This window comes from Zootoca vivipara, chromosome 2 (genome assembly GCF_965207765.1).
Source record: "Zootoca vivipara chromosome 2, rZooViv2.hap1.1, whole genome shotgun sequence".
In the NCBI taxonomy this organism is placed as follows: domain Eukaryota; kingdom Metazoa; phylum Chordata; class Lepidosauria; order Squamata; family Lacertidae; genus Zootoca; species Zootoca vivipara.
The window spans coordinates 60,467,689-60,587,314 of NC_142584.1; the positions used below are offsets into that span (position 1 = coordinate 60,467,689).

At 44.6% G+C, this 119,626-nt stretch overlaps 3 protein-coding genes and 1 long non-coding RNA gene across 20 annotated transcripts; 2 read left to right on the forward strand and 2 right to left on the reverse strand.

The window, feature by feature from the left end:
* The first annotated feature begins 2,635 nt into the window (after window positions 1-2,635).
* Window positions 2,636-11,822, forward strand: GPX3 (glutathione peroxidase 3). The gene is made up of 5 exons (XM_035105680.3): window positions 2,636-2,829; window positions 7,046-7,199; window positions 8,141-8,258; window positions 8,694-8,793; window positions 9,680-11,822. The coding sequence occupies exons 1-5, from the start codon at window positions 2,743-2,745 to the stop codon at window positions 9,893-9,895; spliced, it is 675 nt and encodes a 224-aa protein (XP_034961571.1). The 5' UTR covers window positions 2,636-2,742; the 3' UTR covers window positions 9,896-11,822.
* Window positions 11,823-12,774: 952 nt separating this feature from the next.
* On the reverse strand, window positions 12,775-61,926 carry TNIP1 (TNFAIP3 interacting protein 1). 12 transcript variants are annotated; one of them, XM_035105686.3, is made up of 18 exons: window positions 61,815-61,926; window positions 42,116-42,292; window positions 40,295-40,417; window positions 37,887-37,975; window positions 36,155-36,226; window positions 29,260-29,466; window positions 26,871-26,965; window positions 24,123-24,213; window positions 23,522-23,611; window positions 22,052-22,117; window positions 20,715-20,846; window positions 19,958-20,086; window positions 19,659-19,787; window positions 19,222-19,347; window positions 18,068-18,148; window positions 16,693-16,890; window positions 16,126-16,216; window positions 12,775-15,324 (listed from the first exon to the last, which is right to left on the reverse strand). In XM_035105686.3, exons 2-18 carry the CDS (start codon window positions 42,252-42,254, stop codon window positions 15,281-15,283), a joined length of 1,902 nt encoding a protein of 633 aa, XP_034961577.3. In that variant the 5' UTR covers window positions 42,255-42,292; window positions 61,815-61,926; the 3' UTR covers window positions 12,775-15,280. The 12 variants fall into 12 exon arrangements, with proteins under 12 accessions (XP_034961577.3, XP_088519293.1, XP_088519295.1 ...); XM_088663167.1 differs by having other exon boundaries at window positions 29,275-29,466; window positions 61,815-61,923; XM_088663169.1 differs by having other exon boundaries at window positions 29,275-29,466; window positions 42,122-42,292; window positions 61,815-61,921.
* LOC148686884 (uncharacterized) lies at window positions 18,035-20,237 on the forward strand. Its single transcript, XR_015948441.1, has 2 exons — window positions 18,035-18,173; window positions 19,182-20,237. It is a non-coding gene; the product is annotated as an uncharacterized LOC148686884 (long non-coding RNA).
* An 8,401-nt stretch (window positions 61,927-70,327) lies between the features above and the next one.
* ANXA6 (annexin A6) lies at window positions 70,328-110,033 on the reverse strand. Of its 6 annotated transcripts, none has more exons than XM_035105693.3 (26): window positions 109,868-110,033; window positions 103,681-103,736; window positions 96,896-96,986; window positions 96,577-96,671; window positions 93,908-94,021; window positions 93,605-93,695; window positions 92,878-92,957; window positions 92,740-92,796; window positions 91,332-91,425; window positions 89,918-90,013; window positions 89,287-89,345; window positions 88,255-88,377; window positions 87,035-87,093; window positions 85,801-85,879; window positions 84,544-84,625; window positions 83,427-83,521; window positions 82,238-82,351; window positions 80,815-80,905; window positions 80,359-80,438; window positions 79,131-79,184; window positions 76,550-76,567; window positions 74,617-74,710; window positions 73,832-73,927; window positions 72,251-72,309; window positions 71,476-71,598; window positions 70,328-70,715 (listed from the first exon to the last, which is right to left on the reverse strand). In XM_035105693.3, the coding sequence occupies exons 2-26, from the start codon at window positions 103,696-103,698 to the stop codon at window positions 70,656-70,658; spliced, it is 2,022 nt and encodes a 673-aa protein (XP_034961584.1). In that variant the 5' UTR covers window positions 103,699-103,736; window positions 109,868-110,033; the 3' UTR covers window positions 70,328-70,655. The 6 variants fall into 6 exon arrangements, with proteins under 6 accessions (XP_034961584.1, XP_088518141.1, XP_088518139.1 ...); XM_088662015.1 differs by lacking the exon at window positions 109,868-110,033 and adding an exon at window positions 105,635-105,776; XM_088662013.1 differs by lacking the exon at window positions 109,868-110,033 and adding an exon at window positions 104,049-104,206.
* Between the last annotated feature and the right edge of the window lie 9,593 nt (window positions 110,034-119,626).

Sequence of the window (119,626 nt, forward strand, 5' to 3'; positions counted from 1 at the left end):
AGCTCTCGCAGGAGCAAGCTGACTTGCACCAGAGATTGAGACCAAAAAAACGGGCTCCTTTTCGTCCAGGTCTCTGGCACAAGCCAGCTGACTCATGCCAGAGCACTGGACCCAAAAACAGGACATTCTGGGATCTAATCAGAACTCGGAATGGCTTCTGTAATTCCGGGATGTCTCACTTAAGTCAGGACGGTTGAGCGGTATGTACATTACACAATTGTATGCAGGACTTAAGATGCACACAAGTTCCCCACTGCTACCAAAGTTGGCAAGCTCAGAATTGCCCCCTCTCTATTCAAAAGAACAAAGAATCCGATGTGGAATTGTGTATCTCCCTCTCAGTCACCAGACTACTATCACCAGTTCCTCCTTCCATTCTACTAAAAATGCACCACCACAACCCCTGGCAACACTTGACAACACCTTAAGTCACGAGGAAAGGGGTCTGGAAAGTGGCACTTCTTTATGTATTTGGATGCCAAGCTTGTGTTCAGGACCTTAAAGGTTAAGCCCCAACACAGCAAACTTACAACCTTTTGATATGATATTCTCCTATCAAAAGCTACTGGTCGAGTTGCCCCACCAAATTACACTTTGCTGAAATCTAGTCCATCTGCTGTGTCCATTTACTCTGCAATTAACCTCTCTTCCATTGACCCACAGGCCAAGGCAGTGTCTGTTTTTTTATGGCTAATAATATAAGGGGGGGGGGAACAAAAAACAAAGAAACACACCATACTGATCAGTGCTTTTTTTCTTTTAGAAAAATGTTTAAGGGTACTCTCATATTTCCTACTCATATTGAAATACTGCCCCTCAATGAGGCCAAATTTAGATTCACAAAATGTTTAGGGGTATGCGTCCCCCTGCGTCCCCTCAGGAAAAAAAGCACTGATACTGATAATATGCCACCACAGGTTAAGGGCTCGGTTTTCCTGTGCAGTGTTGTGTGTGTGTGTGTGTGTGTGTGTGTGAGAGAGAGAGAGAGAGAGAGAGAGAGAGAGAGAGAGAGAGAGAGAGCAGGCTGCCATTTCTCCCCCAAAGCCTAGTAAATGCTAGGTAGGCTTTGAGAAGGAGCCCTCATGCCTCCCTCCTAATGCTGTTGCTGCTGTACCCCAGAAGTTGCTTTCCGCAGCCCCTGTCTGCTGGCCCGGGAGAAATTGGGGCACCCCAGGACATAGCTGCCAAGTTTTCCCTTTTCTCGCGAGGAAGCCTATTCAGCATAATGGAAAATCCCTGAAAAAAAGGGATAACTTGGCAGCTATGCCCCAGGATCAAGACAGAAGCTGTGACTGCTTTAGACATTATTCTGGGGTTGCCCCAGCCCTATAGGGACTGCTAGAGGGTAAGCTTAAGGCACAGGTTGCCTCAGTAGAACAGCGTGCCTTTAACCTAGCTTATGCTGCTGGGTGGCCCAACTACTATCTAAGCTGAACATATCAATTATTTGAACAGGGATATCTTGGCTGCAGCAATCTGTGCTGGATTTTCAAGACTGGACTATTATGTCAAGCTGATTGTTCAAACTGTATGGGAGCTTCAATTAGTGTGGAACTTGGCTGCCCAACTGTTGACAGGACCGAGGTGAAAAGATCGTATCACACCAATTCTATTCCAGTAACATTGGCTGCCTGCATGCTCCCGAGCCCAAGTTCTTATTGTCTCTGCTCAGTCTTTTAGAATGACGTGTCAGCTGTAGAGACTTCTTTCAATTCATAGAGTCATAGAATTGCAGAGTTGGAAGGGACCCTGAGGATCATCGAGTCCAACCCTCTGCAATGCAGGAATATACAGCTGTCGCATACGGGGATCAAACCTGCAACCTTGGCGTTATCAGCACCACACTCTAACCAACTGAGCTTTACCAAGATTGCAAGGCCTTTCCCATCATGTTCCAGTCCCACCTTGGGCTGCTTCTAGGCAAATGGGCACAACCACCCTGTCTTCTTCCAAGAAATGTTGCTTTGCCATGTCACACTTTTAAGTTCTTGTTTATTTCAGATAGCCATCAGCGGGCTTTTCTATTTGGTATCCTTTGCAAGGAGCTCACAGCGATTCACAAAATCTGTTCATTCATCTTCATTCATACCATTTTGAATCGATCATATTGCAAATAGCAATATTAGGAAGAGAACAGTATACAAAATCTTCAAAACCTTCAGATGAATTGTGAGCAGGGAGGTCAGCCAGAATGAAATTAAATGCAGAAAAGAACTTACAGAGATATTAACTGGCCTGTTCATACCTACTCATAAGGAAATTCTACTGAGTTCAAGGCCAGTTCCACATAAGTGGATATAGAATTTTAGCCTAAGAGCTTTATTTATGTGCATCCCAAATTATCCCGGGAGCTGCGGTTTGTGTGTCGCAGAGCTATAATTCCCAGCAGATAACAGGGGACATGTTATCTTCTTGAATCTTCTCTCTAGTCCAAATTCTGGTCACTGACATTCTCTCTAAGATGGATTTTACGTGAACTCACCCCTAAAGCACACCAATCTGTGAGGAATGCTCGAGTTCAGAGACTACATGGTTAATATTTGCAGGAGCAGCCCACAAGTCCTTGCTGTTCCATGATTGGCCAGAAGCGTTCTGCCTCACCCTATTTATCACAGCATTTTTGCTGGAAGGTGCTAACGTGTTTGAGTGGCAGACAGAGACACACCTGCAGCAAGCAGTAGCCCTCTGGGGAGGCAAAGGGAGGGTGTTTACCCCCCTCTTGCCCCCGTGGCTGCCACAACCATGAGGGGCAGACGTAAGGACACGTGGATTTTGCCCTTGCTCTTAGCCGGCTTAATTCAGCCAAATCTGGGACAGGAGGAACAGAAGGTAAGATATTGCAGTACCATTCAATGGGTGCTCAAACAGGAAGATAACCTGGGATCTGACAGCTCTAGTATTCTGGTTTTAAACCATGCAGTATCTGACAGCTGGGTTTGGTGAGGACAAGCAACAGCTGCCTAGTGATTTATATAACATAATACTCTCTGCACAATCAAGCACCCCTTATGAATCTGCAACCAGTGGGAACCAACCAGATCTGGCCTGCGTAGGGACCAGAGATTCCATACCCCAAAATTATGAGCAGAGTGGCAGATCCCAGTTTATGTTCAGCTCTTCTCCCGCAATGCCTTTGAAACTGTGCATCTAGATCAGGGTATGTATTTGAGCCTATATTGTTGTGTGCATTGTCAGAGTACAAAGGGAAGTGCTTCTTTTCGTCATGTATACTCGCTGCTTCTTATCAAGTGGTGAAAGGAATGGAGCACATTTTAAGATCAGCCTGACCCTATGCTGTCCCCCTTCTTCCCAGGCATGTGAGCTGGCAGGCTGTCTTGTTAAGCTAGTTTCTGAACAGAAATTTCACGTTTTCCAGGATGGTTATCTCAGTATGATCTTGTGAATTTTGACCTGGATGCAGCTGGGCAAGGGCTTTACAGGATAAGACCCTATCAGCGACTACTAGTTACAACAGCTACCGTATATCTGATGTCCAGTATCAGAGGTGGAATGCATCTGAATAGCAGTTGCTGCGGGGCATGAACAGGAGAGAGCTATGAAGGTTCATGTTCCAATTGTGGTACTGTATTCCCAAAGGCAGCAGGCTGCCCACCACAAAAACAGAATGCTGGACTAGATGGGCCAGAGGAGCATAAACCTTATACTGAGTTCGACTACTGGTCCATCTAGCTCAGTATTGTCTACTCTGACTGGCAGCAGAGCTCCAGAATTCCAGGGATGTGTGTGTGTATTCCCAACCCAGTCAGATGGGTGGGGTTGTTGTTGTTGTTTAGTCGTTTAGTCGTGTCCGACTCTTCGTGACCCCACGGACCATAGCACGCCAGGCACTCCTGTCTTGCACTGCCTCCCGCAGTTTGGTCAAACTCATGTTCGTAGCTTCGAGAACACTGTCCAACCATCTCGTCCTCTGTTGTCCCCTTCTCCTAGTGCCCTCAATCTTTCCCAACATCAGGGTCTTTCCCAAGGATTCTTCTCTTCTCATGAGGTGGTACAAATAATATTATTTTAAAAAATATTATTCTACCTGGAGATGCCGGGGATTGAACCAGAGACCTTCTGGCTCTGTCCTGCCCCTGAGCCATGATCCTTTGTCCAATCCAGCAGGACTCTTCTTACTCACATCCTTCTGTTCTTGCCAGGAAGGCTATAAATACCCATTTGTCTTATTGTGAAACTCAGAAGATCAACCTCACAGGATAGCTGCGATGATAAATGATACCATGGTTGCAAAGGACCCAGTGCGCATCTCACCCCCACCTCCTGAATCCCTCCTAGGGCAGGAGAGGAACCCGGAACTATAGTGCTGCAGATCAGGCAGATCCTCTGTAGCATGGAACTTTAATCTCGACCAAGGAAAGGGGGAGCTGCTGTCTAAAGCACGGGAGATGGATGTGACTCGTGTATGACTCGTGATGACACCAATGTCATCAGTCCAAAGGACAAGGTTAGGCAAGATAGGATAGGTCCCATGTGACTTGTTTACTCCCAGGGCTATTGGCACAGGCAGATAGTGTGGCAGAGATGTGAGAGGAACCTCAGCGACATCTTCTTATGAATAAGAAAGCCACATGTAATCTGCCTAAAAAAGGGAAGCACAATAACCACTTTGTTGCTGGTCCATTTAGAGCCGTTCCTGCTCATATCTGCACAGATGCACAAGACCAACTTGTGTGGGTCACAGAAAGATGGAGGGGAAGCATGACCTAAGTGCAAAAACAAGTGGTGTGAAAATATTAAATCACCATTCCCAGCTCAGCTGGTAGAGCACGAGACTCTTAATCTCAGGGTTGTAGGTTCAAGCCCCGCAAGCAAAATATCCCAGCATTGCAGGGAGTTGAACTAGATGACCCTCGGGATCCCTTCCAACTCCACAATTGTATGTTTCCATTCTCTCCAGAACAGCAGCTGTGAGGCAGGGTGGGGAGACTTTGGCCCTCCAGATGTTGCTGGACTACATCTCCCATCAACCCCGGCCAGTATCAAGGCAAATGGAAGTTGCAGTCCATTAGCAACTGCAGAGCCAAAGTTTCCTCATGCCTGCTGTACAAGATGCCCATTGGGGCACACGCCAAGCATACTTGCTAGGAGACAAGCTGCATTGGATTCAGTGGGGCTTCTGGGAGAGCAAACACATTGGATGGTGCTGCAGAGGTACAAAGACGTCATCACTTTTATTATGGGAAGGAAAGAGAAGGGCTTCCAAACCTGTTGCTCCCAGTCACAAATACATCTAGCCTAGGAAGACTGTTCCTGTCCTGTCCCCGTTACAGCAATCTACTGTGCTGACCGATGGGAGTTGCAATCCACAGCATTTGATGGAGAAACAGCTTGCCAAATGCTTACATATACCCCTGCCCTCCCAAGGCTATCTTTAAAAACCAAGGAAACGGCAGTGCTTCTCCAAGCTTTTTATTCCCGTGGTCTGTATTTCAGCTGTTTACAATGGTTGAAATGTTTGTCCATCTTTTGTGGGTTCGCTGGCCAATGCTATTTTTACCCTTGTACCTTCTACCGCTACTTAATAACTGGTCTCAGAAACTGACTCCTCTTGTCCTGTGTCTTCGGTTAGTATTTTTTGTGCGACGTGCCTTTGGTTTGTTTAGAGCCAAAAGACGTACACAAGTGCTAATCCCCTTCTCTATCCCACGGCTGTAATCCAGGATTTGACTTGGAACAAAACTTCGAACAGGAACAAATCTGGGTGGGCTTGCAGTAAAGGGGGCCCATCTCTGTCATCCAGCACCTGTCCCTGAAAACTGGAAAAGCAAACAGGCTTCAAAATGGCTTTAGCAGTGCTTGATCTGTGGCTTCTGACGCAAATAGATTTCCTCTCTCCTGCAGTGAACCAGAAGTTCAGAGCTTAGTAACCATGTGTTTCTAGGTGACCATCAAGAGCTAAGTGGTGGGGGCATTTCTTCAGTCACCAATTATAAACTGCTCTGCCATAGGATGTTGCTTTATATCAGTCCAGACCAGTATTGACTGGCGGCAGGAGTGCCAACTTGAGTGCCCAGAGCCGTGGCTGTCATGCAGCGTGCATGGCCCTGGCACTGAAATTTGTGGGTGCCCGGCCCCTTCATGGAGAATTTTGTGGGTGCTCGGGCACCCAGGGCCCCAGGGAGTTGGCACCTATGACTGGCAGCACAGCTCTCGAGTGTTTCAGGCCAGGATTTTACCCAGCCCTACTCAGAGATGCCAGGAAGTGAGCCCAGGACCTGCAAAACAGGTGTTCTACCACTAATCTTTAGCTTCTCCCAGCACCCAGCACACTGGGTCACACATTGGCCATTTGCACCCGAGCCACGCATCTTGCCGACCGTGCATTTGCTGAGCTTGGGAAGGGGCAGGTGCAGGCAGACTCCTCTATGCACAGGGGATATCTGGGCCAGCCCTGATGTTTCCGAGTCCTTGCAGACAGAGCTGCAGTTGTCAGCCCTGCAGTATTTTGTATTGTAGAGCTAAGCTGGAAGTCACTGAGGAGTTCACTGCCACCCATTTAGACTGTGTGGGATGACTGGTTCTCATACTACTCTAGAGGTAGGGAATCTCTGGCCACTTCAGGCTGCATTCTCTTCTGGGCAATTTGCCAGAGGCCACATGCCAGAGGAGAGCAGGGCAAGAGCCAAAAGTGGGAGGAGCAACGAATACAATCTTTGCACAGTAGGCTGCGTTCTGCACATGCTCACACATCCCCCTCTAGCCAGGCAATTGGGAGTTGTTTTCAGGATTCTAGGGCACAGTTTAGCCAGGCAGAAACACTCCAGGGTAAGGTGAAGCAAGGTCTGTAGAGTCCCAAAGGCCAGGTAAAAAGACCAGTATGGAACATTTGGCCTGAGGTTCCCCGTCCCTTTTGTGGTCCAATCTCCTTCTATGGTACCGTATGGGCATCCGGGTGCACTTGTGGAAATGTATATGAGCTGTCAAGGCAGCTCTTAGAAAAGCCCTGGTGCAGATCTGCATTCCAGAGTATCTTCTTTCACCTCCTTATCCTTCTTCAGGAAGTCTCTCTCTTGTTTCCCTCCAGGTGAACTGCTACAACACAAATGCAGGAACAATCTACGACTATGGGGCTCTCACCATAAACGGTGACGAGTACATCCCATTCCAGCAGTACTCGGGGAGGATGGTCCTCTTTGTCAATGTGGCCACCTACTGAGGACTCACAATGCAGTACCTTGGTAAGATTCTCAGCTAGGAAGAGAAGCCTACCTAGCAGCACATGCCCTAGTGGTGGATACCTTCCATGGGAGGCACTAGACTTCCAGCAATGTCAGACGCTGAGAAAACCTGTCTCTTGAGCCCAGAAGCATGAAGACTAGCTAAGATTATTTGGGAGGGATGGAAATAATCTCTGTTCTGTGATACTTTCCTCTTTATTAATGTGTCACGTGCAGCAGATGGGATCTGGCCTTAGCACAGGTTCTGAGGCTCAATCCAGGCATATCTACACTTAGGCAGATTTGCCTTTCCCTTGGGAGATTCAGGACAGATAAATTACTCCTTCAGGCAGCGCATCGTTATGCAGTGATTGCCACCAACCTAGATGCTTTAAAAGAGGACTGGGCAAATTCATGGAGGAGAAGGCTATAAGTAGCTACTAGTCATGATGGCTGTGTTCTGTCTTGATGGTCAGCAGCAACACTGCCTTCTGAATACTAGCTGCCAGAAGCATCAGGAGGGAAGTGTGCTATTGTGTATTGGCCCTGCTTGCCCAGTTCTACAGGCATCTGGTTGGTGACCGTGAGAACAGCATGGTGGACCAAATGGACCATTCTTGGAGGTTCATCTCCACATCGCAATGTTCAGAGATGCCATGCTGGCTCTTGTTGATTTCAGGATGGCTCCGCCACACAAGTATGCTTTGAGACAAGTCTTTTATTGAGCTAAGTCCTCCAGGTGACTTCTAGAGGGACAGCCGATTGTGTTAAGACTGTTGCACCCAAATTGACAAGACAGTCTTCTTCCGGCACCTTAAACGCTAACCATTTTTATTGTGGCGTAAGCTGTCACCATCAGAAGTGTGATCCTCAAATGGGGTACAGGTTGTAGTTGAAATTGCAGTGGAGTGCAGGGACTGTGGCAATTCAATTAGAGTCTGAATTGGGATTTTGCTCTGCAGAACTGAATGCACTACAGAATGAACTGCGAAATCATGGACTGGTTGTCCTAGGTTTCCCATCCAACCAATTTGGAAAACAAGAACCTGGCACGAACGCAGAAATCCTTCCAGGACTGAGGTGAGTACACCTACTGCATGACTTGATGGTTATGCCAGGTAACTCTTCCTTGCACAACAGGCTAATTTAGAAAGCCTCTTGTCTTTAATGCTTACAGTTGCTCACTACCTCCTTCTCCTGTGGCTCTACCATGTACCCCAGAGCAGCAGACTCACATGCATGTATTGATAATTTGCTCTTCTCTTCTCCTTCTGGCAAGAAGGTGGGGGCAGGCAACAGACTCTTTAATCTCTAGGGAACTTACCTACACTTCCCTGGAAATAGTGATTGCGTGGGAGGAGGGAATGGGAAGGATATTTACGGCTGGGCAGCAGGGACTGTGTCTAATAGATTCTGAGCAGGGGCCAGGAGGCTGTCCTCTGAACAGAGCAGAGACTTTTCCTTGTTGCCACTTCTCTGTGAAAGAGCTGGTTAAACCTGCTCCTTCTATTTCAGATACGTCAGGCCTGGAGGAGGTTTTGTCCCAAATTTCCAGCTCTTTCAGAAAGGAGATGTGAATGGGGATAAAGAACAGAGAATCTACACCTTCTTGAAGGTTTGTATCGGCTCCATTGAACCTCTACCACCTCTCATCCTGGCTCATGAAGATGTTAAGGGAAACAGCTTGGAGCCAAGGATTCCGCAAACAGAACTCCGCTCCGATGATGCTCCCACTGACAGAAGGGGGGGGCAATTTCTAACCAATTTATTCCTTTCCCCTTGTGCCCCTACTAAATCTGCTCCAATGGTTGACCACTGTGAGAACAAGGATGCTGAATTGCCTTTGGCCTGATCCAGCAGGGTTCTTATAATCAGGACTGGGGTCTCCTATGGAAGAGCTTAAGAGATGGAGCAGGGGTCCATAAGGGGAAATCAGTGAGAAGTGCCTCTCTTTCTCTCCCTCTTCTGCCAGTGTGGGTATCCAATGGACACAGGTCCCTCCCATGAAGAGATCATGGCTCTCCCATTAATGGAAGTGTAACTGGGGATCCAAGCCAATAAGTTCTCTATAGGCAAATGCTTAGATGAGGCTGCCAAGAAAATTATAAGTTTTTAGACAGGCAAGCCCCTATGTGGAACATGGCAGAGAGAAAATAGCAGCTGGAGGTGGGGAAGAAATTTCAAGCAGAAAAGCAGCTGGTGAGGAGGGGTTAAGCACCTTCTTCCCTCCTGACTGGTATTCATTTAAGAACAAAACAGGTTGCAGCATCATTATCCACATGCGGATAGGGTAGTTTGGCCCTTTATTAGGCTCAAATGTCGCTGCCAGGAAGTACATTTCAGGCTCCTCTCTTCCTGTTCACAGTTGCCTACATCTCCCCTACACCACTAGAGCAATGATGAAAAGCCTGTTTTTAAACTTCTTAAAGCACGCTCTCTCAAATGGCCTCCATTTCTAACAACAGAGAAGTAAACAATCCTTTTCTTTCCCTCTCTGGCAGAACTCCTGCCCGCCTCCTTTAGAAAGCTTTGGTGACCCCAAGAGACTTTTTTGGGAACCGATGAAGGTCCACGATATCAAGTGGAACTTCGAGAAGTTTTTGGTTGGTCCGGACGGGAAGCCTGTGATGAGGTGGGCACACAAGACCAATATTGGCACCGTGAAGAACGACATCCTGAAATACGTGAGAGAGCAGCACAACCTGTCAAAAGGCTAGAGGTCATGTAGATGTGGAGAAACAAGATGGGAGGGGTGCGGTGGGGGGGACCTGTTGCTTTATCCAGAACCAGACATTTTATCCTCAAATCACAGAAAGAAAAAGAAACCGAACTTCCTTTGACCAAAAGTGAAAGGTTAAGATATACTGTTAAATATGTACTAGTTTATTCAAAATCAGACTGCAACCCTTCTTCAACTGACCTGTTTTTCCAAACATACTCTGGAAGAGAAAGTGGGCCTCAGCTTTCCAGTCCCCCTATGGGCTTTGCTCCCACCATGTTGTAAGTGGGCTCTCTCCCTGCCACCACTCCAACTTTGAGCCCACCACAGCACATTGGTGGCATTGCAGGGAGGCTGACTAGGACGACCCTTGGGGTCCCTTACAATTCTACAATTCTGTGATCAAAGCTGAGTACAGTGGTACCTTGGTTCTTAAACTTAATCCGTCCCGGAAGTTGGTTCCAAAACGAAAGCGTTCCAAAGGCGCACTTTCCCATAGAAGGTAATGCAAAATGGATCAATCCATTCCAGACCTTCAAAAACAACCCCTACAACAGCAATTTAATGTGAATTTTACTATCTAATGAGACCATTGATCCATAAAATGAAAGCAATAATCAATTACTGTACTATAAAATAAGTAAGGCATATTGTAGATGATTTTTTTAAAAAAAAATTACCTGCATTGACGCTAGTCATTGTTTGGATGGGGGACTTTTGTCCATTTCTGTAGTCACACAATCAATCAATCAACCAATCAATAGCTGAACTGGGTTCCACACAGTCACAAACCAAATTAACCAAAAAGGGCTCAAAAACAAAAACGCAAAATAAATAGCAAAAACAAAAGCGCCAAACTTACGGTAATCCTTTCCTTAAGTCTGTTTGACTTCCAAAATGTTTGAAAATCAAGGCTCTGCTTCTGATTGGTACAGGTTCCCCCAGAAACAATAGCCAACAACCGCATCAGATGTTCGGCTTCCAAAAATTGTTCTAACACCAGAACACTTACTTTCAGGTTTTCGGCGTTTGAGAACCAAGGTATCACTGTATATTACAACACACAAAGTAGTCATTTGGTTTTGATACTGCACCATTAAAAGTGTGGGAGGGACCTCTTTCCCCACTCTTTGTTAACATATTTATATGCAAATATACCATATATTCAGCAGTCTTTAGCCATCAGGCTTTATAAGTCAAACCACACTCACTTCTATCTATATAACTCAATTATGCCAATTTATGGTGGCATAAGCTTTCACAGACTAGTGCTTCCATCAGGGCAGCCAACATGGTGCTCTCCAGCTCTTGTTGGGACTAAAACTTCCATCAGTCCCATCAGGCATGGCTAATGGTCAAGAATGATAGGAGTCACATCCCAACAAGGTCTAGAAAACACCATATTGGTTGCCTCTGGTTCACATCACTATCACGTCTCAAGAGATCTTTATTTGCAACCCTTTGCTATAAGAACCTAACTCTCACTGCTCCTGTTAGGGATGGGCAGATCTTTTGCTAACAGATGGGATCAACATTTTGGACAGCTCTGGATAAGGCACAGCCCACCTCCCTTCCACAGCAAACCGAACAGACCCTCCCAGGTTATGTTGACTGAAGCTTCTTAAAAATGGGACTGCTTCCTCCGAGTGTGGATGACAGGAGAGAGGGATCTGGGGACAAGATGACGCATCAGTATGACGGCTGGGTCTGAAAGCTCCCAAAGGGTGGACTTAGCCCAAGGCTGTGAAGGGACAGTGGAGCAGCTCTTCTAGTGCATTCGTGCTGCCCCACAACTCACCTTTGCAGAGATGCAGTCCTCCTGATCAGCCCCATGATCCTAGCCTCTTTTGCTTCCACACCCACCCTGTGTATGAAAAAAAGCCTGCCTAATAATAATAATAAAAATAAAAACAGCAAGCACTCAATGCAACTTGTGAGAGACTTTCCTTTTAGCAAGGGTGCAGATCTGGTGGCAATACAAGATGTGTGTTCCTTGGAGAAATTGGATCCTCTAGCTAGGCTACAGTCTTAACAAAACGGGAGCTTGTCTATACTGCCACTACCATTCTCACTAAGCCAAGGCCCTTCACATCCATCCCAGGCAGCACAGACAGTGCTCAGGGATTATGGGAACTGTGGTTCAGCAGCATTTGGAGAGCCACAGATTAGGCACCCCAATTTATAGGGCGCATTTAGAGGTTAGGAAAGCCATTCGCACAATGATCCTTTACACAACTCTAAGCTGAGTCAGTATTTTTCTTCCCATATCGAGAGAGAGTGAGTGGCTTGCTTAAGGCAACCTAATGAATTTGCTATTTAGGTGAAAATGGAATAGAAGGGGTTTCTGGTTAGAGCTCATCCTTTTTTGCTCTGCGTTATCATACTCAAAACTGTCCCTGTTGAAGAAACGAAATCAGCTTTCCCACTGCAAAACTGTGTGATAGCATTAGAATCCGACATCCTGAATCCATTCTGTATCCAGTTGCCCTAGTTCAGGCAGTTTCCCCTTGGTGAATTCACTTCATGCAAATATAGATTCAAAGAGATGATTAAATACACAAGCACACACCCAGAGAGAACGTGGATCTTCTCTTTCACTTTTTGCACTGTGGATCAGGGGTAGCTAACCAGTGGCTGAACTACAACTCCCATCATCCCTGACCATTGCCCATATTGGCTGGTGGTAATGGGTCCAACATTCAGAGGACTACTGGCTCGGCATCTATGCTGTGCAGGGAATTATTTCTTACAGATGATGAAGGGAAATACCCAACGCCCTGACACTCGTCCTCTTTTTCATTTGTGTCAATCCAAAAGGCATCTAATAAACAGCACCACATAGCACAGACACATTTCATTTCAACATGACACTCTGGGGACTGTAGATCACAAGGGAGGGGAATCACACTTTATTAGGAATAGAATAAAATTAATATATATATAATTAATATCATTTTGCCAAAACAAAATGTCTCTAACATTTATACAATAGGAAGGCAAGCAAAACTACTAGGTGTTACTATTTAGAGTGATGTGGACAGTAAATTCTAATCAGGCTTTCCTTCACCTCTTTCTTTCCTATGACGGAAAGAAAAGGGGGGTTACAAGTGCCCCTGCCAAAACATCTATGTTTGGGGTGGTATGCATTTATCTTGCAATGTAACATTTTGTAAATTGTCATTATTTCCCTCTGTGAGAAAAAAGGACTACCCTTTATGGTTACTTCCCAAGGAAAGAGTTTTCCTTGCAGAGTTTGATGGCTGACCATCTAGTTTCAAATGAGCCCAGGCATTAACCATTTGAGCAGAGGCATACCTAGGTTCCCTAGCACCCTTGGCAAGGAGCTCTATTGGCACCTCTGGAGCCAGGAGATACCATGGACCAGAAACTCAAAGAGTTTGCCTTCCACGCTCCACTACTGACTTCCTTTGCGGCCATCAGGATCGAGTCTGCTTTGCTCAGTTCCCTACTACCACCTCCTCCATTGATCCTTCTGTTTTCCTACCTGCCTTTCTTCTACCCTACACTCACTGCTTCCTTCCTTCCTTTTTGCTCCTCTTGCAACTTGTGTCTTTCTTCCCTCCAAGCTCACACCGGGGACCTGCTGAGGTGCCCAGAGTAGTCTGTGCACCTCGTCCAGCCACCCAAAGCAGTGGAGGAGTGGCCCAGGGAACGCGCCAATGGGCAGAGAGCCAGAATGGAGGGGCACGGTTTTGGTGCCACCCTGGGCCTGCACCCTAGGTGAGAGCCAACCTGGCCAACCCCTGGTACACTCCTACATTGGAGTATTCCAGTTATTACAGCAGCAAGTAACCAGCCATTTGTACCACCTCTTGCATAGCACACTTTGAAAGAAATGTTTATGACAATTAGGTTAGCTGGATCAGCATTTCAAAACAGTTTTTTTAAAGCAATCTGTGGTTGAAACAAGTGTAGGTTTTACAGAAATGTCGAAATAAAGGGCACCTTTGTTTCCTTAGGGATTATCATCCCTAGGAGGAGATTGGGGAGGAAGCCAGTGTGCAGAATGCCTATAGAAAGCTGAGCCCCAATTGCATCCAAGCTGTTTCATTACACCATCAATGCTCTTTTAAGAGCAACACAGCTGACCACAACTCATGCAACCGGTGGTCACACAGCTGTGATTCCTTCCGACTCATGTAAAACAGTGGTAACATCAGCAGTACCACTTATAGCAGAGTTTTTAACTTTGATTTTATGCAACACATATTCCTCAAAAGCCTTTGCTGGTCACTATTGCCCTGCATCAGAGTGCAATTCTTCTTCATTTTTACAAAACTACCATATTTACAGCACAACCTTATTCTGGAGTGAATCTCACTGGCCTCAAGGGGACTTATGCCAAGGAAAGTGGATGCAGCCAAAGATGAGCTATTCTTGTTAACACATCCAGTCCATCAGGAATCATTTAAAAACTGCCTTGCTGGATCAGACTGGAAGTCCATCTAGTCCAGCAAGCTGTCTTCAAGAGTTGAGAGAGAGAAGCTGTGCAGAAAAACCTGCTAGCCTATTTGAAGACCACATTTACATTGAGACAAATGGGTTCGATTTCATACGGCGGGATCGAAAAGAGACGAAATCAATGCAGGAGCTGCCGCATACTAAGAGGAGGGTAAGTTAAGGCATATGTATAAACTGAGTATGTGGCGCAATACACAAACAAATACTAGTTTTAACCATGCTGAACAGCACAACTCAGTGGAAGCATAATGTTTCTTTGGGCTAAACCACTGGACTCGATATGCAAAATTTAAAAAATATATTCAGCATGGGGAAAATATATTTTACTTCCTTTACACTATACAGGGATTGGATTCCTCCTTCTCCCTACCCCCTTGCAAAAATTCAGTGTCCATAACCTGTCCAGGCATTAGCGACAACAGCTGCTCTGCAAAAGTCACTTTGCACATAGAATGGTTCTGCTGCCACCAAATTCAGATGCCGTAAATGTAAAGCTGTCACATCACGGGGAATCAGCTAGATATAGGTTCTGTTGAGACACGGCTGCCAGTGTTTGCCACTGGAATCTGATAGCGGATCCATGGCAGTTGAATCTTTGAGGTCAGAAAGAGTTATTCATCCAAATGCTGAGTGTGAGTGAAAGGGAGACCCAGGTAGTTATTTCCAGTGGTTTTCCCCATAATACTGGGCCACTGTCACTCCTTGGCAGTATCTTCCATACGTCTTCAGAAAATCCTTCTAAAGCTGCTGTTAGCCCAAGCATCCAAGTGTACATGTATTCCATATACACAGATAAATGTGAATAGTGTCCAGGAGCACAAGGAGGCTTTTATCTGTACATGCAGACTCACGTGCATATATCACAACTCCACTTGTTATGCTCTTGCCCATGGCCTTAGAGTTAGGCAGGCCTTTGGTGTTTAGGTAACCCAAGGCCTGTAGGGTCTGAAAGACAAAAACACACAAATATTACAAAAAGTGGCAGACAGGTCAACAATATACTATTATGTTCAGCTCACAGAGATTTGAGCCGAACTGAATCCACCATCCCAATCCTCACCGACAGCAACTGCTGAGAACTCCATAGCCAAATGTCTGGTGGATATTTAAAATCCGGCCAATGACATTTAGTATTTCAGCCGCATTTGCACAACACAATAAACTGTGGTTTAGTGCAGGGGCCACCAGTTTTTGGCGGGTCATCAGCACAGTTGCAAACTGCCCACCCACCCGGTGAAGCGAGAGCTAGGGAGGCCCAAAGACGCACACCTCTGGCTCCTTGAAACACTGAGGTGCAAGTTTTCCATGAACTTGAAGATCAGTTAGATCTCTGTGAATCGCATACATCAGAAACCCACGTGACCTTACAAGCATGACAAAGATTTGCACCTTCACGCATCCTGCCTTCTTTCCTCCTAAATGTTCAGGGCCCATTTGTGTGTTATGATAGGCAGGCGAAGGCAGCTTGAAACAGTGCCCTCACAGCACACAGGGCGGCTGCCCATAGAGTGAACCTCCCCAGTTTTGTGTGGCAAATTGGCATGTCACCAGAAAGCTATCAATGTCAGGTGCTGGTGATGGCATGAAGGTGCCCCATGCAATGGAAATGATCTACCATGTGGAGCAGCCAAATGTTTCTGCACAGTTATCCTAGCAGATAAGAAGACCCTTTGAGGAGAGGAGGAAAAGCACCATTCACAATAGCTCTCGGGAATTTCACCAAAGAAGTTTGAACCTCTTCCTTACCCGATTCCTTGGGGAGTTGTTTCCCACCGTCAGGCGCTTGCGCATTCTGATTTTGTGAAATAACACATGCTGGATACCAGGTATATTCTGGCTAAAGTGAGCAAGACATAAGTAAACAAGCATAAACACGGCGCACAGCTAATACGTGCTTCAAAATGGAAACGTTGCTTCTCCAAACTGAATGGCCCCACTCTGCAAGTAGGAGGCGGCACTGGCAATAGGCTAAGCAGAACTGTTCATTCTGGGGTGAACATGCCCTGGGCTCCTTCGAGAGGAAAAACTCGATATGAATTCTATAACTAAAGAATCAGGCCATGCAACAAAATTTTGAGCACAGATTCTGGTAGGCAAAGTGAACAATTTCAGATTTTGGAAAACAGGAGAAAGTGCTAGCATAAGCAGAGCTGCTCGTTCTGGGGATTTCGCTTGCACCTGGAATTTTGCATAGAATCTGGCACAATCCTGACACTCTGATATTCATTTATTTTTTAACAAGGCAATGGATGGCTTTATACTTATAGCTGCCTTTTTTCACAGCCCTGATGCCTTCTGGTTTAGTTAACTCACAGGAGGGAATCTGTGGTAGTTCTGAACTGGAGGACGCTCATTTGGCATCGCCGTTGGTGGGTAACGGATCTGCTGCCACTCCTCGTAACCATGATACATGTGGGGCTGGACTGGAGTGGGGCACTGGAACTGGTACATGGGGCAGACTGGGGCCACCGGTCCTGGCTGCGGCTCTGGATGAAGCCTGTCACCAGAATGCTGTAAGTGAGAAAGCAGGAGGCTGAAAATTATGCAAACACAGATATGCCATACACAAGGCCACTGGAATATCTGGGCATCTGGAGGCAGAGCCAGAGGCATTTTGTTTTGGTTACCCTGTACTTTTCATCCTGGGCTGACTGAAGGAACACCATGCCCCCTTCACAGTATTTTGATCTCACTGTTGCCAAGAGGAAAAGGTAAGAGTAGGTTGAGAAAAAGGAGTTACCATTTAAATAAAAGCAGTGGGAAGTAAGAGAAAAATGACTCAGATCTATTCTGGACCTACGTGTGGAAGCTGTTTTGATCACCCTGGATAGGGAAGCAGAAAGCCATCTACAGACAAATCTGATGCTGTCAATTTAATGACATGCCCTATAGTCTGTGGGTCAGAACCAGTCCTTACCAGCTGGGGTGGATTAAAGAGGTAGATCTCTCTCCCTCTCCCCGCCCCGGTACATACGTATGTGTGTGTGTGTGTGTGTGTGTGTGTGTGTGTGTGTATAACCTAGGGCCCTAGTAAAATTATCAGCCACAATGGCATTGGTAATTTGGGGGTAGAATTTTCACACTTTTTGCCCAATTAGGGTTCAAATTGACTGGAAAACATCCACAATGTATGGAAATAATTTATGGCTGCGTCACAGCAAAGAGATCATTAAGAAGAGGCCACTTGCCCATCTGGTCCAGCATGCTGCTCTCACAGTGGCCAACCTGACGCCTGCTGGAAACCCATAATCAGGATCCCAACACAAGATTGGTCTCACCTCTGTCAGTTCCCAGAAACTGGTATTTATAAACATTACTGCTTCCAACCATGGAGGCAGAGCATAGCCATTGTGGCTAGTAACCACTGAAAGCTTAATTCTCCATGAATTTGTCTAATCCTCTTTTTAGGTCACCCAAGCTAGTTATTCAGATTAACATGGGACAGAATGGACTTGTGGGTGAACACATGCAAAAGTGACCCGATTCACTCATCCATCCCTCGTACGATCTGGCCCTAAGGAAGCTACCCAAAAATTATTCAAGCGATTGGAGCCTGAGCCACATATCAAAGTTGGGTCTCTGAACAGTCCACCTAGCCCTCAGCTCAACTGGCTGTGACCTAAACGCAGTATTGCCTGAGCAGTCCTATCTTTTGTCACGGTGCTTTTCCTAGCACGGCATTCTGTACCTGTTTGTGCTGCTTGAGCAGCTTCTTGAACTTGTCCTTCTCTTCCTTCTCTTTACGACAGTCCTCTTTAAAAATCTGCAGCTGGCAGGGAGAGAGAAGGCCACAGGTAAGTGAGGAGCTAAAGGCTTCCCTGTCAACTGCATGCTGGGAAGGAGGCCAGGCAAATTAAAGGAGACCATATGCAAATATTCTGCTCAAATCTGCTAGAGCAGCTGAGCTCTCTCCGAATCCGGGTGCCATCGTGGAGCACCAAAAGGCGGCACATTATGCAGTTCTTTGGCTCTAGCCCTCTGCGTGGATATAAGGAGAGGTTGTGCCAGGATATTCTTACAAAGGGCCAGTGAGGTCACATGAGGGAGAGAGGGAAGTAGGAGGCAATACTAAATTTTGATGGACATGCTAGACAGCAAGAACCACTCCTGGTTGAGGGAGCAACTACCCAGTCTTACTTGAACACACCTTGTCTTTGCTTACTGGCATGCCTCTTCTCCCTCTCCTTCTAAAACAAATGATACAATTACCATCTCTTTTCCCTTAAGGAAAAAACAGCCAGCAGATGTGAGCAACCTGTGGAGCAGGGATGGGGAACCTGTGGCTCTCCATAACACCACTGGACTCCCATCAGCTCCTGCCAGCATGACCACTGGGTAGGGATGATGGGAGCTGTGGCTCAGCAACACCTGGAGGGCCACAGTTTCCTCAGCCCTGCTATAGGAGTGAAGTGACTAAACTGTGGCTTGTGAACTGCATCCAGATTCTGAAGAACTTCCAGAAGATGCCTTTGCTTTGCAAGTGAGATTTTGCCTCTTTGTTCTCCTGGCTACCCACTGGGAGAAGGCGGCCAGTATTAGTGCAGCAATGCAGGATATGAAGATCATGGCTAGGCTTAGAAGGCAATGGGAAGCAGGCTGATAAAGACAGGGGGGAGAGAGACCTGGAAGTGCCTAAAAAGGACACTGATGTGGCAGGAGGGAACATGGGGAGACGAAACTAATGGTGGATAGAAAGGATATGTAGCAGTCTTTTGGAATTTGGGAAGCACAGGGCAGCTGGATCAGTCAGCAGGCTGCTGGGATTTCAGAGTGGCCTAATTGTCATCCCCTTCATTGCACAGCTTCATTTTTGAAACCAGAATGTGCTTCCTGGGTTCCTACCTGGTTGTTGGTGAGCATCAACTGCTTCTGAAGCTTATCCAGCTGCTGCTTCAGCTCCTCCTTCTCCTCATTCATCCTTTCTCTGTCACTCCGCTCCCGCTGAAAGTCCTCCTCAAAGATCTTCACCTGGCAGGGAACAAGAGGCAGTGAAGACCTTGGTTCACAGAGATACAATCCCAATGTATGACAAGCGGCAAGTGTCCCAACACTGTCAGGAAAAGGCAATGGGCACAACCGTGTTTTGAGCCCAACTTCAAAGACATTGACAACCACAACAGCAGCAACATTTGTACCCTGCCCATCTGACTGGGTTGCCCCAGCCTGGGAGGCACAAGCTTAGAAGGCAGAAGGAACACTGTGTTTTCTGGAAATAACTTTTGTGCTCACAAATGGTGTCAAGCCAAGTGGAGTCCTAGTTTCATGGAAGCCTGCCATACCTGTTGCTTTAGGAGCTCATTCTGGGTCACCACCTCCTGATGCCGGATAGATGCTCCAGGCTCAATGGGGCTGTTGAAGGCCGATGGGGAAGGAGCAGAGGCTTGAACGTTCAGGGCCTCTTCTAAGGCCTGACGGGAGTCAGGAACAGAGAGGACAGTTAAAATGGTCTTTTCTCCACAGCAGCTTAGCATCAATAAACAATATGTTTGCAGATATTGTAAGAGATTTAGGGCTATTTTACTGTCCAGGGGTAGGAAAAACTGGCATGGCTACAGAGAAGTAGAAGTATATTACCCACCTTATTAAGCCGTAAAATCTCCTTCTCCTGGTATTCCCTTTGTCTGGTGACTGGAGCCAACTGATCCTGAAGGAATTTCACCCTCTGTTTTAGGTCTTTCACCTCACCGGCAAGTCTCTCCTTTTCTGCCTGAGAAAGACAAATTCGTAAAAGTCTTATACTTTGGAACCAGTGATCCTCATTATACCACCTGCCTCAAAACCAGAAGCAGAAGAACTGGAAATGAAATGAATGAGAATTGGGAGAAGATTTTAAAAATAAATAAACTTCAGGCTCCTGCCTTGCAGATTCCTTTACCTTCTTGAGAACATACTGTCGCAGACCAGGTGTTGCTGAACTACAACTCCCATCAGCCCCAGAAAGCATGGCCAATGGCCAAGGGATTATGGGAGTTGTAGTTCAGCAACATTTGGAGGGCCAAAAGTTCCCCACACCTGCCACTGACTAATTGTCTATAACTGGGCAGCCCGCTGAAATCTCAACAAATGCAAGTGGCTTCGGCTTTGCCATCATAATTCAAACTGCCTATCCATCCCTCTAACCCATGTCCTATCCTGTCTGGTCAAATATACTATCCAGCCCATCTATCTTCACACTCGACGGGCTCAGTATCCCATGTTCAATATCTTTGGTCTCATCTTTTATAACAGGGATGCAGAACTTGTGAGTGGGACTACAACTCCCATCATCCCTGACTATTGGCCATGGTGGGTGCTGATGCATTTCCAGGGAGTATCGGACCTCTCATCAGACTCACCTCCTCCTCTTCAATCTTGGATTTAGCCAGCAGGAGCTTACGGTCAAAATCCCTCTGCTTCTGCTCTCGTTCTGCCTCCAGCTCCCCCAGGGCTTTCTGGGAGTCAGCAAGCTTCTGCCGTAGATCTGTTATCTGCCAGGAGGGGGAGATGACATGAAACATGAAGCAAACTGCAAAACAGAGCTGGAAATACTGCAAACATCTAAAAATATGCAGTATCTCTTGTCTGACTGTATGAGAATACTACAGAGCAATGAGAATAAAAATGCTGATAAAATGGAACATCTCAGACAGAACAGATCCCTGGTGTTTGGCAGAGCAAGACTATTGGAAACACCAACTTTCCAATTTACTTTGAACTTACAACATAAATTTAGACACACACACACACACACACACACAGAGAGAGAGAGAGAGAGAGAGAGAGAGAGAGAACTGAAGGTATAAGGCCAAAGACACACCTAAGATAAGCCAATAAGGAAACCTTTGCTATTGCATAGAAAATTTGATTCCCTTTGGGTGAAATGTGGAGTAGTAACAGCTGGCAATTTTATGATGAGGACAATGTATTATATTGAGGGTGGGGCTTAGAGAACATTTTTTTTTATTCAGAACAATTACAGTTGTTTCAGTTCATGCAAGTAAAGAATGATATGAGTGAGGAGATAGGGGACGCGCACAGGGGGAGAGAAAGAGACGCACACGGAGGTCATTCATGAGGCAGCGTCTTTAATCACTCCTCTTTTCTTCTTCGTGCCTTCCTCTCCTCTCCACCGCAAATGCCACTTTTGTCCTCTTCACCAAGTAGAGCTCACATACGGTAGCACTACGGCTTATTTTCGGGGTATGTCTTATATTTTTTCAACACATGAAAATCGTGCCATGCCTTATTTTATAGGCACGTCTTAAAATGTGAGAAACACGGTAGCTAAAAACGGGAAAAGTTCTAGGATCACAACACATAAGGAGGAATGGGTAAATAAAATCTGGCATATAGCACAAGCCAAGCTAACCAAAGTCGTGAGATTAAGAGATGGCAGACAACAACAATCTGATTGTTCTGGCTGATTGTCAACCGTATGTTGAGTTTGGAGCATCGATGCAGGCTAATAAGATGAGAGAGAAACGTTTATCATAAGAAGCTCTTAAAGCCAGAGAGGAAAAAGTCAGTGCCATAGAGAAACCCAGCTTTCCCTCTAGCAACATGCCTGTTAACATTCTTCCCATCCGACAAGGCATATGAGAGCAACGCAAAGTTCTCTGGGTGTCGTATTATGTGAAATAGCTGTCCCCTATAAAACTTCATTTGCGCAAGGCATTTGGTACCCTGCTATTACCTTCTGCTCGTACTGCTGCTTCATGGACCGGAAATGATGATCCCACTGCTTATTTACCTCCAGTAGCTAAAAGGAAAAGGCACAGAGTTATCAAAGGACAGAATCTCAATTCCCTACTGATGTAGTCAAAGCGCTATCTCGCCAGCGCCTTCTAGTCTGTCCAGCAACTCTCTTACAGGAATAGCCTCCTTCAGGCTCTGCATAGATCGCCAAACCTGATAGCACCCAAAGCTGGTTGACCTTGGGCCTCTCTCTTGAACAGCAAGAGCAGCTTTCCTGCAATAATAAATGCCTAGCAGCAGATCTGCTGCCACTTATCGGAGGGAAGAGGAGTGGGTGACAGTGGTAGATTTGGAGCTGAGCAGCAGCAGCACTGGACTGGCTCCACTGCTGCACCAATGCAGCCCCGACCTTGCCACCTCTTTTGGACACATGTCAGCGATGCTGCTGCCAGGATGCTACTGTTGCAGCTTCATCCCACCTTGCATCTCTAGGTGATGCGATGTGAAGGGAAGATCCCGGCAGGAGACCCCAGAGAGCCATTGTCAACAGACAATCCTGGGCTGAACAGAAAAAAAGGGCACCTGACCCTGCCCTGCTGCTAATGCAGGCTACTAGTGTGGGATCACAGTTTAGACCACATGACAACATCACGGTGCAGCAGTTCACCTAATATGTCGAGGATATGAATCAGATCTTGATGTTTCCAATGAAGGGGGGGGGCGGACAGATGTCAGGTTCCTGGAGATATGGGAAGCACTGTCTATTCCCAACATGAATCGTCCTGACATTTAAGACCGTCTTCAGGGGTCCTCGTCAGGCTATCCCTTTCTTCTCAAGTGAGCCAAGTAACTGGTAACAGGGCCTTTTGGGTTGTGGCAGAATGTAGGAAGCCAGACCAATGGTTCACGGAGCTCTGTATAGTCTACACCGGGCATAGGCAAACTCGGCCCTCCAGCTGTTTTGGGACTACAACTCCCATCATCCCTGACCACTGATCCTGTTAGTTAGGGATGATGGGAGTTGTAGTCCCAAAACATCTGGATGGTCGAGTTTGCCTATACCTGGTCTACACTGACTGGTCCTCCATGCTTTCAGACAGGAGTCTCTCCTTGCCCTACCTAGAGATGCCAGGGCTTGAACCCTGCAAGATGATCCACCTCGTCCCCAGAGAGCCTTGCCTTTGGAATGCCCTTCCCTGGTTCATTTCCCAGGTTTCCCTGCTGCTCACCTCTCCGGGGGTGGGAATGAAAGCACTGCTCTTTGCTCTGACTTTCAACGTGATCCGACACTGCCCTGCCTTGTGGTTTGTGGGTTCTCCGCTTGCCGGGGCAGTATTGTGACTCGTTACAGTTGTGAGTTGCCTCAGGAAACTGTGCATTTAAGGGGCAGGAGATGCAACACTTAAAATAATAAATGTGCTGAGCTCTCCTCTGGCCTTAGGTCACTTGGGGCAGACGTCTGGCTTACCTCGTTGCGCTGGTGCTCGAGGATCTTCACTTTCTTCTCACTCGACCCCAACATGCTTTTCCCTGTGGCTTTCTCCTCTGCGGCCCCCTTCTGAAATGTTGGCACACAAAAAGGTCCTGAGAAGCGGCTAAGCTGATCATAGCAAGCAGCTCGCGATTCAAGAGCGGCACCCATGTTTCTCCCTCCCAAAGCCAGCATCCAAAGCTCTGAACAGTAAGGCTTATTTTCTCCCACAACAACCACAATCCAATATACATTGGAAAGGGGAATAACAGCAATCACTATTTAACAGCCAGGGTGGTTTTATTGCCATGTTTAATGCATGCATGCGGGGGGGGGGAGGCAGTTCTTAAGCCACTCCACTCCAGTTCTGCGCTCTTGAACAGTTATCCCGCAAGATCAGGCCCAGGGTAGCGGGCCAAGATGAACAGACTATCTGGTTTTATAGCAGGGCTATAACATCTTCAGATGTTGTTGGACTGCAATTCTCCTCAGCCCCAGGCAAAATGCCAAGGGTCAGGGATGATGGCAGCTGCAGTCCAACAACTTCCGGAGGGCCTCAGGTTCTCCATCTCTGTTTCATAGGGGGAAAGCCTCTCACCTGTTGCTGTCCAGCACATTCTACGCCTTCTGCCTTGACTCCTTCTTTGCTGCCCATCATCACCATCTTCCTGAGCTCCAGATTCTCACACCTACATTGGGAAGGAACAATATAGCGAGACGAGCATTAGGGAAGAGAAATCATTCTTCTGGCTGGATCTGACCCCATGGTGTGTGCCAGGGCTGCCACTTACTGTAAACGCCACGGTAAAGCTGCTCCCATGTCTTGAAAAGGTTTGCCACAGTGCCCAGCCATGCAGCTGCCAGCAACTGAGCCTTGGAAAAGGCTTTCTGAGTCTCCCCCCACTTCCCTTTTAAGCCTCTGAGATCAGAGCACAAGGCCAGGCCCACTTGTAAACCAGGTGGGCAGCCCCAGCCACCTGTCCTGTTTGGCTTGCGAGGCAGATCCTGCTACGTATGCCCACTCTGGTTACATACTGCCAGTTAAGGGTCTTTCAGTGCCAATGAGGATCTCATTACTCTAAAAGTAATATAACTTTTGAAGGAAAAAAATGGGTCTCTTAGTTCACTTTTATGTTAACAATGGCAGTGTTTAAACCAATACAGTGTCTACATGCCCTAGGAACCTGGTAAAGTTTCTTCTTTACTAAGATCTGCAAGTAAATTAAAAAGAGGACAGTTGCCCCTGAAGTTTGAAATGCAAGACTTCAATGTCTGTTCTGAACTTTTGCTTGGTATGGTGGCTAGATTGTACGGGGAGGTTTTCCTGGCGTCAAAGTCTTTTACATTCTAAAGCTTGCACCCCGTCAGCAACAGAATGTGATGCAGTACAAGACATCAGGACAAGATTTCGTTCCTGAGGGCCAGCTCTGCCGTTCTAGACCACGATGGAGAACAGCTCAGAGCGCATGGAAGTCACAATCAGGCAGGTCCTCTAGAGGGCAGCATCTCATCTAGGAAGACCAAGTGACAACTTTTTAAAAGCTCTTTTGGCTGGAAATATCAAGAAGCTGAAAACCGAGCTATTCAGAGAAGCTTGGGTCTTCCCCAGCCAAAGCAATCAGGACACCAGTGTCTGCTGTCTCTAGGGAACGGCTGGTTGGGTCTTAGTAGGCCAAAGGACTTCATGATCTTCAGACTACGGAAAGGCTGAATCTTTAGCCCTCTGCAGGTGTTTGCCTGAGCCCAGGGGTGTTCAAAGTGTGTGGAGGGGCAGGGGCATGCATGCAAACCCTGCTTCATCCACGTTCCCAAGTCCACTTACTCCTTTTAGACCTTCATGGCTTGAAGGAGGCTCCTATGCAGGTTCGACTGAAGGCACTTAGAGGCCTCTGTGCAAATAGGGAACCAGACTTTATCAGGAATCTCAGTCATGTAAATGCTTCTAAGTACATTCCATCCAATGCACTTCAGACAGTTGCACTACATGACAACTTGAGGATGGGGCTTGCTCAGACAAACACTTGCAGAGTGTTTTGGGGGTTACTTATTGAAAAAAAAGGGCAGCACCAAGGTGGGCCAGCACTAGTATTAGGGTCTCTTTTCTAAGGTTTACCCTGTGCCACCCAATGCAAGGAAATTCCCCTTATCCTTCTCTGGGATTTCCCACCATTGTTGTTACTTTTCAGGGAGTGGCTCCACTCCTTCTGTTCCTTACTGCAAGGTGGGTTGGACTCCCAGTGCCTGGAATGAACTACAGTCATACCTCAGTTTAAGTACGCTTCAGTTTGAGTACTTTCAGTTTAAGTACTCCGCGGACCCATCTGGAACAGATTAATCCACTTTCCATTATTTTCAATGGGAAGGTTCGCTTCAGGTTAAGTACGCTTCAGGTTAAGTATGGACTTCCGGAAAGAATTACAGCCATACCTCGGGTTAAGTACGCTTCAGGTTGAGTACTCCGCGGATCCGCCTCGAACGGATTAATCCACTTTCCATTACTTTCAATGGGAAAGTTCGCTTCAGGTTAAGGACAGACTTCCGGAACCAATTGTGTACTTAAACTGAGGTACCACTGTATTCAGATTAACTAATTCAGCAAATTATTTCTTTTAAAAAAATCTCCGAATTACACCTGAAAGTAGTTCTGGATCAATTGAACATGAATTAAATTTCCTTTGCAGTGAAATTTGGGAGATTTTAAATTCATTTTAATTGTGTGTGTGTTTGTGTGTGTGTGTGTGTGTGTGTGTGTGTGTTTCATTGCACATAACTCCATAATCATAGCCACTGCATTTGCCATTTTTACCTATCTGAAAAGTGCTGCTGCTGTTTAAAGCTTAAAGATCAGAACTGTTGGGGAAAATAAAATGCTTGTGTGTTCTGATGTTTTTGCAGTGTATTTTATACCTTAGCAGGGCAGCTTGCAAAATTCTGAAGGCTGAAAAATATATGCCAAGCACCATCATAAGCGAACTGTGAAATGAGCTGGAATTGAATTAATTCTTTTTTTTGCAAGGGATGAACTAGAATTAATTCCTTTTCTAAAATGAACTTTCTAAGCACCGGTGTTCTCTGCTATAACTGCACTCACCTCACAAATCCAGGACTGGAAGTTTCCTCTGGGCTCTTTAATGCTTGCTCAGGGTGGCGGTACATACAGTTTGATGGGTCTTAAGAAAACTCCCTAGGAGCAGAGCAGGGCAAGGGGCAGCAGCCGATTTCCACCAGCTTCAGGCTTCCAGTATTAACTTCAGAGTCATCACACACAGACACACAATGAGAACACCTAGATCATTGCTCTGCCCAGCATGACTGTATTCTCCTTTCCCACCTGACATGCCCTCACCTCAGCTTCTCTGAAACCTGGTTCCTTTGCTCTAGTTCCTTCTCCAGCTTTGCCCTTAGCTCCTCATTCTCGTTCCGCAGCTCCTCACACAAGGCCTGTATATATAAAAAAATCATATTAGCCAAGGGCCATTTTCTTGGTCATAAATTCACTAAACAGCTTCTGGCAATTGGCCACCTGTTCTTAGCTAGCTGCTGATGCTGAAATTTGAATTTCCTAATCCCCAATCCCATGAAACCTTTTCTCAGATTTTGACATGAATGCCAAAGCTATATTCCACCCTGTCTCCCTTGCTATTTATATCCCACCTTTCCTTCAAGGAACCCAGGACAGAGATTTGGTCTCCCCCCACCATTTTTATCCTCACAACAACCCTGGGAGCCAGGTTAGGTTGAGAGATGGCCCCTGGTTCAAGCTCATCCAGTGAGGTTCATTTGCACTTACATAGCCTTGGTATGACACTGTAACTATTCTGGTTCTCTCTAATGTTGAGGAAAGATGGGAATAAGAAAGCAGGAATTATAGCTGCCTTTTAAAACTGCAGGGCCAAAGTAAACTGGATATTATTCACGTGGACCTTGCATGACTTTTTTGGGGGGGGGGACTAAGAGTTGCTACGGGTGTGGGGAGATGGATTGGGATCTAAACCTCTGCCCCATCATGGTTCTGATCAGAGGCAGCCCCTGTTGCCCTGCCCTCCACACCTGCTATTCACAATGGGGTTAAAATCGCAAATGGTAGGTGCAAAGAATATCAGTCACTTTAGTCAGGATTAGAGGCAGCCTGTATTTACACCTCTTTGGGACTGACTGGGAGTGCGGCAGGGGCAAAAGGGTTAAAGTCCTCCAGATCCCCATACGACAGTCCGCCTCCCTCCTCCCCCCCATGCTGGGTATTTGTCATGGTGTTTTGTAAACTGTGCAATGCCAAATGACACGGAATAACATCCTGTTCAGTTGGGCCCGCAGAAGGACGCACTTCTGGGCATCGCTGCCAGGGAATAAAAAGGAGTAACGCAACTCTCCTTCCCCTTGAGGACTTCCCTCATTTAATTTACTGACACAAAGTATAAACCACCCTTTAAATGGTCAATTGTGCAATGGCTTGCCCCAGGGAAAAGTCTTTTAGTGGTGGGTTTATGACCTGAAAGGTTGCAGGATGGGGGGTGGGGTGTCTGCTGCCTTACTGAGGGTGTGTCATATCCTGAAAGTTTCCCTTCCTAGTTGGAAATGGAAGAAGAGATGACGGAAGAAAAATTAAAGCGAAGCTTCATTCAGAGATGGCAATGTTTCCCCCGTCGACAACACAGTGCATTGCAAACAGTGGTCAGGAACCTTTACGAGGCCAACAGTGTGCCAGAGCACGGATGGCTTTACAGAGTACTTGAACGCAAAGTGTGGTGGCAACGTGACTAGAAGGAAACACATGTATTCAACGGGGCCTAATTGTTGCTATCAGTACAGTAGTGGTTAAAGGTTGGTCTAGAAGTTCTCAGTTAAAGACTCAGCTCAGCCGCAAACACACTGCACGGCTGCTGCTATTTCCCAAGCTTAGTTCAACATCCATTACATGGGAGTGATAATACTGGCCACATGTTGTTGTTGTTTTTAAAGGGGGGAGCGAGTAAGAAGGAAGACAAAGAAATAGCACTGGAAGGAGAAATTAAAAGGTGAAAAAATCACAGGGCCAAAACAGTTATGTATGTGGCTTGTAATATTTCTTGGTTGGTGCAATAGCTGATCTTAGGTTCTTTCTTCTGCTTACTTGTATCCTGATCTCCTGTTTTGCTTTTATCTGCTGGGGAAACCCAGCCAGATGGGCGGGGTATAAATAAAATTATTATTATTATTATTATTATTATTTATCTGCAATGTATGTTGAGCTTACTTGTACTGAGTTTTACCTTTGTTGTAATGGATGGGTGTAATGGGTGGAAGGCGTGGGCATGTCTGGTGCTTTGTACTGCACCAGGAGCAGTACATTGTATGGAATAGAATCATAGAATTGTAGAGTTGGAAGGGACCCCGTGGGTCATCTAGTCCAACCTCCTGCAATGCCGGAATCATAGCTAAAGAATGCCTGAGAGATGGCCATTCAACCTCAGCTTTAAAATCTCCAATGAAGGACAGTTCACCATCTTCCAAGGGTGTCAAACAGCTCTTACTGTCAGAATTTTTTTTTTCTGCGGGTGCATCACATTGCCCCCCCAAGTAAGTGCATTTAGGTAGTGATGGGGCACATGTAAGTGTAATGTTTACATGGGAGAAAGGCCAGGCACATGTGTTTTGGCCACTCGTTGGAATCTAGGGTGGGGTGGGGGGAGAGAAGAGAGGAAACCAAGACAGTTGCTCATAAAAACCGAAAAGCAAAATGAACTATGCACATCTACCAGCAGCCTTCGAACCTGAAGGATGGATGTTCTCTGCTCGTTCTTGTGCACCTTGGAGGCCAGCCGGTTGAACTCCAGAGCCATGCGCCCCAGGTGGGCAAAGAGCTGCGTTTTGTCCGACTCCTCAGCAAAGAGACTCAGCGTGTTCTCCAAGCGCTGGAGGTGCAGCATCAGGTTGCCGTCCTCGTTCTGAAGTGGCACGATGTCCTGCAAGAGACACGGAGGCACAGAAACATTGAAATCTGGGAGGAGGGCAAATAAGGGCTAAGTTTAGGCAGGCTCAGAGAAGCAGCTTGCCACCATTTCCTTCCTTCATCCGAGGCCTAGAGTAGGCAACACTTTTGTCTCAGGATGAGTTACTCTGGACTTATTTCAAGAAATATCAGCTACAAAGTGAGCAGGCTGGATAGAGTCCCCATGATGGGGGGCACAGTTTGCTTCTCCTGGACAAGGTATTTTCCCTCTGAAAATCTCACCCCGAAGCTGCACTTTGCCCCCATGCTTCAATGGCAAGGTGGGGGTGGACAAGATGGCATAGGAGGGAAGGGTGAGACCTCCCCTCCTCACAGTCCCACTCAACTGCCCTGGCAACCCTGAGTGGTGTTTTTTTTCTAAAACCAAAACATAGAAAGCTGCCTTCTACCAAGTCAGCCCCCTGGCTGTGGCTCTCCGTGACTTCAGGCAGGAGTCTTTGTCAACCCTACTTGGGAGATGCTTCCCCAAACACTCCAGCTTCTCCAATCCCTTGGTCCTTTCGGTTGCTGTTGTCTGCAGCTCTTCCACTAAAAAATAATAATAATAAATTCCTCTCTCTTTTTTTAAGGTGGGTTGACCAGGAGTGTGAACAGTACAACATTGCTCTCATTTTAGGGTCTAAATCAGGCACCCCCAAACTGCAGCCCTCCAGATGTTTTGGCCTACAACTCCCATGATTCCTAGCTAACAGGACCAGTGGTCGGGGAAGATGGGAATTGTAGTCCAAAACATCTGGAGGGCCGAAGTTTGGGGATGCCTGGTCTAAATGTTCAACAGCACTCTAAGCATAATTTAATGTCCAACTCCGATTCCTCAAAAGGAACACAAGTTGCGCTAAAACACCAAGGCCAGCGTTTAGTCCTTGAGGCCCTGCATGGGAGATGATTCTAGAGAGATCCAGTGTCTTTAAGGCACTTGCCTTTGTCTGTGGTATTCTGCACTTCCAGAATAACTCATTGCATTACCCATGCCCCTTTCACCTTTGCCCTGTTTCTATTATTGCTGAAAATTCCACCTGAATGCACCTTAGCTGTAAGCAGCAAATGGAGCCCGCCCTCCTAGTAAGGCAAAGTAAGATTACCGCCTCAGGCGGCAGATGCTAAGAACAGTAGCGGATGACCCCCCGGCTGTTCTTCTCTTTGAAGGACAGAGCTGTGTGTCTCACATGGCCTGGCCCGCTCCACTTAATAGTTTAGTGCCTGCTACCCTCAGGCGCAGAGTAGGACACCCCCCCCCCTCATTGCTGGCACTGAAGAAAAATTCAACTGCTAGTCCAGTTGTGTGTGCCATTTTTCCTTCACCTCAGACTGCTAAATGTTTTAAGCTGACCATGCCAGTAAAAAAAAAAAAAGGATTGCCAGAACTAGTTTGCTTCCAAGCTTCTAATGTCACCTAAAAGTAGTGCCTAAAAATAATCCCCTCTCAGTTTTTCAAATTGCAACTCATTTAACTTCTAAAGGACTTTAAACCAATTTGGACCAAGTTCCTGACAGTCGTTTCGGGAGTGCTGAAAATTTCCTCTGACACTTCAACACAGAAAACAGCCAGCATGTAATGTAGGAGAACTCCAGGGGTGCTTGAACTCTGCAGCAGAAATCTACAGACTTGGGTTCTCCACCCCTCTCTGCCCCGCACTTTAGGACAGGAGACTCGGGCATATCTTCTGGGCTTGATTTACGGCTGGGCTCCCCAGCACTTAGTTTCAGAGTTCATTTTCCATACTAAATATACGAAGGATGAATGAATGATAAATAAAGTGTCTCCGATCATGTACTTGGTGTCTTTCCTTCACCATTGAGCAAGGCAGCATGTCTTCGGTCTGTATACTTGGAATTATGGCATGTGGCTTCCTGGGAAAACAGTGTGTAGCAGCTTACATAAGAAGAGGCAGCTGAATCAGGCCAATGGCCCACCTAGTCCAGCGTCCTGTTATCACAGTGGCCAACCAGATGCCTGTGGGAAGCCTGAGCACAGGAGTACTCTCCCCTCCTAAGGTTTCCAGCAACTGGCATTCAGAAACATTCTGTCTCCCACAGAGGAGACCGGAAACGGAGATACTCCTAGGAATCAACTCATCAGACCTGCCTTATACCAAGTCAAATCATTGGTCCCTTTCCTTGAGTATTGCCAATGAGCAAAAGCCTGAGAACCAATGAACAACAACAAAAAGCTGAGCACACCTCTTTACTCTCTAGCAAGTGCCTCTGAATAAGGATTCGGTTCATTCTATTCTCCATAATTTCCACACTGCTAATGAAGAAAAACACTCTTGCAACTTGGACCACCATTTCCACCTTAACTTCACTCCCCCTTTCCCCACCTCTCTCACTCCTACCTCTTGCTGTTCAGTTCCAATTGGTTTGGATTCCAAATTGCTGGCGGCACATGCGTCCCTCTGTCAGAAGCTCTACAGCTGAAATGCACCCGCTTTATACAAGGCCCTGGGTTTATGGCACACCTGCCCCTGACAGGCAGCCACAGAGCCACACCCTCCTCCCTGACGTGGTTGAGCCAGGCATAGTGGAGCACTAACCTGGTCTGGGTTGTTATGGCTGATTAGTTGCTCGGTTGCCTCGGAGACGAAAGCCACCATTCACAGCCAAGCAATCCAGGTCAGGAAAGGGATGTCACCCTGCGTAGATGTAGCAAGCATGGCCAGATCAGGCTGCATGCCAGCTCAAAGAGTCACCTTGCAGGCAGCCCATCAGAAAGGAATCCTTGAAGGTAAAAGGCAGGGAAAGACCAGCTTTCACCCAGGACTTACGAGGTGACTCATGCTCTCCGCCCCTCCGTGAACATGCCCCTATGAACTTGGTCCACTGAATGAAAAAACCCAGTCTTGCAAGAGACTTTGTCCATCTCTGTTGCTGCTGACTCATAAGGGAAATATACACAGGAATCAGAGTGTGTCTTTGGTGCCAGATCTTTATTGCCTCATCTGTTTCTAGTTCAATAGAAGTTACTTCAAGGAAGACAACTGTACTCTGGGCAGGTTCCAACCAGTTCTCCCATAGCAGGGATGGGGGAAACCAGAGCCCTGCAGATGTTGCTGGACTACAGCTCTCTGACTACAGCACAGCCAGTTGCCCCTGCCCATTGGGTGTACTGGCAAAAGCCTTTTTCAAGAAGCAAAAGACCTTGCACTATCTTACTCTGATGGCAACAGCTATTCCAAATATTTAGGAAAATGTTTCAGATGCTACTTGTAGTAATCCTGGTAAATATTAAAGCTTTAGTCTCATTTGGGAGCAGTAGCAGTACAGTTGAACATAATCTGTTCCGGAAGCCCGTTTGACTTCCAAAACGTTTGGCAACTGAGGCGCGGCTTCCGATTGGCTGCATGAGCTTCCTGCACTCAAGGAAAAGCCGTGTCGAAAACCGGAGCATTTACTTCCAGGTTTTTGGCATTCGTGAGCCAAAACGTTCGAAAACAGAGCCATTCGGGAACCAAGGTTTGACTGTAGTAGTAGAAATTACTTGTGAATCAATCTCCCAGCCTACTCAAGGTCTAAACGCTTCCCCCTTAAGTTCTCTAAAGTTCTGATACTTCCCATCAATTGCTTCTACACCTCCCCATCAATTCATTTCAGTAATACCATATTACACGACAAGCTTGATACCACTCTTGCAGTCATAACTCTTCCTGTTGTATGCACTGGTTTCTGCTTGTGCTTCCGGCTCACAAAACCGGGGGTGCCTTTTATCTTGGGACAGTCAGATCCTGAGAGCGCCCAATGGACATTCATAAAACAATTTATGCTCAGATTAAACATTATAGATCCAATGTAATAGCATCACAAGTGGCACAGAACTGCACAGCCTAAGACAGACAGTGCACCTTTTGGGGCATCACTTACTGGTTGTCAGAAGAATTCATAAATCTTTGTGATTTATGGTTCACCAGCTGTTGTTTCTGCCAGCAGCAAAGCATGGCTGCCTCTTGAAAGAGAGCCGCTCACAGCCGCCTAACCACACCAGCCTGGAGATGTGGCAGGAGCCACATTGGCTGACACAATGCCAACTTATCTGGGGGAAAGGTTTTTTAACTTACTGCAAACCCTGGTAAGCAGTTACCACAGGCAACTAACAGCAAGCCAAGCTGTTGGCATTACAACAACCACCCCCATTGTGTGTGCCTTAAATATGCATGGCTGTTTGCCCCACCTAGTTCCTCAAGCACTGATGCTGGGCCTGTTCCACACCTTCTCCAAATCTTTAAAAAAAAAAAAAGGACATACTTTTTATGTAAGAGTTCTTTCCTTTAACCTTCTGTTTCTTGTGCCTCGCCCATGCTGGCTCAAGAGCGACGCACGAAGGGACTTGTTCTGCGACAGCTTTAAAATAATTGAGTTAGGATTCCCCCTTTGCTCTGCGTAATAGCCCGAGGAAAGTCACGGGCAAGATCAAGGAGGAGGCACTTGGCTCGCGAACAGAAGTCACCGACTAGGGAAAGAGAGTCTGATTCCTGCTAAGAAACAGCTATCTAAAAGAATTTCTCTGGAGAAGGAGTCCCTTTTCTCCCTCATGGTTAGCACTGGTTTGGACAGCAATGTATACCTTGTTCTGCCACTGGCCAGATCCAATTTCAAGCTGGGTTGATGTGACAGGATGGAGGCAATTCGCCACCACAAATGAACAAGGCAGATTGTTTGCGGGCTAATGTTTTAACAAAATATTTTCATGTATCAATTTATTGAATTTATATACCGCCCTATACCCAGAGGTCTCAGAGTGGTCTCACAGAACATGACCAAAATATAAAACCACAATATATATACAGTGGTACCTCGGTTTACAAACACAATTGGTTCCGGAAGTCTGTATTTAACCTGAAGCATACTTAACCTGGAGCGAACTTTCCCATTGAAAGTAATGGAAAGTGGATTAATCCGTTCGAGACGGGTCCGCGGAGTACTTAAACTGAAAATACTCAAACCGAGGCGTACTTAAACCGAAGGATGACTGTAATCAAGATAAAAACAACACCCCCCCTAAAACAACACCCCCACATTTTAAAAAGGCATAGGGTGTCAATCAAATCAACCAAAGGCCTGGTTAAAAAGGAACGTTTTTGCCTGGCGCCTAAAGCTGTATAATGAAGACGAACAGATAGCCAAATCCAGAGATATCTGTCAGATCTCCAGAGCTCCTCGCTTATGACGGTGAAGTGCATTAAAAGATTGTAAAACTTTCAGAGTGGCAGGGGCGCTATTTAAAGCAGGTACTAAAACCACCGCTGACATTACACTGGCTCACGTGAGCTAAAAGGATTCACTAGATTGCTCCAGTCAGTTTCATTTCATCACTTGGGTTTTTTTCCCCAGCCCCTTTCCTGAGAAGTGCCGTCTGGATACATGCGGAGTTTTCTGCCATCCTGTTGGCTGGCTGCCCAAGCCTGTGAGCCTGCACATCTCACCGAAGAGAAGGAAGTAGCTGGCCAGCACACAGCTTTGCATATGTGAGCAAGAAAAAAAAGGGGGGGAGAAGAGAAGCCTCTTGACAGCAGCACTGTCAGATTACTCTTCTCACATCTCAATCGGAGATTTCCCATCAGCTTGTTCTGGGAAAGAGGCCAAATGAAAAAACTGTGGCACGTGCCTGGTTTGTGTGGTTACAGCCTCTGTGAGTGGCAACACACCAGCGCAAGGAAACTCAGCTGGTGGCCCAAGGCAGGTCCTGAAAGAACCTCCTATAGGGGCAAACTACACATTACTGCACTCAGTTGCAGAAGCAGCAATCTGGAGCTGAAAGTCCGACAAAGAGGGAGCATCTCCCTCTTTCTTTCCAGTACCAATTTCCCTGGCTGGCATTAATAACTTCCCAGCTGAATTTAGCTCTATGAAGAAGGGGGGGAAAGGGGGTATTGATATAATCATACTAGGGAAGGAAGGAAACTGAGCGTTTGTGGTAGGAAAAATGGTCCACAGCAAAAGGATTGAGCACCCCTTCGGCCCCACGAGATCCGTGGCTACAGACTACAGCAACCCATTGCTGCTTCTAGTTCAAGACAATGAATGACACGGGGAGGGGAAATATTCCAGTGACTGAGCACCCCTTGTCGTTTCTTCCTCAGCACATCTTTTTCTTTCTCCTGATGTTTTCTCCATGTGAAAAAAAGAAGACTGCAAGCGGCTCACAGCAGATGCCTTTGTTGTTTCTTTTCTTTTGCTTAAATTACTCTGATGTTGGGAAAGATTGAGGGCACTAGGAGAAGGGGACGACAGAGGACAAGATGGTTGGACAGTGTTCTCAAAGCCACGAACATGAGTCTGACCAAACTGCGGGAGGCAGTGGAAGACAGGAGTGCCTGGCGTGCTATGGTCCATGGGGTCATGAAGAGTCGGACACGACTAAACAACTAAACAACAACAACAACAACAACTCTGTGAAATGCAATATAAAATAGTTCAACTGCTCAATGAAACCTGCTGACTAGTTTGGCTTTCTTCTTCTGGAGACCTCTGCATTTCCCTGTCTCTGAGCTATCAAACCACGCAAGGAGATTGTATGAAAAAATACATCAGAACTGAACGCACACACAAAAAGGTCACAAAGAAAAGAACTTCCAAGACAACACGACCCATAAAACGTTTTCTCCCTTTTGCGTCTCAATCTAAACAAGCTGTTTGGATTCACATACCGATTTCCCGGTGCTTCCCTGGGAAGACCTCTTATCTTCAGCTCCAACAATTTCAAACTCAGATGAAGATCCCTGTAGAGAAAATGAATGAATGTAGAGTTATATACCCCAAATTCCAATGGGCCCGTGACAGGAAAAAACAGAGTAGGTATTAAATGAGTAATTTCGGTTTCCCTGCTCTCTATTGAATGTGTTTTAAAAAACAAACAAACAGATTTATGGTGTCCTGCTTACTTAGAAACAGGATAAAAAAAAGCAAAAACCTGCAGCAAAATATTGCCATAAATCCTCACCTCCCAGCATACTGATCTTCAAAAGGCGGGTTGATAAGTAGCAACAGGAAGCACCACCACTACACAAATATGCAATAAAAGATTAAGAAATTGGTCCCCAAATGCACGTTTGGGTTAAAAGTGGGTCCTGGGTCTGAGAAGGTTGAATATACCTTTATATACACTGGTCCAATTATAGGCTGTCAAGGGTTCAAGCAGGTCAGTGAATACCAACACCTCAGATTTTCTGTTAAGTCTTTCCCACCTAAGCCTCAACTTTCCTGAGCTCTTGGAGGTCAATCTAGTCTTTGCTAGGCTCCTTTGCAGTTTTGTATTTTGTTTGTTTCTTTGTGGTTCTGCAAATCTCTGGGTTTCTCTGAGTGCGCCAATAACTCTAATGTTTCTCAGTGACCCTCTGTGGGCTCCAATTCTGTCAGCAAGAGGCAATGCGTTCACAGTCAGAGGGGGTGGGACTACATCTTTCACTGGATTGAGCTGTTTCCAAATGTTGCTTATTTCTTTGATCTAAAAAGGTCGTGTGGGAAAGGAAGACAGCATCTTACATGCCAAACTGGAGGCGTAGCGAGATCAAAATCTACCTAATAACTATTAGAAACCACAGCAATCTGTCACTGTCTGTGTTACAGAATGAAACAGGGCTACACGTTTTCTCAAATAATACAGTATTCAAAACTACAGCAGTTTTATGGGAAGGGCTGGAGCTCGGAGGCAGAGCATTTGCCTCACATTCAAAAGACCCTGGGTTCAATCCCTGGTGTCTGCAGGAAGGACTCGGAAAAGTTGTTTCCTGAAGCCCTGGAAAGCTGCTGGCATCAGTGTAGGCCGTGGTGAACAAGAGATGCCAATGGTATAGGGCAGCTACCTCTTAGAAACAATCTAAGAGACATCTCTTTGTAGTTAAGTGGCATTCAACAAAGCCAGGCAGTTTGGGATCAGACACTGAACCATGGAATGGACTCTCCCCGCAGCCTCGCAAGACTTAAATAGATGTAGCTTGGGTCAGGAATAAAAGCACCAGCCTTGACTATCACAGGACGATTTAGAAGAGAGTGCTCTTTCAGCTCCAGTTCTGCAAAACAGAAAGCACCTCTCAAAGTAGTTGGGATGATCAACTTGACTGTAGAGCATGTGGCTCATTAAAAGTGCTATGCAGCATTCTTCCAGCTCATAAACTTCCATCCAGTTACATGGACAGACTAAAAATGCGAGAGTCCTCAAACCTGAGTAGTTCATCGGAAGAAAAAGTCATTCTGATATTATTCCCCTCCCTGCCTTTACAATGTGCTTAGCATTCTTGCAGCCTAGTTCTATGCTTACTCGGAAATAATTGCCCCTGAATTCATTGGGACTTACTCCTGTGTCTGCCTAGGAGGGCTTGCAGCTTTAATCATTTTTATTATTTTTATGTAGCCTTGACTATTTAAAGTCTGACTTCTTACACTGCTGGGTGGCTTCTGTGTGGGTTTCTTCATCTCCTTCTGATCTTCACCTGGAACCTCTGAGGAGGAGCAAAGATCTGGGATTCCTCCTAGGGGGAGAAAAGAAGCAAGTGAACATTTCTCATTGCAGAGATCCAACTCTGCCAACAGAAACAGCAGCAGCAAAAGTACAAAGAAGAAAAGGGTAAGATGGGGAAAGGAGAAAACAGGTTGCTAGGCAGGATAGAGACCTGACATTCTGCATTAACAGGAAACAGGTTCAAGAGCAGGAGGGCTGGTAGCAGCTATTACCTGCCTAAAACAAATCCATTTTATGACAAATTTAAAAACACACAGCAGAGAGTCTACAAAGAACAGTACTTGCCCTTTTCCATCTTGTTTTAAGTCCCCATGCACAAATTACGCATACATACTCCCCCCACGTCAAGCCCCACCTTCCCCGTGCAAGAACCAGTAGCTGGTCTCTGAGGGCACAGAGGCGGCAATGTTTGGTGTGCGATGCAAATGTGTATAAATGGCCTTTGATGAGTGTCAGCTGGAATTTCCCTCTTTCCTCCTGGGCTCAGCATACGGTAATACTGAAAGATCAAAAATCACCCCTCAGCTTTTCCATTTGAAGCCCATCTAGTTCTCAAGAGGGGTGGTAGGGGGGTAGGTGGGGAGGGGAGGGGAGGGAACAGTCACCTTTTTTAAAAGTGTGCTGCATCAGCCTTTTCCAACCCGGCACACTGCAGATGTTTTGGACTACAAGCTTCATTAGCAACAGGTTGGTGAAGGTGAGAGTGTGCCATATCAGAATGATACGGTGCATATCAGAATGACAGTCACCTTTTCTAAGGTTAAAGGAGGCTGCTTCAGGGCTTTCACACTCAGATCTATCAAACGTGTGATCCCAGGTACACTGCAAAACTCCCACTAAGCCCCAGTCAGTAAGCTCCCTCTAAGTAGCACCCCCAATAATGGTCTAAACAAATAAATCAAGTAATTGACCATTGGCTGCTCTTTGGTATGAAAAATGGTACCACCCAAGGCAGCTGACCTCGCCCTGAATTGGGGGTATGTGTGCAATGTGTGTGGCATGCACATATTTATGCCCAAACTTTGCTAGTATCAGGTGGGATTCAATCGCAGACCAGTAAGCCCAGGTTGTGCAATTACAGTTGAAGGGGAGGTCTTGCACAACAAACCCACTCTCCCCCAAAAGATGGCACAAGGCCATCAAATCTCCCCACCAACAAACAGGAATGAATGCTTGATAAAAATCAGTCACCTGGAAGCACTCATGATTTTTTTGAGACTCAAAAAGAAAACACACCGGGACAGGGGGGTGTCTAGAAAGCTGGCTCAAACCAAGGCATATGTTACAGGTAGCCGTGTTGGTCTGACGCAGTTGAAACAAAATAAAAAAAATTCTTCTGGTAGCACCTTAGAGACCAACTAAGTTTGTCATTGGTATGAACTTTCGTGTGCATGCACACATCTTCAGATACACTGAAACAGAAGTCACTGAAACAGAAGGCATATGTGTCTACCTAGCCCTGTACTGTCTACTCTGACTGGCAGCACTTCTCCGGGGTCTCAGACAGAATGAGGCCCTACCCAATCTCCTGCCTGAAGATGGAAAGGATTATTCCTGGGATGTTCTGCGTGCAAAAGTGTAGGCAGTGAGCTGCCCCCTAAAACCACACAGCATTCAAAGAAGGAAAAAGTGTTTCAGGGCAAGGGTGCAGAAGGAAGAGTTTTGTTGCAGAAGCAAAAATGTATTCAAAACCTTTCATTACTGGTCATTTGATGTCATGTTTTTCTCAGAGAGGGGAACAGCAGTGAAAATGAGCAAAAAGCACAGCCAAAACTTCCCTCTTGTTCCACCATCTAAAGGCTGTTCAATTTATTTTTGCATATGCACAACCTGCCCAGAAAGTAGCATGCAACAAAACAGGATTGATTCGACTCAAGAAGGCTGGGCTGTAGCTAAAACCATGTGAATTGAATTCTGCCCACGCAATGGAACCTCCCCTTCCTCTCCTCTAGTCAAGCATCCACAGAATCTGCTCTGGAGGGTCTGCAGCAGATTTTGATGGTGTGCAGGGGGCTGCAGGGGAGAGGAGAGGGGCAAGTTCTACTGTGAAGTCTGTTGCACGAGTCGAACATCCCTAGGAACTGAAGTGACACAGATTCAGGCTGCAGACCTGAAGACGCAGGTTGGCCCAGTGATATCAGCATGTATATTTTTTTAAAGGGATTTTTACACATTGATGCAAGACAGCCAACAGCATCACTGGAGGCTTATTACTCTTCCTTCCAACTTGCAATTCCCTTAAATGCAACACACAGGCAGTGAAAATCTAGGTCTGCCAAAGAACATGTTACTGGGACATGCTAAACAGTTGGCCCTTTGATGCTCATACCTGCCATTTCCGCAAGTTTGTCAAGAGAGGAGGTGGACCTTAGCATTTCGTTGTCCTTCACTAGGTCCTCCACTTTCTGACGCAGCCTGGAGGCTTCTAACTGAGACTCTTCCAATAGATCCCCTGGCAAAACAACAAGGGCGCGATTTAACACTCCTTTGTATATGCAGGTTATTTCCTTACAGCAGCACATTCAGCATAGTTATCAGAACTAGCTGAACTCCAGCAATTCTAGACTAACTCCACTGCATTTCAGTTCAAATGACTATTTCCTACACAGAGAAGATCTCTGTGCCAGGGGGGGGGGCAGGGGATGGAATTGTGAATGATGTCTATAGTAGCCACATAAACTTTTGCATGGATTAGGGAGCAGACACGAACATGGAGATATTCCCAACTGTAGGAAAAAGTAAAAAGCCACCTCAGCTGAATTGCAATGTTTTGCCTTGTCTACTCACTGGCGAGCACCTCAGCCACACACGTGCAAAGCTCAAATTTTACGCCAGTATTTTTGGGCTTGCTGAGAAATGTATCGCTATCAAGATCTCATTTTAAAAGGCTTTGGAATAAAGAGCAATGAGTGTTTAATATTCATTGGTGAAAGCTTTTGGAGACACAAAGAATTCTCCCTTAGGCTAGATAATATGAATTACCCTTTTTTTAAAACCCAAAAACTTTAATAGAAGTAAAGAAATTCCTAATATAATACCTCCAATTCAAAACCCTATCTGCCCGAAGTACAAGCAGCAAAGAGGTGCATCTGTGGAATGAAACACTGCTGAGTTGGAACCCACTGAAATATTCAGGACTGTTTCTCAGCCTTTGCTCTCAGACAGCAAACAGCAAAAGATTCTTCATGTGATGCTACTACATCCAGGACCTGTGTACAATTTTCACACTTACGACGTTCAGCGTTACTGAAAAACCCTTAAGAGCTTCCAATGACTGTCACAATATTTTAAAAGGTCCATATCCCACACACAGCCCACGTGTGAGCAATGCCGGTAAGTCATCACCTGGGACGTCTCTTGAACAATGTGCAGACATGAGGCAAAGGCCTTTTGAGCAACAGCAATAACACAGAGAGCACCCCCAGGAAGACTTTGGCACACAAGGGGCAGCAAGTCCAAATCACAGACTTGGCCTTTAATGCTCGCCACCAGTGAAGAAGTAGGCTACCCCCAATGGAAGCTCACGTGCTGCTACAACTATGCCTCTATGGTGCCACAGAGGTTTAGAGCATGGGTAGGCTGTCAAAAAAAACTCTGGGTCATTTCTCTATGGCAGTCTATCTTAAAGTTTTAAGTGCTTATATGCCTTCCACATTGTAAAACTTAAAATCCATTGTTGTATACTGTTTTAAATGTCTGTTTTGCTTTGCATGGGTAGGCAAACTAAGGCCCAGGGGCAGGATCTGGCCCTTCGCCTTCTAAATCTGGCCCGTGGACAGTCCAGGAATCAGCGTATTTTTACCTAAGTAGAATGTGTCCTTTTATTTAAAATGCATATCTGGGTTATTTTGGGGGCCTGCCTGGTGTTTTTACATGAGTAGAATGTGTGTTTTTATTTAAAATGCATCTCTGGGTTATTTGTGGGGCATAGGAATTCGTTCCTTTCCCCCCCAAAATATAGACCGGCCCACCACATGGTCTGAGGGACGGTGTACCAGCCCACAGCTGAAAAAGGTTGCTGACCCCGGTTTAGAGGTTTCCTGCTAAGTACACAAGAAAGCGGCTTCTCTGAAGTTTGTCGCAGACCCGGGCATTCTGGAAACAGCAACAATGAGTAACCTTTGCTTTTCTGCTTCCATGTCATCCTCACCGTTACCTAGAGACTTAATTCCCTGCATCTTCTCCTTCAGCCGGGTATTTTCCTCCACCAGCCGTTCAAAGGCAGCAGATGCTCCCTTTTCCGTTCCCCCACCAGGGTCATAGATACGATACGGCCCCTTTCCTTCCATGGGTGCAGGTTAACACTCCAGTTTCCGGGTAGCTGTGCCTGAAACAAGGGAACAGGAGGTTAGCATTCCCAGCATAAATTCTTTAAGAACGCTAGAACAACCAGAGGGATTTAACAGAAGGGAGAGATCATAGTTTTCATCTGTTACTGGGATTTCAGGGGTTTTCCAGATAGGGGGGCATTGGCCAGAGGCTACAGCTTCCATGACGATTTACATTGAGCTGATATAATGCTCCCATTATTTTTAACCTTGGTTACGGGATTATGAGCAGGTGGTGCAAGTTTATATCCTTTTCCCTTCTTTTGCCCCAGTTCCTCTGCTCTTCCTGAACCCTGTCTGAACTGGCTTTAACCAATAATTAGTCCTAACTGAGATATCAAGCATAGCCGAGACTTGAAATATTGGGAGTGGTCTATATTCATAAGATCACAGCAAAATATGATCCTTACGATACTCTGAGCATTGTTCTTGCATTATGCTTGTGTTTTGGAGAAAGGACTGGTACCCTGATTACCAGAGCAAATTTCTCCATTTCTGCAAAACAAAAGGTTTTAAAGCAGAGGTTGGATGGCCATCTGCCATGGATGCTTTAGCTAGGATTCCTGCATTGCAGGGGGTCGGACTAGATGACCCTTGGGTCCCTTCCGACTCCAAGAGTCTGTTATTTTATGAAAACACCACAGCAAAAAGAAAAAGGGGAAAAATAAAAAAAGAACTGGGGTATACAATTTAATTAACATATTTCTATACCATCCTTAATCATTTCAGGGCATTGTACAACAAACCAGAGTAATAAAATTAAAACCAAAAAAATAAAACACTAACACTGTGCAGCCATAACAATTTTTTTTAAGCAGCAGATAAAAAGGACGAAAGCAGGCTGAGTGAGTATACAAATTAAAATGCCTCGGTAGATACAAATGTCTTAACCAAGCGCTGAAAAGATTGCAAAGTAGGTGCCAGGCGTACCTTTTAGGGGAAGGCATTCAAATACCTCTCGTTTCTTATTACAGAGCACACTAACGCTTGAAAATGAACTCCTGTTGAAGATCTCAACACAGGCAGGCTGGTATGGGGGAAGAAGCACTCTTGCAAGTATTTGGGAATCATCATCATCATCACCAGTTAAAATTCTGGCAGCCAAATTATGAACTAATTGAACTTCTGAGTAATCTTCAAGGGCAGCCCCAAGTATTACCAGACTATGGAACACTATAACCAGACTATGTCTGTTGAGGAGCGGCACAGCTGGTAAAAAGTCTGTGGCAGCAAAATCATCAGGACTAGTAGAGACAGAAGTGAATCTAAAAGCGCACCCAAACTGCAAACCTACTCCTTCCGGATGAATGCAGTCTCAGCCAAAATAGGTTGAGCATCATGGTCAATGATATCAAATGCTACCGAGAGAGCAAGAAGAACCAATAGGGTTGTGCTTCCCTGCCTTTCTACTCACAGGCCATTCACCCGATTGTGGATAATCTATCTATACCAGGCACCCCCAAACTTCGGCCCTCCAAATGTTTTGGACTACAGTTCCCATCTTCCCCGACCACTGGTCCTGTTAGCTAGGGATCATGGGAGTTGTAGGCCAAAACATCTGGAGGGCCACAGTTTGGGGATGCCTGATCTATACTCTCCAAAGGATGCATGCCTAAATGTGCTCTCTGATATACACTGAAATGATACTCCAGGTGAAATGGGGGTTTAGAGCGACGACAATGTAACTGGTTTGCCCTAATCAGCATTGGCATGTAGCCAAATCTGATTCACTCTGCGATGTCATCACATCCACTACTAGATCACTATTTGAATGAGATGGTGTAGTTCAGGAAGAATATAGGAGGCAGCAATCCATTACGAAACACACACAGGTAAAATGAGATCCACCAGTAAGTCTGTGGGTACCTTGCAATAGATTTAAGGGTTTCTAGCTTTTCTAATGACAGAAACAACCAGCTAAAAGGCCTTTTATTTTCAAATTAGGTTGCTGATAAAGAACATTTGGGAGAAAACCAGGACTGGTTTTTTGTGAGAGAGAATGTACAAACTTGGTTCTGGTACTGCATTACTAATGCCCAGTCTGAGTATGTGCTCAGAGGCACTCTGCTTACTGATTCTTGGTGTATATGTCTGCCCACTTGATCCAGTGTTTTACTCTGGTTCGTACACCTCAGTTTTCAAGCAAAAATGAATGAATGAATGAACGAACGAATGAACAAATGAACGAACAGATCCACTCCATTAGCACAAGTTGACTAGGTTGGGGAGGAAAATGCCCAAAGTGATGGAGCATTCAGATCTAATGCACAGTGTGTACAACTCCCTTCACCTATGCACATCTTGTGCTGGAAAATTTAATCCTGCATCATTTAACAATGCTCATCGAGCACCAAACTAATGAGAGTTCAGCTAGATTACTGCACTCTGGGTCAACAGAGAACAGAACTAGGTCAGCAGGCGTCATTAAAAAGTGCACACACATTCTTCTTGAATGATGCAGGAATAGCTCCGGGATATTTAGTGTGTTGATACAAACCTTGATTCAGTTCAAACTGTGTAAAAGAAAGTGTCATAAATAGATAAGAGACCAGTGAAAGTGTCTGAAACTGGAACAGGCTTGCTGATGCTGAACAATATACATATCTATTAAATTATCAGTACAGGAACAGAAAGGAGGGGTAAGTACATTTAAATACTATTTCTTAAAACAAAAAGTAACTTACAAAAAGCTTTTGATAAAAGTCCCTCATGATTTCACAGAAGTGGGTAATGTGACGGGTTTTCACAGGGATCATTCGGTGGTTAAAAAATAATTGGATAGGTCTTACACAGGACTTTGGAACTGGTGCTGTCTAACTTATTTGCAAGTTACAGTATCTGGAGTTGGGGTGAACAATGAAATTGACTACAATTCAGTACTACTGTGATTTGGTTATTTAGTTACGGGCAACTTCCTATTTACACACACTCTTTGTGGGTGCAACCACACACCTGCATGGTGCCGGGAACACAGAAGTGGATGCCAAAAACGGGGAGCACCCTGGTGAGTTCTCCTGACATGCAAGAAGACCCTCCCCGGAGCCCAAAGAGGACACAGCAGCTGCTGCTTCCCCACACCTCAGCTGTGCAAGCCGTACTTCTGCGCAAGCTTCTTCCCCATGCGTCAGCTGAGCAGATACAACTCCCCATTTCACATAGTTTCACTGATGCATGCAGGGGTCTGGAACATAACCCCCACATAAATGGGGACTCAACTGTATTTAGTTATACCCTGCCTTTTCCCCTGACAGGACTCAAGTAACTCAGAGCGGTCAACTTTGCCAATACAGTGGTGCCTCGCTTAACGAATGCCCTGCTTAATGAAATTTCCGCTTAACGAAAGGTTTTTTCTAGCGGAGGTTGCCTCCCTAGACGAATTCGTTTTACGAAAAATTCGTCTAGTGAATCGCGGTTTCCCATAGGAATGCATTGAAATTCAATTAATGTGTTCCTATGGGCAAAAAAAAATTTCAATGCATTCCTATGGGATTCGCTAGACGAATTTTTCGTTATAAGAAAAGACCCGTGGAACGAATTAAATTTGTCTAGCGAGGCACCACTGTACCACCAAGGGCAGGATTCAGCTAACCTGTTGTTCCTAACAGGGTGGTCCCAGTCCACCAGTCCTCACTCAGAGGAAGGGGTCCTTTTAAACAGAATGAGGTATCAGAGTGATTTGCCATCCATCAGGTAACATGGCAGTAATGCAAGCTCTCTCCATAGCCAGCTCAGTCACAAAGCTGCACTCCAAGGAGGGGTCTCAGAGGTACCCCAAATTAGAGAAGGTGACGGCGGGGGGGGGGGGGAGTGGGAGTGAGGGAGGCAAAAGGAGAAGGGGGGGAGGTGGTAACAGCAGCAGCAACTCCTCAGGCAGCACACCTACCGGTAGTGTTTAGGTCTAGAGTTCTCAATCACTACATCTCTGTCTTCTTAGCACAAAACCATCCTTTTTATTCTTCAAAAAATGCAGAAAATGCTTTGCAACACAACCTGTCAAAGAAAAGACAGACAGATGGCACCCTCCAGCTGCAAGAAGGTGGCAGAGCAGGCAACCTCTACTGCACAAGGAAAGCCTGAAAAGTCTCATCTCTGGAGGCGTTTCCCAGTTTACACAACCCGCCTGTCAGGAATGCTGGGGATTTTCCAGACAAGGGTTGAAACCTGGCATAATCCAGGACCAGAATAGCAATTAAATGTCTGATGGTTAGGAACATGGGTTTTTTTTTTCTTCCCACAAAGGAAGGTTCTTAAAGAGCTAGGTGAGAAAACATTGTCATAAGTGTTTTCCATCTGAGCATGGCTCTTTCAAGTAAGTTTCCATTTCTCATGATACTAACAGTTGTCCTGACACACTTGTTTAGGAAAGCTTTTAATGTTTGATAAATTATTGTATTTTAATATTTCTTTTGGAAGCCGCCCAGAGTGGCTGGGGAAACCCAGCCAGATGGGCGGGGTATAAATAATAAATTATTATTATTATGGGGTCACGAAGAGTCGGACATGACTAAACGACTAAACAACAACAATTATTATTATTATTACTATTATTACTACTACTACTACTAAGTAAAAACTGAGTAATTCCTACCTCTTTATGATCTGGGCACCCAGTTACAAAAGTGAGTTGCGCCCTGTCTCTGAACTCATGTGCGCACAAGTCCCAGTTCTTTCCACGAGAATTGCTTGCACGTGAAAATGCAGAGACACAACACTTGTTAAGAATTCTCCCTGCACTGTTCAAAGACATGCAACCCCCCCAAGCTCTGAGTGAATATTACCTCATCCTTCCACTAAGTGGTAGGAAATACCTCAGAGGTAGTTTCTGTGGAGGCCATTTTTTATGAAGAGGTGTTTTTCATGCTATCAGCAGATATACAAACACACAAGTACCTGAGTAAACAATACTCATATTTAGGGATGCCCCAGTTTTCACAAAAGTGACATGCCCCTGGGACACACCCCTCTCCTTGCTCAGACTTCTGTCTTTGTAATCTACATTCCAATTCCCAAATTACTTTTTCAGTCATCAAGGACATTAAGAAATTATATTTATCTATCAGCTGTGCAAAAGCCAGGACGGGGGACAGCATTTTCCCCACACAATGGCCACAACAATATATTTAAGATCTCTTTCTTTCCCTCTATACAAATACAGACATGTTTTTCCCCTCTAATGCAAAATCCACAAGAACACAAGATGATTTAAGGCAGTGCACAGGGGGTGGAATGACTCCAGGCTGCTGTTAAACGCCTTTGGTTTCCAAACTTCTCATTTGCCATGAATTAATGTAGGGAGTTTCCCCTAAAGGAAACCACCATGTCTTTTACAAGAAAGACTTCCAAGGGAATGTTTCGGAGGAATGGGGAGAACTGGAACAGGAGGGGAAGAATCCTTCTTCCAATACATTTCCCTCATGCTTGACCTTAGTTTGCACATATAGCACCAGAGCTTGATGGGGTGGGGAAAGAGGACACATGCAACTAGGAAGAGGACCACAAGGGTCTTTGGGAAAAGAGCAAAGGATCTCTCTAGGCCAGGCTCCCATAACTGGGGACATACCAAGCTGGGCACAGGAAACTGCCTTATACCAAGTCAGATTATTGATCTATCTAGCTCAGTATTTTCTCCACTGACTGGTAGTGGCTCTCCAGGGTTTCAAGCAGGGCTCTTTCCCAGCCCTACCTCAACACCCCAGGATTGAACATGGGACCAACTGCATGCAAAGCAGATGCTCTACCATTGAGCCCTTGGTAGCCCACCAGCTTTACCATACCACATCTTTGTCAACTTTCCAGTTTTTACAGCCCTGGGCAAAGGCAGGTTCATTGAGCCACCATAACATGGCTGGTCAGCTGCATTTGGCCCAGTGGGTCACAGGTAGTCCAGGTTTGACTGAAGCCCATACAGTTTGCAGGAGGGCAAGCAGATACATGGTGGCCCCATCCTGCTGTCAAACCTGGCCCATAGGGGTTGACATGGGCATAGCAGGAGTAGTTTAGTTAAGTAGTTTCTACTTAACTAAATCCACTCTGGAAGATTATGGGAACTCCCAGAACAGATATGAAGGGGAGAGGTAGGAAGCTCCAATACGCAAACTAATTCCTCAATCTAAAAGGGACAGTATTGTTGGCTACAACCAATTTTAAGCAAAGCAAAAGATGAAGAACTCAAAAACAAGAAATCCCAGTGCAGGCCAGGCATAATTGCATTGTTGGAGCCTTGTGGAGTTGCATTGTGGAGTCACAAATTTCACTTTTGTGCTCCACTCTTTTGGTACTAACCTTTGTGCATCTCCACTTTCTGGAACTGGGTTACTTATCACCACCACCCCCAACTCACAAACAAATCTTATGCATAAATACAGACCGAGAAATTACATGCAAGTATGTCAAGAAGTAGCTATTTTAGAAGTTAGCAAAATGTGTTTGGAATCCAGCTGCACAGAAGCTCTGGCATGTATCTGGAGTGTGTGTGTGTTTTAAGCCTTGACCAACCACAGGAAGATTTACACTTCATTAAAAGAAGTGTAGCTTTCAAAGCTTGCACAAATATTCATCTCCCTGAAAGCAGTGCATTAATCCCTCTACAGGCAATTTGGGCAACATATTGCAGAGCAATGCCAAGGGGTGGGGAACCTCTTATAAGAGAGTCTGGAAATGAAAAGCCTTTTCAATTCTCTGTGATGCTTGCTTTAGTCAGCAAGCCAGTGTGGTGTAATGGTTATAGTGTCAGACCAGGACCTGGGAAACCAGAGTTCGAATCCTCACTGAGCCACGAAGCTCATAGGGTGACCTTGGCCTAGTCACTGCCTCTCATCCTAAGCTTCTTCACTGGGTTGTTTTGAGCATAAAATGTGGAGGTGGAGAACTGTGTACACCATCTTGAGCTCCTTGGAGGAAATGTGTCAAAGAAAAATAATAAATAAAAATACTTGCAGCTGATGACCCTCCTGCAGTTCGAGAAGTTTTGCATGCTTTAGGAAGCGGCAAGAACTAATGGCACAAGAAACACTTCTCTCTCTCTCCCTCTCTCTCTCTGCATTTATCTCATTGGCACATGACATATTATTTTTTTGGCACTTTTAATCCACCGGGCACCCACTCTGAAAGCAGGTCAAGGTCAAAGCCTGACAATTCAGGCCCAGCTGACAATGAAGCAGAAAGCTTATCAAAGCAGTGAGACAGAGTCACTGGCTCACCAGGTGACACATGAGTACAGTGTCTATTTCTGGAGAAATGCTAGCAGCTGACAGGAAGCTGATTGAGAAAAGTGGTGTGTGTAGGTCTCTGAACGTGCTGATCACACAATGCACAAGCACCACCCCCCCAGTAGCAAGGAACATTAATCTCTGCTGCATCTGAAAATATGTTGTAGCCAATTCTTGGGGGGGGGGGGCAGGGTGGAAGCACTCCACATGGGGTTGACCAGTGAGAACAGTCCAAAAGTGGTAACTGGTGCAGGGCCCTATGGATTGCCTTGGGGTGTTCACATACAATGTCAATTCTCAATCAATCGTTCTGACTGCTTATTGCCTTCTGGGCCCAATTTAAGGTGCTGATGCTGGCTTTTGAGGCCCTAAAGGACCCAGGCCCAAAATACCTGAAGGAACGCCTCCTCCCATACCAACCTGCCTGAATTTTAAGATCTGCAGAAGATTTCCTGCTGGTGGTCTCCACACCTAATGAGAACAATAGCCTGGGGCCCCACAGGGAGGCTCTCTCTGTGGCAGCCCTTACACCTTTGGAACATCTCACCATGCCATTGCTTCTGTTTCAGTAGCAGAAGAAAAAAATTGCAGTGTTGGAAGGAAACCAAGGATCATTTAGTACAACCTGCTGAATGCAGGAATCACAACTAAAGAATCCCAGATGGCCAGCCACCCTCTGTCTAAAGACCTCCAATGAAGGGAAGTGCACCACCTTCTGAGGTAGTCCATTCCACTGTCAAACAACCCTTTGCTCAGGTTTTTGAGGAGGGGTGAGCTGTACTGGGTGCCTATAAATTCTTGTTCCTTCTGGTCGCATAATTGGGAATTATGTATTTTGTTTTATATTTTAATTTTATTTATTTACTTGGTTTTTGAAGTGCATGGGTTGTATTCATAGCTGCCAAATCTCCCGTATTCCCCGGGAAACCCCCGTTTTTCCAGCCGTTCCCAGCTGGAAAAACGGATCCCCCCCCCTGGTTTACTTACCAGTCGGGGGAGGCTCCTTCTGCGCATGTCTGGAGTCTCTGGACATGCACAGAAGCGATTTCTGGAGCGGCGGCCATTTTGGAACTGGGCAGAGCAGGCTCAGAAGCGACTTCCGATGCTGCTCTGCCCAGTTCCAAAATGGCCGCAGCGCGACTTCCGGCGTGACTGTCATTTTGGAACTGGGCAGAGCAGGCTCAGAAGCACCGGAAGTCGCTTCTGAGCCTGCTCTGCCCAGTTCCAAATGGCGGCAGCGCTACTTCTGGTCTGCCAATCCCTTTTTTTCCCCGGCAGGAACCTGGCAGGTATGGTTGTATTCAACATACATTCCATCAATACAAGGACTTCACTTTACACAATGGAATGTTCTCCTCCTCTCCCTCCCACCCCTCCTTTAATTCTGTTCTGAGTTTCCCCCCAACCTTCTACAGAGGATTTGGGGATGACAGAGGGGGAGGCGGGGAAACTCTGATTGCGCTAGTGGTAATCCTTGCACTCACACTTCCTTTAGATGAACACTGCCCTCTAAACACTTTAATATATATTATATGCATTATATTAAAATAATAAAGGAAAGAAAATGGAGCCAAGGTAATGGGCAGTGTAATATAGAAAGCAGAATAACAAATCATAAGAGAAATAAGAGCCCACAGCATCCCAGTCACAAGGACGGTCAACTTCATTCTAGGTATTTGGCCATTTGGGTGACTGCATTTGAAGAAGAATGCAATTTAAATCACCAGGGCTTATCCAATTAATCTACCTTTCTGGAGTCAGGATAAGCTATGACCATGACCACAATATTCACAGGAGCCAGATTAATTTGTTGAAGGCTAATAATAAGTCACATCAGGAGAGAAGACAGGGTTTCCCTTTTTTCTTAACCTCTCTGCAGGTACAGTATCTTCTTTTCTCTATGCTGATTTGTGATGGCGTCAGCATTCACATGTCCATCCTGTTCACAAATGAAGTGGGTTTTTGTGTCTGGGGGGGGTCATTCTTAGTGGTTAGGTTCCATCCTAAATTAGCTATCCCAGAAAATCTTTAGAATATGAGAAGTGGACAGCAGAAACACCTTGAACACATGAAAAACTACTGCAGTCATTGTATTACTCACAGACCAACCAAGGAGTGAGAGGTTGTCAACAGGTTCCCAATGGACAGTTCCCACTCATTGCTACAGCATGAATTGGGCTTCTTAATGCTTTCCTGCCACCCAACCTTCTTGTTCTAGATTCCACTGTTGCTAAATCTGTCCTCCCACAAACTTTGTCTTTTCGGGCGTCAGTTGTATGCTGACATAGAATGGGCCAGTAAGTGATACTCATGCATATGCAACAGAGAGTACCTGGCTATTGTAGACTAGAAGAACTTGTTCATGCTGTGCTAGGGAATGGAGAGTTCAACATTCCCATCACATTCCCTTTAAGTAGCAAAAAAAGAGAGTTGAATATACTTGCTTGCATACATCAGGGACTCTAGCGCTCACCATCCCCAATTGGCTATGTTGGCTGGCACCGATGTAAGATGGAGCCCAGCATCATTATACAGGATTGTTCTACTGGAAGTGTTTACAGGCCCCAAGGCTGAAACAATTGTATCTGTTTTGGTAATGAACTGGATATACAAGTACTGTATAGTCTAGAACAGCACTTCCCAACCTGCAGGTCATAAACCCTGCGCAAATGGGTCACAGGCTTTATAAGCAAACCCCAAATAACTCTGGCTTGTAATACTTAACTGGTACAATGAATACCCCTTACAACTTTTTTGCACTTTTATATGAAGTGTTTTAGACTGCTATCCTACACCCACTTACCTGGGAACAAACCCTGTTGAACTCAGTGGTACTTACTCCTGAGTAGGCATATATAGGAACACACTGCTTGCATTAGTACAAATTTTCTTTTCCGTTGCCATCAGCAATATCTTGTTGGAAAGGCAGGATATTAAAAATGTTTAATAAAATTAAGAATGCGCTTTCCATGACAACATCTCAGCGTGGAATGCCTTCCCTGATAAGGCTTGCCTAGTGTTGACCCTTATGTATTTTAAGCATTTTCATTTGCCCAGGTCTTATTACTATTTTCTTTCAGATTCTTTTAAAAATTAGTACCCTATTTGAGTTAAATTCAGGATGTGTCGCTGCTGCTTTGAAGATTATTTTGTTTTCCCATTTAATCCATCTGAAGACTTTCAAAGCAGCTCGCAATTAAAACAACAACAACCACCTTAAATGCAGGTCTAAAAAATTTTTGGAAGTCCGACAGGGTAGCAGTTTTCTGACATTCATACTAACACTTAGGTTTAGAAAACAAAATCACAAGAGGTCAATGAAGGGTGTATGGAAAGGATATGACACAGGATGAGAATAAAAAGTACATGAGGCCAGGGTGTGTGTGTTAAAAATAATGGAAGATGGATCAACATTGCTCCGACTTATGCTGGCAAAGATCTAGTATGCCGATATCTGGACGCAACTGCAGCAGTTGGCAACATGCTTCCTTCCTCCTACAAGTCATGCCTTGCTCAACCTGAAAGAAGGTACACTGACCTTTGCATTGAAAAACCCACATGCCTACGCACACAAACATAGCAAAACTCCATGTGCTTCAGAGCATCAAATGTGGGCAGGACCTGTCAAGTCTTTTTAGAATTAAACTTGCAACTCATCTCTGTTCCATCTGGTAACAATAGATCATGAAAAACAAAAGCGATTCTTCTATTTACACACAGAGAGAGCAAAACACAATTCAGAGAACAATTTTAATTTTACTAAAGAGATTGTAGTTAGAGAGAAACACATTCACAAACTTTCAATAGGAACTGCAGCTTCCCATGGCTTCCGGGTTTGAAATTAGCAGGACGCCAGGCACATTTTGCGCCTATTCTCGATTTGTGAGCACCTCAAAAAGTCCGGATGCCATTTTTTTTGTGCCTGGAAGACACTCAAGGATTACTGAAATGTATGTGCTTTGAAGCCTCAGAGTATATGTTAAGGAGTATGTAAAGGAGTTTAACAATAAAGAGTAGGATGTTTTGAAAACTGAAGTATGGTACTAATGTTTTTAAACATGTATTAACAATTTCTGCTAAAATGTGATATTAGCAACATGTCAACAATGTGTCATTTATGTAAATTGTGTATTAGTTCATGCTTATCAAAATAATAAATGAAAAGTGTTGCTGCCCCCTCCCCCATGGCGACTAGACATTCTGTTTTGGCGCCCACAACTCATGTCCCAGAAGACATTTGGCTCCTAGTTTTTCTATCCCAGTTTCTAACACTGCTTGGCTTTAGAATTTTGTTTATCAGACATCCCTAATAAAACACAAAGTTCAGAAAAATGTCGCAGAGAAACACAAAATTGCATTAAGCACTTCCCCAAAGTTTAGGTCCCGATGCAATAGATTCTAAACCAGACTGCAGAAATTGTGGCTCTCCAGATGTTCCTGAACTATAACCCACATCAGTGCCAGCAAGCATGGCAAATGGTCAGTGAAGATGGCAGTAGCAGTTCAGCAACATCTGGAGGGCCATAGGTCCTCAAACAGAAAATCTACAAACAGAAAACCACATGGGTAAAAGAAAAAGAGCCTGTCAGGTACCCAATCCTTTTTGTGTCAAACAGAATAGAAACAGCCAGCAAGACCACAAGTTCTGATCAACTTAGCAAACACACCATAATAGTATTAAAATTAGCACCTCTCTTCACACATTTATAAGCATCACATTTAGCCCTCTCCAACTCTGTGCAACTTGCAATATACAAATTCTGTTGGTAATTGTCAATATAGATCCTCCAAGTTTGCTGCAGGCAAAATAAACTTCAATTAACCATTTAAACACTACCACCCCCTTATTAGACTTTCTGAAGTCACTAAATATTATATACATCACTTAGAATCACATGAGCTCCACATATGTTCCACACATATATTCATTGAGAAACTGATGGAAAACACATAGATACACATATATTCATTGAGACAATAGCTATTACTGACAAGAGCCTAGAAGCAACAATAACACACTTCCCTTTTCTCTTGGGTTCACTAAGCACATGCCTGCATGTAACAAAGCTAGGTTTTACCTTCATGAATGCTACAGCTTAGAAACTCAGGATATCTCCATCAGAATGCTACCTTGAAGTGAAGCCTTCCAAGATTATTTCATTCGCAAGAGGAGAAACTATGAAGCCAGCTTTGCTTACAAGAAAGTATAGATTCATAATTCAATAGCCAAAATTCCATCTGCTACATGGACAGAGTAACTACTCATGTAACATTCTGATTACCTGAAAAAATGCAGGAATACCAAACCATTCAAGTTTGGGAAGACTAGGCAATTCACACAACCAACAGCATTGCTGGAGGAAACTAACAACATTGACATATGTAATCTACCATAATAATGCCATCATTGGGATTGCTTACTCATCACCAGAATTTCAACACAGTATTACATTATTACTGTGGTAGCGTTTGGTCATCTGTGCAACATAAGTGCCAAGAACAAACATAGCTTGGGGGAATGTGTGTCCCTGAGATTGCTCATATTGCTAAAGATCTATAGGAGGAAACAACTGGTTCTATGTTCCAGAATCGAAGCAAACACATCCACAAAAACAGCTTCTATTTTATAAACAGAATAATATTAGATTAATAAGCAAAATGTTATCAGACATTTGTAAAGGCATTTTCTGACTTGCTACTTTCTGCACACTGCAATTCTGTATCAGCTTCACGTGATACACAACTGATCTATGGGCTTGTTTGTTTTTAATGGTCTATTTAAAAAAACAGCTAAATATCCATTCACAATGCCCAGAATATTTACAAAATGTGCTTGTGCCCTGCTGGAAGACCACTTCAGCAAATTTCTCATTGGAAAAGTTTAAGTGGAAATACCTTTATTCCATTTTGGTGTATTTCAGTAGCAATTAGAAAAGGAGAGTAGACACTATGGGGGCATCTAATTTTTTAAACAATATTTACAAATTCTGCTGGCCAAAATACCTCAGCATGTATCAGCTATTGGAATTAGGGCAAATAGCTGGTGAGAATCATTTCTATCCTTTATTTATCCTTTCTTTTTTCATCAGTCAACTAGCCAATACATAGTTAAAATTTTTAGAAGGGCATGCCTACTCTTTCTCAAGAGTAGAAAGGTATTGTTTGGAACCAGACATATGTTAACAACACTCATTTTCTTTTGATTCCTGTTTCATTTAAAGTTACTGACAATGAACCATGTGCCATTATTTGGGCTTGCAAACCAAATACAAGGTTGCAATCCAATTTCATGCACATACAGTAATACCTCGGGTTACGAACACGATCCGGAACGGATCGCAGTTCGTAACCCAAATAGTTCGTAAACCGAACGTGACCCGAAGCGCCATTTTGCACATGCGCAAAGCGCAATTTTCGCGTTTTGCGCATGTGCAGACCGCGCGCGCCGCTTCTGCGCATGCACGCGCGGCGACAACACTTCCGGGTTTGCGCAGTTCATAACCCGAACTGTTCGCAAACCGAGGTGTTCGTACACCGAGGTGTACAACTGTATTCAGGCATAAGTCACACAGGATCATTTACCGGTACTCAAATAAGCATGCATAGACCTGCAGCTTTAGAGTCACTATCATGTACAAAGTGAAACCACTAAACCTTGGCTTCATTTTCCCCAACTGCAAAACATGGATAATACCTCCTTTCGCTATTTTGAAAAAGAAAAGTAGCTGAAGAACACAAAAGTGATATAAAAAGCCAGAGTAGCGTGATAGCCATAGTGATAGCTTCAATTCCCTGCTCACCCAAGAAGCTCACTAGGTAGCCACTATCTTTCAGTCTAGCCTACCTCATAGAATTGCCGAGAAGACAAGATTGTACAACACTCTGCATATCAGCCAGAGCTCTTCGGGAGTTAGGTAGGACAGAAATAAATACATAAAGTTAAGGCTACAATCCTAATCAGTGGAGGCTACAGGAACAGGATTGGGCCATAGGTGTCATAACCCAGGACCTAAAAATTTGAATGAGCACCTCCCTGTGCATTGAGATCTTCCAAGGAGGCTCTTCCTTGTGTCCCCATCTGGTGTTATTAGTTATGTGGCCATGGTGACACACCCACTCTTTGGAACGCCTTAGGGGTATGGTTGGCACCATACCTTTGAGCATTGAAAACATATCTGTTTGATCAGGGTCTTGGTGTTTCTAAGTTGTAATACAGCTAGTCAACTCTATGAAGAACATATTTGGTTTATACTAGTAGTGCAACAGTGTACTGTAGTCTTAATCATGTTTTCTTCGTGTTCATAGAATCATAGACTTGTAGAATTTCAATTCTACAATGGAAGGGATCCTGAGGATCATCCAGTCCAACCCCCTACCATGCAGGAATATGCAGCTGTCCCATGTGGGGATTGAACCTGAAACCATGGTTATCAGCAATGGCATGTGGTCAATGGACTAGGGGTACTAGGTTAGTCCCTTAAATGTCCCGAGTAAATTAAAATATTAAAGCCTGTCGCCTCATTCCCAAAGCCCAGGAGGTCACCTGCACGACATCACCCATTGCCCTCACAAGCTGCCACCTCTGGCCCTGATGAAAAATGTCACCGCTTGCCACTGGTTATCAGCGCTATGCTCTAACCACCTGAGCCATCCTGTGATGTCTTTTAATCTTATAATAACAGGTCGTTATTGCATAGCATTGTGATTCAGTGCTTATATTGATGTGCCTTCATTAAGGACAGACTAAAAATCCATTAATAACATAATGCACGAGCAACACTCGGCAAATCAGTAAGTAATTTTACTTATTTATGTGGAATCGCAGTCTGGAACAATCTTTAAACCCGAACGTGTTTTTCTCAGCACAACCCAAGGCATGACCACTCAGAAGTTAATCCAACTGAATTCAATGGTGCTTACCCCCACATAGAAAACTGTAGCCTCATTAAAGCAAAATATATGACCAGTGCCAGATTTACATATAAGCTAAACAAGCTATAGCCCAAGAAATTTAAAGGGGAAAAAACTGGATGTACATTTCCTAAATATAAGATAAAAAACAAATAAAATAAAACCTACATACAGCAACAATGTTTTGTGTTGTGTAGGCTCCTATGATGTAAGTAATGGGCCCCTGCCTGCTAGCCTGCTCCCTAAAATATCACTGGTTTGCTCATTTCTATATATAGGGTGCCTACATTTTGCTATTTATAATTATTAGTAGTTTGCATCATATATTTACACCTATTATTATTTCATGTTATAGCAAGTTTCTAGAGACTAGATTATGAGTCTTTGTAAATTGTGTTTCTAAAGGAACTTTTGTTATTGCCCAATGCCAATGTGTTTGCATTATTAAGTTTGTTATGAATAAAAAATCATTTTAAGTTAGAGTTTGATACTGTAATTATTTCACTATTAAAATACTACTTCTTAATTGTATTTCACTATTAACATACTACTTCTTAATTGTATTTCAGTTCAACAATTACTTCAATAAAATACATATTTTGTTATGTGCAAATGGCTTTAGAGACCTATTAGGTCCATAAATTACCATATATTCAACACAAAAAACAGCGACAATTTGTTGTTGACAAAGGACAGCTGGGCATATAAAGGGCCCCATTAGCTTCAGTAATTTAGGGCCTCACCAAACCTAAATCTGACCCTGGATCTGACCTCCTTTTAACAATCACTATCCTGCGAACATGACCTGAGAAGCATTCTGAGTTACTGCCACTGTGGAGAGCCTTGAAAGAAAGAAACCCTTCAGTCAATTAAACAAAACAGGGGCAACCCCTGAGCTAAAATCGCGTTTGTTATCCAGCACTATGGAGTGTGACAGCTTGCCTGTTGATAACTCCAATGGAGATACAAACATCACACAGGTGCGTTTATGAAACCTTGCCTTCAGCATGAGCCACTTGTGCTTGCGTCCTGCTGTTAACGTTGCAAACAGCTCTTCCCACAGAACATAGAATCCACCAGGCACTGGGAGAAATGGGGTTTCAACTTTTATAGAACTTCAACCCCTGACCTCCCCGCTTTAGGGAGCGGGGCCTCCGTTCTTAAGGTAGGCAGGGCTGGTCCCCGCCTCTCAAGAAAACAACACAAGCCCGTTGCTAAGGATCCATCCCATCCGACCTTAAGTGCAAAGCATCCCTTCTGTTCCCCACAGAGACAAGGAAGGAAGGAAGAGGGGGACCGTTTCTTTGCCCGTAGGAAAGAAGAAATGAGGCTGGCTTGGGGTAATGGATGCTCCAATCCTACCTGCGGGAGATCCTGCGACGGGGACCCAGTCAGCTCCCGGATCTAGTGGGATGTGAGCCGCGGGCATCTCCCCTTTCCCCCCGCCCTCCCCCCTCGGCTCTCGCGCTCAGCTTCCTCTCTCTCTCTCTCTCCGGGCGGCTGAGGAAGGAAGCGTGAGTCAGAAGGACCGCCCACTCTGGAATTCCCCCGGCGCGTGATTGATAAGCCGAGCGGCTAATCAGAGGGCTGCTTCCTCCCACCGCCCCCGCGCGCACGCACGGCGTCTCGAAAAACCTCAAGAGAGCGAAGGGAGCCGCGAGCCCGAAGAAAGGAAGCGGCGGGGCAAGGAGAAAGCCCGCGCGGGCGGGCCGGCGAACTCAGCTGGCATCGCCGACAAGGGCAATTGATAGGCAGGTCGCTTTCTAGCCTAATCCCGCAGGATGCTGACTTTGGGCTTTCATTTGACTTTCTTGTGCAATGTTTTCTTCTGGAATTGGTTTTTTTTAAATATCGTTTTAATGCAGGTTGTAAACTGCTTTGTGATTTTTTTCCCTCCTTAAAAATATAAAACGTTGCAGAAATAATAATAATAATAATAATAATGATGATGATGATGAGCAAGCTGTGCAATTGCCTGTCCTCCCCCATGTGGTGTTCGGGGGATTCCATGGAAGTTCTCTATATAAAATAGTCTGTTTCCTTTTTAAAAACAAAGCTTTACTTGACCCAATGAAAGAAGTCTCCATGAGATTTTTCTTCAATCTTTATTAGGGGAATTGCAGAGCATGAGGGCCACCAGTAGTCTTCTTCTTTGGCAGTCACTCCCATAAACACGGTTTTAAAAGTGAGTCTGTAAGTGACTGTGGAGGCCAATTCTGGATCCACACCTCCTTCCACAGTGGGGACATTGGTTTCTGGGTGGGAGTTGATCACGGTGAGGGTTTGCCAAGCGTGCCTTCCTCTTAGCACGTTTCTCCCCTTCATCCTGAGTTCGAGCGTCTTCAAAGCCCATGGCACCTTTGGTAAAGGCTGCTCTCGCAGGCCAGTGTTTCCCAGTTGTCAGTGTTTATACTACAGTACACTAGTGGTTAAAAATGAAATCAAGCAAGCTTCCAGATTCCACAGGATCCCTCTTCCAAAATGAGCATGAAATAAAATGGGGGTGCCCTTGGGGTGAGCCTTGCTGCAAGGGTTTTTTATCTAGGCCTATAACAGAGGTGTAATAAGATGGTTCTCACAGGCTTGGCAGGGCTGCCTTTGAGCTAGCAGTGTCCCAGACACACTTTTAGCTTTTGAGCAAGGTTTTCACTAGCCCCGGTCCAAAAGCAGCATTGCAACCAGATGTAGCTGGGGGTGGTGGTGGTGGTGGTAGATAATATGCTGGCCATTATCTCTTTTTTAAAAATCTGCCTGTATGTGCCTGGCTGTAGAGAGAAGGGAGCTTCTGCACCTTTAAGAGTTGAATAGAAGGAATTTTGGCGGTGCTGCTTTATCATGTGCTACAGGGATTGGGAAAGTGGTTCCAAAGAACTTTCCTCATTTGCACAACCCACTTGAGGTGCAGGAGCCCTGCCCTGCTGCTGCATGGCATGTGGTCACCTGAGGAGCGCCCAGCTTCTAAATTATATGCATAGAAGAGATAGAAGTCATGAAAAATGGTGGTGAGAAATGGGGCGTGGTTGGGTTTTTGAAAAACAGTACTTGTATTAGAAAATCAACCTTTTTCTCATACGCACATACACAACCTACCTGGTCAATGGAAATAGCAGGAGGAAGAGGAGTCTGTCCTCTTGGCTAATAATAATAATAATAATAATATATTATTTATACCCCGCCCATCTGGATGGGTTTCTCCAGCCACTCTGGGCGGCTCCCAACCAAATATTAAAAACACAATACAGCAATACTGCTCTAAGTTCTTCTCCACCATTTGGATCCTTTTTTCCTGTCAGAGCAGGAGATGTTGCTTATCATTAGTAATGTTCAGTGCTGGGTTGATGCTGGTGTGGGTAGGTTCCCCGCACAGTTCTTTTACCTTGCCCTTCTTGCCAGAGTGCAGGACATATCATAGCAATCTTAAAACGATATACAAATAACATAAAACAGTAACAGAAATTCCAATCAGTAACAAACTTTAAAATGCAATTCAGAGGATAATAAATTATACTGAAAAGTGTAGGCAACTACTGTACTGGTGAGCTGAATATATTTTATGTTAACATTACAAATGTGGAAAGACCACCAAATCTCAGTCAGGAAGGACAGTGCTATAGGTGAGGGACACCACCAAGAAGCTTGATGTAGGATTTCCAAAGGCTACCTTCCACTAATGGCTGCATGAAGAGGGCAGATCTTCAAAGCACGGACTGGAAACTATGGAGGTAGGTGCTTCTTTAAGCTCCCGTTTGGGGAGCCTTCAACTCTGATACATGAATTAATGAGTTCCTCTTGCATTTCTCAGAGCTAAGGTGTTTTCTAGACCCACCAGTAAATCTCTTCTCATCTCTTCCTTTTATTCCAAGCCCAGTGATTATCAAGATTCTCTTTTTATTCCCCATGCTTGTGCCATAGGAAAAGTAGACAGAAAAAAACCCTTCTCATTAGCTGACCAGCTGGACAGTTTGACCATCACCAAGGCTGCTCAGATAAACATTGGTTTGTTCATAGAATCACAGAACTGTAGAGTTGGAAGGTACCCTGGTGGTCACCTAGTCGAACATCCTACAATGCAGGAATCTCAACTAAAGCATCCACGAGAGATGGGCACCCAACCGTTGCTTAAAAACCTCAAATGAAGGACATTTCACCACCTTCCAGATAGTCTGTTCTATAAACATGGACTCTCATATGATGTGTTTCCTATACTAGGTCAGAGGCAAAGAACCAACAGTATACGTTCTTCTAACTCACGAGCTGGGAGTAGGGAGCCAGCAGGGAGTAGAGAGAGATTTCAGCTTCTTGTGATCAAATTCTGAGCTATATACCAAAAGCTCCGTAACTCCCTCCCAAACTCCCACAATGTCCAAAATAAGGAGTTAAAACGTCTTCTTTGACTACTCACTCAGATAAGTAAGAGAGGGGGGTCCAAAAGATCCTTTCGGGGTGCTTTAATCGAATGTGAGGAAGAAGGCACGCCTAAGCTTACTTTTAGCTTAGGAGATGGGGAATTCCCCAGCGGAGGCCATAGACAGCTCTTCTTCGGTGGTTTTTGAAGAGGATCCAAAAGTAATTTAAAGGGCTCCCCTCTAGCCCAGAGGGGTATGCTGAAGTACGTCACCATTCAGTGAATAATTCACTGAGGAAAAATGTGATTCAGTTTTGGAAAGGCTATTATTCCATGCCACATTCCTTAAAGGGCTACGTATTCTAACCACAAAGCTGTTATATTGTTCCTGAGGAAAGTCTGCATGATTGATAGGCCTCTATAACCAGGTATTCCAAATCCTTTGGAATATAGAAATAACTACCATTTTAATTTTGTTAACATTACAGTGTGACATGGGAGATCCATGACCGAGGGTGCATCCAGACTGCAAATATTTGAGGGGTGAGATTCGATCACATACCCTATCAGTTACAGCTGATAGGGAGGTCACACACACACAAAAGCCCCACTTCCCCCAAAGACCAGACTTTTTGTGATGAGGAAAGTGATGGGGAAATAAAGCCATCAAGCCTCCCAGTGGAGAAAACAGGGGAAGGATTTATGTCATGGAAATGGCAGGAAGAGAAAGGATCAAACCCTTCCTCAGTGGCTCTGGTCAAAAGCCTGTTGCTGTTTTAAAAAAGAAGTTCGGAGATCCAGTCACAGATGAGTCCAAGCCACAATCATTTTAGGGCCTGAGGCTCCAGGGTTGCCACCTGACTTGTATTCTGCCGTCATTCCATGTGGCTGACAGGTGGCAATTGGGAAAAATGGAAATCCATGAAATGAAGGGTCAGGAAAAAAAATGGGCGCTAGGAAGGATGGAAAAAGGAAGAAAAGAAAAACCCATTTGTCCCCCACCCCTTTGCATCTCAATATTAGAAGAGGCTTCCCATAATTAAATGATTTTTCTGCTGTTACAGTCTTTGGCCTCTGTCAAATCACAGCATATAAAGTCTTTGTTTTCTGTGAGAAAAGTAGGGACATTGGCTCGGCATTCAACCCACAAAGTCAGGATCTACCTTTTGCAGCCAGTGTCTGAAGATTAAGAGCAGTGCTCATAGAGTGTAGACAGCAACCCAGGCATGTTCAGATCTGGGGAAGCTTGACCCTCCAGGTGTGGTTGGACTGCAGCTCCCATTAGCCCCCCAGCAGCATGGCCAATAGTCAGGTCCAACAACTTCCAAGAGGTTCCACACCTTTGCTTTACAGCATAAAGTCTGCTGGTTGGATAACACAGCAGTATTGCTTTATAGCTAGGGTGGCCATGTGTGTCAACCTTTACAGATGATACTGCTCTCTTTGAAAGGCTATCAGGAAGTAAGTCTTTGAAACCATTCTCTATTTGAAGGGCTGTCCTGCTGAAGTCTGTTTTTAAAAAACATACAAGAAGGGAGAGCAGGAGCCTTGAAGATGCTCATCGATGGTTAGCACCTGGACAGCAAATCGAAAAGGCAGATAGGCCACTTTTCTATTTAAATTACGGAAATGATTTCTAAATGTGCAAGTGTACATATGAAATAGCATGTACATATTTGTGTCTATTTTTGTCCTCATGTTGGGGTACATGTGCTTTCTTTGACAATGCAAAGCAGGCCACCCTATATATGCACAATCCAGAGTAAAAAAAATTTTCAGCAGTGAGCATATTCTTGCAGATGTATTTCTGTGTGCATGTCAGTTTCCCCACACACATGTGCACATGGCAGCGCAAGATTGAATTACCAAAATGCAGTCAGTTCCTCAAAAGTGGCAAGTGTGGGTATACCACGTTGCTACAGATGCTTCCAGCCTCTGAGAAATTATTAGCTGGACAGATTTACCCACAAATGCCTGACTTCTTTTTTTCAAAAAATGTTTATTTGGTTTTTCAGATTAAAATTTTACAGTCACATGTCCAACATACAACATAAAAACAAGATCCCAAGGAATCTCTTGGACTTTCCTTCTCCCCTTTGTGCGTCCTGTTGTTAATCATTTCCTCCCGCATCTTTCATAATAATCCAAATCTTTTATCTCTTCATTGTATCCAAAATTCACCATTAAACTACAAGTGGTATTCCAATCCTACTAACAATTTTAACTGTTTACAATGGTCTTTAAGATAAGTTTAAAATTTCCCCACTCCTTAGACAATGACAATTCTCTTTCTCAAGTTCTAGGAGGAAGACCTTTCATTGCCTACAGACAGCCACCCAATCTTAAACAACTCATCACCCACAATAATACAGCCACCAGACTTAACATGGACACTGGTACCAGAGCCTGAAGTTTACTCTCTCAAAATGGTGCAGTTCATTACAAATATAGGTTTTCATCCTCAGTTGTTTCATGTGAAAGAGATGAAGGATGTAGATCCCTGAAGTATTCCAAAGTACTTTATTGAAACCTATGTCTTTGCTTACAATTGCCATTGTCTTCACAGTTTTGTCCATTCCTACTTTACTCAAACCTTTATGACCACCACTTTCCCCCTCTCAGTGTTTCTCCCTTCTCACTCTCATGCCATGGCCACTGCTGTAGTATAACCTTTGCATTTGCTCCCCAATCCCGCCCTGACCTCATGCAAATCCAGGATTGTGATGTGGCACTAGAAATCCTCCAATGGGACTTGCGTGATGACATTCTTACATTTTTATTATATATAGCGAGAAATTCACAACTCAAAAGAAGGCACAAATTTGTCATAATGCTACCACTACCATGGAATGAAGCATTAACATCCTTCGTAATCAGTTTGATTTTGGAAATAAAAGCCTGTCTTCTGCAGGACAGGATGGATGTTAGGTAACTAAAAAGGAAGAAGGGGCTGAACCCACAAAGTCAAGAAGAAAGCTGTTTGCACTGCCTGCCAGTTCACATCAGGAGTGGGTTTTGTTTACCCCTTCAGTTTGCTCTGTTTGGTTGCTCTGGTCTGAAAGAAAGCAGTGAAACAAAATGATGACGCCTTCTGAACCTAGCGAGGAAGTTTTGGTCAAGAGAAGGGGATTTCCAGAACACAGAGATATGCAAATCATGTACTTGGGTTAATCTGAGTGCATTCTGAACAGGTCCAATACAACTGATTCTTGTGAACTTATAGAAGGTGTCTAGTGGCTCAGGGGAATGCAAAGAGTACCACTGGGGTAGGAGAAAGCGGTATTAAAAGTCCAGGGGAAGAGAAGAATGGAGAAATCAGAACCTAAAGCACTAAAGGCAACATCACTACCAGACCTGCTTGAGAGGAACCACCTATGCAAAATCTTATGGCTACCACAGATTAACCATTCCATTTGGACATTTCTGCAGGAAACCTTACTCATGTTTTCTGGAGAAACATAGGCCTTGAGAAAATTCATCTCCCCAAAGCTCCCAAATCCTCACTACTTGCACAGGCATAGTCGCTTATGTTGCCATCATGACATTGTGGGGACATAGCTGGGTGGCAGAAAATGGTCATTTCAACCACTGACATTTCCAGGTAAAAATGTTTCAGACAGCAGAACTGGACAAGGCATCTATCTGCCAAATATCTCATGGAATTATTGCCAACTGGAGCAGATAGGAATAGCCTGATTCGGTATAAGCCAGCTCTCTATTGCAATGTCTCCCTATAGCATCATGTTGTTTTTTCTTTTCTTTCTTAAATTGCACAGGTTTAGTTATTGATTAGAACAACCCATCCTCAACTTAAGGAAGGGGTATGGAACTTAATGGATGGGGGTCAGATTTGACCCACCATGACATTCCCCAGCCATGCCTTCTGTCCTCAGGCCCCACCCCTCACTGGCTTTGCACCTCAACTTCTTTTACCGTATTTATTAGGACAGGATGCCCCTGATTTAGGGCCTGTTAAAATGTCTCTCAATCTGCATGGTATAGGCCTGAAAGGCTTGCAGATGATGACCCACAAGCAATGTGTGGCAAGCCAATTGAGCACATCTGTTTCACGTGCAAAATGGGTGAAATATTCCTGCATTGCAGAGGTTTGGACTAGATGATCCTTGTGGTTTCTTCCAGCTCAACTATTCTATGACTCTATGGGTGCTTCCTGATGTACATAGGAATCTTGGGATGTGGTTCATGACATGACAGAATTCAAATTAACCAGAAAAGGTTTGGGCCTACGCAGATCTTCTTCTTTTAAAAAAGTGTATTCTGGACTTGTTACATTAATCCATATAACAAAAAGTCTATTGGCTTGGGTATTGCACCACCCTGTAGATAAATTAAAAGTAATTTTTAGCATCCAAAGTAAATTTTATGAAAGATTTTTTAATAATTTTTATTTGTGCCTTAGAGGAATTACGATACTTTAAATGTAGGGTGTCCATGCAGCAGCCATTATTAGAGGGGCCAGGTAAAGGAATGGAGAAGGACCTTGAATAGCTGTACAGGAGAGAGGATTTCAGCCAGTGCTGTTTGTCATGGGAGCAACACCGGATGAAGTTCTCGTTTCTTCTACACAAGCATTAAAGGCACAGGACCCCTATCTTCTCCCCCATGCTGTCTAAATACTTATTAGCTAGACATGCTTCCCCCTGACAATCCCTTTCTTTCTAATTGAATTCAACTCGGTAATGTGGCTCAGCTCGCACACCTTCGGAATCTGGCTTATTTATGACCTATTGCTTGGTATCATCAAGGCATGAGAGATGAAGCCCTCTGGGCTGAGCAGGTATATTCAGTGGCTGGAATGCATTTGCCAGGGTGAGCAGGTTCATACATACCGGTAGTAAAAACCCTACAGGCAAGAGATGTGTCTTGAACACCTTAAAAATAGCAGTTTAACCCCCCACCCCTGCTCCCACCCCCGGCATGACTAGGTGACAAATCTCTTGTAGTAAGATTCCAAAACAATGCCTGTTACCCAGCAGCTCTTTGCTATGTTTCGGCTCCTGTGCAAAGATGACGTTATCTTGTGAGGATTGTATGTTTCATTTGCTCTCATCAAATAATAAGATGCTAAGATAACTCCCAGGTTTTTCTAATCAGAGCTGATATTTACACAATCTGCAGCTTGATACAGATGGCGGCAGAACTCGAGACAGGTGAGGAGGAAGAAAAACCAGAAGGCATGACTAGCATATACTTAAAAGGACATGCCGTATCCTGCAACGTTGGAAGTACTTTTGCAACACCCAAGTTCCAAGAGTGCCACTTGTTTACTTATGTTCCAGGCCCAGTGCTTTTTTTCTGGGGGGATGAATACCCCTAAACATTTTGTGAATCGAAGTTTTGCCTCGTTGAGGAGCAGTATTTCAATATGAGTAGGAAAATGAGAGTACCCTTAAACATTTTTTTTGGGGGGGGGGAGCACTGGTTCCAGCTATTTCTTCCTCTGGCAAATCAGTTTCCAATCCCAGCAAGCTTGGCCTATGGGCAGCGGGGGGTGGGGGGGGTGGAGGTGGAGTTGTTGTCCAACACCATATGGAGGGTGGCAGCTTCCCCATTCATGCCCTATAGCAAACATTCCTTCTAGAGTCTGCTAGTGGCCAAACTGATGTGAAATATTGTTGCCCGCTGACTCAGGGAGGATAATGCTCCAGACATCTGGATGCAGCATGAAGAGAAGAATTATAGTTGGTGGGGTTTTTGTTTTGTTTTAAATGTTGCAACACACAAATAATAATTTAGCTTTTCCTGGAAGTTTTATCTGGGCTGCCCAATTTGAGACGAGGACATACAACGACTGTGAACCTGTAACCTTTAGCAACGGTGGTTTTTTCCTGTGGGAACTATTTAGGGTATTGTTTTCTCATGACTTCCTTTTTCCCTTGCCTTCCTTAAAATATATTATTTGCTGTCCTCATTTCTCCTAAACACTAACACATTCTTTCCTGTTGCGTCGCTTCGACACAGCACAGCCCTTAGCGGAGGCAGGAGCTGGGGAAAAGAAGGGACTAGACACTAGAGATACAACCAGCAAAGAGGAACTGGCACCTCACCATAGCAGAACATTGATCTTTTCTTGAGGACAGGGACCTTTGAATGTGAAAATGTGGGCTGTCAGCTTTGCCTTTCTTGCACACACAACCCTACCAAAACATTCCTTAGGAGCAACATGTTTTCACCACACCTCAATTCATATTTGATAGGGCTGGGGGTGGGGGCAGAAAAAACATCGCTCCATTTCTAACTCAAGAGACAGCCAGCTGGCAGCCTACTACAGCTCAGATGTGGTCCCTAAATCAGTTATATATGCAGCTGTTAGGTGGTCCTTCCCAGAATGTTGTAAGAAATAAGTTTCCATTATTTAAACATCTTTGGATTCAAATGTGCTGTGACTGAGTGAGTGGGAGAGGCCTTCATTCCTCATGGACCACTTTGTTTCCTTTGTTGCAGGAAACGGTCCATTCTGAGAACACAGGATTTGAAAAGTTTATTTAATAAATGTATACCCCGCTTCCCGAGAAATATTCTGCACAAAATAAATTCTGCTGTAATGAAAATTTTTACATTTTTTTTTAAAAAAATTAAAATCATTGCATGGATTAATCTAATTAATAAGGCAACAGAGCAACCCGGAAAACCCAGGCACTGAAAGGAGGTAGTATTAAAACTTTGCAAGGGATGGAGACTGCACCTCCAAAGCAACAGGGCCACTGCTGAGAAAGCCATGGCCAGATCACAATTTGGGGAAGTCGTGAGCAATAACCCCAATTGTCACTTTTGACATCGACGACAACTGCTTCCAATGAGACAAAGGGTTCAGGCAACAGATCCATGTGAAATAATATAGAAAGGGCCCAATTATAGAGGTGAGGGGCTTAGAGGTAGTCACATTTTAGCAACAAAAGAGGCATGTGGATGAGGAATGCAGGCCCTTTCCCCATCGTTACCTTCCCTCTGTAGCCCCTCACTGTTTTTTTTCTCCTAGGAAAGACCCTTCTCATATCGGAGCTTAGCTGAGGGGGGAAAGCTGTGTGAGGAACAGACAACTGGAACAAACCTTTTATTCAACAGCATGATACGCTCAAGATGGATGAATCAAAATGACTAAACATTTTTAACTCCCCACAAATTCAGCACCATGTGTCTCTTAAGTTAGGTGCATCAAACGTGGACTAGGGAGACCCAGGTTCAAATCTCCACACTGCCACGGAGATAAGTTGTTGACTGTGAGCCAATCATGGTCTTTCAGCCTAACCCACCTCAAAGAGTTGTTGTGAGGATAAAATGGGGGAGGGAGTGTGTTTGGGAGGAGAGTGGTGTATGGTCCCCTTTCTGGACCACCTCAGTCTAGGAAGCTGAGGTAGAAGTGAGCGAGAGCACCATCTTGGCCCATGGTTCCAGCCCCCTTAGTTCAGTGAGAGGCCTGTGATCCCCCAGTTGTTCTTGCAAGCAGATTTAGAGGCCTTCACAAACAAGTGTCTTCCACATTGGGCCTTCACGTGGTCATAAGTAAGCCTGCCCAAATGAAAAACCGGAAATCTATAAGGATGAGCTGAATATATTATTATGCATGCAGCTTGGGGAAAATCCTCATGTGCAAGAACAAATATTTCAAGCTTATGGTTTCTGGTGGAAACTGAGGTCATGTTGTGAGTGATTCTACAGTTGGGCATCAGGCCAGAATAAATAAAATAACCAGCAAGCTACTTACAAGCCTCTTTGTTGACTCTTCCTAGCTTTGGAAAGCTCCAGTACATTTGCTGTTTTATCAAGTAACTTGAATATCATGCTTATCTTGTTGCTAAATGAGAGCCCTGCCAGCTACGGTACTTGCTTGAGGGAACTGAACTCACACAAGCAAAATATGTTTACTGGTGCTTAGAACGGCCTCATTAAAAGCAACCGTTTAAATGTGGGTATGTAAAATATACAGTTCTTATTTATGATGACAGTTCTGTGAGGGTCTGTCACTATTATTCCCTGGCCATCCCTGACACACAGAATCTAACTGGAGAGGCACTAATAATGAAACATACCAATTGGCCCACTGCAAGCTGATGGGGGCGGAGCTCTTCTCTTCTCCAGGCTTCGGAGACAGGTAAGGTCTCATCTCTGCCACACTAAACTTTGGAGCAGGCATCCCCAAACTGCGGCCCTCCAGATGTTTTGGCCTACAACTCCCATGATCCCTAGCTAACAGGACCAGTGGTTGGGGAAGATGGGAATTGTAGTCCAAAACATCTGGAGGGCCGAAGTTTGGGGATGCCTGCTTTGGAGACTCAAAAGTGGAGAAGAGCCATATTGCCTTCAGGTTTCTCTGAATTCCAGTGTAAGTGAACTAGGCCCCAAATACCATTCATTTTGTGTTATGTCAGGCAGTTGCCTAACTCAAGAGAGGGTCATCACTTGTGACTACACAGCTGTGAACTGCTACATAGGAACTATGTGAGTGAGAGCTTTTTGCACGCCCAGCACCTTACTGAGAATTAGTGTCTCTTGTTTACAGGTTCTCTTCTTACAACAGAAGAGGGAAAAAGCAGACCAGAGCCTTCCGGTGGCCAGCAACGTGTAACATTTTATTTCTTTGGTTTTAAATACCTATTACAGTGCTACTTCATTGGACTTGTGTACATTACTTAGTTTTGCACCAGTTTAGACAACTCCCCCACCCACTGGGCTGAGCAATCCCCGTGGTCTTTGTTGTTTGCAGTGTCAAGCTCTTCTGCAATATCTTCCCCCCCTCCCAGACAATGTGAATCTTCTCAGTGGATCCCAAACATCCCCTGATGCTTCTAAAAGCAACAGTGATATATCTAGGCTACACATATGTGAGTGACGCCGGCACAGACATGAGGACGAGCTTCCACAAGAGTCACCTGCTGGTTACTTTTCTTCCCCACAAATGGCTAGCAAGGCTTTGCAGTAATCTCCAGAGGTGTCCTTCTGCAAAAAGAAAGGAAGACAAAATGAAAACCAGAAATGTCTACAAGTGATCAGCTTCACTGGTAAATCAGAGGATATAGAAACTTTAAAATGATCTTTTAAAGGCAATTCCAACATGTGTCTTTTGATGTATCTACACTGCAGCCTTTAAATGGATTTAACTATCATTACTTTGTGCCGGAGAAGCCCCAAACTACTAGGATTCTTTAGCATAAGCCATAAATATTAAGATGGCATAAAATGATACCATTTCTTGATGTGGATGTTATATTTCCTTTAGCATCTCCTTAATGTTGTTTGCTGATGAGTTATTCTTCAAAGAAACATGAAGGGCTGCTTTTGAAGGTTACAGTTTTGCTCATTCTCTGTCTAGGAAAAAGCCCAGGTAATTTTGGAAGTGTACAAGCACATTGATCAGGCACCTGCTACTCATAGCAGCTGTCTGATTAGATGCTATTGTGGTAAAGCACATATGCTCATACATGTCAAATTTTAGTCTACGGTTGTTCTTACAGGAAGACACATCTCTATGGAGGAAATTCTAATGGTGTGAAGCAGTCTTACTATGACTGCACATTCTTTTTGCCACCTATGCAGACAGTTTGTATATGCTTGGGTGGAACATTCACCTGGTATGAACAGGCTGCTGTGAGTACACAACCAGTCGAAGATGTACATGAAACAAATCATAAAGGTCAGCACAGCTCACTGCACACAAACAGGCACATTTGTGCTGGCAAAAGCCAGAACCTCTCATTACCTCAATCATGTGATAGAGAGATTTGTCATAGATATCCCAAAATTCACGCCGGATGTTGAGCAGATCAATTTCACTCCTTGAGACAATAATCCTGATAAGAGTTCGGTCGTCTGTGCCAGCACCCTTGGGAGATCGAAAAACCAGTAAGAATTTTTTTAAAAAAAAGAAAAAGAAGAGAGAGCAAGGGCAGGAAGTGAGGGGACTTTCCCGCACATTGCTATCAGCAAAATATTTTGAAAAGATGGCAACAAGCTCTATCAACCAGAGGTAGAGTGCTTTTGTTTACAGTGATACTTGGCAGATGGTAGAATGGGAGCTTCATGCTCTGTTCTGCTAATGCACATCAGCATTGAGAGACGAGCTGGTGCTAGGCACATACCAGTGCCGTCTCAGGTAGCTGGTTCACTAAGTTGTTGCTGCCACTCCCCCTCAAACTCTTTAAATCAAAGCTCTAGATTTGAAATGGGAGAATGATGCAAGCCTTGGGGTTGAGCACCGTGACTCTCATCGCCACATCTGTTTCACTGACAAATTCTCCAAATTGACTCCCTTCACACAAGCAACACACTATTTGCTGAAGGGACCTCTTGATTGTTTCAGTGAATCACAAGCAGGAATTAGCCATCCCTGGCCTTCTCAAAAGCAGGCCTGTTCAGGAAACCACCCCAAGCTCCTCCTTTGCAATCAGATGATTATTATCATAATTAAAAAGCTACTGATCTAGCCTTTCCTTCCCTGGTGAGAATCAAAACAGCAAAAGGAGTGTAGATTTTACCTTCATGGACTTGTACAGCTTGTCGGCAAAGAAAGCTTGCTTGTTCTTGACACTCCGCACTTGAAAGAAAAGAGCAGTGCAACATGAAAATATTGAACAGGAAGCCCCATCTCAGTCAACCCCCACACCCATGTTTTTAAAGAGCTACGGTGTCTCAGGTTGCATTTTTAGTTTGTGTTTAGAAAGAAAGGAGTGGAGAGGAAAAGACAGCTCTTGGAAAGCACCCTCCCCAAATTACTATATTGAATGTCCAAATTTGGTTGACAGGGTGGAGGAAATGGTTCATGTTTGCTGTCTGGGTCAATCACAGATGGATGTAGGTTTCCAGAGCCCAGGTTTGCAAGCAGAGGGCTATAAATGTATAGTGTGGTTGCGTCATCTCCATTAAAGAAAAAAACCATACAGTATATTTTTTTTAAAAAAAACTGCATATGATTCTGTTGTTTGCAGTAGGAGGAAAGCCATATGGAATGGATGGGTAGCCACTTCCTGCTCTGTGAGGGAATTGCAAAATTTAAGTGTGCAAGGATGTTGCAAAATGTTTTAACTCTGCAGCAAGGGGCAATGCATCCAACAGGTGTTGCTTCTCTCATGACTGTTCTCCAGGCTTCTTGTCTATCCAGCGTCCTTCTCTGGAACCCACTGGAGGAGATCTCTGGGTCTGCAGTGAATTCAGCAGGCCCACTGACATGCAAGCCTTGGGGCTTGCAGTGAATTCAGCAGGCCCACTGACATGCTACAAGACGACTAGAGAAGCAGCCATTGAAGAAGCCACATTCAAGCTCAGTGGTGGCAAAGCTTGCAGCGGGTGACGGCCATTTCCTGTTAGTCTGTTCAGGAGAACAAGATTGCAGGCAGGTCAGCCAGCCTGAGGGAATCAACATACTGCAACCAAGCAGAAAGTCACTGATAAAGAGAGAGTGCGTTTGAAGCCTCTAAGACCTATATGACATACTGCTAAGCCATGCCAAGGGTTATGATGTCAGTGAGATTCTATTCACTGATTCTATCTAAAAGCCAAGTCTCAGATGTAGGTGTTTGAAATCTGCACAGCAATCACCAAGAGCAAGTTTCTAGCTCTCAAATAAAGACTGAAAACATGCAGACAAATGTTGGGAATGGTGCATTGTACGCCAACCTAAGATTTCAGCTGGTTAGGAGGCATCCCACCTACCACCCCTTCCCCAACAGGCCAATAGCTAAGTTCCCACTGGATACATAACAAATTGCCCATATAGCCTCTCTTAGACATTAATACCATTCAACGGAATAGCTGAATTCTGTGAAATATTTTATTTTTAATATTTTTATTTATTAAATTTGTATACTGCCCTATACCCATAGATCTCAGGGCAGTTCACAACATAAAATTACAAGTACCATTTTGCAAGTGGAATACAACAGGAAATTTAACTAAAGCCAGGTTGCTTCATCTCAGGAATATTATAAAAATCTGGTTGACTGTTGAGGTGGACTAGTTGCAAGAGCAAGTTCAGCAGGGAAAGGTTTGCTAAAGTCCACATTCAATGTGCAAGGAAAGCACAAGCCTCTTTTTTTAATGCTCGTGCAAGACACACTCACCAATGGCTAAAAAGGCGTCGCGCACATCTCCAGACATCCGCTTGTTGATGGCATGTGCCACGTCATGGTTCGTCATCTTAACAAACTCCTGGAAGACTACAAGTATCGAGGGTAGAGAATAAGAAATCAGAATCCCCTACGGCTTTGGACTGACCTAAAAGCTAAGCTAGGGAACAAGCCAACTGTCCTCAGTGAGCAATGGGACTGGCAACAGCAGGGCAATAAAACTGCTATACCCTTGGTCCACTTCTAGATAATAATAATAATAATTTATTATTTATACCTCGCCCATCTGGCTGGGTTTCCCCAGCCACTCTGGGCGGCTTCCAATAGAATATTAGAATACAATAATCTATTAAACATTAAAACAGGGCTGCCTTCAGATGTCTTCTAAAAGTCTGGTAGTTGTTTTTCTCTTTGACATCTGGTGGGAGGGTGTTCCACAGGGCAAGGGGAAGTATGTTCAAGGGCGATTAGGTGCTGTCACAGGGAAGTATCAAATATCAAGGTGTTCTACAGAAAAGTACAGTTGGTGAAATGAACCTCCTAACCCTGAATTCCATCAGAGGAGCAGGTGTTTTTGAGCTAAAGGAGAATTTCTTTCTTTCTTTTTTGTAGCACAACAATTGTATCAGCAGCCTCTTTCCTTCAAAGTCCCTGAGGAGGTAATAGCTGCCCTTTTCCAAACTACAATAATGCAGCCTGAGAAAGGTCAGGTCAATGAATCCACAGCTAGGCACAGGCTCCGCAACATTCAACAAACACACCACTCCCTCCGTATTTACCTCTCCGGAGCTGGGGGTAGCTCTGCGTACACAAGATGGTCATGAAGCGTGTCTCCAGAGATGTCGAATCATCACCGGAAACATCGGACAATTTCTGTGAAACCAAAGAAGATTGAAGGGATGGGGAAGAACAGCAAAGGATTCAGGCTAGTGAAATATTTTCTTTGTTGATTCCTGAGAGTCTATATGCTATTGCATTCCTGTAAGAAGGTTGCTATGTATTCCTCCATTAATAGGGCAGCAAAGATTGTGAAAGCAGCTCAGCAAAAGCTTCCGTGACTATTATGAGAAGTCTGGCAACAAGCAGAAGTCTGCCTAAGTAGGATTCTCTCCCCATATGTACTAAACATATTGCCATTTGAGCTGATCCAGTGAGAGATCACCATCAGGCTCCAAAAGGTCCCATGTGACTATAACTGAGAGACACTCCCTAATCATTAGGGTCTAATGCAGTGGTGTGGTGCATAACCTCTGGCTCTGACAGGCCTCTCCATTTGGCTTGCAAGGCTCTTTTGGTTAAGCCACATATTGGCCCTACACAGGGAGGCATATAGGACATTAAATGTGGGGCAGGTAAAAAGATGCAGGTGGGCTAAGAGGGGGATTGTAGTTGATCGGGATACCTGAAAAGTCCCATGCAGGGCACTTTGCAAGCCTTGACAATCCACTTATTGTTGGGGGTTTGCAAAGCAATGTGCCTTTGCCCACATGGGATTATGATGTTATGTGATTGACTTGTCAAACTTGGCCTGTAGTGGTGGGGGAGATGTGGCAAGCCAGCCAGATCCACTTCCCCACTCCAGGCCTAATGGGTCTATAACAGAAGACACCCCTCACCCTTGAGAAGCTTATGAACACCTCTAAGCTATATGTAACTCTAACATCTTTTCCTACCCCTAAACGGACAACTCAGCTGGTTTTTAAAAATTTGGCCACAACAGGTAAAAAAGGAGGTCACATTTTGCATCGCCACCTGTGGGACATTAACACACAGAAAGAGCAACCATTTCTTCCCAAACACCAAAAAAAGGTTGTGTGAAACTGCCCTTTGACAATAAATACATGCAACACTGCAATGACAATTCATCTCCCCATGTGCTTCATATGTAATGAGAAATGTACAGCACATCTAATGGCACTCTTATGTTTTGGAACACTTACCAGGTCTCTTAACAATTTCCCCAATTGCCTTTAATTATCCTCCCTGTGCAGTTAATTGGTCATTATGCAAACTTTTGACATTCTCTGCTCCTCTCTGGGTAATTTAAGAAGCATTCCCCCTCCCTTGCCTTCCCAGTTTTGCAGGCAAGAAGTGAGGCCTAAACAAGCCAACAGTAGATTTTTTTAATAATTTATCCTCCCCCACTACTGTAAGGGAATGTTTTCAGGTTATCTTTGGTTGGGAGAGCCAGATGAATACAGGCAGTAGGGCAGGCCCAACAGCCAGTGAGATATGGGCTAAGATGGGTTTGGCAAACCTCTGAGTGGCCATGTGCCCAACTCTAAGCAGAAGACATTCCTCCCTTTGAAGGGCTGCCAAAGGACAGTTTGCTGTTTTAGGAGCTGTCCAACACAAGCCTACTTTAAAAGGTAAAGAGCCCCCCCCCAAAAGGAAAGCAGGAGGAGCATTGAAGGTGCCCATTAGCCGTTAGCAGCTGGACAGCTATGTGAGTCTGCACATAACTCACCTGGCCACAGTCTTCCCACTATGGCAAGATGTATTGAACTTCTATTAAAAACTTCAGCAATTTTGCATCTATATGTACATATAAAATACCAAGTGCACATTTTGTGCGAAGTCACGTCCTCATTTTTGACAGTGCACAAGTGGTCGATTTAAAAAACCTCCCTGTGATTTGGAAGGCACTGTTGTGTGAGTCCACCCCATGAGTCCTGAATAAAGTGTCAAACAACAAAAATGGCAGGCACTCACCAGGGTTTCAGCAACAACCTGACAACAGAGAGAAAGAGGGAGAGAGAGAGGAAGGCAACAGGGTCAGAGATAGGCCTGTGCAGCACTTTCTTAGGATTTCATAGATTAAAAACAGGGGCATTCTAATCTCTCAAGCCAAGATCTGCAGGCTCCCAAAAAGTGGCAGCAGATTCATTTCTCAGACCATGTGCAGCCCTTCAGATAGTTTTATGTGTCCAATTAAACACCTAAACAAAAAAATATACTTTTTTCTGAACAAAGGGATATATCTGTCAATGCTCAGATGTGGAAGAGGGCCAAAAAGAGAATGGAAAAGGAAAGGGAAACATATCTGCAAAGGACCTTTGGCCTGGGGTAAAGAATGTTCTAATCACTTCCAATGAGGAGATATGAAGAGAAATATAACAATAAGCAGAGTGGGGGTTAGTTTTAGTAGTATTATTGTAGAGTTTCAAAGTAAATAAATGCACGAGTGAACATTAGAATGGAAACGGAAGTCGGGAAAGTGGGGGGGGGGAAGTAGGGGTAAGGGTGGGAAAGGGTGGGAAGAGGGGGAGGAAATGTTGTTCTGTTTTGGTATATTTATTTATATGCTTTGTTTTGCTTTTGGATACTCTTATAATTTCTGTTAAGTTTTGTCATTTTTCTTTATCGATTCTCTTTTTGTGTTATGATTTTGTAATGCTTTTAAAGTTTTGAAATAAAGATCTTTTTAACTTAAAAAAAGAATGTTCTAATCACATGCATGCACACAAACGCCGCATTTCGCAAGACTCCAAGAACACAAGGTCTGTGCTCCAAGGAGCTTCCAGAGAGAGGGGATGTGACAAATTGAAGCACTTTTGAAATGTTTATTTCTGTCCGGCTGGCAAAGAGTTAACCCACCTTTAGCCTGACTGACATAGAACTCTGAGGGGGGCGGGACTGTGCCCGGTTTGAAAGGAGGGAGTGTCGGTTTGGTCAGTTAGGAGGGAGAGGGAGGAAGGTGTGGTGTGATGTTATGTGGTGGCTTGTATGAAGACAGTTAAGAGGCTAGGACAACTTAAAGTTAAATGTTTGACTGAGTTTATTTTGTACAACTGGAACAAAGCTAATTAATAAATGACACGTTAAAGAATCACTTATGTTTTTAACACAATAAAACTTCATCTCTGTTTTTGCCAACAAGAGGTCCGTCTGTATTTTTCCAGCGAGGTACCAGGACTCACAGCCGTGGTGACTCAAGAGAGGGCCAAACTCACCTCAGGCAGGGAGGTGGTGGTTTGTGTCCTGAAGTTACACGGAGGAGGCTTAGAAGGGTAACCTGAGGTGCCAAGAAGTTGCCAGAGTGCCTAGGGCAAACTTCTACAGTGGGGGAATCCAACTGAGGGAGACCCTTTACTGGAGGCAAAGGGGTTATTCCGTGGGACAGCCTAGAGTTTCTTAAGGTACCAGGTCACGCAAGCTGGAAGGCTCTCCTTACTAAGAAACCCATCAGTAATAGGGGTTGATTTTTGAGGCGGCAGGAGCAGAGGGTGGGTGTTTTCCCCTCTGGATTCCTGTGTCGCAGTGATAGTAGGAGAGAGTGGGACACGGGTCGTCACAGGGGACAAGCCAAAGATGGACCAAGAATTGTGGGGAAAGAGAACATTCAGCACTGGAGCAGAAATTAGAAATCTAAGGCAAAAGGGACTTGGAAGATGAGAGGGGCTTGGTTTTGTATATGGCAGGAAATAATATTAGTTTGGGTTGATGTGGGGGGGGGGGTAAGGAAAGTGACATGCCAAAATAATTCTGATTGCAGTTTCAGAATTACCATAGATGCTGTGAAGGGGGAGGTGGGTGGTATTGTGTGGTCTCGCTAACAAGTACAATTTAGGTGTATTCTGAACATCCCATTATGCATCCTCACCCTGCTCAGCACTAATTGACACACATTTAGTTTTGCCATGACCTGCCTAAAATGCAGCATTCTAGCCACCAGCCTCTGTATCTCTCTCTTTCTCCTGCCTAAGTAGACTCAGCAGCAACAAAGCAGTTTAAAAACATGCACAAGCATGCAGACGTATCAGCACTCCCCCACATGGTAACAATGCTAACTGCATCGTTCCACATAAATCAGAACTTAGCTGGGGGCACATAAACAAACTATGTGCATATAAAATGCATTACCTAATCACTTTCCATTTTTAATACAGCTGTCCTTATTATGGATTACGAAACTACAGTCATGGTGTGCAACAATACATCTAAACTCCCAAAATAGAAACCACCTCTTTATATCAATTGAAAATGTCTGGATGGTACAACTCTTTATTCTAGGACTTCCAACACTGTCATTAATATGATTGCATTTAAAAACACCAGAAAACTATTTTGGGGCGGGGAGTCTCTGGTATCTTATTTCCAATGTATCTGGAATCACAGAAACATGATTTAGCATGGAGTGCAGGAGATCAGTTTAAGCAGAGGCAAAGATCAGGGAGTATCATTTCAGCATTTTCAATTCCCAGCCTTGCGGGGGAAAGGCAGAAATAAATAACTGCCCTTGCACATGTGGTTTTATTTCAAGAATATATCTTTTAAAGTGTGCATTTCTCACCTGGGCATCCGCCTGAGCTTTAGCAAGGTCCTCTCCTCCTTCATCACGGGCCCCCTGTGTCCAAACATTGAAAGTAGTGAATAAAGGTGCAAAAAGTGTCTGTAAAAATGCCTAGAAGCAAGTCTGAGACCAGCAGGCAGCATCCTCAGGCAACTAGGGCTCCTGAGGATGCCCTGACTGGCTGATGTAACAATTGAGCCACAATGCACAGGAGCAATGTTATTTCACTCCTTGCCTTATGGACAACCACAATGGCATCTGGCTGATGCCCACGGAGCTGCTATCACTATCACTGCTGCCACCACCCCTCTCTAGTATGCCCCACCCACCTACCACTCTTGTCCTGTGGAAATGATTAATGGCAGGAGGAAGATGGGTGCTGCCTACAATTCAACACATGGGGGTCCCACAGCTGAGGAGCGGACACTGGTATGCTGCTTTAATTCTAGACCAGGCTTCCTCAACCTCGGCCCTCCAGATGTTTTTGGCCTACAACTCCCATGATCCCTAGCTAGCAGGACCAGTGGTCAGGGATGATGGGAATTGTAGCCTCAGAAAACCTGGAGGGCAGAGGTTGAGGAAGTCTTTTCTAGACACAAGGTAACCACAACGTGATAGCTAGCGCTTTGCAAAATGTGATGCATATTGCGGTGGTGCAGCAAAAAAATAAACTAGCTTTACAAAAAGGAGGAGGTGGTCCGCAACAGTGCAGAGACAGGCTTTCAGATTCCAAGTAGGTTGCCAGGTTTTTCATTCAGTCGGGTCTCCTGTGACTTTTAACGCATGCAGAACAGGCATAAACCATCACAGGTTTCCCTATCATAGTGATGGAAGGGGCTCCCATTGCCCTCAACTCCCCCCCCACTAATAAAGCATCCCTGACATGTGGCAATTCAGCTTCTGTTCAAAAATACGTAACAAAGGAGAGTTCGCCACCTTTCAAGGCAGCTTGAGTAGCTCATACAGTGAGAATTGCTCTTCCAGACCACCACCACCCCTTGCAATTTGAACCCAATGGTTCAGATCCTGTCCTCTGTAGTAACAGAAAACCAATCCACTCCATCAAAGAAGCAACTACCTGGCTGTCATATCGCCCCTTAATCATCTCTTCTCCAGGCTAAGCACAGCCAACTCCTTCAACCACTTCTATCCACTTTTGTGTCAGGAAACAGCTCAGTGGTTTCTACTTGTCCTGCTATTTGGGAGGCATGAAGGAGAGAGTCCTTACCAGAGCCAGGGAGATGAGGATCCTTTTGAAATGTCCCGAAGTGTCAGAACTCAGTGCATCTTCCAAAGACTTACTGTAGGCTGAAAAAGGAGCAGAGGAAGATATCATGATGGGGGATATTAGAAACATACAGCAGAAGATTGATCCTCATCCTACCTCCCACCTGAGGATTGATTTTGTGCATTTTGTCTTTCCTAATTGTGATCATTGCATACCCACATATTAGCACAAAGGCCTTATGGGAAACATGGGGGCAAATCTCTCTCTCTCTCTCTCTCTCTCTCTCTCTCTCTCTCTCTCTCTCTCTCTCTCTGTGTGTGTGTGTGTGTGTGTGTGTGTGTGTGAGAGAGAGAGAGAGAGAGAGAGAGAGAGAGAGAGAGAGAGAGAGAGAGAGAGAGAGAGATTATAAGTCCACCAATTCCTTAAAGAGCGGTCCTGCACCTCAGAGAACTTTACCGTCTTGATATGCTGTGTTAATTGCTTGGATCTCCTGGTTGTTCCGAGTGGCCAAAATTTCAATGAGAACACTTTCATCAGTTCCAGCCCCCTGAAAAGATTAGAAGGACACATGACAGTTGTTAGAATATATTTCAGAGTATCTAAAAGCAGGGCACTTATTTTATTTTATTTTATGGGGGGGAACACTGTCCACAAGTGGCTACATTTCTGGATGCGAGGCATCTCACTGCTGGGGTATACCAGCCCTTGAGCTTACAGGGACCTCCAGAAACCCCCTGGAATTCCTCAATAAAAGGAGAGTGGTTCATGGATTAGTCAGCTAGAACTGGAATCAGGAACAGTGGGCTGAAGTCAAAACAAAATAAAAAAATTCCTTCCAGCAGCACCTTAGAGACCAACTAAGTCTGTCATTGGTATGAGCTTTCGTGTGCATGCACACTTCTTCAGATACACACTAAAGAATCTCCTTGAGGGAAAAGCAGAGTAGGGGGTTCCCTACCCCCTACCTCCCCTTTCTCCTCATGGAGATCTGAATCCTGGAACTAGCTTTTTTTGCAGAGGGTGGATTCCATACTGTTTGATAAGGGTGAGTACCAAAAGGGATCTCCCAGTTTTAGTTCCTAAAGACGGCATGGGGAATTAGCCTCGTTCTCTGGGGAATCTTGCTACAAACCAGGGCTATGTGGCTCTGAGCCTCTATGGTTTGTAGCCCCCAGGGCAACAAGTGGACTTCAAGTTTCCCCCTGTCAAACAAGCCTGCTTGTTCTGGATCTATACTGTAGATCAGGCATCCCCAAACTTCGGCCCTCCAGATGTTTTGGACTACAATTCCCATCTTCCCCGACCACTGGTCCTGTTAGCTAGGGATCATGGGAGTTGTAGGCCAAAACATCTGGAGGGCTGCAGTTTGGGGATGCCTGCTGTAGACCATGGGTAGGTAAACTAAGGCCTCGGGGCTGGATCCGGCCCAATCGGCTTCTCAATCCGGCCCGCAAACGGCCTGGGAATCAGCGTGTTTTTACATGAGCAGAATATGTCATTTTATTTAAAATGCATCTCTGGGTTATTTGTGGGGCATAGGAATTCGTTCATCCCCCCCCCATATAGTCTGGCCCCACACAAGGTCTGAGGGACAGTGGACTGGCCCCCTGCTGAAAACGTTTGCCGACCCCTGCTGTAGACACACTTGGAAGAGTTTCAACTTGGCCTGCTCCTTACGCATCATTATGTCCTTTGAGTACCAAAGTAAGGGAAAAGTTTCCTTTTCATCTCACTGACGCTTAAAAAGTATCAGTTAGGTGAGTTTCCATTCACAGAACCTAAATCAGAAAGATTCCATGCACCCAGGCCTGCTATTATATAAGGTTAAGCAATAAAGTCACATTTGGGTATATATATCTTACAAGGCTACATACAATACCTCCATAGCTTTCTTCAGTTGCTTAGCATCATACTGCGCTGGTGTCATCATTAGTCCAAGAATAACCTTCGCCAAGGGCCCCGATACTTCAGATTTCAGGTCAGCTATCAGGTCCTATCATGGGAAAGACAGATCTGAAACCCTGAAGGACTGCTGCCCATCAGGCAAGCAATACTGAGCTAAATGGATCCGTAGTTTTGATTTAACATTCACCCATGACACTGGGAAAGGAGAACGGGTTTAACCCCTCTCTCCCTTCATTGTTTTCCCAAGCTAATAGTATAAATTGTCCTACATAGACACATAATTCTATGTTTTGGTCTACACAGGGCAAATAGACGGTTCAGAGGGATTTTCATTGGGAAAACAGCAAAGGCTGGAAAGGATAAAAACCCTCCACCCTCTCCAAGTACTTTGGCCTTGATCCACAACCCCATAAACACACATACAGTTATTCTATCCATTGCTTTTTCTTTTTTAAACAAGCAAACATTGGAATTCAGTTCCTGGGTTTTCTAACATCTTGTCTAGTTACAAGTAATTAAAACAGTCAGCTTCTTGGGGTGGGGCTTTTGACTTAAAAGTGGAATATAAGCAAGCAACAGAAAGATGATGGGTGATACTGAACTAAGTTTTAGTCAGAGCAGACCTGCTGAAATTAACATGAACATGTTAGGTCCATTAATTCCAATGAGTTTACTCTGTGTAAAACTTAGCTAAATACCACTCAATCCATTTTTGTGATGTGCTTTAATTTGCTAGAATCCTATGGGAAGAAGGGTGGTTCAGAAATAAAATAATGGGCGAGATTCACCTAAAGAATCCTATTAATGGAAACCTTCTGAAAGGACTTCTGCTAGTGCAATGGGCTGTCCCTCCTCTCTTTGCCCCACATGCCCCCCTCAGTTGGTTCTTTGGTGGGTCAGAAGAACCGCTAGAACAGCACAAGGGTGAAGAGAGGGTAATCATTTCATCTGGCAAGCCAATATGCATGTGCAGATACAATGATTAGAAGAGTTGAATTTCTTAATAATGCTAAATTCCTGCTCTTAAAAAGGGATTTTTTAATGATACATCTATGAACATTGGAGGAAACAGCAGCAGATGAAAGGAAAGTACAAATAAATGGTGGTGGTGGAAATACATACTGGGAAGAACATTAGAAAAATAGAGGTAATTCTCTAATTACCCGGCCATAATGAGACTTGTATGCTTGTATGATTTCTTGCCTCTGGGTGTTACTCCGCTGTGTGACAACCTGAATGATAGCATCTTCATCAGTGCCTGAAACCCAATGTAAAGAAACTATGACTCGTCCGGTTTTTGACAACTCACGAGACTTGACTCTGTTCAGAAATAGTATTTATACTTGACTCCCACATTTTATCCTGGGGAGCAACCAACTGGCACAGTCCCACTGATACCAATCAAGGGGAGGGGACCTGTTCAAATGAGCATACACCAAGTTGAGACTTTGCTATTCATTCACTGGCAAGAGCAAACGTCTTTCAGGGGGAGGGGGGGGGAATAACAGCCCAATATTTCACAGCTTTCTACAAATATGTGAATTTCTTGTGCCATTCCCTCTGCCATCTTGCAAATCATAAAAATTTGGATGCGCAAATGACCCTGCACAACAAACCAAAGGAACTATAGGCAGTAAACCTGGGTCTCTCTCTCTCTCTCTCTGTTTAGCCTGAACCAAGATACACAAGAGCATAGAGGAGATTTCTTCTTAACAGCCTCCACGCTACATCTTGTGACCTGGCTTCTAGATACCATGTGGAGGATGCTTAAAGTAAATTGCCTCCAATGGTGGGCCACTCCATGCTGCTGGAGGCATTATTTTCTTTTCCAAATAAAAAATAGACCACACAGCCAAAATTAAGGGATGCCACAGAACATCAAGACCAACCCTTATAATTGTCTAGGGGAGAGGTTGGTTACCAAATACATAAGAAAGGCCATAAATACTGGTCCATTGAACTATAACAGGAATCATTGAAATGATAACACAATCCACTAGACATTTCATTTCATCACAGAGCAATGAGCAAAAGGAGGTAAGAAGTCTCCTCCCCAGTCTTGATTCGGAGGGTACTTTGTTGGAGAAGGCCAGTGTAGAATAATATACTGTACTTAAAAAGTGTTTCAGGTAGGATAGATCTCACTGAAGAAATTTGGACTTTTAAGACTTTCTGAATTTCCCCCCATCCTGCAAGCCTATATATTTTGCACAGGATACAGGCAACTGATTTTCCTCACACTGCATGAATAGCAATACTCCTTTGCAAAACCTTACATACCAAAACCTTTCATGGCTTTCCTTAGTACTTTTGCATCACCATCAGCATTGAAATTTGCAGCTGGATAAATGGTTCCTTTCGGCTACAGAAAAACAGAAACAGAAGTTTTGATTAAAACCACGCCTACTGAAGGGAAACGGGGAACCAGCAGAAAGTTAAGGGCAAAGCAGCTATCAGGGATAGAGCAAGCCGGGAAGTTAACAATCCTCTTGTTTTTTAAAAGAAAAATAGCCAAGCCGGGGGGAAAGCATCCAAGTAATAGCAAAAAAGAATCTCCTAAAAAGTGCTATTGCTTTCCAGAGAAAGAAGGTGTAAAAAATAATAAAAAAGAAAAGAGACAGCATCTAGACACTTTTCATCCCCATGCATTTTCCAAAGTTAGGGGGTGGGAGAGGGTGTCCTTATTCAGGTCCCCATTTCCTACGGTACTAGGACAGCCTGGTGGCTTTTCTATGAACTGAGAACATGGTTCCCTCTTTCACATGCAGGGGAAGTAAGGTGAGTTCATATAGTCTGTTCCAGTTATGGCAATTGCCACAGGTTATCACCACCTCTTGAGTTGCTTCCTGGCATAAAGCAACTGTATACCATGATGGGAAAATAATCTGCGATGGCTACAGGGTTAGTTAATAAAGTGATATCTGTAACTATCACATGAAACATGTGATGTGTGAATTCACCCTTTGAAAGAGATTAGTAGGTAACTCAGTATCTTGAACACTCCATAAAAAAGCACAGTCTACTTATAGCCAGATATTGTTAAGAGGCACAGTGGATTGATTCCTTCAAGTTCAGCTCCATTAGTTTAAGGTAGTTGCAAGGATGCATAAGGGATGTTTCTACTACCTTCTAGCATTGTACTTGAAGTCCTAAGACTGCACTGATGCAGCGTCAGCGTAATGCTACAGTGGGCACCTAAGACAAAGCAGCCTCATCAGGCTGCCCCTCTCCCTTTAATCATACCAGTATATTAGTAGAGAGCTATTTCATGCTAGTGTGTATTGGGAAGCAACCAGAATCTCAGGGGAGTCAGTTCACAGACATTCACAAGACCAAGAGTAAGGAGGAAAGTTGCCATGAAGCCATATCTGTTAAAATGCATGTTTTAAGGAGGTCTTTGGTTATAGTGGCAGCGCACTGAACAGGAAGGGTAAACCAAGAGGCCTAGCAGAAATGGGTCAGCAGCACGCAGAGTGAAGCAGCTGTGGTTTCAATCCAGCAAAGGGCAGGCAGAAAAGGGGAGGAGCAGGTTCTGACCTCTATTTTGGCCCTTGCACTAAGCTCCCACATCTGATACGCCACCTGTGCAGCTTCAGGGAAGAACTCACCTGCGGCACTGAAAAGGGAGGGGATAGGACACAAGGTCTATGAACTTCACGGAGACATATGAACATACTATGTAGGCCTTGAATTTGTCAGCTGGTGCCATTCTCACCCACTCACCCCACTGGGACGGAAGAAGGAAAGGCGTGGTTATACTTCTTCTTTGCATTTTAAATGGAATGCCCTGGCAATACCCAATTGCGTCCATTGCCTACACAAGATGGTACCAGCTTTACTGTGGTGCTGGGCCACTAGTGTGGGAACATCAAGAAGAACTTTCAAATAGTAAGAGCCGTTGATAGTGGCACAGACTCCCAAGAGAGGTGGTGGACTCTCCTTCCTCGAAGGTTTTTAGGCACAGGTTGGATGGCCATCTGCCTTATGGGATTTAGTTGAGATTCCTGCATTGCAGGGAGTTGGACTACATGATCCCCGAGGTCCCTTCCAACTCTGCAATTCCATGATTCTATGGATGGAGGAGGGGCACATTTAACAATGACCACCAGTACACTTTGACCAGGAAGAAAAGGGAAGAATGATCCTCAGGGATGCTGAAGTTGCCCACCCCAGATACAGACTCTCATAGGCTTACCAAAACTAGACTGAAAAACCCTTGGGAGCCCTGCTGTATCGCAAACTTAGTGTAGGATGAAAAGGTTCTTTCCTATCCCCGTTTGAAAATATGCCTTTCAACATTGTCAGAAGGTCACTGTCAAATAAATATATACACCTTCTCTCCCTAAGTTTTTTCTTAAAGAGCTTTACTTGTATTCAAAGGAATCTGCATGGTGCACTGACAGCAGTCTGGTTTTCAACTTTTGATAATGCTTCCCGCAACCAAAGGCCACTAAAAAAAGACACATTTCTCCCCCCAGAAATTAAAGAGGAAATTATTCCAGGGTCCTATACATTTTTTAAACTAATACATGAGTAGTATTTTCAAAAACAGAACCTGAGCATCTCTGCCAATGGAAAATTTCCCACTGTCTTTGCAGGTCTGTGGTAAACAAAAAGTTTAGCAGCATGACAAACTAGGGTGGATTTCCAAGACTATTATTTTAACTCATCAGGGGCTAGTACCCCACTCAGACAGTAAAACAGCTACTGACTAGCCTTGTTAAGAGAAATAAAAGTCACAGAGCAATGTTTAACTAGTAGTAGAGCTTACTCATCATCTCCTCCACACAGCTTCAGAAGCGCTTTTTTGTATTCACCAGATGTGTCACTCTGCAAAGGCAATAAAAGATGGCCGTTTTGAAATGCACATACACACAAGCACTCAAGGCATCAACTGTTATGGACAAGCCATCCACAAGACAAAAAATCCCCAGTTAAGGTGGCCTAAAGTGTTTGGTAATTCTCCCATACTCACAGCAGAGGAGCACGAGATTCAAAACTGCAGCTTAAAACAGAGGGTTATGGAAACTGTTTTGTCCCCAGAAGCAAACACGCAGACCAAAGGCCAACTAGATGTGGGAAGCCTGGAAACAGGACCCAAGTTTTCTTCCATTTCAGTGTTTCTTGAACTAGAATTTTGTTTAGAAAATGAAACAAAACCCCCAAATTCTTTAGTCACATGTGGTGGATTCTTATAGAAAAGGGCAAATGAATGCCAAAAACACCAAATAGGTTTCTCAGAAAGTAAAGGTTAGCTCAAGCAACTCTCTAAGGCAGGCATCCCCAAACTTCGGCCCTCCAGATGTTTTGGACTACAATTCCCATCTTCCCCGACCACTGGTCCTGTTAGCTAGGGGATCATGGGTGTTGTAGGCCAAAACATCTGGAGGGCCGCAGTTTGGGGATGCCTGCTCTAAGGTGTGGGTGGGCAGGAGGCAGTTCTTCATTGCTGAGTGATTTGCAGTAGATTGGCAAGTGTTTCTCGCTCCCAAAATTTGTTAGCCCCCACTTTTTTAAGGGCTACTGAAATGAAGCTTGGGGGAAAAACTAGGAATGAACTTTTGTGTGAATGATTGCAGGGTCAGGCCTAGTACAGAAAACAAAATCCTGGCTTGATCATGTACTTACATTGAAGCACCCTGTTCCTGAATTTTATTTTATTTATTATTACATTTATATCCCACCTTTTCTCCAGGGAGTTCTTGCCCTTTTCTCAGAGTTTTCATTCCACCCTCCCTTCTAAGCCACTATTTCTACACCTGACTCCACTGGTGGGTCTCAAGATTACAGCGTAAAAAACAAAGCAGATCCCACAATTCTGAAGTCTGTCCCTACATGCTCTAAGGCTAGCCAAGCCTTTCTACAGTGATGAACTTTCCCAAGCATAATGTGAGGTATGAGAGACGGAGCGGGGCAATTCCATTATGGAACAGAAGAAAGAATCCCCCCTCTCATTTCTCCATTGTAGACCATCTGAAAATCAGTATTTACCTCAATCATGTGATGCAGTGACTTCTCGTATTTAGTCCGGAATATCTCTCGGATGTCCAACATGTCAATCTCACTGCGTGACACCATGATCCGAATCAACGTGTTGTCCCTCGTTCCTAAGCCCTGAAATAGATCAACAAGGGTCACATAAAATATCCCGAAGTGGGGGTGGGTGGAAATCAGGGTTTGCTTTAAAACATTAATGAATGCAAGCACTGTTTATATGTCTGGTGTACATTACCCTGGGCTCTTTTTTGGTGAACGTGATCCAATGAATGATGAATGAATGAATGAATCTGCTTTGAACAAAGCCCAAATGCGGAGACCTAAGCACTTTGAAGGTACTTGGACATCTTTTGGGTCAAGCTGCGCCTTCTCTGAAGTGAAGCTGTCCTGCAGTTCTGGACCCTTTGGACTTGGATGGCTGCCCTTTGACAGCCTGAGAACAATCCCTGGTAATGCTGACCATGAGGGTGGGTATCAGAACAGCTGTTGCTCCAATGGCCCATGGTGGGGAGTGAGCTTTCTCTCTCCCAGCCATTTTGCAGGAAGTGTGTTGATTCTACGCCCTATGCCTTTATAAGGGTTTTACACAGAGTACTAAGAAAGCCTGCATCACCAAAAAGTGTTCCCCACTATCAAGGACACTGGTGATGAAAGGCTAATTCTAGAAATGCTGTATGTTTGTAGTGAAAGCTCTCTGAAATCCATATTACTCAAATATCATTAAATGGGGGGGGGAATGGGGAGGGGCCCCCATTGTCAATGGACACTTATCTCCAGAGGCCAAGAACAAGTTAGATGAGTGGGAATTTAAGCCAGGACCAAAGATAGTAAGAAAAGGACTAAACCCCTGCCCTCCATGTCTCGATACTGACAAGTTGTTTTTAGAACAAAAACAACAAGACCAGTGAAATGCAGTAATATATTTAACACAACATCTATAACATGTACAGTGCAACATGTAGATGATCACAAAGCATTCAAGAGGGGAAGAAATCCACTGTCCAAGGCAGCTGGAATGCCTCTCACCTTCATGGCTTTGAAGAGCCTGTCTGCAAAATACTCTGCTGTACTCCGCATATTCTTCACTGTGGAAAGAAGAATCAGGAGAGAGTGTTAACTAGAGGCTCATGCTCCCTGCCTGCTGGCTAGCAAAATGCGAGCGCTCCCTTAGCCCTTCAAAACCTGGACTGAGACACAATCGTGAAAATGCCCTGGAATATTCAGATAACACAAATGAGACCTGTAAGAAAATTATGTTGTGTGGATTGCTCCTGTTCTGGGTTGCAGCAAGTCAGCCAGACCCTCCTACTGGAAACTCCTTTCCATCCCTACCTCTAGTCCTCTGTTCTGCTCCCCAACACTCCCCAACATGATGACAAGATCAGTTCTGCCTCTCATCCTTCCAGCATACCTTAGATACTGAAAAGTCCCATCCCTTAAATCAAGTCATGTGCCTAATCCAGAGCTGAAGTTCAGAGCTAAAGAAAATTTAGGAGTCTGCCTTTTGTTAAAGCACGCCCAACATCAACTAGGCTTGCAAAGACCTTGACATCTTTAATTTTGAATTGATCCACAGGTTTAGGCTGAAAGGGCCTGACCTTCAGAGTCACTTCTAGTCTGCCACACCACTTCAAATTACAAGATCTGACCCACTTACCTACAGCTAGCATCAGTTTTTCAAAGTCTCCAGACAGCTCTCCCCGCATGCTCACTTCAAGGGGCTTGCCAGAGATCTTCAGATACTCATCAAAGACTGAAAAGAAAGCATAGGAGAGGGATAGTCTCACACGCACCAACCTCTGGTTCACTGCTGTGCCCAAAGAAGGCTGCACTCTTGATCAATCAACAGTCAATGCCACTGAACTGCCATGTCTTAAAAAATATTTTTACAAGTATTCCAATGAGAATAGTTTTCAAATTAAACTTTGGATTTGTTTGAATGTGGCATCTAAACCACAATGGCTGCATTGGCAGGAAATAATAATCCAAGAACATTGGCTTCCCACAGACATCTGGTTGGCCACTGCAAGAACAGATTGCTGGACTGATCCAGCAGGGGTGGCTTGGGGTGGCTTACTAAATCATACCGTGCTGGTGCATGCAGCCTAGTTGCTCCCTTGCTTATCCCATTTATGTAAGCAGGAAAACAAGTCAGGAAGGGGATAGCTTAGCATTATGTCAGAATTTAAGATTATGGTTTGTTGTTAGCTTAAAGTTGCATCTGAAGGTGGAGTTGTGGTTTGTTGCCCTTTAACATGTCCCCCCCCCCCAAACAAGCCAGGATCAACAGCCAGCCTTAAAACGAGGTTTGTTGCTTGTTTACAAATCCTGGTTTGTTAGGCAGAAACAAGGCACAAACTCAGGTTCAGATGTAATTCTTAAGCTCCTTTCCTGATTTGTTTACCCACTTGCATGAAGAAGGAACTGACTGCATGAGCACATTATGGTCCATTAAGTCAAGGTTCCTGTCTTATTGTTACCTGCAAAGATGGTCACTTAGGGGTTGCACTATTGAGCTTTCTGCTCAGCACTGAAATTCTCCCCTAATCAAATAATTCATCCAACAGAAAAAAAAGTGTTCTCAAGAGCCAAGGTAGCATTAGAACCAAATTGCAAAGAACAACTCTGGCAGAACACCTATAAGGCCTCATCAGTTATATAATTCAGCCACTAGAGGGCAAGTTTATGGATTCCTGTCCATCGTAACTAAGGGCTCATCCAGACTTGCCCTTGCCCCGCCGCTCCCCCACCTGGATAAAACCACTTTTTAGCTCTCAGTCAGAGCAAATGTAAATCAGGTTTTCTCCAGATTGATGTCTGTGCCAGTTTATCACTAAAGAATAGGTTTTCTTTTCCCAGGGAAAGTGGTGGGGGCCAAGGGCAAAACTGCTCAGACTTGTGCCTAGAAAGTGTGGGACAAGAAGAAAAGCACTCGGACCTGGGCACGGGACAAGCAGAAGTGTGGATGGGTCTTAACTGGTATGTACTCTGCGAAGACGTGTGATGTTTGGCTAAAAGAATTGTAAGATGTGGTTTGTAACCTAATATTTGAATGCAGTGCTTAAGCTCACCCAGCCGAAGATGTTGTTTGCTTCGGCTTCCAAGGATGTAAATGAATTCGGCTTCATCTGTGCCCCATTTGGCTTCTCCAGCATCCAACAGAGTCTTTTCGAAAGCACAAACACACACAAACACAACAGCAGCAGTTTAAAAACAAGGATCAACATGAAGAGTCAAGTATTAAGAAAAATGTAATTGGTTGCAGTATTGATAAATTGTATTGATTTAATTTTTATTAATAAAAATATTTTTTAAAAAGGTCAGCTCATGTCGAAACTCTACAGCAGGCACGTCCAACAGGTAGATCGTGATCTACCGGTAGATCACTGGACGTCTGTGATAGATCACTGGCTCCCCCCAAAGAAGCTCAACAACTTTGACTCCCCTAAATAAAGCTCAACATTTTTGCCCTGCACCCCAAAGAAATGGGGCTTTCCTTCCCCCTAAAAAAGCTCAACAATTTTGACCTGAACCCCAAAAATGGGGTAGATCACCACCAGTTTTTAACTCTGTGAGTAGATCACAGTCTCTTGGGAGTTGGCCACCCCTGCTCTACAGGAATTTGTCTTAGAACAATGATACATGCAACTCAAGAGGAAACTATTGGTGAATTCTCAAAAACGGTAAGCAAAATCTACCAGCCTTATGCAATCAGCAAACCAAGTAATAATAGGATGTCATCGCTGGGTCTTACTTTCAACTAGACATACTGGGAAGCTATTCAGTCTTTAACAAAACAAAAATCATATTGTATTATTTACTACTAAAGACTTGAGAAATATGTTCGGCAGGAGATTGCAATCTTAGTTATGATCACATAACTTACAATACTTACAAGGAAACCACCACTGTGCTTCAAGTTGCTGGGGATATTTAGCTTTTATATAAAAGTATCATAAACACCAGTAATTTCTAAACAGGCGTTTTCATAATACCTACATCCCAGCAAGTATGTGCAGAAGTCTTACAAAGTATTTGAAAGCAGAGCTGTCTGCTTTCAGTGGTTCAACAGTTTGATTTCAATAGATGCAGTATTTTAGAACCAGAGACTCTACGTTGGATCCATAAACAAACATCAATCCAGGAAACGATGAGTTCTCCAATTGGCTCAGAAAAGCATGAAATCTTTGACTGCAGATACCAGATAGGTGGAGAAAATGCACTGTTCAGATCTGAACCTCTCATGCTAGGAGATGTCATCCCAGGGGTGTCTGTTTTTAGGTCTACATAACTGATGCATTGGGTGTGTGCACGCAGAGAGTACTCATATCAAAACCTGCAAGAATCACCTGGGCAATATATTGGCCAGATTTTTAAGTATGCCCATTTCCCCTAGATCTAGATTTGTACCAAGATGAAGCAGAGTTCATTGTTTGGATCATCATTAATTGGGCAAGGTATCATATAAATTGCACCAACCTGGGCATCTTGCTGCACTAAGTCTTCACTTACAACATCATCTTCTTCTCGGGTGCCCTGTAGAAAGGACAAGGAATCGAACCCATTAGTACTGCAAAACATTTGAAGGGACAATACTGAGTGCAGGGGCCAACATACCTGAAGAAGGACAATAAGCATCTTCTTGAAGTGTCCCGAGGTGTCTGCTACAACATCTTCCTCCAGGTCCCTCTCATATGCTATGGAAATGTTAAAAGAGAGAGAGAGAAAGAGAGAGAGAGAGAGAGAGAGATGAGTTATCAAAACCCACGGTGGAAAGGCATTCATTAGCAGTGGGACTAGAGGAAAATAAGGGATAAAAAAATCAGGGTCTGGAGAAGTGGGGTATATTGAGGAGAATAAAGCAAGGCAATGGAAGTTGGATGCAGGGTTGAAATGAGACTCCTATGTTCATGTGGCTGGGAGTTTGAGCACTTACATTTTTTAACTCTATTGGAATTTTTTAAACAAAATTATCCTAAGTTGTAAGGAGACTTAGGGCAGAAGAGATAAGCAGGTAAGCAGACCCAAGCAGGACTTGCCCAAAGCAGGAAAGTGTTTTGAGTGCATTGAGTTATAAGGTATATTTATACCTTAAAATGTATAAACCCTTATAAACAAAGAAAGAAACAAAGAAATGATGTGGAGATGGGGGGGAAGAAATTCATTTTATTTTATGTGCCAGTTATATGATACATTCCCAATCCTATGCAGGCTTGCTCAGAAGCAAATCCCACTGTGTTCAATACTGTAGTTTACTCTCTGCTTCATCACGGATATCTTTAATATTAGCCGGAGTCTGCTCAAAATCCAGGGAAGTGTCACAGCCCCTGCCCTCTATACTCACCATCCTTGTAGGCCTCCACTAGAGCACGTATCTGCTGATTGGTCCGAGAAGCCAGGATCTCAATGAGGCACTTCTCATCAGTCCCAATACCCTGTGAGTAAGGAAAACAAGTCAGCTGTATGAAATGCAGCACACTGCAACCCAAGAAAATGAAATAACCCAAATAACCACCTCTGCAGATCAGTATGAGCTGAATGTACTCCCCAATAGAAAAATGATATCGAAAGGCACAGTGAAAAGAAGGCCACTGCTGTCATGTGCCCCCAAAGCAATGGCAAACCCTAACCCTCACTCCCCCTTTACCTTGAGAGCATCTTTGATTTCCTTGGCATCAAAGTATTCCAAGGGCCTCATTAGGCCCACAATCAGCCGTTCAAATTTCCCAGTGAGTTCATACTTCAGGTCTGCAATCAGGTCCTAATAAAATGGCAGAAAAGACAGAGGAGGAAAAGAGAAAATGAGATTGCTTCCTGGGTTCACTTTGTTAGAAGATGTCTCATTGGTCAGAATGGCCCTGTGGTCTAACAAACAATTTCTAGGTTCATAGTTCAAGGTTATTGTCAGAGCCAGGTCTACTTATTTTGCTAGATTAACACCCTTGCATCGCATGTGGACAGAGTGGCAACAGGAAACTATGGATTGTAGCCAACCAAGTTGTACTCAGAGAAGACCCACTGAAACTAATGGACCAAAGTTAGTTAAGTCCATAATTTCAATGGTTCTGCTCCAAATATAACCGACATTGTCCTTATGTACACAGGGTTGTAGCCAATGATATATTTTAGGCTGAATTTCTGCAATGAAACTGAAGTCAATACCACTGTTGCTACTAATAATTAATATAACCACTTTGCAAATTCAGATTACAAATTGCAACACTTGTTTGAATGTTCAAACTACCCAATGAGGTATTGTCAGGGTGCTGTTGCGGCTACTGTTGAGTAACAACGTCCGAGTCTGCTCTGTCTTTAAGAGTTTTATTGTGCATGGTATTTACAGTGTAGAGATAGCAGAAAACATGACCTCTCAGTCACTCGCAGAATCCGGGAGTGGACGTTTCTGGCTACGGGACCAGCATAAGAGTTTGGGCACCCCAAAACGCCTCCTCCCAACCTTACGTTTGGTGGCGCGCCTTAATTCGGGCGCCGGAAGGGGCTCCCCAGGGCCGCCTCGAGCAGGTTGGGCGCCCTGGCGCTGAGGCGCGGAGATCGCTCCGGCGCCCCCGCCCTACACCTAGAGCCAGACCTGGGGCTCCCTGTTCCCCTCCACCTCTTGGTCCTGGCGGCGCAGGGGCTCTCCAACATCGCTGAGCCCTGACATCTCCATCCCACTCACTTCCTGATTCCCCTCACCTGACCCACTGCTGCTGCTCTCACTGGGCGAAGTGCTAGTCAGCAAGAGGGGAGGAGGCTCCCTGCAAGAAGGCCCCCTGACAGGTATTATTCTCATTTTGCAGATTGGAGACACTTACCCAAGGCTACCTAATGTCTCCATGACAAGGGCAGAATCCCAGTGCTGAGTAAAGGTTGCCTAACTCAAAAACTGCCTTTCTTGCTACTAGATTACAGTGGTTCTCAATGAAATTTGAAAGCATGAAACGGTTTGAAAGCAAGATAAAAATTTGCTTACTAAAGGCATGTTTTTATCCAGCAAAGTGCCACTTTGAGATATTAAGGTGGCAGTGGGGGTGGAGACAGAGAAATTGAACATTTTGGCTGAATGTGCTTTGCTATGCAAAGACCCTCGTAATTCTGAAATATTTTCCAACATCCCTTTTCTACAGTGCTAAAGAAGCCATCTCACACTAGAATGATGCGCACATATCTGTGTAGCAGTTCACAAATTCTCACTTAGCACGCAATCGTTATTTGTGGTTGACACCAACTCCTCCTTGCCCCTCCCCACCCCACTCTCAGCATGTCCCAGGGAACTCAGGAGTGGGAAATAATATTGCCTTTCACTTTGTTCTGGACAGAGGCACAGCAAACTTTCTTCTCTCTGCCTCTCTTTAAAGTCCAGCACAAACTGATGCTAGATCCAACCTCTTTCTTGGAGTTCCTCCCCACCCCCTGCAGATTCAGGGGTGAGCACTATCTATCATCACAGAACAAAGAAAGAAACTTCTTGCAACTGGGGTTCTCTGCATCCCTATTCACACATTACAAACATGTAGGGAACTAATGAACTAAGGGAGTGGGGCTGTACTGCTCCCCCTCCTTAAAAGCATAAATGCCCTACATACATGTGTTTTGTGAACAGGGCTTAAGACGTATGGAAAATGTAAACAAGGGAAGGGTGTCTTTATCTCTCTCTCTGCTGGGTGTGAAAGGTAAAGTTATCAGAAAGAAGGATATGAGTACCACTGGCAAATTTGGCATCCAGCTTTGTGGACTTCCAAAAAGAAATTCATTTCTATGAATGTCCTTCTTGGTCCCTGTTGAGCAAACTTATCTGTGCTGCAGAATACAGGCTTCTAGAACTCTCTCTCTCTCTCTCTCTCTCTCTCTCTCTCTCTCTCTCTCTGTGTGTGTGTGTGTGTGTGTGTGTAGTGGGTTCTAGGCAGCCAACATGATCAGCAGCGTATCTTATGCCTAGAATAGTAGATTCAAGAATCCCAAACAGGATGCTCAGGTAGGATGAAATCTAGTCTGTCCTCTGACACCGCCACTTATGTCTGCCAGTGTTGTAAAGGAGGGGTTCTGTGTTGCAAGGGAGAAATGCCATTCACATCCCAGTAAAGAGATATAAAATTAGGAGCCTGGCGCAAATTCTCCCCTCCATGTTCCTCAGGCTGCTTCCTTTGAATTGCCCCATGCTGTGTCCAATTTTAGAATCTATGGATCACATCTGAAAGGTTTCCACTAACTGCATTCCCCAAAAGTTAAAGAGATTTTTCATTAATCTCCCCAGCCGAGATGAAACTTGCATGTGGTAGTTGCTTGCAAAACAGAACAATCCCTTCTCAAACTTACCTTGCCATAAAGAGCCTTGTATGCCTGGCAGATTTCATTTCTTTGCTTATTGCTTCTGGATGTTATTAGTTCAAGTATGGCTTCCTTGTCACTGCCTGCAGAAGACAAAGAGGATGAGTCATGCCTAAAACAGTAAAGCCATACAGTTCCTATTAGAAACTGTTATATATTTATTTATACCCTGACTTTCCCCACTGACACGACTCCAGATAAAAATAGGGACCTCAGAAAATATAGGAAAAACGAAGACAAAATCCTGTCAATGTCACAGTAATTTTAAATTCAAGTGCGCAGAAGACAACTGTTGCAGGACACATACCAAATCCCTTCATAGCATTATACAGGGCCTCAGCATCCTGGTTGGCATCAAAATCTGGATAATCCTTCACGGAACCCCTGTATCTCCCAGCCTAGAAACAAAGAGAAAAAGACAATGAGGCTGTTAGCAATCAGACGGCCCGGTAAGGAAACAATATGCCATGTGCAGAATGTATACAATGATGGCATGTGGAAGGGCATGTCCAGCAGTTGCTCCACACTTGTGGAGTTCTTTCCCCTGAAGAATTTCACCACAGCCCAGAACAATACAGAATCCAAAGCAGCCAGATTTCAAGTTGCATCAGAGCACAGGTCAGCTAAGGTGGCTTAGCTGGCGTGCGCCAACAGATATTCTTTAAGCTGCCAAGGCCAGACCTAGGTAGGCATTTTGGAACTACGGTGTTTGCCTCCACACTTTTGGAAATATGGGAACCAAAATGTATGGCAAGACTACATCTGGTAACACCTGTCAGGGTTAACCTTTGCTAAGTAGATTTGATATTAAGGCAGAGGTATTTAGACAGTTCAGCATGTAAATGAAACCACAATGGAAGTTAGTGGCAGAACACTGCCCTTGAGCATTTTGATGTTCCATCACAAGGACTGAAAGGAAGGATGCCAGAAGCTCAAGGCCAAACAAGATTTCCCTATCCCTGATCATCCTGCTCAGGTTGTTTTGGGAGAAGACTATCGCCTCCCATGGTCAGAAGTTGTGCATCATCATCTAGATAAGACATCACTTAAAATCCTTCCTGCAGAACTATTTTGGCTGAATACAATATACTTACTTTCCTTTCCACACGTGGTGCTGTGGCCAGTGTTTGGCCTCATATATGTATGGAATCATATGTGGAAGCCTGTAAAAAAAGGTATACGGACCTGGCACTGGTTTCCCTGGCTGCAACTGCCACGTCCATGGGAATTACCATGCTCCTTTGTGTCACAGGTTCAGAGCTTCTCATGTGGGGAATAATATAATGGTGGGAAATGGGCCCCTAGATTTTGAAGAAAGCTTAAGAGATCTGAATATCCTTGCTGCACAGGCAATTCTTGAAATCACTTTCTCCTTATACCTTCCCCCACACTCATGAGTCAGTCTAGCTTCCTGACAGATGGCCAGAGCCCTTGAGGTTATTAATAGAGGCGCTGCTCTGCCCAGAATTCTGCTCTTCTATTCATATTGCCAACTTGGTCTCACAATGACAGTTCCCTACTTGCACATCCACCCTTCTAGAAGTATCAATGCACAAGGAGCAGAGGCACTGCTGCCCATCCTAAACTAATCTCCCTGGAAGAACCTTCTGAAATATCTGACCCGAGATTCCAGGACTCATGACACATCACTTCACAATCATTCCTCTTTCTGGAGAGGGTTGGGAGAATGCTCTCATGTAACAAGATGTGAGAATGATAGATGTCATCTTCCCAGCATCTCCCACACACATACCCAACTGGTTGTTCAGAGGGAACAACCTTAGCCAACTCTATTTACATTTAACTCAGGGATTCTCAGACTTTCCACACACACCCCAGACCCACTAGAAACAGCTGGAAATTACCGAGGACCCCCAGTGACAAAATGGCAGCAGAGGGAGGCAGTTTGGCATAATCCACACACAATTACCAACATCAACAGGGCTGGCTCTAGGTAGAGTCCCGGTGGCGCAGCGCACCAGGGCGCCGGGCCGGTAGGTGGGGCGCTGTGCGGCAAAGCCACGTGGAAGCCATACTAAGTCCGGCGGGGGTGCCGGAGCGATCTCCGCCTCTCAGCGCCAGGGCGCCCAACCTGCTCAAGACTGCCCTGAACATCAATTTCTACTGATAGCTAATCCATCTTTGGCAATGGCCACATTTATTTGCCAGAGGGCATTCCTTCCGGCAAGGAGTTGCACAGCTCAGCTTTCCTCAAGCAAAGTACAGAATTTGCTGTGCAGATATTGTGAATCTCCCTCCTCATTTAGGCAGATTTTGCTGATCCGGAAGTGCTAAGTGAAGAAAGCTTCTCAGCTCCATATCCCTTTCCAAGTTTTTTCTACTCATTTCCCATTCTCCGTTCATGTTGAACTGGTACCTTATTTTCCCTGCAACCACCACTTTCCTTCACCCTATATACACTCATTTCCTCCTATAGCGGTGTCCCTCGCTTATCTACTTCCTTTCTATTCCCAGTTTATTATTTAACCACCACCTTTTCCCACACTTTAATTTCCTTTAATACCCCCTCTGACTCTTTGCCCTCATCCCCTGTTATTTCTCTGCTCCTGAACACCACTGCAAGGAGTTGCTGGTGCTGGCATGGCAGGCAAGTAAGGAGGCACTGGGCAAGGAGTGGTTCTGGTAGGTCCTGGCTCACTGCTTGACAAACACAGACCTAGAGGATTTCAATCATGTAGGGATCACCAGGAAGTGCAAAAGGAAAAGGAAAACCCACCCTCGGGAGTTTCCAAAGTCACATGTGTCATGTGATATGTCCCTGAACAAATCCGTAAATAACTGCCTCACCCTCAAACTGGGAATTGGAAATCTTGTCCCCACGGTCCAAGTGCAACACACAGCCTTATTACGTTACGCTAGCTCTGTGAACTGTACCAGATTTCTGGACTGGCTGTACAAAAAGTGAAGGTCACGTTGATACATCCCAGCATTCTTCCACAAAAGTCACTTGTGTGTAGGGAAGCCACATAAGCCTATAGTAAGTGGATCACATTTCCTCCAACAGAGCCCAAAGCCTGTCACAAAGCATAACAGCTAAACTGCATAAATAAATAAAAAACCAATACGAAGCTAAAATACTGCCCTATCAAATTGAAAAGATATGGGCAAACAGAAATGTCTTCCACAATAAAGGGGAAGGTGCAACTCCAAGGGGAGACTTGGACTGGGACCTGGGAGAGCAGGGTTCAAACCCCCACTCAGCCATGAAGCTCATTTGGTGACCTTGGGCCAGTCACCATCTCTTAGCCTAACTACCTCACAGGGTTGTTGTGAGAATGAAATGGAGAAGAGAACCACATATACACCACTAGAGATCCTTGGGAGATAAAGCTGGTACATAAATGTAATAAATAAATCTATACAAAGAAGGCCTTTTTTGCTCCTGCTCAGGGCTGAGATGGGATAAGACACATTTTCCCAGCTGCTAGGAAAGCACAACATGCCTAATAGTCCAGCTTTAAGAAAAGGCATGTGACAACAAATGTGTAACAGCACATTTGTTGCAAATTGATTGGGAAAGCATCTGGAATATTCTCAGGAAACAGAATCTGCATGACCTAAGCAGCAGCAGCTTCCAAGTCTTATAGTTTTGGTGTTCCATTTTCATGCATTTTTAGAAATGGATAAGACTCCCCAAAGTGCATCTGTGCTTGTCACAAGATCAACACAGATTCCCATAACTTGAGTATAGAATGTCCTCTTTGTGCCATTCAACATGGTGGAGTTTTTTTAAAACATCACCTGCCGCAGAAAAGAGACTGTGTTAAGTTCTTAGGCACTATTATTCTACTGCTGACAGATGCCCTGTCTTTTTTGGCCACAAAGTTAGACCTTTTGTTTAGTATTTAGCTGTGCTTTAACAAATTTCGTTTCATTATTCAACAGAATAACAAAAAACAGCAACACAAACCCCAAACCCCACACATTCAGAACCCAATTATGTTATAATACCAGCTTGGTATGGGGAGGAACAAAGAAAAAAATACCTCCAGCTACAAGCTTGAGGTATTGGAATAAAAATGGGTATGCATCATGTTTTAGCAGCAGCATGCCCCAAGAACTGATTTTCAAGGATATAAACTGTATTACTATACAGCATCTCCCTTGCCAGGCACTCAGATCTCAGAATGAAAACTAGCGTGTGCATTTATGAAACTTAATCAACCCTCATGCTCATATACAGAGGCGGAGGGAGAAGATAGTACTTTCTACAAAATCAGATAGTATCTTAAGCAAGGCCTCTTGAAAGTTATGTTTTGGTTGTAAGTTACTTAACCAAAGAACACCAGACAAACAAACTAGTAGATGCTAGGGGTTCAGGGTGCATCTACCAACTGAGTTCCACAGTCCATAGTTTCCCTTTGTCCTTATTGATCCATATCATTGATTGAGGAAGTGGTGGGCAAGCGTTGACTGCACAATCTACATGGCTGTCCACATATGGAGCCAATGCCCACTATTCCATCAACTTTAAGCATTTCCCGTTTCTGAAATTGCCATAGATTTTTAAAGGGTCTTTAACTTTCAGCCTGCAAATGTCTTTTTGTTTCCATCTTTGGAAAGAGCGTTAGGCAACAAAAAAGACTGCACGACAAGAATTGCCCCCTGGAAGGTATGCCAAAAGCAGCAGCTGTGTGAGGCTTCCATTGGCACCTGTCCTGGGGGGTTTCCTCTAAGACTCCCTGAAATATTTATCAGGGCCCCAGAGCTATTAAAAGTTGGCGGGATGCCCACTGTGTGTTGTCAGAATGATTTTCTGCCTGTGGGGAGTTTCTCCTGCATGGCAGCTTCTGGGTTCTAAACATATGAAGCGCCAGGGGGTGCTTTTTGTGCAGCTTGTCACCCTGTGCCGCAATAGCAGAAACAGGGCCATCTCTAGAATGAAGCAACATGGTATTTTTTTATTCTATTTAAAAAATGCCATCAAGAAACATATGACAATGGGCCAGAGATGGAAATATGCAGGAACCCATTGTTGCAGAGTACCAGAAAGGATTATGAAGGTCCATTAGATTATCTCGGACTACACTTGCACCTGACTAAGCTTAGGTTGCAGTTTTTCCCCAGAGAGATAAATGAAGATTCACTGCTAGTGGCATGTACACTAATATCACTTTCATCTCTAGAAAGTAGGTTTATGCAAGGTTTTGCTGTTTCTAAAACCTACAGCTCACAGCCCCCTTTTAAAGTATGGGCCACCCTTTGACAACCTGATGCTCTCCAGATGCTTTGGACTACAACTACCATCAGCCCAGTGACCCAATCTAGTAGGCTTAGGCTCTACTGCCCTTTAGATGACGGGTGGTACAGCTGAAGCCTTCTTTCCCTTGCCAATGCCAGGTTCAGCCCAAGACATGCTTTCCAAGGTGCAGAATCCATATAGTGTCCACACTCACCCTGCCCAGTTCACTACTGTTCTGTTCTTTCACTGCCAACTGGTAGGCTACATATTGCTGCTGGTGTAGCCCAGTTAAATACATTTAATAAACTGTAATAATCTGTCACATTAAGAGACATTCGAACCACAACTGTTCCACGTGTACAAATGGTACAAAGCACTTGTTCTTCTATCCCCCCCCCCCAGAAGGCATGCCACTATGATGATGCAACGTAGAATGAACTGTCTCCGAACACATTAAACCATTGGAATCTTTCAAATTATGCCCACACAAAAAGAAGAGAAATTCACAACTGCTGGCATCCCTTTTATGGTGAGAGTATTCATTTAGACTCAGAACCAAAGCATGTGTGAAAAAGAGCCTGGCCACATCACCCAGCAATACCCACTGACCCACTGACTACCCTGACCAATATCCTCTGCATGACAAAAAAATGATTAAATACAGTACCAAGAGAAAGTCAATTAAGTAGTATTACATTTAGACTGATTTCACAAACAAATGTCTGGCACTTTAAATGTCATCCTAGTCATGCAGGTGCCAGCTTCCTGGAAGCAGCATCCTTGTTGCTAGCATAATATTTAAGTGACCCAATCATGTGCAACCCAGTCAGGTCATTGGCAGCCTCACTCCTGTGTCCAAGTTTTTTAATCATTACTCCAGCAGCCACCCAGGCAAAAGCAGCTCCCACACATCTCAGGCATAGCTGCCAAGTTTTCCCTTTTCTCACGAGGAAGCCTATTCAGCATAAGGGAATTTCCCTTAAAAAAGGGATTACTTGGCAGCTATGATCTCAGGCAATGTTTAAAGATTTAACTTCAGATTTATTTAATGTGGCAACCATCTCTCCTTTTTCAAAAAGAAAAAAAGAATCAATTTTGGACTGACTCTGTTCACAATGCTGAAGGTGGTTCCCAGCTCCTTATTCGAAATAGCACTTGTAACAAGCAGCCCAATTAATGAACTCCCTCTCTGCTCCTCGTTTGGCAGCCCTCCTGCTGCCCCCACAGCAAACCCCTAAACCAGGCACCCCCAAACTTCGACCCTCCAGATGTTTTGGACTACAATTCCCATCTTCCCCGACCACTGGTCCTGTTAGCTAGGGATCATGGGAGTTGTAGGCCAAAACATCTGGAGGGCCGCAGTTTGGGGATGCCTGCCCTAAACACAGCAAACACCTAAAGTGTGCACTCAGAACAAGGCCTCAACTCAGCCCCTCAATTAAGATGCCCTTGCAGCCAAATATGCTATGGAAGCCTCTGGAAATCTGTACTACATCTACTTTTAGTGACTGAACAAACAGAGCTCCTCCCCCCCGCCCCTTTTCAGCTTCATTTTCTATTCCTCCCAGCTCACTCATCCTACTCTGCACTGTAGAGATGTTTAGCATACATCTGCTTTTTGTTTAGCTCCAATGCTGGCTGCAGGAGGAAAGAATGTAAACTGTGCTCAAGATCGCCTTCTCAGAAACAAACCACAGCTGCAAGGGGAAAGATTTGTTCCTTCACTCCTGATATCAAAAGCCTGAGTGACCTTCCCTCATTAGCAGGGTGTTGCAAGATTAGAAACAAGAGATGCCCACCTAGGTTATCACACCAAGGCAAAATTGTCAGTATGATGATTGTCACCAACATGAAGTATCTTAAATTTGCAGGAACTGAAAATGCCTTACCTTTCCGCTGCTTGACATGACTTCTGGATCAGTATTAACAGAAGAGGTGGTGGATGCTGCATAACAAGAAGATATATTAACCATGTGGATGCCAACAAAAAAATCCTTTAATTTTATTACCCTGATGGACCTAAACTTCAGCATACTCTGCACAAGAAACACAAGAAGCTGTTTGGTCCACCCAACCCCAACTATACTGAGAGCAGGTCTCTATAAATTCATTTCTGCCTCCCAGTATTAACAATAAACCACGATGAACAAAACTGTGATACAAAATAAATATTTTAATTGCTCTATAATACAATTTAAAAATATATATAATTTTACATAAAATGACAGTACATCTTCTAGGAAAAGTTAAAACTCACTTAAATGTGCTGTACCTGAAGATGTCAGGGGTTGAACCTGGGGCTTCTGCATGCAAAAGGTGTGCTCTACCACTGAACCATCCTCAGGGGATGCTCCTATGTAAAACTCACCCTTTTTGGGAGGATGATACATTGAACTTTATGGTACATTAGAAACTGGTCCCTACAGCACCGCCCACCAGTTTCCTTGCAAGATCAGCCTTGGGCTCTCAGCCACTACTTTGATGGTGGAGGGAGGGAGGGAGGCCCACATCAAAAAGATTGTGAGCGCAGTTCAGATCACCAATGAGTGGAGGCATTCCAGCTAGTAAAAATGTACGTGAGCTCCTTGCAGACAGCTCATCTCTGCACTGCGGTCTGTCTACTGGGCTGAGTTCCAATAAGAAAGTAACCCTTTAGTATTCGGGAAGCACGCTACAGAGCACCTAAAGCAAAACAAAGTATGCTTTTTCATACATACAAACACATACGGTAATTTGGGCATGCAGTAAGATGTGCACACACAAGTGCATGAATCGTACAAGTACATAACAAGGAGACCGAGATCGGTCACAGATCTCTGACTTGCATATATAATGGGAAGGACACCTGCCATTATATATGGGCTCTGGGTGGTGACACCAAGCTCTGTTTCTCCATGTCCTCAGAAGCAGTTTGCTGCATGGGGCGGAGCCACTGCACTCATTTCACAGCTGCTTACAAGGAAGGAGAGGGGCAGGGTGGTGGTGGGACTAGTATAGTGCAAAGACCGCCTGGTCACATCAGTAACTGCCTGATTAGATTACTGCAGTGGGCTCTCCCATGAAGCTGCCCTAGAAGATGGCACAGCAGTTGCAGCTAGTGTAGAATGTGGCAGCTGTCAGTAGTCTCATATAGAACCCCTGTATTCATACATTCCTGCCTGGGAATTCCGATGTGCTGGGGGGGGGGGGAGTGTTTGTTTCCCATCTGCATCCCATCTCCACATAAAATTGGAGACATGGGAAAGAGCCAAGTGACACATCTGTTACAGAATGGCCCTCCCTTGAAAGCCCAGACAACACTAACATTGGGTATATTTTGTACCAAATTAAAACCTGCTTTTTTTACTCAGGCACTTGGGCAGTTTAGTATTTGACCTGCCTGTGACATTTGCTGGTGCAGACTGTTTAAAGAGTTTATGCTGAATATGATTATAATGGATTATTATGTCTTACAGTTTTAGGGTTACAGTTAGGGAATGAATAGGTTAGAAAGGTAACAAGTCATCATCCCTGCCCACTGGTTGTACTGACTGGGGTGAAGGGGGGCTGGAGTCCCAATAACATCTGGGCAGCAACAGGCTCCCCATTCCTGTTGCAAAGTAAAATATTCCAACTTGAAAAGTAAGTTTGGATTGGCCATCTAGCATTAGCAGGAAGCCAAATCAGAGTGAGGGCAATACAACCGGCCTTCTCTTTGCTGCTGCATCACACAGCTGGAGGGGAAGGGGCTGGGGCAGGAGAATAGTGTGAAGCACGAGTGTGGTGTCTGCTTACAGGAAGTTGAACAAATCCTTTGCCTTGTTCACAGGCCCCACTATGAAGGACTATGAAAAGGAAACCTGCCTCTTTGCAGCTTTGGAAACACAGCCATAAAGCCAGGGATGCTGTTTCAACTTATCCTTAGTTGAAGGCTACATACATAGAGATTTGTACATGATCAGTGGTCCTAACACTACACTTCATCATTTGTCCTCGCAGACCCTACAAAAGCTGGAATATATTGAACAAAAATCAGTGTGAAAGGGAACACATTGGGAATGCTGATGATTCTGAGGCTAGATATGAGGAGGGGAAGCTTTTCAACCTGAGGGAACAAATGGATGCAACCCTCACTTTTTATCACAGGTTACATCCCAGCAGCAATGCAGAGGTTTCTACACAAGCACACATACCACACTTCTTTCCATCCTTGCTTCAGGCAGGCAAGAGGCACTGTGTCACAGTTCAAGGATACATTGCAGCCACACAAAAGTACAGTACTCAAAGAGGATGTGGCCTGGGAAGGGGCCCAGGATAGACGAACAGAAAGCAACCAAGACAAGATCATGAACGGCAGCAACTGACACACACATCCATGGCTAAGGAGAAGTGCCTGTGGGAGGGGCATATCCATGCAATACTTTAGCCTGGATCAATAGCTATTCTGCACCTCAGTGTTTCTAAGAGAATGTTGTGGTTATGACAGTAAAGCTTATTTGGCAAAATTTATACACTGATGGATTGCTTTCTAAAAAATCTTAACACTGTTTTTGTGCATGAAGCCTGCCCCATTTCCTGTTCCAGTACCCAAGGAGCTCACATCTGGTATATGCAAAATTTTGTGTGCACCGTGTATAAAGTCTCCAGATTGAAAGTTTGCTTTTTCACCCTGCCATGAAAATGAGATTTCCCCCCTCCATCTTGGGGCCAAGGGAGCTGGGGGAGATCACATACATTCAGACAATAATGCAGAGAATAATGACAGGAGTGAAGGGTGGCAAGCATACTTTGATGACTAATAACTCTACTTCATTTGACACTGGAAAGAACAAGTGATGGGTACACAGTTCTAAGCCCAGACATTTTGTACTGTACTGACTCAAAATAAGAAGGGCACACCAGTACCAACCCCCCAAGTTTGTGCAGTGCTAGGTTTCCAAAGAACTGCAAGGTTTTCCACTATCTCTGATGATGGTGTCATTTTGTCTCCATGACAATAGCTTTTAAAGAACAAACAGACAAAGGCATTTACAACCAGCGGACTTCAGCTGCCTAAAAGCAAACACACGCTACTGAATGGAAAGGTGGTGAAAGAGAGCACAATAACCAGCAAACGTTTCGTTCTGCAACACATCTTAGCGAGGTGGGTAAGAAGAAATTCCATTTGTGCAAATACTCTTAGACTGCCCTAAAAATGGGGCCTATATGCCATCCCTGAAAACTGCTCTGCAAGCCTAGCATCTCAGCCTTATTGCACGTGCATGATAAAATGTTCCAGTTAGCGGCAGCACTACATCATTCTGTAGTAGATGAAGCTTCTGGACCAGCTGTAAGGGCAACTCCAGGAAGAGAGCATTACAGTAACCTAATATTAAGGTTACCAATGCATGGATCTCTCTGCCCAGGAATGATCATTACTGGCAAACCAACTGAAACTAGTAAAAGGTTAGGGAAGGCCTTTATTTTGTAGGAGCTTAAAAGAAAAACATTTTGAAAACACCCCATGACAAATGATATACTTGAGCAAATGAATAAGATTGCAATGCATCCATGTCTCTGAATGGAAAACAGAATGAACAAATAGCCTGTTAATATTTTAAGAACTGTTAGAATCTCTTGAGGAAGCTGCAAGGTAGCCTGTTCTCTTCTTTAGTGGCTTCCTAAAAACTGCCTTGCCTTCTCCACTCTTGAAAGAGTGTGCCTGGTGGGTTATACATAAAGGCAGCTTGCTCATGCACTAACTTTTCCTCACAACAGCTAGAAATCTGCATTTTCAGATATATATTTTCTTGCTCCATGAATCCAAAACAACATGAGCTGAGGGCTATTTTTAAACACTGTAGGCAGTATGCTGTGAAGACAGTTATTAAGCAGTAACACTCACATTGTAGCCTGCATCAGAAACCTTTCATTCCCAATTTAAACAAATAGTAGCCTATAGCAGAATCCAAAAACATCTATTCAGAAGCAAGCCTCACTGAGTTCAATAGGGTTTATTCCCAGATCAGCATAGAACAGCAGTCTAAAAGTCATCCCAGAAACAATATGGCACAGGCAAGCCCCACCCAGTCCAAAGGAATCGGGGCTTTTACAGGGCTGGGTAGATCTCATAGCTGTAGCACACATCTTACCGTACATGTGTCAAGGGCCTTCCTTTAAGACCCCAGTTGCCAACATAATAAAAATACTTAGGTTCTCAAAAACAGCACAATCCCATACATGTTTATGCAGAAGTAAGATCCACAGTGGGGCTTACTCCATTGTGCAATTACCTTCAGGGTTGAAGAAGACTTAAAATCAATACATGAAACAACTAAAAGCACAATATTTTAAATGCTACAGTTTGTGCTCACATGATTTTTGAGGAACGACTCGTGACTATTTAAGCCTTAGAAGCTCTCCAATCCTATTTTTGTTCAGGATAGTACATACATTCTATTAAAATTAGATCAGAAGTTACAAAAATTGTCACTGCCCGCCACACCTAAAAAAGAAAAAGCCCCAATCATTTCTATGCGCTTGGACCCAGCCCTGCCTGTCCTGAATAATAAGGACATGATTTTCAAATGTAAGTAAACAGGGCATCAAAATAGCAGTCTTCTAGCCTCCTGCAACTTCCCATCGAGACAGGAATCATATATAAAACTTTACTAAGCAGCAGCAACAACAACAACAACCTATAGCATCAACATTCCTAATAGCATTTTGCCTTACAAATATGTACAAATATGTGTTATGAATACAGCTTTGGTGTGATGCTCAACTTCTTCTGCTCCTACCTTGCATCTACTGGTGTAGACAGACAGACAGAGATGGGCGTAGCCAGGGGGCAGGGGGGCATCTGCCCCTCTAAATCCATCAAAATCAATACAAATCAATACAAATCTCAGGTTTTGCCCCCCCCCCCCAATCCTGGCTATGCCCATGCAGACAGACAAGACAAACAGAACCACCACTGCAGCTCAATCCAAGGCTGGTATATGGGTGAGTGCTAGAAACTGAGATAAAAAAGCAAGGAGAGAAAAGGCACTAGTTTTGCAGTTGCCAACAATATGTCTAGGCACATTTTTTTCTTCTCCACTATTGCAAAGCAAATGAAGACAAGATGGAGATTTTAGCTAAAAATGGAACAAACGTTCTGCACAAAAGAAAAAGACAAGCCCTTTTAAAACCAAGACGCCTAAGCAGCCTAAAGACATGGGGCTGCAGTTTCACCCTAGCAAATGTAGAAACCGAACCTCTTTGACTCAAATAGAGCAGGCAGTTTGCCAAAACTAGATCAGCCCGGGGCCACACCCACCGGCTTCTACAAAGAGCCAAGTCACTGAAAACTCAAAGCAAGTTTCCTAGCTAGTGAGGAACTTGTATTATGCGGCTCCTGAGGGCTTGCATTGGAAAGCAGAAAGCCATACAGTACTTCTTGAGAGAGAAAGTGAGGCTTCAAACGGGCAACGAAAGTGGGTGAAGAGATACCAAGAGAAGATAAAAGACTCTTTATGTATGCAACAACAGTGGCAAGAATTATTTTAGCCCAAAAATGGAAACAAGAAGAAGTACCAACGAAAGAAGAACAGCAGTTGAAAATGATGGACTTTGCAGAACTAGCGAAGTTGACGGGAAAAATCCGAAACCGGCACGATCAAGTATTCTAAAAGGACTGGTGCAAATTTATACGATATTTGAAAAGAGCAATTAACATCGCTAGCAGGGTTGACTGAAGACTTGTCATGAGAAATATTCTCCCTGTTTATATTTATTTAAACTTTGAGGTATTTTGTAATGAGTGTAACTAGAATTGGCAAACGTAGAAAATGTAGTGATATAAAGGTTAATTTTGAAAGCCACGAGGTGGGAGGAAAGGAAGTCGATGGGAGGTAAAGTGAATAATAACGATGTGATTGCATGCTGTTAAATGGAAAACTAATAAAAATTATATAAAATAAATAAACGAAAACGCAGCACCACACCATTCTGACGGGATCTTGGAAGGATGCTAATAATGTATTCCTTCCATCTCCCCCACCTCACCTCACCCCGCTCCCCTTTCCCAGCAAGCTAGGGCTGCCCCCGTTTCTTGTCCTCCCGTTATCAACTTACTTCACGGGCACCAGGAGGCCTCTTCTGCTAGAGCCGTTAGGAAGAAGCGCCTCCGTCGGTGCGCAGCCAGGCCGCGGGGCACTCGAGACGCCGGAGGAAAGGCTGACCTCGAAGCGCCGCAGCAGTTTCCTTTCCCTCGCCTCAGTCGGCTCCGCTCCGCTCGAGTAGCGACGTCACGCGCTCCGGAGCCGCTCAGTCCCTCCCTCCCTCCCACCCACCCACGCGCCCGCCGTGGCCGCCTCCTCAGGTGGGCGACGGAGCGACACCCGCTGCAGAGGAGGACCTTGGCTGACGCAGGCGCTGTAGGGAGGTGGGAAGGGGGGGACTCCCCAAATGGGGCGTCGTTTCAGCTTGCATCTCTCTCCTGCCAGACGGTAGCGGCTGGGTCACCTTGGCTTGGGTGTTTAGCAAAGGGAGGCAGGGGAGGGAGTTACTTAAGGCTCAGGTTTATGCGCACTTAAGTGGCGCACGCTCAAATTTACTCCTGAGTAAACGTGCATAGGAGGGACACAGGTGGCGCTGTGGCTGTGGGTTAAACCACAGAGCCTAGGGCTTTGCCGATCAGAAGGTCCCCGCGACGGAGTGAGCTCCTGTTGTTCGGTCCCAGCTCTTGCCAACCTAGCAGTTCGATAGCACGTCAAAGTGCAGGTAGATAAATAGGTACCGCTCCGGCGGGAAGGTAAATGACTGCTCTGGTTCACCAGAAGCGGCTTTGTCATGCTGGCCACATGACCTGGAAGCTGTACGCCGGCTCCCTTGGCCAATAAAGCAAGATGAGCGCAGCAACCCCAGAGTCGTCTGTGACTGGACCTAATGGTCAGGGGTCCCTTCAGTGGCGTAGTAATGGGGGTGAGGGTGCGTGCCGCCCCGGGCAGCAGGCTGGGTGGGGGGCAGCAGGCTGGACAGGGCTGACCACCTCCGACGGCCACTGCCATCAAGGAGAAGCCCCGATGCTTCTCCCCCAGGGCCTGCAGGAGATGATAGGATCTGGAAACACGTCCAGAGCACAAGCCGTGTGTGCATGAGTCATGCATCGTGACTCGTGCGTCATGATGCATGCATTGCAATGCATGCGCCGTGGCACATGCGCCGTGGCGCGTGATAGACACCCTGCCCCCTGGTGGGGTGCCTTTGGGTTTGCCGCCCCGGACAACCAGGTGGCTAGCTACGCCGCTGGGTCCCTTTACCTTTTTAAACGTGCATAGGATGAGGTTGTGCGGCTGCTGTTTCTTTGGTGATCACTCGGTCACTCGTAGCTGAGTAAGATTGTCTTCCATGAACACGATTTTAACAGTGAGTCCTAAGTGACTGTTTAGGCCAGTTCTGGATCCACACGTCATTCCACAGTGGGGACGTTGGTTTCCAGGCAGGAGTTGATCACGGTGTGGATTTGCCAAACCTGCCTTCCTCTTAGCACATTTCTCCCTTTATTTGGCTCTTAGGCAGAGGCAAGGAGCTGTATCAGTGCGCTCTGTCCCCAACTCCTTGTCGCTCTATCGTCACTTCACACTACGAGTGATCGAGCGATCGAGCGATCGAGCGATCTCGGAGCCTAAGCGGCACAATTCCCCCTCCTGCCCCACCCCCCACATGCTATGCCACTGAGCCCCAGGGGAGTGTATAAGGTTGCATCCTAAAACATCATAGTTGTGCGCCTAAAAAAGTCACGTGTTAAGTCATCCTAAAATCCCATTTCATTGTTTTCAGTTGGATGTGCAACCTGACTATGCTTGTCCTCCCCTGCCCAGAAAGTCACATTTTGTTCACTAGGGAAGTGCAAACCATAATGCTGTTTTAGTCATGGCATTAGTAACTTTTGCTGTTGAAAGTTGAGCTAGACCAGGCACCCCCCAAACTGTGGCCCTCCAGATGTTTTGGCCTACAACTCCCATGATCCCTAGCTCAGTGTTTCTCAACCTTTTTTGGGCCACGGCACACTTGTTCCGTGAAAAAAATCACGAGGCACACCACCATTAAAAAGGTTAAAAAAATTAACTCTGTGCCGCCCTATATTATAATTATGACTGTAAGAAACACTTGCCAAATATTGCTTTCCGGCGGGTCAGTGCTGTGTATTGGCGGCCGCCAGGCTCATTTGCACTGAGCGTTGGGAAAGAGGAGGAGAAATATTGCTTTCCGGCGGGTCAACGTGACAATGCAAATCGCCCTTCTCGTCGCCGCACGTCGCGGCACACCAGCCAGCGTCTCGCGGCACACTAGTGTGCCGCGGAACAGCGGTTGAGAAACGCTGCCCTAGCTAACAGGACCAGTGGTCGGGGAAGATGGGAATTGTAGTCCAAAACATCTGGAGGGCCAAAGTTTGGGGATGCCTGAGCTAGACCTACACAAAGAGCAACCTTAGGAAAGTGCACCATTTAAATGCATTCAGTAATTGTAATTGGGGCTGGTATCGGCACCTGGCAGCCTTGGGCAGCTGATGCTAGTCACCATTTTAATTTCCACAATGTTTCCAGTGTTGCGTCTCTCTGGTGCCTAGAAGGTGGCCAGACTTGGCTGCCTAGCACTCCCACTGCTTTTCTGTTTTGCTCAGAGCGCCTCTCAAAACTGGACCATGATAATAGCAGAGGTGGAAGCAGATCCTAGGAACAAACGAAGAAAGGAGCAGAAGAAGAACACAAAGGGGGTTATGTGGCTCACATCCAGAACAGCTGCCATGAAACATAACTATCAGGCCATATATGGCAAAAATAGAGATTGACTTTTTCTTTTCTTTTTTTATCCCACTTGGAACAACTTCTTGTTCTTGCTCGGTGAGATATGATCTCTCAGCAGTTTTCTCAAGCAGCTTTGCCTGAAAAAAAAAGTGTTGCAAAACATTATATATATACTGTATAGTCTCATGTAGCATATGCTTGTACTGTACTCTGTTTTCTGAACCCTGGGATCTGCAAACTTCACAGCCCTTTTCAGTGCGAAAGGCAGCCATTTCATGCTTACAGCTTACTAAATGGGGAAAGCTCCCCTCTGTGCTTTTCAGGGTGGTTTTTGTTAAACCAGTTGAACATGAGTGCTGGCGCGGGTGATAACCTTATTCATCACGATGAGTGGCTTAGTCTAAGCACCAAACCCTGGAACAGGAAACTCAAGCATATCTCTGTCAAGATGACATATTGCTTGCCTTCGCTTCACTTTTCATAGCAGCTGTAGCACAAGCTGTTGCCAGAGATACCCAGGCATGCTCACTAGCCCCCAATCAGCTGCCCAGACTTACTCCAATGGGGTCCAGAGATACAATTTCCTTGCCATCGCTCTAGGCATTTCCAAAAAGTCTCAAAAAGGCCTGACTGTATCAGTATTCTTTTTTACTTCACACTCTTTTTGCCAGTGCATTTTGGCAGCAGGGTCCAGGAGTCAAGCAGCCAGATCTTAGGCATGATTACTCGGTGAATAAGCAGCAATGAATTCCAAGGGATTCAGATGTGATCATTCCCAAGTAAATTGTGACGTAGCCTTCTTGACCAAGGTTCAAATCGTCTTTCTAGTTATTCTAACAGAACAACATGAAAAGCTTTCATATAACGGTGATATCGTTTATATAGGATCAAAGCAGACAGCACAAGACAGTTTATTATTATTTGTTATATTTACATGGTTGTTGTTTTACCCTGAAGTGTCTTAAAGTGACTTACATAACAAGCAATGAAATCACAAAAATCTGTGTGTGCGCATTTTTGGACTCTCTAGGACGGCAGTTTTCAGAAAGCCTCAAAGTGCTTTTTCAAGGAAAACGACAAATGAACCCTTTCTGTAGATTATTAGGTAAGGCAACTCTGCAACCTGCTGGTCGAGGTGGGAAGAGCAAATGACCCATATTTTCTAGTCAATACAGTGGTACCTTGGTTCTCAAACTTAGTTGATTCCGGGAGTCCATTCAACTCCCCAAACTGTTTGAAAACCAAGGCACAGCTTCCGATTGGCTGCAGGAGCTTCCTGCACTCAATTGGAAGCCATGGAAGCTGCATCAGACGTTCGGCTTCCAAAAAACATTCGCAAACCGGGATACTCACTTCCAGGTTTTAATCGTTTGGAAGCCAATTTGTTCAACAACTAAGCTGTTCAGGAACCAAGGTACCACTGTATCTGTTTGGGAGACTGCAAGGCTTCTTTATACACGTTTTTTCTTTTTGCCTTTGGGGACCATTTTCTGCAACCATTTTCATCATGGTTACCTGTTTCTAATGACTGATGTCATCTCACCCCAAATTAAAACGTAGCATGCCTTTACATTGATTAAGAAATCATCACTTGTAAAATAAGCAAAGCATTGTCTCCCCCTTTTGCGAGGCCAACATGTTGGTTAACTGATGCAGTTTCACAAGACATTCCGCAGTTTCTTTCGGCTTGCAAGTTATACCCTTTCATTATAATGTTGGCTGGAGTGATACTCATATTGCTGCATGATGGGGGGGGGGGAACTTGTGTGAGATGAATGTGCAAGACAATCAGTGCTTTGTGCAAACGTTTCAGACTGCCCTCTAGAAAGCAAAACAAACTCTTGGCCTCAAAGCTGTGCCTTATTAACAGCATTCTACCACAGCTTGGCCACCAAACATAACATGCTGAAAGTCAGAACAACTGTTATGCTACAGCAATTACAGCTATACTCCCAAATGAACACCTTTCAGTTTAAAATAGTATATGTTGGAGTTTGATTCAAGAGCCCTGGGAGCCTGATGAAAGACCAGTCAAGGCTACAATCGTAAAATGTATTAGTGAGAAGCCCCACTGAACACCTCTGATCCTTCAGCCACATACTGCCCTTCATATGGGGGATGCACACATCATACAATCATATGGGAAGACAGTCACCAGGTGTATCCTGATGACATGTGATGAGACATGTTTGCTCATTTTACATGGGTAGGTGCCGGCAGGGGTCATTATCCGATATATATATTTCCAAGGCAGGCAGTCTTTCATTTTGTGGAAAGCAAAATGGGAAACTTCAAAGTAACTGCAACAAAAATAACATGTGGTTCTTCTCTTCATCCTTAGAAATGTATCCTGATCAATATATAGAAAGCCTACCAAGATACAGTATATCCAAAACCTACCAAGTGGGCAAAGGCCACTATTTTGAAATACCAGAATTGTTGTTGTTACTCTGAGTGAAATGAACTTTGAAGTGCCAGATAAGGGCATTTAAAAACAACAACAACAACAACAACAACAACAACATCGAACTGATACGAAAAGGATTAGGAAAATACTGGAAAAATTAAAATGACAGATTGGCCCATCCCTACCCCAACGCCCTTTCCTCCTTTTTTAAAATGTACTTGATCCTATTTTGCTTAATGCCTCAACTCCACTCCTTGCATGTATCCTGCCAAAGGCTTCCATTCACATTCTCAAAGGCCTCACACTCTATATGCCAAGGGGAACCAAGGCATAGAGAAAAGAAGATTGAGAGAGGACAAATTTGTGCAAAAGGGATGGGAGCCCCTATGTCCCGCCAGCCTGGGCAATCCTCAAAGGTCAATTAAAGCTTTCCGACAGAGCACTGAGCCTCTTTGAATTTGCATGCCACGGGAGTGATTTGGAAACTGTTGGGGATGGGGTGGAAATCTGCATAGGTTCCCTATGACCAAAGTGGGGAGAGGAGGGCAGAGGTGGGTGGTTGGAGAGAAAGAGGGTTGGGCTACGCATCTTATGAAATGTATTCAAATGAGGCAGAAGCAAACCTACACAGTGACTCTGGATTTGCCTCCCTCTCTGCATTTCTGACTCTGTCAGCATGGAGCTGGTGCAAGTGTCTTGAAAAAGAGCAAAAGTAAGTAGATTAGTTTACAAACAGGGGCCTGGGTGGGGGCCAAGAGGCAAGTCATGCTTTTGCAATTCAATTTTGCCCTGCAAAACTGCCAAAAGTGTTCAAAAGTACAATTCTCGAAAGTGTGACAAATGTAAGGAGAAAAAAACTGAACATAGGAACTGGGGAAAGGGCTGGAGTAGGACCGAGGTGTCCTCCGAGAGAGGGGAACGATTCATTGAGAGCCAAAATAAGCCACAGTGAGTACTGAAGAAGCACGTTTTGAAAAGGGAAATCCTGAGAAGGGTAAGTGAATGATATTGTAAATGAGTGTAAGTGCATGATTTTGTTGATTTAAAAGCAACACCTGGTTGGTGCCGTGTTATAATCTATGGTGAAAATGCTTTCTTGTCATTTTAGTTCCACAGACTAAGAGGAAGTTCGTGCATTGCTTCACAGATTTGCCAGTTACACCTGTTAGCTGAATAATAATGAACAACAAAATTGGGGTGGGGTGGGGGGTAAAGAAAGGAATGCATGAACGGAAAATGATAGTAAACTGCAAGGGCCAGCTACAAAATGATTTTAGGCAGTTTCCAAATTAAACTGGAGGGTTAGGATGCAGTGCACAGCCAGTCCATGGGGCAATAGCCAATGGACATTCCGTGGACAGCCAGACTTATATCTGACAGAGGAGGCAGGAAGAACAACATAGAGACATGAGCTGCCCTAATCAAACTAATGGAGTATGCTGAAACATCCAAATTAACTGGGAAACTAAGAAATCAAGACGATAACAAATATAAAAAAGAATGGAAAATGTTTATTGCTTATGTACAAAAGCATTGTAAGGAAGTTAATACATTCGCAGGATTTTTAAAAAACACTTGTAAGATTATGGAGAATTTTTAAATTTGGAGATAATCAAAGATTGACATGCATAAATTAAGACAATACAAAGGAACCAGGGGAGGGAGCAGGCTTCCTCAACCCTGGCCCTCCAGATGTTTTGAAACTACAATTCCCATCATCCCTGACCACTGGTCCTGCTAGCTAGGGATCATGGGAGTTGTAGGCCATCTGGAGGGCCAAGGTTGAGGAAGCCTGGAGTAGAGGGAAGTCGAGGGATTTGAGTAATCCCAAAACGTGGATTTAATACTATGTGAATACAGTTGTTTGAATTTTTTTTATTTTATGTTTTTATTTTTACTTTAATGTGATGGTTTTGTTTAATTGTGAAAATTTATAAAAATATTTATAAAAATAACAAGAAAGACATGAGCTGCCTTATGCCTTATAGTTTATACTTTTTTTATTTAAAATTGTACACAGCAGTATGTTTAAGGAACAGTGTTAGAGATATAGTTTTTACCAAGAGACATCCAGGGTCATACAAATGGACTTCCCTCAGCTCTCCTCCCTCTGCAGTCAGCTTTGAAACAGCCACATTCAGAATTCTGCAGTCAGGAGAACATTCCCTCACAGATGCATTACAAGGCAGAACAGTCCAAAGTTCACTGTCAGAATGTTATGTGCCAGGAGGCAAATGTGTGTTCTGGGGACATTTCTTCCCAGACGTTTCTCCGAGTGGGTGCCGTATAACTGTGGATTACCTTCCCTTTGAGGCTTCATTGGCCTCTGTCTTCCCACCTGTTCACCTTTCTTTCTAGGCTGGCCACCAGTTATGTGAGCTAACTCAAAACTCACGTCTGTTCTGAGTCTCTGGCACATTAGGCAGAATCTGTGGTGTGGCATATGTGAAGGAATGATATGGTAAGCACCATGTCTCCTCTCATTTGATTTCTCCACTTCTGTGGATCCAGTTCCCAGTTATGTGCCAGCTCTTCTGTTAGTTAGAGTATGGCAACCACCTCAGGCAAGACATGCTGAGGGACAGTGACTGCAGCTCCTTAGGTGAACCTCCTGGTAGTTCTCTTGCGTTGGAGGACAAATGTTGGCCTGTCCCAGACTCTTAGAACTAGCCATTACAGAAATAAAATTCAATAATGAAAGAAGCCAGCCCAATTGGCTTCTGTGCATGGAATGGTGAGGGTGCCATCTTGTCCTTCGTCTTGGGCAAAAAAATATGTTTTGAATTGGCTTTGGAGCAGCCGTGATCATATACAGTGGTACCTCGGTTTATGAACACAATTGGTTCCGGAAGTCTGTTCATAAACTGAAGCGTTCATAAACTGAAGCGAACTTTCCTATTGAAAGTAATGGAAAGTGGGTTAATCAGTTTCAGACGGGTCCGCGGAGTACTCAACCTGAAGCGTACTTAACCCGAAGCATGGGTGTAATTGGTTCCGGAAGTCTGTTCATAAACTGAAGCGTTCATAAACTGAAGCGAACTTTCCCATTGAAAGTAATGGAAAGTGAATTAATCCATTCCAGATGGGTCCATGGCGTTCGTAAACCGAAAATTCGTAAACTGAGGTGTTCATAAACCGAGGTTCCACTGTAGTGGTTAGTAACTCTGCATTGTGGATTGGCCCTGGAGCCTGCTCATATACCAAACCAGCAATTTTCAGGAGTAATGAGTTGTCCTGTCAATTTTCAACAGAGAATGAATGTCCATAGCTCCTCAACTCTCTACTAATTGCCTTCATTTGCCTGCCCCCCCTCCACCTCATATATGGGTGGGATATAGCCTTTAGCTAGTGCAATTATAATTTATCTAGGAGGACTTGGGTGTTATTTTTCAGGAGCATGGTAATAATAGGGAAAGGGAAAGGTACCCCTGACTGTTAGGTCCAGTCGCGGACGACTCTGGGGTTGCACGCTCATCTCGCTCTATAGTCCGAGGGAGTCGGCATTTGTCCGCAGACAGCTTCCAGGTCATGTGGCCAGCATAGCTAAGCCCCCCACGTCCCAGGGTAATAATACTGGCTCCAATTTGAAAAGTATGTTGGTAGTGGTGGTGATGCAGATCCAAAGATGGGTGGAGGGTTGGGTTATTTGATAGCCTTTTCTCAGCATGTATGAACTGGAGTGTAGTAGTCGTTGTGTTCCTAAGATGTGTGAAACAACACCTCAAGATTCCACTGGGTCACCCAGCAACTTTTATTCAGTGGTAGCTAATGTGGTGTCCTCCAAATATTGTTGAGCTACAACTCCCATCAGCCCTAGATGATATGACCAATGCCATGGACGGTGCCAGCTGGAGTCCAACATCTGGAGGGCACAGGATCAATTGCCCCTACTCTAAACCCTAAGGAATATGCAAGCCTTGTGAACAACTAACCTTTTCACATGACTGCAAATAATTTCATAGTGAATTGCTTTGTTGTCAGCTTCCAGACTCACAGAAAGGCTATAAGCAGCAGATTATCAGATTTGCAGAGGAACAGCCTCTTGCATCCAAAGTTGCAGGGAGGTCCTAGAAGTAACATGTAGAAGAAAGGAATGTAGCACATTTTTCACAGCTAATGTGAAACTTATGAAGGTGGTAAGTGTTGTGGGAAGAGCTTTAGTCTGGAAGCCATAGCCAGGGATATCCAAAAGCTGAAATATGTTTAGATTGTACTTAAGAAAACTTAATTCCCATGAAGTTTGTCCCATTGGACTCTGAACTGTATGAAGGATTACCTACAGAGTTCTACTGTTTCAGGGATGTAGAACTGGAAGTAGAGCGGATAAATCTGCTCTAGTTTTGTGGTGTTCAGAGTAATTTTTTTCTCCTCCTTTTCTTTCCACCACAAGGAAAGTCATGTTTCAGTGCATGTATAGATCATGAATCAAAACAATTTTGCTATTGAAGACTATGGGTGACAGGCTGGTCCTTGAACTGGTTGCATGTTAGTTAATATCACTGGGGGAAAGTCACCCTGCGATGGCCGTCTGAACTGAACCCCTGGTGATAATGGCGTTATCTCATGATAATGCCATTGCTCTGAAGAGAGAGTTTCAGCCATTGGAGAGTGTTGCATTTTAGACAGCGAAGAATATATAATAATAATAATAATAATAATAATAATAATAATAATTAT

What these genes read in the sequence shown, in the direction of transcription:
- TNIP1 (XM_035105686.3), bottom strand. Translation starts at nt 42,254, where the DNA reads ATGGAAGGAAAGGGGCCGTATCGTATCTATGACCCTGGTGGGGGAACG. An exon ending in TCGAGCACCAGCGCAACGAG is followed by an intron (nt 22,118 to 23,521) that starts GTAAGCCAGACG and finishes TTTTCCTTTTAG; the next exon opens with CTACTGGAGGTAAATAAGCA. An exon ending in ACTACCACAGATTCCCTCCT is followed by an intron (nt 16,217 to 16,692) that starts GTGAGTTAACTA and finishes TGCTCACTTTAG; the next exon opens with CCAGAATATACCTGGTATCC.
- ANXA6 (XM_088662013.1), bottom strand. Translation starts at nt 104,181, where the DNA reads ATGTATCATCCTCCCAAAAAGGGTGAGTTTTACATAGGAGCATCCCCT. An exon ending in GGCTCTTCAAAGCCATGAAG is followed by an intron (nt 88,378 to 89,286) that starts GTGAGAGGCATT and finishes GATCTATTTCAG; the next exon opens with GGCTTAGGAACGAGGGACAA. An exon ending in AGCTGTACAAGTCCATGAAG is followed by an intron (nt 71,599 to 72,250) that starts GTAAAATCTACA and finishes CGATCTCCCAAG; the next exon opens with GGTGCTGGCACAGACGACCG.